The sequence below is a fragment of the Entelurus aequoreus genome, linkage group LG04 (genome assembly GCF_033978785.1).
Source record: "Entelurus aequoreus isolate RoL-2023_Sb linkage group LG04, RoL_Eaeq_v1.1, whole genome shotgun sequence".
Classification (NCBI taxonomy): Eukaryota; Metazoa; Chordata; class Actinopteri; order Syngnathiformes; family Syngnathidae; genus Entelurus; species Entelurus aequoreus.
The window spans coordinates 89,916,339-90,023,838 of NC_084734.1; the positions used below are offsets into that span (position 1 = coordinate 89,916,339).

The 107,500-nt window shown below is 41.4% G+C and overlaps 5 protein-coding genes across 9 annotated transcripts in view; 4 read left to right on the forward strand and 1 right to left on the reverse strand.

Moving 5' to 3' along the window:
• frmpd1b (FERM and PDZ domain containing 1b) overlaps positions 1 to 13,368 on the forward strand; it is a 108,570-nt gene extending 95,202 nt beyond the window's left edge. The window contains exons 14-17 of one of the 2 annotated variants that reach the window (XM_062045992.1): positions 1,981 to 2,163; positions 2,467 to 2,668; positions 8,073 to 9,002; positions 9,125 to 13,368. In XM_062045992.1, coding sequence (XP_061901976.1) covers positions 1,981 to 2,163; positions 2,467 to 2,668; positions 8,073 to 9,002; positions 9,125 to 11,493 — 3,684 coding nt within the window. In that variant the 3' untranslated portion in view covers positions 11,494 to 13,368. The remainder of the gene's footprint in view (positions 1 to 1,980; positions 2,164 to 2,466; positions 2,669 to 8,072; positions 9,003 to 9,124) is intronic. The other variant, XM_062045993.1, reaches the window with a different exon arrangement.
• A 12,034-nt stretch (positions 13,369 to 25,402) lies between these two features.
• On the reverse strand, positions 25,403 to 50,358 carry slc25a51b (solute carrier family 25 member 51b). Of its 2 annotated transcripts, none has more exons than XM_062045997.1 (3): positions 50,231 to 50,358; positions 36,397 to 36,552; positions 25,403 to 27,134 (listed from the first exon to the last, which is right to left on the reverse strand). In XM_062045997.1, exon 3 carries the CDS (start codon positions 27,059 to 27,061, stop codon positions 26,141 to 26,143), a length of 921 nt encoding a protein of 306 aa, XP_061901981.1. In that variant the 5' UTR covers positions 27,062 to 27,134; positions 36,397 to 36,552; positions 50,231 to 50,358; the 3' UTR covers positions 25,403 to 26,140. The 2 variants fall into 2 exon arrangements, with proteins under 2 accessions (XP_061901981.1, XP_061901979.1); XM_062045995.1 differs by having other exon boundaries at positions 25,403 to 27,137; positions 50,231 to 50,357.
• Positions 50,359 to 51,898: 1,540 nt separating this feature from the next.
• Positions 51,899 to 66,906, forward strand: ints10 (integrator complex subunit 10). Of its 3 annotated transcripts, none has more exons than XM_062045988.1 (18): positions 51,899 to 52,542; positions 53,837 to 53,904; positions 54,727 to 54,830; positions 54,907 to 55,046; positions 56,626 to 56,707; positions 56,805 to 56,945; positions 57,035 to 57,209; positions 59,401 to 59,570; positions 59,644 to 59,783; positions 60,055 to 60,208; positions 60,331 to 60,413; positions 60,669 to 60,824; positions 62,611 to 62,719; positions 63,690 to 63,769; positions 65,238 to 65,400; positions 65,498 to 65,591; positions 65,822 to 65,890; positions 66,256 to 66,905. In XM_062045988.1, exons 1-18 carry the CDS (start codon positions 52,414 to 52,416, stop codon positions 66,410 to 66,412), a joined length of 2,214 nt encoding a protein of 737 aa, XP_061901972.1. In that variant the 5' UTR covers positions 51,899 to 52,413; the 3' UTR covers positions 66,413 to 66,905. The 3 variants fall into 3 exon arrangements, with proteins under 3 accessions (XP_061901972.1, XP_061901973.1, XP_061901974.1); XM_062045990.1 differs by lacking the exon at positions 51,899 to 52,542 and adding an exon at positions 52,908 to 53,001 and having other exon boundaries at positions 66,256 to 66,906; XM_062045989.1 differs by lacking the exon at positions 65,822 to 65,890 and having other exon boundaries at positions 51,901 to 52,542; positions 66,256 to 66,903.
• Positions 66,907 to 69,660: 2,754 nt separating this feature from the next.
• klb (klotho beta) lies at positions 69,661 to 88,327 on the forward strand. Its single transcript, XM_062045986.1, has 6 exons — positions 69,661 to 70,460; positions 70,827 to 71,340; positions 76,468 to 76,736; positions 76,802 to 77,058; positions 80,744 to 81,642; positions 85,375 to 88,327. The coding sequence occupies exons 1-6, from the start codon at positions 69,741 to 69,743 to the stop codon at positions 85,794 to 85,796; spliced, it is 3,081 nt and encodes a 1,026-aa protein (XP_061901970.1). The 5' UTR covers positions 69,661 to 69,740; the 3' UTR covers positions 85,797 to 88,327.
• A 13,004-nt stretch (positions 88,328 to 101,331) lies between these two features.
• Positions 101,332 to 107,500, forward strand: part of ube2ka (ubiquitin-conjugating enzyme E2Ka (UBC1 homolog, yeast)) — a 25,005-nt gene continuing 18,836 nt past the window's right edge. The window contains exons 1-4 of the mRNA XM_062045991.1: positions 101,332 to 101,712; positions 102,281 to 102,374; positions 106,573 to 106,631; positions 106,705 to 106,787. Of these exons, the coding sequence (XP_061901975.1) occupies positions 101,650 to 101,712; positions 102,281 to 102,374; positions 106,573 to 106,631; positions 106,705 to 106,787 (299 nt within the window). The 5' untranslated portion in view covers positions 101,332 to 101,649. The remainder of the gene's footprint in view (positions 101,713 to 102,280; positions 102,375 to 106,572; positions 106,632 to 106,704; positions 106,788 to 107,500) is intronic.

A 107,500-nucleotide genomic window follows, 5' to 3' on the forward strand; every position in this document is an offset into this window, starting at 1 on the left:
ATATCAATATATATCAACACAGTCTGCAAGGGATACAGTCCGTAAGCACACATGATTGTGTCCACTAATAGTACTAACCTTTAACACTTCATTTTACTCATTTTCATTAATTACTAGTTTCTATGTAACTGATTTTATATTGTTTTACTTTCTTTTTTATTCAAGAAAATGTTTTTAATTTATTTATCTTATTTTATTATTATTTTTAAAAAGTACCTTATCTTCACCATACATGGTTGTCCAAATTAGGCATAATAATGTGTTAATTCCACGACTGTATATATCGGTTGATATCGGTATCTGTAATTAAAGAGTTGGACAATATCGGAATATCGGATATCGGCAAAAAGCCATTATCAGACATCCCTAGTTTCAATCAATCAATCAAAAAACCTGCAAATCAGATGGAAAATTAGAGGGAACATTGTTTGGGGGTATCCATAATACGCCGATAGGGAGAAGTTTTTATTTACACGATAAGTCGGATGTGTCTTTACCTCCGTGGCGGAGGCTCCGCTGAACCCCTGAGGCCGACTCACCAAACCCCCAGGCTTGGATGGAACCCAGGTTAAGAACCACTGGTCTAAAGCATAAAGCTCTTTCAGTAAATTCAGTCTTATATCTGCATTATATGTGTTCACATCATTCACTAGATTGTTGTTACTACAGCTTTACTCTCCTTTTAATATTGGGTAAATACTCAGTAACACTTTATAACAGGGGTCTCAAACTCAATTTACCTGGATGCAGAGACTGGGTGAGGCTGGGCCGCAAGAAAAGATTTCTTTAAAAAATCTAACATGCACTTTTTAATGAATTCACCTTCTTTGAATGGCTATCCCGCCATTGCAACATCCTTGCCAACTCTCCCGATTTTTCCGGGGGACTCCCGAATTTCAGTGCCCCTCCCAACAATCTCCCGGGGCAACCATTCTCCCAAATTTGTCCCGATTTTCACCCGGACAACAATATTAAGGGCGTGCTGTGATAGCACATCCTCTACAACGCGTCTGCTTTTTCACCATACAAACAGCGTGCCGGTCCAGTCACATGTTGTATGCGGCTTCTGCAGACACACGTAAGTGACTGCAAGACATACTTGGTCAACAGCCATACAGGTCACACTGTGGGTAGCCGTATAAACAACTTTAACACTGTTACAAATATGCACCACACTGTGAACCCACGCCAAACAAGAATGACAAACACATTTCAGGAGAACATCTGCACCGTAACACAACATAAACACAACAGAACAAATACCCAGAACCCCTTGCAGCCCTAACTCTTCCGGGCTACAATATACACCCCCGCTACCATCAAACCCCGCCCACCTCAACCGACGCACGGAAGGGGGGGGCGGGGTTTGGTTATTGGGTAACACCCCAATAAGTTTTTCAACTTGTTTAAGTCGGGGTCCACGTTAATCAATTCATGGTAAATGAGCTAAATGATGTTACCAAACAAAATTGAGCATTTGAATATTTTAAAGCACCAAGTTTTATGCTTGCTATTGTTTTGTATCTTATGGGATTGTGTAAATCAGTGGTCCCCAACCACCGGGCCGCGGCCCGGTATCGGTCCGCAGACCGATTGGTACCGGGCCGCACAAGAAATTTAAAAAAAAATAAATACATTTAAAAAAAAAAAATTAAATCAACATAAAAAACACAATATATACATTATATATCAATATAGATCACTACAGTCTGCAGGTATACAGTCCGTAAGCACACATGATTGTATTTCTTTATGGGGAAAAAAAACAAAACAATTTTTTTTTTTTAAAATACACCCCCCCTCCACTCCCCCCACCGGTCCGTGGGACACATTTTCAAGCGTTTACCGGTCCGCAGCTACAAAAAGGTCGGGGACCACTGGTGTAAATGGTGAGAATGAGGTAAGCTCTGTTTTGAAACCTATTGAACACTTGCTAATGGATTTTATCTGTGCATGTTTTCATCTCTCGTCGCCACTCAGCTTCAGGAGAGGGAGGTGTTGGTCAGCCTGTTAGTGGGAGCCAAGTATGGGATGAGTCAGGTCATCAACCACAAGCTCAACGTGATCTCCACACTGGTGGAGTTCAGCAGCATCAGCCGGGTGGAGTTGCTCTCCGAGTCGGACAAAGTCAGTCTCCTGCGCATCTCACTGCACGACATGAAGGTAGGCGTGCTACACGGACGCTGACATACCAGCCTCTATTATTCATAAAAATGGAGGCGCTCTTACGCTGACACACATTTAGAGAATTGATGCTGGAGTAAATATAGGTCAAGCACGGCTCCTGTGACAGCCAAGTAGCCCGAGGGAGTGTAGTGTGTGTGAGCGGCATAAGGCCAATTCACTGGACTCAAATGTGACTCTCTCTCCCTCCTTTGTCCCACTCCATCGCCTCTTTCTCCCTTACCCTCTGGCTGGAATCACTTCCGCTTTACACGGTCTTCTGCAATGCCCTCCATCTCCCAGCCGTTTGCCTTACTGATGGACTCTCTGGCAGCCAAAGACCTAGCATGTCTGCTGGGAGGCTACTGCAAACTCCTGGTGGACCCCAGTCTCAGTGTCTTCCGCATGGGGCGCCCCAAAGTGAGGGTGCACCGTATTCCAGCTGAAGAAGGTGTGTGGGGGAAGTTCGCCGTAGTAGAGGGCGTGTGCTATGAATCCCTATCAAGTGAGCAACAACACTTTGAATAGTCACTTTATGACCATGGCCATTTAATGCATATCTCACATGGCCATTTAATGCATATCTCACATGGCCATTTAATGCATATCTCACATGGCCATTTAATGCATATCTCACATGGCCATTTAATGTATATCTCACATGGCCATTTAATGCATATCTCACATGGCCATTTAATGCATATCTCACATGGCCATTTAATGTATATCTCACATGGCCATTTAATGCATATCTCACATGGCCATTTAATGCATATCTCACATGGCCATTTAATGCATATCTCACATGGCCATTTAATGTATATCTCACATGGCCATTTAATGCATATCTCACATGGCCATTTAATGTATATCTCACATGGCCATTTAATGCATATCTCACATGGCCATTTAATGCATATCTCACATGGCCATTTAATGCATATCTCACATGGCCATTTAATGTATATCTCACATGGCCATTTAATGCATATCTCACATGGCCATTTAATGCATATCTCACATGGCCATTTAATGCATATCTCACATGGCATTTAATGCATATCTCACATGGCCATTTAATGTATATCTCACATGGCCATTTAATGCATATCTCACATGGCCATTTAATGCATATCTCACATGGCCATTTAATGCATATCTCACATGGCCATTTAATGCATATCTCACATGGCCATTTAATGTATATCTCACATGGCCATTTAATGCATATCTCACATGGCCATTTAATGTATATCTCACATGGCCATTTAATGCATATCTCACATGGCCATTTAATGCATATCTCACATGGCCATTTAATGCATATCTCACATGGCCCATTTAATGTATATCTCACATGGCCATTTAATGCATATCTCACATGGCCATTTAATGCATCACTCTTACACAAGACTGAAGACGCCACTCACCTTTCAGCAACCATTTGATTATATGTGACTATTACATCCAGACCATGACACTATCCATGCTTGACTGTAGACAATCATGGCTGTGTGTTGACTAGGGGTGTAACGCTACACAACAATGTTGGTTCGGTACATACCTCGGTTTAGAGGTCACGGTTCGGTTCATTTTCGGTACAGTAAGAAAACAACAAAATATAAAATTTTGGGTTATTTATTTACCAAATTTGCAAAATCTTCCACCAAAAATATTTTTCTTAGTGTAATATTTGATGTGAAGTAATGGGAACCTTGGATAGGTCAATAATTCATGATAACATTGATTTTGATTCAATATTATGTTTTGAGCAATGACAGTTTGAAAGAAAAAAAACAGCTTTGTTTTATTAGTCAACATTGCAACTTTTTCTAAATTACATTTAACCTTTAAGCTTTTTTATTTCACTTTTGTTATGTTTTTGTTTACTTTAATAATATTTTTAGAATGTGCCGTGGGCCTTTAAAACATTAGCTGTGGGTCGCAAATGACACACTTTTGACACCCCTGCTATAGATAACAGTGTTTCCCATAAACTGCCAAGATACCTGTGGCGGTGGGGGCGTGGTTATGGGCGTGGTCACCATGACATCATCGCATAATTTGCATAATTTACTACAATGATATGATTTTCTCTAAAAAGGCTCAAAAAATTTATACTTACTAATTAATAATAACAGTTTTGTTTTGAACGTCCATCCATCCATCCATTTTACAATATAATTACAACACTTTATGTACATATTTATATACAGATTTGAACAATAAGTTATTCACTGAAATATATTTATTAATTGTGGTTCTTACAAAAAATATATCTTATAAAAGCTAAAATGTCTCTTAAAGCTCTGCCCCTTTAATTAGTGCATACTAAATAATTGAACTTTAGCCTACTACTACAAGCATATTATTTACCAGCAACATAAAGTGAAACAGAGGCAGAGGTGTCCTGCCACAGTCAGTAACAAATAAACAGAAAACAGTAGTGGTCAAATACAAATAAGGCAACAAGAGAAGTATCCTACACTTCTCTTTTGTAAAGTAAATGTGAACAGCCTATATGGGCATCTACATCAACTATATGATTTGCCTGAGAAGCTGGACAGGACAAAAAAAAAAAAAGGAAAAAATTTTTTTTTTTAATTTGTGGCGGGCCGCCACAAATAAATAAATGTGTGGGAAACACTGGATAATAAAAAATAAAATGTGATAAATCTATGGATAAAAAGCAGAGCCTGGCGACGCATGCGCGTTTATCATAACTCCCTCTCTCTTTGTCTCTGCCCCTCCCTCACCAATGCTGCTGCGCACACAATTTGTTTTGTTGTCAACCCCTTCTTAACCCTGAACGTACATTGAAAATACACGCAACCCTAACTCAAAATGCCGGACATTGGAGGCATTTAAGAAACTCCGCCCTGACAGCCCCGCAAAAGAGGACATGTCCGGTGAAAAGAGGACGTATGGTCAGTCTATCCTAGCCCGTTAGCGGCATGCTAGCAGCTAACAGGCTACGACCCTCTAAGGTTTAATACATGATAAATGATAAATGGGTTATACTTGTATAGCGCTTTTCTACCTCCAAGGTACTCAAAGCGCTTTGACACTATTTCCACATTCACACACACATTCACACACACATTCACACACTGATGGCGGGAGCTGCCATGCAAGGCGCTAACCAGCAGCCATCAGGAGCAAGGGTGAAGTGTCTTGCCCAAGGACACAACGGACGTGACTAGGATGGTAGAAGGTGGGAATTGAACCCCAGTAACCAGAAACACTCCGATTGCTGGCACAGCCACTCTACCAACTTCGCCACGGCGCTCTGTACTTCTCCCTACGTCCGTGTACACAGCAGCGTTTTAAAAAGTCATAAATTTCACTTTTTGAAACCGATACCGATAATCTTGAAACCGATACCGATAATTTCCGATGTTACATTTTAAAGCATTTATGGGCCGATAATATCGGCAGTCCGATATTATCGGACATCCCTAGTGGCGTGCCATCTCCGGGTTGGGGAGGAGATCCCGCCCCAAGTGGAGGCGTTCAAGTACCTCAGAGTCTTGTTCACGAGTGAGGGAAGAGTGGGTCGTAAAATCGACAAGCGGAATCGGTGTGGCGCCTGCGGTGATGCGGACCCAGCATCAGTCCGTCGTGATGAAAAAGGAGCTAAGTCGGAAGGCAAAGCTCTCAATTTACTGCTCGATCTACGTCTCTATCCTCACCTATGGTCATGAGCTTTGAGGACAAGATCACGGGTACACGCGGCTGAAATGAGTTTCCTCCGTCGGGTGGCGGCACTCTCCCTTAGACATAGGGTGAGAAACTCTTTCATTCGATGGGAGCTCGGAGTAAAGCCACCAGAGAGGAGCCAGATGAGTTGGTTCGGGTATCTGGTCAGAATGCCCCCCGAACGCCTCCCTGGGGAGGTGTTTAGGGTATGTCCGACCGGTAGGAGACTACGGGGAAAACCCAGGACATGGTGGCGAGACTATGTCTCCCAGCTGGTCTGGTAACACCTTTGGATCCCCCGGGATGCGCTGGATGAAGTTGCTGGGGAGAGGGAAGTCTGGGATTCTCTGCTTAGGCTGCTGCCCCCGAGACCCGACTACGGATAAGCGGAAGAAGGTGGATGGTTGGATGGTTGGATGGAGCTGTCTCTCGGCTTTTTCGAGTTATGAGCATTTCCGTCGCCGGTTGAAGTAATATTTGTAATCGGGTTGTACCGTTTGAGCATTAAAGAGTTAATATATTGTTACATCTTGCTGTTCCTGCTTTGTTTACACACAAACAAAAACATACCTTTTGATTAGACCGTTTATGTGCTGGTTTGAGCGCCGCTCAGAGATCGACACAATCCTGCCCTCCAACCACCGCAGCTGAGAAAGTTATTAGTGCCAAATAGGAGAAGTGGACAAATAAATCAGAGAAACAAACAATTAAAAATATGTCAGCGTTCGCGGCATGCAGCAACAAACGTCCAAACGAAGAACATTCATCCATAAAAATATTGACAAGCTGCAGATGCTGTGTTTCCTGACTCAACAGTCTTTGGTACACAGACATACAACTTTGCTTTGTGTCAACTCCGACCTATCCGGTACGTCACTCAAATACGTCCGTGTAAGACAGGGGTCCCCAAACTACGGATCCGGCCCGCTAGCGTCCAAAATCAGGCCCGCGGGAAGTCCCAAGTATAAAAAAAAAAAAAAAAAATTTTAAATTAAGCTTTTTATTTTTTTTTTCTGTCTTTTCTTATCCACTTTGTACCGCTTGCTACTCGCGGTGTCTCTTAGCAGCTCAGGCAAATCATATTGTCTAAAAATGCATTTTGTCATCGATAACGTGACATCATCGCGCGCGCGGAAAGTGCGCTATATGTATCTAATATATATATATATTATATATATATATATATATATATATATATATATATATATATATATATATATATATATATATATTAGATACAAAAATGCATTTTTAGACTATATATATATATATATATATATATGGCAACACTAAATTGGCCCTAGTGTGTGAATGTGAGTGTGAATGTTGTCTGTCTATCTATGTTGGCCCTGCGATGAGGTGGCGACTTGTCCAGGGTGTACACCGCCTTCCGCCCGATTGTAGCTGAGATAGGCTCCAGTGCCCCCCGCGACCCCGAAGGGAATAAGCGGTAGAAAATGGATGGATAGATGGATATATATATATATATATATATATATACTGTATATATATACATATATATATATATATATATATATATATATATATATATATATATATATATATATATATATATATATATATATATATATATATATACACACAGCCCGGCCCCCGGCCAAATTGTTTTAACTCAATGCAGCCCCCGAGTCAAAAAGTTTGGGGACCCCTGGTGTAAGATATAAACAGGGATTTTCTAGTTCCTATTGTTACACGACTGAGAAGCAGCCCGTTAGAAACACATATCAAAGTCCCCAAGGTAAATGCTGAATAATATTATTACCTTATTTCATGAAACTATTGTAGTTGATTGTAATAGATGCTATTGTAAGGTTTTGCAAACAATATTTCCCATTTAAAAAAGTAGTTCTTTTTTTAAAGGCATGTTTCATGTTAAAATTGTGGTGTTTTGGGAGGGAGAATGAATTCATTTCAATAAATGGTGCTGATTTGAGTGTTTTGAGTTACAAGGCCGGTCGTGGAATGCAATGTGCTTGAAAGTTGAGGTACCACACTGTATTTTCAAGTTTCACGTGATAAATCCAAATGATTGCTGAAATATTGGGGGTGTACTTTCGTTTGGGAGATTCTGTATTTCCATCACTTGTTTGTTACCAAGGATGGGCATACGGTTAGAGAAGCCACTCATGGTAGTAGTAGATAGTACAAATGAAGTGAAATATGTGCTAACATATTGTTTGTGGCGTTAGGATACGTGTCCCGCTGCTGTAGTGACTTGGATGACTCGACCGACGAGGACGACCCGATGGACTCGCAGAATTACAAACACACAGACCCAGCAAGTCAAGACTGGGAGGAGAGACGGCGAGAGGAGCAGGAGAAGAGGAGAGAAGAGGATAGGAAAGAGAGAGAGGAGCACAAAGGCAAGCAGGAAGTGAAGATAATTGTGACCACGGACGGTAAGGACTACGAGGGAGAAGAGGACGGAGGTGCAACTGGAAGTGGCCTGCGTAAATTGAGTGTGATGGACGAGGAGATGAATTTAAAGACCACCTGGTACCACACTGATCCACGGGTCACCAGCAGCTTTTCCAGCTTGTCCAGCAGCTCGTTGAGTGCTGCTCTCGATGAGAAACCCCCTCATTGTCTCGAAGCATCACAACCTTCAGATGCTCACCAACCCTATCTGCTGGAACCAAAACGCTACCAAGGCCCGTCACGACCGACCAATCTCAACTACAGGACCAATGACAACGCGTGTCTCTGCTTTGCTGATCTCTCTAAAGCCAGTTTCCTCTCAAGCCCGTCTGGGGCTACGAGTGATGATGATGAGGACGAGGAGGATGAGGAGGAAGAGCAGGGAAGGGAGGTACTGAGACGCATTTCTAAGATCCCCAGTTCGAGAGATCTCCGAATGATTGACAGCACGCCTTTTGACACAACGCCTATTAAACGAAAGAAGAAAACCCCTCCCAAAGTCCCGGTGAGAACCAGTTCCATTCCTGGCCACAAAGCACGACAGGCAGAGCAGCGCCTCTCCAAGGATGAAGAGTGTCTCTTCCAAACTCCTTCACCCAACCTCAAAACAGATCTCTCGGTCAAAGAGAATGCATCCGAGTCGGAGGAAGAGTTTTTTGATGCACAGGAGAGATTCACTCCTCCAGTTCCTGATCTTTCAGGTTTGTTATATTATATACTGTATATTATTATGAGTTCATGATTATTTGTTGAGGTGACTTGCACATTTCTACTCGTAGGGATGTGCACAAGAAGGAAAGTAAAATGTGTCTTTCTCTTGCAGACGTAGAGCTGGCCGACCGGCGGAACGCTAACCGGTTGAGCGGAACGTGGAATTCTCTTCCAGCTGCCGCGGGAAAAGAGCCATCCTCACCCCTTTCCAAAAAGATGCAACCTTGTAAAATCAAGAAAGAGGATCTAAAAGGTCCCACAAATATAGTTAACCACCTTGTCGGCAAAACAAAAGCTGCTGAGAAACATGACGTTAAATCCAAACCACCATTAGCACCTAAACCCCAGCTGCCTCCCAAGCCTCAGATTATACCACCCAAGTCTCCAAAGCGTGGGAAATCATACGCCCACTGCAATGGGGACACCTCTGGACATATGTCTTCCAACCTCTTGGAGATGGAGCCGGACACTATGGAGTTCAAGTCGGTCACATACGGTACGGGTGGGTTACCTCTGATCACAGCAGTGCGATGTAGCAAGCAGCCATTACCCATCACTGCGCTACAAACTGAGGAAAAGGGGAGACCGCCAAATGAGAATGGAGGACATGGGATCCCTGCAAAAACGCCACCAAATGTACCCACTATCCCTCGCTCTAATTCTGGTACAAAGTTGTCTACCCCTCCTCCAGTACCACCTAAACCTACTTCTCCAAAGATTTTCCACCCTTTATCATTACCCGCTAGCTCTCCAGTCTCCCCAACGGAACCGAACAAAGGCGTCTTTACAGACAGCACAAGTCCACCAAATGGTACTCACCCTTGGAGCAGCCGCAATGGCAGCGTCCAGTCGGGTCACAGGAGGGTCTCGGTGAGCCACGAAAGCCTGTCACCCAAAAACACAGAAACATCAATTGCCACTTCGCTCACCTCAAGCAACTCCAAAGGCCAGGCGAGTAGAGAAGAGAACAGATCTGGGTCTGGCTCAGATCTGAGGTTCAGCTCTTCCAGCCTCGGTGGCCGGCTGCCGGCCTCTGCCCTGAGAGGGAAGATCCAGGCTCTTCCTTGGTACATGACTCGCTCCCAGGAGATTTTAGGGACCCTGGACTATCCGTCCACCAGCTCTATAAACGGAGACACATCTGGGTTTGGCTCTGGTTTGTCAGTAGCAAGCGGTATGTCCGACATAAACAAGACCCCTGTGAAAGACAAAGAAACAGTGGCCTCAAAATCAGGCGGTAGAGGGAATATATTAGAGGATGGAGCTGAGGTTGTCATAGCAACCATTAAGGAGGCTGAGGAATTGAGCTCATACTTGAGAAAGGTCAACGGGACCAACGGATCACATCCTAATCTGAATTTCACAGGGAACAGTTCGCACGGTGTTTCATCTGAACAGCCTCAGTCGCGGTGCCACTCGGCAGTGGGGATGGGGGGCATTTCGAACATGCAGCTCGGGGGGGACTCACCGACACCTTCCCTCGAGGACGGCACCCCTCCGCAGCAGCCCTGTGGCTGCCGTACCGTCTACGCCAACTGCTTCAGCGGCGACACTGAGGATGGCATCAGCTTCGACGAGGAGTTGACCGTCTACGAGTTCTCCCGTCGCACGCGTCCAAAGACGGCGAGACCCCCTCCCGTCCCTTCACCCACCATACCCCCTCAAAATCCCAACATCTTGTCTCTGCTAAAGGACAACCCTCGCCCACTGTCTACCTTCTCCACTGCCTCTTCTGAGCTCAGTCCCTTGGTCTCGTGTCCTGTGTCTCCCACAACCTCGCTTGGGGGTCCTCTTCGCTCCCTCACCAACAAGAACTACGGCGGCCTGAAAGGAGGTTTTTCCTCCCTGCGACATGATATAGATCAGCTTTTGTTGGTCTTAGAGAGGGCGCTACCCGAGCACACAAACAAGATGGAAGCCGACCAGAATCACAACGGATCTGATGGCAACGGTACGGAAACATGTTGCATGGGATCGAGCCCCACCAGCATGACGGAGGCTGAGAGGACTCTTCTCCAAGCGGAGGCTCGACGCCTGGCGTCCGGGTGTCAGCGGGCTACTCGTGTAGGCTGGGCTCCCGACGAAGCCCTGCGGTCTTTATCTAACAGCTTCGGCGCGTTGGTTCAGCTCTCAGCAGCTTGCATGCGGACCAGTCCGTGCCCTGGTTGCGACGGCTGCCGTAACGCAAGCTTGGTTCTCACGAGGGACCAGGGCGACGACAACCAGGAGCCCATGGACAAGTTGAAAGAAATCGTGGCTCTGTACCGTGAGTTCGTCGGGGCTGTGGAGACAGCCGGAACCGGGGGTAGGAGCTTGGGCCTAAACGGGTCTGGACAGAGCCAAGGAGAAGGTGACGGCGTGAGGCTGCTCGCCAAACGCTGCACTGTACTTATTTCGTCCGTCTTTGCGCTCACACAACTCTTCCGGACGCCCACATTAGTCGCCCCTGATACTCCCAGTGGTGTACCTCTCAACTTTTAAGCCAACTTTTAAAAACTTCAGAGGTGCGAGAGGAGTTATGCGGATGGTTTGTACAGTAAGTGCCATGCACAGCACTTGACACATATCTACATAACCCCGCCCACAAAACCCGAAATGACAGAGAGGAAACTTTGCCCGGCCTCTTTGTAGATGCATACGTACTATGCATTTGTACATAGGAGTTTTATAACTCTTATATTTCCCTTATTTTATTACAATATGTATGTAAGGATGGATTGCCCGTGTATGTATTTATGTATTTATTTTTTACAACATTTGCACCGTGGTCTATGATGTTCAGGTCTCTGGTGGTTAAAAAAAAAAAAGAAGAAAAAAATCTTTCGATGTCACTGGAATTTTAATTTTTCCTTGTCTTGAAGACAGTATTATGTTAGCATCTGCTGCTTTGAAGATTCCTCCACTACTCTACAAGGTGTAATCTGTACATCAGGGGTGCCCAATACGTTGATCGTGAGCTACCGGTCGATGGTGGAGGGTGTGTCAGTCCATCGCCGGCCAGGCATTAAATAAACAGACCTAAAAATTAGCGATCAAGAATCGTCACTAAGACATCACTTGATTGACATTCACTGCACCCGAGGGTCTTGTGAGATGACGCTGGGTGCTGCCAGATCATTTTTAGGAAAAAATGACCGACAGGAAGGCGAAAAACACTTTTTATTTCAACAGACTCTGGCGCCGTACCTGCCGTCGAAACTCTAAAGACCGACCGCACAGTTCCTGTCTTCACAATAAAAGCGCTGCTTCATCCTGCCTGTGCTAACAAAATAAGAGTCTCAGAAAGCTGGCGCGCACTAGCGAGCGAGCTACGGAGTTTGCCGCCAATGTATTTCTTGTAAAGTTTATAAAAAGGAGTATGGAAGCTGGACAAATAAGACGCCAAAACCAACCACTTTCATGTGCTATTGGACAGAAAGGAGGACTTTCTTTCTCCTCCGTTTGAAAATGTGGACGTTATCATCACTAACTGTCTGATTCCTGTCAATGCAAGTCATCACAATCAGGTCATACACCAACAAGTCATCACAATCAGGTCATACACCAACAAGTCATCACAATCAGGTAATACACCAACAAGTCATCACAATCAGGTCATACACCAACAAGTCATCACAATCAGGTCATACACCAACAAGTCATCACAATCAGGTCATACACCAACAAGTCATCACAATCAGGTCATACACCAACTTATATTCTTGTCTTCAGGAAAGAAAGGAATCTATATGTGTTAAACATGCTTGTATTATCAGCAAAAAGTTAAAGTTAAAGTACCCATGATTGTCACACACACACTAGGTGTGGCGAAATTATTCCCTGCATTTGACCCATCACCCTTGATCACCCCCTGGGAGGTGAGGGGAGCAGTGAGCAGCAGCGGTGGCCACGCCCGGGAATCATTTTTGGTGATTTAACCCCCAATTCCAACCCTTGATGCTGAGTGCCAAGCAGGGAGGTAATGGCTCCCATTTTTATAGTCTTTGGTATGACTCGGCCGGGGTTTGAACTCACAACCTACCCATCACAGGGCGGACACTCTAACCACTAGGCTAAACACCTTTAACTTGTTAACAAAAACGTCTCTTTCATAAATAAAATAAATGATACATATGAATGAGGTAGATCAATCAATCAATCAATGTTTATATATATATAGCCCTAAATCACAAGTGTCTCAAAGGGCTGCACAAGCCACAAGGACTTCCACGGCGGTACAGAGCCCACATAAGGGCAAGGAAAAACTCACAACCCCAATGGGACGTCGATGTGAATGACTATGAGAAACCTTGGAGAGGACCGCATATGTGGGTGAGAGTCCAGTCCATAGTGGATCTAACATAATAGTGAGAGTCCAGTCCATAGTGGATCTAACATAATAGTGAGAGTCCAGTCCATAGTGGATCTAACATAATAGTGTGAGAGTCCAGTCCATAGTGGATCTAACATAATAGTGAGAGTCCAGTCCATAGTGGATCTAACATAATAGTGTGAGAGTCCAGTCCATAGTGGATCTAACATAATATTGTGAGAGTCCAGTCCATAGTGGATCTAACATAATAGTGAGAGTCCAGTCCATAGTGGATCTAACATAATAGTGAGAGTCCAGTCCATAGTGGATCTAACATAATAGTGAGAGTCCAGTCCATAGTGGATCTAACATAATAGTGAGAGTCCAGTCCATAGTGGATCTAACATAATAGTGTGAGAGTCCAGTCCATAGTGGATCTAACATAATAGTGAGAGTCCAGTCCATAGTGGATCTAACATAATAGTGAGAGTCCAGTCCATAGTGGATCTAACATAATAGTGAGAGTCCAGTCCATAGTGGGGCCAGCAGGAGACCATCCTGAGCGGAGACGGGTCAGCAGCGCAGAGATGTCCCCAACCGATGCACAGGCGAGCGGTCCACCCCGGGTCCTGACTCTGGACAGCCAGCACTTCATCCATGGCCACCGGACCTGTGTCCCCCCCCCCTCCACAAGGGAGAGGGGGGCAGAGGAGAAAAGAAAAGAAACGGCAGATCAACTGGTCTAAAGAGGGGTCTATTCATCCTATACTATAGATCCCCTCCACTTGGTCAATTGAAAAGTAGCTCGCCTGCAGAAAAAGTGTGGGCACCCCTGATGTAAAATGGTCACCTTTTCTTCCATATTTTGCTTATCACAAATGCACAAAAAGGAACCGGTTGCTTTTTCCATGTGCAGGTCGGCATCTATTTAAGGGTTTTGTTTGTCGACACGACAGTCGCTTCTGACGGTACCGTTACAAATCAGGGAGCGTACTTCCGATACAGTGGCACCTTTTTGATAAGCCCTTGTGTTATAAGTGTTGTTTTTCTACAATTTCCCTGTCGCATCTCTGAAACACATCCACAAACATTATGCAGTATTACGATCTAGTTTGCATCCAAAGGACAGCATATATATATATATATATATATATACAGTATATATTTTCTGGAAATGTGAGACTAAGGACCACGGAGCCAAACGACATATTTTTGTTGAAACGCTTTGGAAAAGTGACTGTTTTGATGTAGCAACAATCCAAAGTCTTGAAAACACTGAGCCACCGCAATTATGACGTTTTCCCGTCGAGGTATGCACGCACTAGTGCTGTACTTTCTTCATTCTGTCACCATACCTTAGTTTACGGCTATGCAAATTCCTCACCTGCACACAGTTACTCATCCTGACTTGTTGCGCCAACTTGAACAACAAACAACAACTGCATTATGTTTGTGGTGCTCTTTCTTCGTCCGGATGATGAAACCGCCTCGTGCATCGCGACGTTTGGCAGAAGTTGCATGGCATGGTCAATGTGAAGACTCCATACTGATGTTTGGGAGGTTGTCAGCCGTCACTGGTCTCGCTATGTGAGATACGACGGTTAATAGTCGCTTTATACAAACGCCATTGGAAAAAAAAGAGGAGGTTTTGGCCAACATCCGGACGCACACTAGGACTCGTAGCAGAAAAGCAGTGCCTGTGCCACCTCCTCGTCTCTTCTCCTTTTGGGTTGTCGTTGTACATTTCATCCGTTTGTGTACCTGCAATTATTCAGATGTACCAAGATGTGTGTTGGTTTGGGAATAAATGACACATTGACCTTTGACAAGTTACCAAAACTGCTTGTTCAAACTTTCAGGTTCTACATTAGGTACTGCGATGAGGTGGCGACTTGTCCAGGGTATTCCCCGCCTCCCGCCCAAATGCAGCTGAGATAGGCTCCAGCTCTAGCCCCCCCCCCCCCCCCCCCCCCCCCCCCCCCCCCCCGAGAGAGGGAGAAGCGGTAGAAAATGGATGGATGGACATTAGGTTAGTCCTGTGTTGTTTTTAAAAACTACTCCAGCTGTACTTGCCAACCCTCCCAATTTTCCCGGGAGACTCCCGAATTTCAGTGCCCCTCCCGAAAATCTCCCGGGGCAACCATTCCCCCGAATTTCTCCCGATTTCCACCCGGACAACAATAATGGGGGCATGCCTTATCGAGATGCTTCGAGGACAGGAATTATATCCATCACTTTATTGAGCAAAACTGTTAATATTCGGCCATAACCACACCAAAAACTTCTATCTCGAAAAACTAGTCATTTTCAACACGCATACCACTAAACCACTGGTGCGTTTATGGCCACACAAAAAGTCGCACAACTCAAACACCACACAAAGTTCCACTATGACTCCTCAGTCATACGTGTGCTTATTTTACTGTCATTTATTATTAATGTTAATTTATTGATATTAATCATGGAATGCTGTTACTAGAGAAAGTTACACTTCATCCTATGCTTACATTTCATTGTGCAACATGAGGATGTTTAAGGGGAACTAAATGTGATCTCTGAAAGGGGTACAAATTATTTCCAAAGCAGTGCTTTTGGTATAAAGTTAAGTTAGGTTAAATAAAAGTATTATTATTATTATTTATTATTATTATTATTATTATTATTATTATTTATCTTACGGTATACATCAAAAATAATATTGAGCAAAATTTAATTGAAATATTGTCGATGTGGCCCTCCAGCAGTGCTCGGGTTGCTCATGCGGCCCCCGGTAAAAATTAATTGCCCACCCCTGCCTTAAAGGCACTGCCTTTAGCGTCCTCTACAACATGTCATCACGTCAGCTTTTCCTCCAGCCCAGTCACTTAATATATGTGGCTTTAACACACACATAAGTGAATGCAAGGCATACTTACCTGGTCAACAGCCATACAGGTCACACTTTAAAGGCCTACTGAAATGAATTTTTTTTAGTTAAACGGGGACAGCAGATCCATTCTATGTGTCATACTTGATCATTTCGCAATATTGCCATATTTTTGCTGAAAGGATTTAGTAGAGAACATCGACGATAAAGTTTTGGTCGCTGATAAAAAAAAGCCTTGCCTGTACCGGAAGTAGCGTGACGTCACAGGCTGAAGGGCTCCTCACATTTCCCCATTGTTTACAATGCAGCGAGAGCAATTCGGACCGAGAAAGCGGCGATTACCCCATTAATTTGAGCGAGGATGAAAGATTTGTGGATGAGGAACGTGAGAGTGAAGGACTAGAGTGAATCCACACTTTCTCCTTTTTCTATTGTGGATCACGGATTTGTATTTGAAACCACCTGGGATACTATATCCTCTTGAAAATGAGAGTCGAGAACGCGAAATGGACATTCACAGTGACTTTTATCTCCACGACAATACATCGACGAAACACTTTAGCTACGGAGCTAACGTGATAGCATCGTGCTTAACTGCATATAGAAACAAAATAAATAAATCCCTGACTGAAAGGATAGACAGAAGATCAACAATACTATTAAACCATGGACATGTAACTACACGGTTAATACTTTCCAGCCTGGCGAAGGTTAACAATGCTGTTGCTAATGACACCATTGAAGCTAACTTAGCTACGAGACCTCACAGAGCTATGCTAAAAACATTAGCTATCCACCTACGCCAGCCAGCCCTCATCTGCTCATCAACACCCGTGCTCACCTGCGTTCCAGCGATCGATGGAAGGACTAAGGACTTCACCACGATCATCCATGCGGTCGGTGGCTAGCGTCGGCTAGCGCGTCTGCTATCCGAGTCAAAGTCTTCCTGGTTGTGTTGCTGCAGCCAGCCGCTAATACACCGATCCCACCTACAACTTTCTTCTTTGCAGTCTCCATTGTTCATTAAACAAATTGCAAAAGATTCACCAACACAGATGTCCAGAATACTGTGGAATTATGAGATGAAAACAGAGCTATTTTGTATCGTATTCAATGGGGTACCGATACTTCTGTTTGACTGGTTACGTCACGCGCATACGTCATCATACAAAGACGTTTTCAAGCGCAAGTTTAGCGGGAAATGTAAAATGTCACTTTATAAGTTAACCCGGCCGTATTGGCATGTGTTGCAATGTTAAGATTTCATCATTGATATATAAACTATCAGACTGCGTGGTCGCTAGTAGTGGCTTTCAGTAGGCCTTTAACACACACATAAGTGAATGCAAGGCATACTTACTTGGTCAACAGCCATACAGGTCACACTGAGGGTGGCCGTATAAACAACTTTAACACTGTTACAAATATGCGCCACACTGTGAATCCACACCAAACAAGAATGACAAACACATTTCGGGAGAACATCCGCATCGTAACACAATATAAACACAACAGAACAAATACCCAGAACCCCTTGCAGCACTAACTCTTCCGGGACGCTACAGTATACACCCCCGCTACCACCAAACCCCGCCCCCCCCAATCTCTCGAATTCGGAGGTCTCAAGGTTGGCAAGTATGACTTAAGCAGGGTTGTGTTTTGATTGACAGACTGTTTTCAAATGAACAAAATGTTTTTATTAATATGGATGAGACTAGGGATGTGTACCTTTCACATTTGAACTGATACGGTACCAAATTTCCGGTACCTGGAAATCGATACCGGTATTCCAATTTTGTGTGCGTTCATGTGGTACTAAATGTTAATTGTTTAATAATAAAATCTATTTTTATTTGTAACATTTAACAATGACAACTGTGCGGTCCAATTGTCATACCTTGTTTCTTACACAATCTCATTTGCAAATATTATACAGTAGAATTTGCAGTTGCAATTCCAAGAAATTAGATAGCAGGGGTGTCAAACGTACGGCCCGCGGGTTTTATCCGCCCCGCGGAATGAGTTTGCTAAGTATAAAAATCAACCTGAAATTTTTGAATGAAAGAAACTGCTGTTAATGATAATAATAATAATAATAGATTTTATTTGTAAAAAGCACTTTACATTGAGTAAACAACCTCAAAGTGCTACAGTGTATTACAAAAATAAAAAGATAATAAAAAATTAATAAAAATAAAAACTAGAACAGCCAAATAGCTAAAACTAGTATGCATATATCTAAAAAAAAAAAGGGTTTTTTTTTAAAAAAAAGAAGGGTTTTTAAGCCTTTTTTAAAAGCATCCTCAGTCTGTGGTGCCCTCAGGTGGTCAGGGAGAGCGTTCCACAGACTGGGAGCGGCTGTTCTAAATGTGTCCACTGGATGTCGCAATAGCAATTCTTTGTGTCGTTGTAGATGATGCTACATATGTACAAAATAAAGCACATGATGTTGGTACATCAGTCGAGGAAAATGATCAAACTACATAAATAACATACTGTAATTTGATTTTGATAGTTTGTTTGTAATCTAGACAGATTGACAATTAACACCAATGAGTTGACTGATGAACATGATCACATCATTTATTCAGAAAATATAAATAACGACAAGTAAAGTATATATACTATTAACCGCAACAGGTAACAGGTGTGCTTGTTCTATTTTTAAACAAACAAAACAATCTTAAGCTGTCTTTATTTTGAAGTTATCGTGCCGTGATTTCACCAGTCCGGCCCACTTGGGAGTAGATTTTTCTCCCGGTGGCCCCCCATCTAAAATGTGTTTGACACCCCTGAGGTGTGTTGCCATGTTAGTTTCATTTTACGGTACCCGGTAGTACTGACGTACTTCGGTCAGTGCCCACAAAAGTGCAGAATTTGGTATCCATCCCTAGTGGAGACTTGCGAGAGGTGTTTCTAATATTTTACCCCTCTCATATCACTAAATGAGCTAGAAAACAGCTCTCAGTATCTCACATGAAGAGCAACCATTTTTATTGCAGTTTATTGCATAGAAAGGAAACTTGCAGTTGTTTAGAGCAGTCACTGTAAAGCTTGCATAGCGGTACAGTCATCCCTTGCCACGTCACGTTCAAATATTGCAGATTTTAGTTTTTCTTTTGTTTTTTTTAAGCACATTCTACAACATTTTGCCCTAAAAATGGCTAAATGAAAGACAATATTGTCCACTAGATGAGACCAAACCAATCAGATCACACTTGTTCAGTATCGTGGCCACTGATTGGTCCAGCCTCAGCCAGTATTACTATTGGATTAAAAGAGTGTTAATTGTTGACTGAAGTGTGTCATTTCATGTCTAAAAGACCCATAATGTTGAAAATTGTAATAAATGGGTTTTTAAGCTCCAGATATTAAAGTATTTAATTTATAATAAATGATTCCTACTTCGCAGGAATTCAATTATCGCAGTCATGTCAGGAACCAATTAACAATAAACGAGGGATTGCTGTGTATCTTTGAGATCCTCTGAAAACTACTCAATATACAGCCAGTATTGTCTAAATCAGTGTTTTTCAACCACTGTGCCGCGGCGTGGGAGATGATCTAATTTCACCTATTTGGGTTAAAAATATTCTTTGCAAAGCAGTAATTATAATCCGCAAATAATGTGCCGTTGTTGAGTGTCTGCACTGTCTGGAGATCGGCAGAGTAACCGAGTAATACTCTTCCATATCAGTAGGTGGCAGCAGGTAGCTAATTGCTTTGTAGATGTCGGAAACAGCGGGAGGCAGGGTTCAGGTAAAATGGTGTCTAATGCTTAAACCAAAAATAAACAAAAGGTGAGTGCCCCTAAGAAAAGGCATTGAAGCTTAGGGAAGGCTATGCAGAACAAAACTAAAACTGAACTGGCTACAAAGTAAACAAAAACAGAATGCTGGACGACAGCAAAGACTTACTGTGGAGCAGAGACGGCGTCCACAATGCACATCCGAACATGACGTGACAATCAACAATGTCCCCACAAAGAAGGATAAAAACAACTGAAATGTTCTTGATTGCTAAAACAAAGCAGGTGTGGGGAATAGCGGTCAAGGAAGACATGAAACTGTTACAGGAAAATACCAAATAAAGAGAAAAAGCCACCAAAATAGCAGCGCAAGACAAGAAATAAAACACTACACACAGGAAAACAGCAAAAAAACTCCAAATAAGTCACAGCGTGATGTGACAGGTGGTGACAGTACACCTACTTTGAGACAAGAGCTATAGTGGTGCATGCTTGGTTATGCTTTAAAGTCATATCCAACAATTGCGACAACGACTTTTTACTGTCAATATCGGCTGCTGAGTTTCATTTTTTCATGATGTCTGCTGGTGGTGTGCCTCCGCATTTTTTCAATGAAAAAAATGTGCCTTGGCTCAAAAAAGGTTGAAAAACACTGCCCTAAATAGCGGGCAATACTAGATAGTAGCAAGGCACAAGTGGCAATAAATACTGATAAAGTTGAGGAATGCTCATCCAACACTTATTTGGAACATCCCACAGGTGAACAGGCTAATTGGGAACAGGTGGGTGCCATCAGGCCCCCCCACATCGGCAGTGAAGTGTATATACTCACAAGAAACCCAACAGCTTTGTCTTTGACCTTTTTTTTTACTTAAAGAAAGCAAATTAACAATCAGAATTGTTAACAAGATAAAAAAAAACTATAGATAAATAAATGAATACAAAAAATGAATATGTGAAATACAATAATTTTTACATACATAAACACAAAATAAAACGTGTCAACAAGTTGCATAAAATAAATGAAAAATACAATATAAATAAGGCACTGCACAAAACAAGATATCAAACCAGTATGACTTTAACAACTATATTACAAAAAAAGGGGATCCTACAGAGTTCTCTATTTGTGCTTTTTAATATTGCATGAACTAGAATGACTTACAAATGACTGTACACCAGGGAGTACTGTAATTACCTAACGTTACATTATTATTTTACATAACAATTCAGCCCCCTCCACAATATTAACCCGACGTTAAAACAGAACTAGCTATTTATTGATTAGCAATTGCAGAATCATGTAACATTAGCTTAATGCTAAAGGTTACTATCACATTCTGTAACAGACAAATAATTTCATGTAGGCTAACGTTACCTACCTGCTACCACTGTCTTTTTCTCCTTTCTCCTCCTCTTCTTTTCTCTTTTTTCTTCCCTGGGCACCTGACACTTTTGGCCGTTTTGACATCTTGTGTTGATTTTTTGATGTGGTGACGTCCAAAAAGAGTCATGATACGGGAAGGGAGGGGGCGCACCGTGCGGGGGGGGGGGGGCGTAATGTTGTAACAAATAATATTTCTATTAAATAGGCTTTACTTTGCATTTTAATTAACGTGGGATTATTTTACGTATTTAGAAATAATAGTACCAACTTTTTTATTTTTTTCCTCCAACATTTGTGGCACTGGCGTGGCGCTCCCTGGTGGACGGCGCCCTTAGCATTTGCCTAGTCCAGGGGTCGGCAACCCAAAATGTTGAAAGAGCCATATTGGACCAAAAATACAAAAACAAATCTGTCTGGAGCCGCAAAAAAATAAAAGCCATATTACATACAGATAGTGTGTCATGAGATATACATTGAATTAAGATGACTTAAAGGAAACTAAATGACCTCAAATATAGCTACAAATGAGGCATAATGATGCAATATGTACATATAGCTAGCCTAAATAGCATGTTAGCATCGATTAGCTTGCAGTCATGCAGTGACCAAATATGTCAGATTAGCACTCCACACAAGTCAATAACATCAACAAAACTCACCTTTGTGCATTCATGTACGTTTAAAGTTTGGTGGACAAAATGAGACAGAAAAAGAAGTGGCATAAAACACGTCCTAGAAAGTCGGAGAAAGTTATACATGGAAACAAACTAAGGTGAGTTCAAGGACCGCCAAAATTAGTAGGACAAAACGGCGCTCGCCAAATACTCGAATCAGTGAAGCATGTTTAATACAAACAGTGTGCTTTATAACAATTAGGGAGGTTTGTGTCATGTTTATCCTCCTACAGAAACCATATTAAAACAAAAAATATATTTTTTTCCCCTCATCTTTTTCCATTTTTCATACATTTATGAAAAAGCTCCAGAGAGCCACTAGGGCGGCGCTAAAGAGCCGCATGCGGCTCTAGAGCCGCGGGTTGCCGACCCCTGGCCTATACGGCCTATGCCACAGGCCGGCCCTGGGTGCCATGATTGGGTATAAAAGTAGATTCCATGAAATGCTCAGTCTTTCACAAACAAGGATGGGGCGAGGGTCACCACTTTGTCAACAAATGCCTGAGCAAATTGTCGAACAGTTTAAGAAAAACCTTTCTCAAGCAGCTATTGCAAGGAATTTAGGGATTTCACCATCTACGCTCCGTAATATCATCAAAGGGTTCAGAGAATGTGGAGAAATCAGTGCACGTAAGCAGCTAAGCCCGTGACCTTCCATCCCTCAGGCTGTACTGCATCAACAAGCCACATCAGTGTGTAAAGGATATCACCACATGGGCTCAGGAACACTTCAGAAACCCACTGTCAGTAACTACAGTTGGTCGCTACATCTGTAAGTGCATGTTAAAACTCTCCTATGCAAAGCCAAGGCCATTTATCAACAACACCCAGAAACGCTGTCGGCTTCGCTGGGCCCGAGCTCATCTAAGATGGACTGATACAAAGTGGGAAAGGTGTTCTATGGTCTGACTAGTCCACATTTCAAATTGTTTTTGGAAACTGTGAAAGAGCAAAAGAACCATCTGGATTGTTATAGGCGCAAAGTGTAAAAGCCAGCATGTGTGATGGTATGGGGGTGTATTAGTGCCCAAGACATGGGTAACTTACACATCTGTGAAGGCACCATTAATGCTGAAAGGTACATACAGCTTTTGGAGCAACATATGTTGCCATCCAAGCAACGTTACCATGGACGCCCCTGCTTATTTCAGCAAGACAATGCCAAGCCACGTGTTACATCAACGTGGCTTCATAGTAAAAGAGTGCGGGTACTAGACTGGCCTGCCTGTAGTCCAGACATTGAAAATGTGTGGCACCTGCAATGTGAGAAGGGAGACCCCCGGACTGTTGAACAACTTAAGCTGTACATCAAGCAAGAATGGGAAAGAATTCCACTTCAAAAATGTGTCTCCTCACTTCCCAAACCTTTACTGAGTGTTGTTAAAAGGAAAGGCCATGTAACACAGTGGTGAACATGCCCTTTCCCAACTACTTTGGCACGTGTTGCAGCCATGAAATTCTAAGTTAATTATTATTTGGATGAAAAAAAAACCAAGATTTAATATGTTGTCTTTGCAGTCTACTCAATTGAATATAAGTTGAAAAGGATTTGCAAATCATTGTATTCTGTTTTTATTTACGAATTACACAACGTCCCAACTTCACTAGTTTTGTACTAACTAAATCAACATGTCTTGCGCCTGCTGGGGAGAGCTTTCATTTTGTTCCGATGAAAGGAAAAACCAAGCTGAGAGGCTTTGTAACCCTCCCTCACCACCTCTTCCAAATCATCAGATTGCCCTTAATCTGATCTTGATCCGTCTGACTTCTGGATTCAAGTCATCTAGAAAGTCTGCAGTGTGGCGCATGTCAAAAAACACACACATTCCCACAGTGATGGGAGTCAAACAAACACAAAGAAAACATGCGTTCAGTTGCATGAGTCATTGGGCACAATGAAGGCGTGTGCATGTTTGTGCAAGGACAAGTTGTGTGAAATATTATTTTAAAGCATGACTCCTACTTAAAGGCCTACTGAAAGCCACTACTAGCGACCACGCAGTCTGATAGTTTATATATCAATGATGAAATCTTAACATTGCAACACATGCCAATACGGCCGGGTTAACTTATAAAGTCACATTTTACATTTCCCGCTAAACTTCCGGTTGAAAACGTCTTTGGATGATGACGTATGCGCGTGACGTAGCCAGTGAAACAGAAGTATCGGTACCCCATTGAAGCCAATACAAAAAGCTCTGTTTTCATCTCATAATTCCACAGTATTGTGGACATCTGTGTTGGTGAATCTTTTGCAATTTGTTTAATGAACAATGAAGACTGCAAAGAAGAAAGTTGTAGGTGGGATCGATCAGTGTCTTAGCGGCTAAGTACAATACTTACAGCAACACAACAAGGACTACTTACCCTGATAGAAGACGCCTAGCCGATGCTTGCCGCCAAACCCACGGATGAAGTCCTTCGTCGTGCCGTTGATCGCTGGAACGCAGGTGAGCACGGGTGTTGTTGGGAAGATGAGGGCTGGCTGGCGTAGGTGGAGCGCTAATGTTTTTATCATAGTTCTGTGAGGTCCGGTTGCTAAGTTGCTAAATTAGCCTTAGCGTCATTAGCAACAGCATTGTTAAGCCTTACCAGGCTGAGAATTATTAACCGTGTAGTTACATGTCCATGGTTTAATAGTATTGTTGGTCTTCTGTCTATCCTTCCAGTCAGGGATTTATTTCTTTTGTTTCTATCTGCATTTGAGAACGATGCTAGCACGTTAGCTCAGTAGCTAAGTGTGTCACCGATGTATTGTCGTGGAGATAAAAGTCACTTTAAATGTCCATTTCGCGTGCTCTACTCTCATTTTCAAGAGGATATAGTATCCCAGGTGGTTTAAAATACAAATCTGTGATCCACAATAGAAAAAGGAGAGAGTGTGGAATCCAATGAGCCAGCTTGTACCTAAGTTACGGTCAGAGCGAAAAAAGATATGTCTTGCACTGCATTCTAGTCCTTCACTCTAATGTTCCTCATCCACAAATCTTTCATCCTTGCTCAAATTAATGGACTAATCGTCGCTTTCTCGGTCCGAATCACTCTAGCTGCGTTGAAAACAATAGGAAAATATGAGGAGGCTATCAACTGACTACGTCACGCTACTTCCGGTATAGGCAAGGCTTTTTTTGATCAGAGACCAAAAGTTGCGAACTTTATCGTCGTTGTTCTCTACTAAATCCTTTCAGCAAAAATATGGCAATATCGCGAAATGATCAAGTATGACACATAGAATGGATCTGCTATCCCCGTTTAAAGAAATAAAAATCATTTCAGTAGGCCTTTAAATCGGTCCCTGGTGCAAAAAAGGTTGGGGACCCTTGAAAACTAGCCGTTGGGAGTTCTTGTTGTATGTTTTGCTTTGAAAAATGTAACTGAGGAGGTTGCAAGCAGCACCTTGAAGGAAACGTACACAGGCAACCATTCAACGACCTTTTATTTGGTTGTGCTTTAGGGTGGGGAAAGCATTTACTCTCACAGGGTAGGTTTTCGCTCTTGTAAAAATGGCAACACTTTACAAACTGTTGAAATGAAAAGAGCGGTGAAGAAGTAGGCTAAGTGGTGCATTTACATTTACATGGCAGCTTGAGCTTTTTGTGCCACTGAACATTTACCTCCGCCTTCCCTCCCGCGCCGCCTCTGCAGTCTGTCAGGGGGCGGCTGCTCCACCGTGAAATGTGAGCCATTATGTCAACACATTATGGACGGAGGAGGAGAGCAAGCGTGGCATAAGGACGGAGTGGAGGGAGACCAAAATAAATGTCATAGACAATTTTAGAAAAGCAAATAAAAGGGGTCATTTTTTTACCTCATTATAAATACTGTCCCAGTAATAAATACAGTAGCAGTAGTATTTAGTATGGTTGCAATCCTCATGGCTGTGAAGCAGGAAACTAATATTTTATTCCTCTTTTCTTGACAGTTCTTTGGGGAAATTCACTGCGTCATAATGGTTAAATATGCTTTTTTTTGCTTGAAACCGTAAAAAAGGTGCACACACACACACACATGCACGCACGCACAGAGAAAACCTTCCCCCATCTGGACCCTGGCACAAGTTTAGTAGTTTCAATGTCTCTACAGAGTCATGACGACAAGTGGTCAGCTCATGCCGACCGACTGTGCAACGTCAGCGCCGCCCCTCTGGAAACATCCGAGTCTCTCACACGATCTTCAGCAGCAGCTCGTAGGTGGCGTTGATGATGCCCCATGAGAGGAGCGAGCGGTGGTAGTTGAGGTGGGCGCCCCTGAAGAGCATGGCCACGCTCCCGCCGCGCTCTCGCCACACTGTGAGCAGCACATGCCTGCACGGCTGGAAGGCGCCGCCCACCTGAGACTGCGCCCGCGACTTGACCACGTTCAACGGGAAGAACATGATCCCGAGGGCCGCCCCCAGGACTCCGCCGCAGACGAAGTCCACGACGAGGTGACCCGGTCTGCTTGTAGCTTCCGGGAGCTGCTCCTTTATGGGCCCGCGCAGGCCGAAGAAGAGCACGTTGCTGGGCCCGTTGCGGAGCACGATGGGCACCAGGCCGCGGTAGCACTCCCTGACGCCGTACTCTGTCAGAAGTGTCCGGAAGGTGTGGGCCGTGTTGTTGAAGCGCCCGTGGTGCCGGTGGTCCTGAAGGAGTGTCTGCACACGCTCGAAGGGGGTCAGGAACGCTTCTGCTGTTCCCGCCAGTGCGGCGGCGAAGCTCCGTGTGACCAGCTCCGGCACGCCGCTGCCTTCTGCCCGCTTCAGAAGGACTCTGGAGAAGTCCTCGTACAAACCGAACATGATGGCCACCGTGGTGCTTTTTTGGAGCAGCGGGGGGAGCAGACCCCGGTAGAGATTCCGCAGCCCGTCCCTCTGGAGCTGCTGCACCGCCTCCACGGCCAGCACGCCGTGCAACTGCTGGCGGAAGAGAACCTTCTGGATGGGGAAGGTCACCATGATGTTGGTGAACGCCGCCATGGAGCCGCAGATGTAGTGCTTCCCTTGAGGCCCCAGTGTGGCGCTCAGCGGCCCGCTGGAAAGCAAGGGGTGACCCCTTTTGGCTAAAGAGGCCTGCGGTGGCGGGGTCTGTGCTGACGGAGAGTCCATGATTCCGACGGCCAAGAGAGGCTCAGTGCTCTGCGGGGGGCTCCTCAAGCATCACGTCAGCACAAGAAAACACCTGCTTTGAAGGAGAAAGGAAGTCAATATTAGGGTCTGTTGGAGGGTTATACCATGAGTCAGTCCCGGCAGGAAATCGCTATTTCGCCAATACGCCTACTTGCCAACCATCCCGATTTTCCCGGGAGACTCCCGGATTTCAGTGACCCTCCCGAAAATCTCCCAGGGCAACCATTCTTGCGGTTTCCTCTCAGACGACAATATTGGGGACAAGCCTTAAAAGGCACTGCCGTTGCGTGCCGGCTCAGTCACGTAATATCTACGGCTTTTCACACACACAAGTGAATGCAAGACATACTTGATCAACAGCCATACAGGTCACACTGAGGGTAGCCGTATAAACAACTTTAACACTGTTACAAATATGCACCACACTGTGAACCCACACCAAACAAGAATGACAAACACATTTCGGGAGAACATCTGCACCGTAACACAACATAAACACAACAGAACAAATACCCAGAACCCCTTGCAACACTAACTCTTCCGGGACGCTACAATATACACCCCCATCTCCCGAATTCAGAGGTCTCAAGGTTGGCAAGCATGCCAATGGGGTTTCAAAAGGCCGCATGATTTTGCAATGCATTGTGGGTCTGGGTAGCCATAGTTGTTGGACAAAGGCATTATTTACAATGTGAAAGCGAGCAACAAACTGGATTCAAAAGGATCGTACAAAATGAAAAAAACAAGTGACCGCACCGAGACAAACTGTACACTTTTCCAAAGTCAGGCTACTTGGAAAAAGATAATAAAAAAATGGTGGAATTGACTCATAAGAGCTATGAGCACATCCGTAAAAGAGAAGTAACCTATTTTATTGATTCAGATTTTTTTTATTCAAGTAAAAAAAAATTGCTTACAGACAAAGTATATTTCATTTGCATTATTTGTTTGTTTTATTTATTTAAGTTGGTATTTAAAAGTTTACATTTGAAGTGATTTAGTGAAGTGAATTATATTTACATAGCACTTTTCTCTAGTGACTCAAAGCGCTTTACATAGTGAAACCCAATATCTAAGTTACATATAAACCAGTGTGGGTGGCACTGGGAGCAGGTGGGTAAAGTGTCTTGCCCAAGGACACAAAGGCAGTGACTAGGATGGCGGAAGCGGGATTCGAACCTGGAACCCTCAAGTTGCTGGCACGGCCACTCTACCAACCGAGCTATGCCGCCCCATAGTTACAAGTTACAATGTTAAATTAAAGCTGCAAGCAGCGATGGACGGGACCGACTTTGAGGGCTCATAAAATCCAAACCGGAGCAGTAATTAAAAGTCTTTCATCAACTTTTAATAAGAAGGGTTCAATCTCTCTCCTGTGCTAGTTTGAAGCCGACATGACAAACGCGCTCAGAGGAGATAATGTTTGAAAAAAGGTGACTGTTTTTACTCAACTTTTGTTTTGAAGGGGGAATTGCAAACTTCCTGTTGATTTTTGCTGGGGGTTGTCAGTGTATGAAATATAGGTCTAAGTGAGACTACATAGAGGTTTTTGTTTCATGTCTCTATGACATTCCTACTGGGAGTTAGAGGCAGTTTTGTCTGTTTTCTTCCTAGGGGGCGCTAGAGCGCAATTTTGAGTTTTGGGGTTTGGTTTTTTTATTAGATCGCAATTTTTGCCCGTCCTGATGTGTGTGTCCAATATGGTGAGTTTTGAAGCATGTTAAGGGGGTCAAATTACAGCTCAAAGAGGCGGCGGTATAATAATAAAACGCTAGAAATACAATAGGGTCCTCTGTCCCAAAGGGACTCGCTCCCTAAATATACGAGAAATACAAGTCAATTGCATTTGAAAAGGATATACTTCCATTATTATTATGCATTACCATTACATCAGTGGTTAATTAGGTCCCAAAACCTCCATCCATCCATCCATTTTCTACAGCTTGTCCCTTTTGGGGTCACGGGGGGTGCTGGAGCCTATCTCAGCTGCATTCGGGCGGAAGGCGGGGTACACCCTGGACAAGTCGCCACCTCATCACAGGGCCAACACAGATAGACAGACAACATTCACACTCACATTCACACACTAGGACCATTTTTTAGTGGTCCCAAAACAAAATGACATAAATAAATCATTTCCCATAAACTGCCAAGATACCTGTGGTGGTGGGGGCGTGGATATGGGCGTGGTCACCATGACATCGTCGAGTAATTTGCATAATTTACTACAATGATATGATTTTCTCTAAAAAGGCTCAAAAAATGTATACTTACTAATTAATAATAACAGTTTTGTTTTAAACGTCCATCCATCCATCCATTTTACAATACAATTACAACACTTTATGTACTTATTTATATACAGATTTGAACCATAAGTTATTCACTGAAATATATTTATTAATTGTGGTTCTTACAAAAAATATATCTTATAAAATATAAAAGCTAAAATGTCTCCTAAAGCTCTGCCCCTTTAATTAGTGCATACTAAATCATTTAACTTTAGCCCACTACTACAAGCATATTATTTACCAGCAACATAAAGTGAAACAGGTGTCCTGCCACAGTCAGTAACAAATAAACAGAAAACAGTAGTGGTGGTAGATAGACACAGAGCTTCATCAAACATCTGATCCACTGAACAAAGAGCTCCAAAAATGTTGAACTTTAGACTGCCATCAGTTTTACTCCCTACACTTAACCATGTGTTTCCTACTGCCTGCACACTTTGCACCCTTTGTTATATACACATGTTGTGTTTCTAATAGAAATACATTTAATAAAGTCAAATACAAATAAGGCAACAAGAGAAGTATCCTACACTTCTCTTTTGTAAAGTAAATGTGAACAGCCTATATGGGCATCTACATCAACTATATGATTTGCCTGAGAAGCTGGACAGGACAAAAAAAATAAATTAATAATAATTTTTTTTTTTTAAATTTTATTTGTGGCGGACGTAATTCTTTCGTGGCGGGCCGCCACAAATAAATGAATGTGTGGGAAACCCTGTAAATATAGTTTGTCTGCAATAATTTGTAGGTCAATACATCGTCGAGCAAAATTTGTTATCGGCCCAGGCCTAATAAGTACAGTACATTTATGGCGCTCGCGAGTATGATTAACGAAGCAGGCTCAGTTACTGTGCCACAACAAGTTTGAATTGTAAAGACACCTGACATTCCTGGAAAATATGCCAGAGCAGACTTATTGCATATTGAGGAAAAGATACGACAGGTACCGCTCCTGAAACAGAAGGCAGACACGGAAGATGGTTGGGGGTCAGCTGCCCTACAGCTCTGCTCCTTTCATTCAGCGCTTTGTCCATGTGGGTGGATTTTTACTTTTTAAACATTTCATTAAAGTTAAAGTTAAAGTACCAATGATTGTCACACACACACTAGATGTGGTGAAATTTGTCCTCTGCATTTGACCCATCCCCTTGGGGAGCAGTGAGCAGCAGCGGCGCCGCGCCCAGGAATCATTTTGGTGATTTAACCTCCAATTCCAACCCTTGATGCTGAGTGCCAAGCAGGGAGGTAATGGCTCCCATTTTTATAGTCTTTGGTATGACTCGGCTGGGATTTGAACTCCAACCTACCGATATTAGTGTGGAAATATGGTTGTTAAAGCTCAGGATTTCTCATTGTTTGCTTCTGCTTGTTATAAAGTAGAAAGTTGAACCATCCCCATGTATTATGTTTGTTTGACATACAGTAGTCTATAGCAGTGTTTTTCAACCACTGTGCCGTGAGATACAGTTTGGTGTGCCGTGGGAGATTATCTAGTTTAACCTATTTGGGTTAAAAATATTTTTTGCAAACCAGTAATTACAGTCTGCAAATGATGTGTTGTTGTTGAGTGTCGGTGCTGTCTAGAGCTCGGCAGAGTAAACGTGTAATACTCTTCCATATCAGTAGGTGGCAGCCGGTAGCTAATTGCTTTGTAGATGTCAGAAACAGCGGGAGGCAGCGTGCAGGTAAAAAGGTGTCTAATGCTTAAACCAAAAATAAACAAAAGGTGAGTGCCCCTAAGAAAAGGCATTGAAGCTTAGGGAAGACTATGCGGAACTAAATTAAAACTGAACTGGCTACAAAGTAAACAAAAACAGAATGCTGGACGACAGCAAAGACTTACTGTGGAGCAAAGTACATCCGAACATGACATGACAATCAACAATGTCCACACAAAGAAGGATAAAACAACTGAAAAATTCTTGATTGCTAAAACAAAGTAGATGCGGGAAACATCGCTCAAAGGAAGACATGAAACTGCTACAGGAAAATACCAAAAAAGAGAAAAAAACCACCAAAATAGGAGCGCAAGACAAGAACTAAAACACTACACACAGGAAAACAGCAAAAAAGTCCAAATAAGTCAGGGTGTGATGTGACAGTACACCTACTTTGAGACAAGAGCTATAGTGATGCATGCTTAATTAGGCTGTAAAGTCATACCCAACAATTGTGACAACGACTTTTTACTGTCAACTGAGTTTTGTTTTTTAATGATGTCTGCTGGTGGTGTTTTAATGATGTCTGCTGGTGGTGTGCCTCCGCATTTTTTCAACGCAAAAAATGTGCCTTGGCTCAAAAAAGGTTGAAAAACACTGGCCTATAGCACATTTGAGCTCAGGGGCCGCATGGAGGAAAATCTGTGCACACGCGGGCCGGACTATTAAAATCATGGCGTTAAAACTACAAAATAAAGACAGCTTCAGATGGTTTTCTTTATCTTACTTTGGCCAAAAATAGAACAAACACATTCTAAAAATATTACAATAAAAACATAGAAAAAAATACCGGCAGCGGTAAGTTTAGATCCATGAAGGAAAGAAGAAAGTGAATGAATGTTTATAACTGAATACATTTACATATGCATAAAAATGTGTTTTCTTTTGTATTATTTTTTTAATGAATGAAGTAACGTTTATGACAACTTTTTTCCAAAACACAATATAGAATGTGAGATACAACAGGATCATGCATACATTTATCATTTGTTTTCAAAACAGTTACAAAAAAGTGGGACCCCATTTTGAACATTCCTAGCGCCATCACAGCTGTGGCCTGCGGGCTGGTTCTAATACTAATCAAATATCATCCCAGGGGCCATAGATAATTCATTTGTGGGCCAAATCTGGCCCGCGGGCCTTGACTTTGACACCCCGGCTGTAGCACTTTGTGTTCAGAGTGTACAAACATTAACTAAAATATAGACTGATGTTCAGGCTGGAACCCATTCTTCTTTTTGGAAACTCTTGATTCACTCTACAAATTTTCGATTTACAAACCATGAACCAATTACGTTATTTAAATTGATGTTCTACTGTAGTTAGTTTTTATTTATTTATACATTATATCATCTAATTAATAGCAATGTCTATGTGTACACAGTCAACACATGGGCGAGTAGACGCAGTGTTTCCCACACATTCATTTATTTGTGGCGGCCCGCCACGAAAGAATTACGTCCGCCACAAATAGATGTTTTTTTTGTTTTGTTAATTTTTTTTTTTTTTTTGTCCTATCCAGCTTCTCAGGCAAATCATATAGTTGATGTAGATGCCCATATAGGCTGTTCACATTTACTTTACAAAAGAGAAGTGTAGGATACTTCTCTTGTTGCCTTATTTGTATTTGACCACTACTGTTTTCTGTTTATTTGTTACTGACTGTGGCAGGACACCTCTGCCTCTGTTTCACTTTATGTTGCTGGTAAATAATATGCTTGTAGTAGTAGGCTAAAGTTAAATTATTTAGTATGCACTAATTAAAGGGGCAGAGCTTTAAGAGACATTTTAGCTTTTATATTTTATAAGATAATATTTTTTGTAAGAACCACAATTAATAAATATATTTCAGTGAATAACTTATTGTTCAAATCTGTATATAAATATGTACATAAAGTGTTGTAATTATATTGTAAAATGGATGGATGGATGGATGTTTAAAACAAAACTGTTATTATTAATTAGTAAGTATACATTTTTTGAGCCTTTTTAGAGAAAATCATATCATTGTAGTAAATTATGCAAATTACTCGATGGTGTCATGGTGACCACGCCCATAGCCACGCCCCCACCACCACAGGTATCTTGGCAGTTTATGGGAAACACTGAGACGTTCAGGAAGTTCAACTGTTTAACCTTAACAACCTGCTGGCTGCTGATAAGACTTATTACACAACTTGGTAGACAGCTTAGCCATTGGGAAGTAGAGTGACAATGCTCCCTGATTTCAAGTGGTGCATCCACAAGAAAATGCACTTTTAACACATTATTGTTTACACTTACTGCAAACCTGGGCAAATTAAGGCCTGGGGACCACATGCGGCCCGTCAAGCTTTTCAATCTGGCCCGCCGGTGATTCCCAAATATTTTTTTTTTACATCTTTAAAGATGTAAAGTGTAGCTGCCATCATGATGTGCAGTGATGTTTTCTAATGACTGTAAGTCTTCAACTATACTAAGTATTTCAACGTCCGTTGTGTCCTTGGGAAAGACACTTCACCCTTGCTCCTGATGGCTGCTGGTTAGCGCCTTGCATGGCAGCTCCCGCCATCAGTGTGTGAATGTGTGTGTGAATGGGTAAATGTGGAAATACTGTCAAAAGCGCTTTGAGTACCTTGAAGGTAGAAAAGCGCTATACAAGTTTAACCCATTTATTTATTTATTTAATGGTTGGAATCTGCGCTTTTGCATGATATACTAGTTACTATGGTCATCTAATGAGTTACTATGGTAATGTAAGTCACAGCAGCTCAGACGAGGCACCAAGCGGTGTGGGTGGGGAGCGTTTCCACAGAGTGTTTCCAGAGCGGCCAACCTGAAATGCGGGTGTCAGGGACAGATGCGGAAGGAAATATTTACAACAAAGTTCTAAAGCTTAGTGATTTATCAGATTTTAGGTCGTTTTTTGTTTTTTTACCCTTCGTGTTCATATATGGCTATTTGTTGCATTTTTGTTGTGTTTCGCTTGATTGTAAAATATGTCGATCGAGATGGTGTGTGACGTTCATACGTTGTCAATATTCAGTGTTTTATCGGTCATAGTTAATATTGTAAATCCCACATTCTTTATTTTCATGTACAAACCCCGTTTCCATATGAGTTGGGAAGTGGTGTTAGATGTAAATATAAACAGAATACAATGATTTGCAAATCCTTTTCAAGCCATATTCAGTTAAATATGCTACAAAGACAACATATTTCATGTTCAAACTCATAAACATTTTTTTTTTTGCAAATAATAATTAACTTAGAATTTCATGGCTGCAACACGTGACAAAGAAGTTGGGAAAGGGCATGTTCACCACTGTGTTACATGGCCTTTCCTTTTAACAACACTCAGTAAAGGTTTGGGAAGTGAGGAGACACATTTTTTAAGTGGAATTCTTTCCCATTCTTGCTTGATGTACAGCTTAAGTTGTTCAACAGTCCGGGGGTCTCCCTTCTGCTATTTTAGGCTTCATAATGCCAAACACATTTTCAATGGGAGACAGGTCTGGACTACAGGCAGGCCAGTCTAGTACCCGCACTCTTTTACTATGAAGCCATGTTGATGTAACACGTGGCTTGGCATTGTCTTGCTGAAATAAGCAGGGGCGTCCATGGTAACGTTGCTTGGATGGCAACATATGTTGCTCCAAAAGCTGTATGTACCTTTCAGCATTAATGGTGCCTTCACAGATGTGTAAGTTACCCATGTTTTGGCCACTAATACACCCCCATACCATCACACATGCTGCCTTTTACACTTTTCACCTATAATAATCCGGATGGTTCTTTTCCTCTTTGGTCCGGAGGACACGACGTCCACAGTTTCCAAAAACAATTTGAAACGTGGACTCATCAGACCACAGAACACTTTTCCACTTTGCATCAGTCCATCTTAGATGAGCTCAGGCCCAGCGAAGCCGACGGCGTTTCTGGGTGTTGTTGATAAACGGTTTTCGCCTTGCATAGGAGAGTTTTAACTTGCACTTACAGATGTAGCGACCAACTGTAGTTACTGACAGTGGGTTTCTGAAGTGTTCCTGAGCCCATGTGGTGATATCTTTTACACACTGATGTGGCTTGTTGATGCAGTACAGCCTGAGGGATGGAAGGTCACGGGCTTAGCTGCTTACGTGCAGTGATTTCTCCACATTCTCTGAACCCTTTGATGATATTACGGAGCGTAGATGGTGAAATCCCTCAATTCCTTGCAATAGCTGCTTGAGAAAGGTTGTTCTTAAACTGTTCAACAATTTGCTCAGGCATTTGTTGACAAAGTGGTGACCCTCGCCCCATCCTTGTTTGTGAATGACTGAGCATTTCATGGAATCTACTTTTATAGCCAATCATGGCACCCACCTGTTCCCAATTAGCCTGTTCACCTGTGGGATGTTCCAAATAAGTCTTTGATGAGCATTCCTCAACTTTATCACTATTTATTGCCACCTTTCCCAACTTCTTTGTCACGTGTTGCTGCCATCAAATTCCAAAGTTAATGATTATTTGCACAAAAAAAAAAGTTTATCAGTTTGAACATGAAATATGTTGTCTTTGTAGCATATTCAACTGAATATGGCTTGAAAAGGGTTTGCAAATCATTGTATTCCGTTTATATTTACATCTAACACAATTTCCCAACTCATATGGAAACGGGGTTTGTACTTTCTGGGAGTCTCATTCAGTAAAAACATGAAAAAAAAATCAATTTTGTTTTTAAGACAGTCTGTCATAACCTTTTTAACATTCAATCAGACATTATTGTGAGGTTTTGTATTAGTTCTGTAAATTCGGCCCCTCTAGTCAAAATGATTGCCCAGGCCTGACTTACTGCAAATAAAGCAGTGTTGACGTTTAGCAACTCTTCCACCATAATGCCTTTCGATCGCTTTCCAACACGCCCTCTGCTTCGTTGAAGCTCGCCCCGTCGTAGCAGCACTTTAAAAGGCTCGTCCACGCACCCTCGCAGTCATCTAACACGGCTGTGTTTGACACATGGAGCCATTATGCGGCCACGCAGGTTAAAGTTCACCACACTGTTGCACACAAGCTAACATGCTAAACGCCATCGCCCACATGCTACGGCTGAGGCTCGGACGACCGAAGACGTGCGTTTATGTCAGCCACGAATAAACAGACGCACTTTATGGAACATATTTTAGAAACTAGACTACGATGCGAGCTACAGTGCAGCGTTCAAATGGACAAGGCTGCTGCTGCACTGCAGGATGACAGCTTGGGGGACGCTTGACGCACTGAATGACAAGAGGCACACATTACAACATTTGGCTCACCGACAGTCTTAAGAAGGTGTATTTACCTGTAAGGCGCACTAGTTGCCGCCGTGACAGGCGGAGTGCAGCCGGGCCTGCAGAGACTAAAAGGCCAGTGGTTCTCTAGGTCGTGTCTGCAGCCCCAGCAACATCTTCTTCTTCTTCTTCTTCTTGCCGTTGACAAAGAAAGCATGTCCGCCACCCTATGGACAGGAGTGGAACTCAGCAAGTATTTCAAAATGAAACATTCTTCACTTCACTCGTTTTGAAGTAGTTCTTACATCGTGATAAAATAGTGTCTAATAATACTTAAGTATACAATGTTGATTATCTATCTGGTCTTTATACCGAAGTGCATTTCCCAAAGAGGAAGGGCAACCTGCAATGATGTATTTCTCCACTAGATGTCATCTGCGCAACGTGATTATCTTCGTTCGCTCTTATTTGGTTGTCCGTATAGGAATAGATGAGTTTATTCTTAAACTGAATGAATTCACTAGTATAAAAGCTAACACTACAATGATCAGTTTTTTGCAATTGTACCCTTTTAGGCAAGTCCTTCTACGTGGCGTGACATTGCCAGACCTTATTTACGGCTATTTTGACCAATCATTGGACGCCCTGCATATGACGTCACGAAGACGGCACCAAACCCTTTCCGGGTTTGTGATGTTTCGTTCCATGGACGTAAACAAGGCACATTTAAATGTACTGTGGACAATGCATATATTTTTAAGAGTTATTTCTTTATTCATAGTCATGTTTAAAGCAGCTAATATTTTCCCATGTGTACTCTTTATGCTTGTATCTTATGTCCGCAAGTAAACTCTGTGCTTTACCTTGAAGGCGTTGGAATGTGGGAGTATGACATACTCCCTTTTTACCTTATCAGTATTAGAACAGAGAGGCTGTATTCCTTTCTGGGTAGGGTGGGGGCTGTTTTCATATTCAATAAGTTGTCTCTTTCCGTTTGGCTTTCAGACCGCTTCTGGATGCTGTCTCCGGCTTCCCCCCATTTCCAAAGACATGCACCTGGGGATAGGTTGATTGGCAACACTAAATTGGCCCTAGTGTGTGAATGTGAGTGTGAATGTTGTCTGTCTATCTGTGTTGGCCCTGCGATGAGGTGGCGACTTGTCCAGGGTGTACCCCGCCTTCCGCCCGAATGTAGCTGAGATAGGCTCCAGCGACCCCGAAGGGAATAAGCGGTAGAAAATGGATGGATGGATGTAAGGGTGGTCTCCTAAAGCTTTAGTAAAACTTGATGATATTCCTATTCTGTCTTGATGGTCCTTTTTACTCAACATATATGTCATCTGAAAGAATTTGGGATTGACCAGTGACTTTTATTCCCTGAGAGGAAGACTGGTCAGACGCAACAATTTGGGGGCTCGTCCGGGATTCTAATGTACAATCTGTGTTCCCCACAATACCAAAATAAGTCAGCCTGTGCCCATGGGCCAAATTTTAAGCCATCTAACAGTACTTATCCATTGTTCCTAAAGTTAAAGAAAAACAATTTACGATTAAACGCTTGACAGTAGTTGTCGCGTCCTTCCTGATTCCCTGACCCACCACCACCACCAATTTTAGAATGCTAGCATGCTAAAGTTAGCATGTTAACAGTTAACGTGTGTGAAGTACTAGGTTATCTGACTCTTAGGTGAACAGCTGCAAAATTGGCAAATAAAAGTTAGCATATACCACATAACAAGTTATATGATCCTGAGGAGAACCTCTGTAAGAGTGGCTTAACAAGTTGGCATTTAAGTCCCATCTTAAAACTCATTTGTATTCTCTAGCATTTAAATAGACCCCCCTTTTAGACCAGTTGATCTGCCATATATTTTCTTCTCTGCTCCCCCTCTCCTGCGTGGAGAGGTTATTAAGATGACCACAGAATGCGCTAGCTGTTCAAAGTCGGGACCCGGGGTGGACCACTCATCTCTGCATCAGTTGGGGACGTCTCTGCGCTGCTGACTTGTCTCCACTCAAGATGATCCCCTGCTGGCCCCACTATGGACTGGACTCTCACTATTATGTTAGATCCACTATGGACTGGACTCTCACACTATTATGTTAGATCCACTATGGACTGGACTCTCACTATTATGTTAGATCCACTATGGACTGGACTCTCACACTATTATGTTAGATCCACTATGGACTGGACTCTCACTATTATGTTGGATCCACTATGGACTGGACTCTCACACTATTATGTTAGATCCACTATGGACTGGACTCTCACTATTATGTTAGATCCACTATGGACTGGACTCTCACTATTATGTTAGATCCACTATGGACTGGACTCTCACACTATTATGTTAGATCCACTATGGACTGGACTCTCACTATTATGTTGGATCCACTATGGACTGGACTCTCACACTATTATGTTAGATCCACTATGGACTGGACTCTCACTATTATGTTAGATCCACTATGGACTGGACTCTCACTATTATGTTAGATCCACTATGGACTGGACTCTCACTATTATGTTCGATCCACTATGGACTGGACTCACACTATTATGTTAGATCCACTATGGACTGGACTCTCACACTATGATGTTAGATCCACTATGGACTGGACTCTCACTATTATGTTAGATCCACTATGGACTGGACTCTCACTATTATGTTGGATCCACTATGGACTGGACTCTCACTATTATGTTAGATCCACTATGGACTGGACTCTCACTATTATGTTAGATCCACTATGGACTGTACTCTCACACTATTAGGTTAGATCCACTATGGACTGGACTCTCACTATTATGTTAGATCCACTATGGACTGGACTCTCACACTATTATGTTAGATCCACTATGGACTGGACTCTCACTATTATGTTAGATCCACTATGGACTGGACTCTCACTATTATGTTAGATCCACTATGGACTGGACTCTCACTATTATGTTCGATCCACTATGGACTGGACTCACACTATTATGTTAGATCCACTATGGACTGGACTCTCACACTATGATGTTAGATCCACTATGGACTGGACTCTCACTATTATGTTAGATCCACTATGGACTGGACTCTCACTATTATGTTAGATCCACTATGGACTGGACTCTCACTATTATGTTCGATCCACTATGGACTGGACTCTCACTATTATGTTAGATCCACTATGGACTGTACTCTCACACTATTAGGTTAGATCCACTATGGACTGGACTCTCACTATTATGTTAGATCCACTATGGACTGGACTCTCACACTATTATGTTAGATCCACTATGGACTGGACTCTCACTATTATGTTAGATCCACTATGGACTGGACTCTCACTATTATGTTAGATCCACTATGGACTGGACTCTCACTATTATGTTCGATCCACTATGGACTGGACTCACACTATTATGTTAGATCCACTATGGACTGGACTCTCACACTATTATGTTAGATCCACTATGGACTGGACTCTCACTATTATGTTAGATCCACTATGGACTGGACTCTCACTATTATGTTAGATCCACTATGGACTGGACTCTCACTATTATGTTCGATCCACTATGGACTGGACTCACACTATTATGTTAGATCCACTATGGACTGGACTCTCACACTATTATGTTAGATCCACTATGGACTGGACTCTCACTATTATGTTAGATCCACTATGGACTGGACTCTCACTATTATGTTAGATCCACTATGGACTGGACTCTCACTATTATGTTAGATCCACTATGGACTGGACTCTCACTATTATGTTCGATCCACTATGGACTGGACTCTCACTATTATGTTAGATCCACTATGGACTGTACTCTCACACTATTAGGTTAGATCCACTATGGACTGGACTCTCACTATTATGTTAGATCCACTATGGACTGGACTCTCACACTATTATGTTAGATCCACTATGGACTGGACTCTCACTATTATGTTAGATCCACTATGGACTGGACTCTCACTATTATGTTAGATCCACTATGGACTGGACTCTCACTATTATGTTCGATCCACTATGGACTGGACTCACACTATTATGTTAGATCCACTATGGACTGGACTCTCACACTATTATGTTAGATCCACTATGGACTGGACTCTCACTATTATGTTAGATCCACTATGGACTGGACTCTCACTATTATGTTAGATCCACTATGGACTGGACTCTCACTATTATGTTCGATCCACTATGGACTGGACTCACACTATTATGTTAGATCCACTATGGACTGGACTCTCACACTATTATGTTAGATCCACTATGGACTGGACTCTCACTATTATGTTAGATCCACTATGGACTGGACTCTCACTATTATGTTAGATCCACTATGGACTGGACTCTCACTATTATGTTAGATCCACTATGGACTGGACTCTCACTATTATGTTAGATCCACTATGGACTGGACTCTCACACTATTAGGTTAGATCCACTATGGACTGGACTCTCACTATTATGTTAGATCCACTATGGACTGGACTCTCACACTATTATGTTAGATCCACTATGGACTGGACTCTCACAATATTATGTCAGATCCACTATGGACTGGACTCTCACTATTATGTCAGATCCACTATGGACTGGACTCCCACTATTATGTTAGATCCACTATGGACTGGACTCTCTCTATTATGTTAGATCCACTATGGACTGGACTCTCACTATTATGTTAGATCCACTATGGACTGGACTCTCACTATTATGTCAGATCCACTATGGACTGGACTCCCACTATTATGTTAGATCCACTATGGACTGGACTCTCACTATTATGTTAGATCCACTATGGACTGGACTCTCACTATTATGTTAGATCCACTATGGACTGGACTCTCACTATTATGTTAGATCCACTATGGACTGGACTCTCACACTATTAGGTTAGATCCACTATGGACTGGACTCTCACTATTATGTTAGATCCACTATGGACTGGACTCTCACACTATTATGTTAGATCCACTATGGACTGGACTCTCACAATATTATGTCAGATCCACTATGGACTGGACTCTCACTATTATGTCAGATCCACTATGGACTGGACTCCCACTATTATGTTAGATCCACTATGGACTGGACTCTCACTATTATGTTAGATCCACTATGGACTGGACTCTCACATTATTATGTTAGATCCACTATGGACTGGACTCTCACACTATTAACTAGATCCGGGCGGTACAGCTCGGTTGGTAGAGTGGCCGTGCCAGCAACTTGAGGGTTCCAGGTTCGATCCCAGCTTTCGCCATCCTAGTCACTGCCGTTGTGTCCTTGGGCAAGATACTTTACCCACCTGCTCCCAGTGCCACCTACATTGGTTTAAATGTAACTTAGATATTGGGTTTCACTATGTAAAGCACTTTGAGTCACTCGAGAAAAGCGCTATATAAATATAATTCACTTCACTTCATTCGACGTCCATTGCACCGGTCGCCCAGTGGGGGGTCCCCACATCTGCGGTCCCCTCCAAGGTTTCTCATTGTATCCCATTGGGTTGAGTTTTTTCTTGCCCTGATGTGGGATCTGAGGATGTCGTTGGGGCTTGTGCAGCCCTTTGAGACACTTGTGATTTAGGGCTATATAAATGAACTTTGATTGATTGATTGAGCATGCTAATGTTAGCATGTTAGCATGTTAAAGTTAGCATTCTAACAGTTAGCACAGTGGTTCTTCACCTTGTTGGAGGTACCGAACCTCACCAGTTTCATATGCGCATTCACCGAACCCTTCTTTAGAGAAAAACTTTTTTTTTTTCTTAATTGAATCTTAATTTACAAATATGAATCATGAAATTATGTTATTATATTAAAGAAATACAAATCAATATATATTTTTTACAGGAATGTACACATAATCCCATGTTTACATCTCATTGTGCAACATGTGAAGGTTTTAGTGGGAACTAAATGCAATATCTGAAAGGGGTACACATTATTTCCAAAGCAGGACCCCCACCCAGACATACAATAGGCAAGGCAAGGCAAGGCAACTTTATTTGTATAGCGCTTTTCATACACAAGGCAGACTCAAAGTGCTTCACAGACAACAAAGTGAAATGAAAGAAAATAAAAGCAAAATTAAAATGCAGACAATAAAAATAAAAACAGTGCAGACGTTAAAAGTTAAAAGATTAAAAGATTTAGCTGAAAGCTAAGGTGAACATAAAAGTTTTCAGTCTAGTTTTAAAAGTAGTGAGAGTTGGGGAGAGTCTGACATCTTCAGGAAGTTTATTCCAGCTATGTGTTGCATAGTGACTGAATGATGATCTCCCTTGATTTGAGTTTACTCTTGGAACCGCTAACAGATTGGTCTCAGAAGATCTTAGTGATCTAGAGGGCGTATATAGTGGGAGCATATCAGTGATATACTTGGGCCCTAGACCATGTAGTGATTTATATGTGAGCAGGAGGATTTTGAAATCTATTCTCTGATGTACAGGGAGCCAATGTAAGGATTTAAGAATTGGTGTAATGTGCTCACATTTTTTGGTCTTTGTTAGAACTCTAGCAGCAGCGTTCTGAACAAGCTGTAGCTGCCTGACAGTTTTTTTGGGAAGACCTGCAAGGAGACCATTACAATAGTCTAGCCTACTGGTAATAAAGGCATGTACAAGTTTTTCTAAGTCTTGAGCTGACATGAGCCCTCTAAGTCTTTTTACATTTTTGAGGTGATAGTAGGCCGATTTTGTTACTGATTTGATGTGACTGTCGAAATGTAAATCAGAATCTAAAATAACCCCAAGATTTCTGGCTTTATTTGAGGTTTTCAGGGACAGTGATTGAAGGTGTTGGATGACTTTAAACCTTTGTTTTTTAGCACCAAAAACAATTATCTCAGTTTTATCTTCATTTAGTTGTAGGAAATTTTGGCACATCCAGTGTTTGACTTGCTCAAAGCACTGGCACAGAAGATCTATGGGGCGATAGTCATTTGGTGATAGCGCTACATAGATTTGGGTGTCATCGGCATAGCAATGATGGTCAATGTTATTATTTTGCATGATTTGTCCTAGTGGGAGCATATAGATGTTAAATAAAGTCGGCCCCAAGATTGAACCTTGGGGGACTCCACACGTTACGTTGGTTGGTTCTGATACAAAGTCACCAATGGAAACAAAATAGTTCCTATCTTGTAGATATGACTTGAACCAGCTTAAAACTGTGCCTGAGATCCCCACCCAGTTTTCCAACCTGTCCAAAAGTATTGAGTGGTCGACAGTGTCAAATGCAGCACTGAGGTCCAAAAGCATTAATACTGAAGTTTTGCCAGAGTCTGTGTTTAGATGGATGTCATTTATAACTTTAAGAAGGGCCGTCTCTGTGCTATGAAGAGGTCGAAATCCTGACTGGAAGTTGTTGTGGCAGCCAGTAGAAGCCAAGAAGTGATTTAGTTGTTGGAGGACAACTTTCTCAATTATTTTACTTATGAATGGTAGATTTGAAATTGGTCTGTAGTTGTTGATAACAGAGGCATCTAGGCTCTGCTTTTTTAGAAGAGGTTTAATGACTGCAGTTTTGAAAGCCTTCGGGAAATTGCCCGATTTAATAGAATTATTAACTATTTGCAAGATGTCTGTTGATAGGCAGTCAAAAACATTCTTAAAGAAGTTGGTAGGTAAAACATCAAGGCAGCAGGTGGATGACTTTAGAGCTGTCACCGTTTCCACTAGAGTTTTAGAGTCTATGGCATTAAAGCTTGCCATCATTGCTGTGTTACTTTTGCCTAAATGGGGTGGTGATCCAACTTTTTTACTTGAGATATTGATGGTGCGTCTGATGCCTTCAATTTTATCAGTATAAAAGAATGCAAAGTCATTGCATTTCTGCGTGGAATGGAGTTCGGCTGGTATTTGTGTTGGGGGTTTAGTCAGTCTGTCAACGATTGTGAATAGGGTTTTGGCCTTATTTGTGTTGCTGTTTATGATATTGGAGAAGAATGTTTCTCTAGCACTTTTTAAGACTAAATTGTAGGCCTGGAGGCTCTCTTTATAGATGTCATGGTGAATATGAAGTTTTGTATTCCGCCAGATTCGTTCAGCCTTCCTGCACTCTCTTCTCTGGGCTGTTACAGCAGCAGATTTTCTCCAGGGTGCCTTTTGCTTGCCAGAAATCGTTTTAACTGTAACAGGTGCAATGATATCTATGATATTCACAATTTTGGAATTAAAGTTGCTTACAAGATCATCAGCATGACATGGGTTTAGAGGTGGTAGTGAGGAGATGGCGTTTTTAAAGAGGACATTAGCATGTTCATTTATGTACCGCTTTTTGACATTCTTTGATTCTGTTTGTGTGTCCGGAATTACAGAAATATTAAAGAAAACACAGAAATGATCAGACAATGAGGGATCAATCACAAGAACATCAGAAACATTGAGACCTTTTGTGATAATCAGGTCCAGGGTGTGTCCCTTATAATGTGTAGCCTCTTTCACATGTTGAGACAGTTCAAATGTGTCTAAAATAGTAAAAAGTTCTTTTGCGCCCTTGTCATTTAAATCGTCAATATGAAAATTAAAATCACCAGTTATAACCAGGCAGTCAAAGTCAGTGGAGATGCTAGACAATAGTTCAGTAAAATCATCAAAAAAATTTGCAGAATATTTAGGTGGCCTGTAGATAATTAACAAGAGAATTTTGGGAGAGCATTTCAACACAGCACACAGGTATTCAAATGATGTAAACTCACCGAGTGACATCTGTTTCCCCTGAAACATGTTTTTAAATATAGCAGCAACCCCTCCACCTCTTTTCCCCGATCTACATATATCAATGAAGTTATAGTTGGGGGGTGCTGTCTCGATCAGAATGCTTGCACTGTTATTTTGTTCCAGCCATGTTTCAGTTAAAAACATAAAGTCAAGTTTAGAAGTGCTAATAAAATCATTGACTAAAAATGATTTGCTATTCAGAGACCTGACATTGAGCAGACCCATCCTGATGGTGTTATTGACAGGCTTCGATGTTGGCTTTGATTTGGAGATAATAGGAATGAGATTGTTTAGGTTAGCAGGGTGGCTAAGTTTCCCAATGTTTACTCTCTTGGTAGTCACAACAGGGATGTAGAAGGTGCCATGATTTGATGTAGGCAACCTTGGGCCCAGCTGATAATGTGGTCTACTGCTGAACCCTTTTCTGTATCAGAAATATTCAGGACTGCTGTCAGGGCGAGGCGGGGTTTGCCGTAAGGGGGAGGGGGAGTGAGCAGCGTCAGAGCTGGGACGAACTACTGAAGGTGGACGTTGAGGGCGTGTAAGGGGTTGGCGTGAGAAAGGTGAAGTATGGCTGGGGGGTTGTGGAGCACGCCTTCGTGGAGGGGGTGGTGGAGGTGAGCGATGATCTAGGGGGGTAAAAATCTGAGTAGGGTGGGGCGTGAGTGGGGGTAGCTCCCGGAACTCCAAGGGGGAGAAGGGGGGAGAAAGGTCTACTTGAGGGAGGGAGAAAGATGGAGACGTGGATGGCTTGGGGGATGTGGGGGAGGGATCTTCACATGCATTCAGAATGGAGGGAGGGGCGGTAGAGGAGGATAGACACCTCTCCTCTTTGCTCTGGTGTATCTCATGGTCGACGTTCTCCTTTTGCAGTGGCGGTCCTCCTTCGACGTTCCTGATAGGCTGTGTTGTGTCTTCCTTCCTCGGTGGCTCCTCTTGTCTCTTGTCCTTGGCAGTGATGATAGATGCAAGATGCAGGAAGTGAAACATGTTGTTCATGAATAGCTTTACTCCCATCTTATTCAGGCAAAGTCCGTCTGCCTTAAAAAGATGCCTGCGGTCCCAGAAAAAGCTAAAATTGTCAATAAAATGCATTGAACGAGCAAGAAGTGCACTTGATAGCCACTCATTCAGCGAGTAAAGTCTACTGAATCTCTCAGCTCCTCTCCTGATTGGGGGTAGAGGACCACTGATAAAAACGTCAGCATTCACAGCGCTGACTGTTTCAAAGAGTTTATTGAAGTGCTCTTTCAGCTCTCTTGATTGTTGTTTTACAATGTCATTAAAACCAATGTGCAGGATGATATTTTTCACATTTGGGTGTGCAGCGACAATTTCCAGGATTCTTTTTTCCATGTCAGATACCATATGGGATCCAAGATGGCGCCAGTATGTGCTAAGGCTTGCCGTCTCTCGCTGTCAGCTTTGCTTGTTTTTGTGCTGTTCGCGTCTTTTGCTGTACCTGTCAACTCACTGTTTGTGTATGACCTCCAAACGCTGTTGGATCTTTGTCCCTCTCACACGGATATGATCAACTTCGACGTTAGTTTTCCGACGTCCCAGTCAGCTTTCTCACCTGGCCGGATTCCTGCCTTCCTTTTTCGCCCTCTGGCTCCTCTCCCCCGGCGAAAGCGTCATCGGCGCCGCGGTAAACGTGGCGGCCAGCTGGTGAAAGTTAGGGCACTCCTGGCCCGGCTTTCCGTGACTTCCCGAAGGAGGTATGGACCGGTACCTGGTTTCTTCCTGCACCCACGTTTGCTGGATCCCGCCGGGTCCTGGATTGTTCCTGTCGTTGGTCTGCAGGGGGAAGCTCGCCCGCCGCGCTCCTGCTGTCCCCGCCCCCGGAGGTGCGGAGTGAATTCCCGCCACCTGCGGGCTCTGTGTCGGGCCCCACCCAGATCAGCACCAGCCTTGGACGCGCCGGCCCCCGTTAAGTTCGGTCTTGTTAACGCAAGATCCTTGACAAACAAAACATTTATCCTGAAGGATTTATTCGTCTCCCGCGGGCTGGACTTCCTCTGTGTGACGGAGACTTGGCTGAGAACTGGTGAGTTCGCTCCTCTAAATGAACTTTTATCACCGGAGTGCTCGTATTTTAATTCTCCGCGGTCGTCTGGCCGAAAAGGAGGAGGATTAGCAGTCGTTTTTAAAAATGACTTTAAATGCCGTCAGATCCGCCTGCAATCCTCCTTTTCAAGCTTCGAACTATGCATGTTTGAGCTGGGTCTTTCTGATGTCGTCCTGTGTGCTGTAGTTTATCGACCACCTAAGTACCACAAAGACTTCATAAATGACTTTTCTGAATTTCTGGCCGAAATTCTGCCCAAATATGATCGTGTTCTTATTGTTGGTGACTTTAATATTCACACCTGCTGCCCAGACGAACCTCTATCCAGGAGCTTCCTGAATGTCATTGACTCTTTTAATTTTATACAGTCTGTGTTTGGTTCCACACATGAACGTGGGCATACGCTAGACCTCGTATTGTCTCATGGTTTTAATGTTGACAATGTCGTTGTTGGTGATGCTGTGTTTTCTGATCACAGTCCTGTTATGTTTAATTTAAGTTTGGACCCTGATGTGAAACCACTTGCCGTGCGTCATGGGCGTGTTATTAGGTCTGACACCGCAGCCACCTTCTCCCCTTTATTCACTGTCTCCATGCAGAGTATATCACACTCTGCAGACACTGAACAATTGATGTGCTCTTTTCTTTCTACATGTTCTGAGGTTCTGGATAGTATAGCGCCCCTCAAAGCTATACGTCCAAAGCCAAAACAGGAGCCTTGGCTCAATGAAACCACACGCACAGCTCGGCGTGAGTGGCGAAGGGCGGAGCGCAAGTGGAAAGGGGATCACTTGGAGGTTTCTTATCAAATTTTAAAAGAAAACTGTCAGAACTATCAAAGTGTGGTTAAAGCTGAAAAAACAAAATATCTGTCAGACTTAATTTTAAATAGTATCAGCAAGCCACGTGTTCTTTTTAATACTATTAGTTATGTTCTTAATCCGAATCCAGCCACTTTACTGGAGATGACAAGTGAAACTTGTGAAAAATTTCTCTCCTTTTTTAACGATAAGGTTGCTTTTATTCGGGCAAATCTTTCTCGCTCTCCATTGAGTTTTAATGTGGCCACTCAGTGCTTGGCTGTGTTTAGTCACTTTGAGCCTGTGTCCATGCCTGAGCTTACAGGAATAGTCCACAAACTGAAACCCTCGTCCTGTCCCACAGACCCAGTCCCCCCTCGCTTTTTTAAAGAAATCTGGGGCACTATTGACTTGTCTGTTAGGGACATCATCAACAGCAGCTTGATTTCTGGCTGGGTCCCCTCTTTTTGTAAAAGAGCTGTTGTCGAGCCTTTGATTAAAAAAACAGGTCTAGATCCGACATGTTTGTCAAATTATCGGCCCATTTCCAAATTACCTTTTGTGTCAAAAATTCTGGAGAAATGTGTTTTAGCGCAGCTGCAGCCTTTTTTAGATGAAAATAGCACTTTAGATCCATTTCAGTCTGGATACAAGGCTTTGCACAGTACTGAATCTGCACTTTTAAAGGTTTTTAATGACTTGCTTTTAATGTCTGATTCTGGTAGCTCTGCCATTTTAGTGCTTTTAGATCTTACAGCTGCCTTTGACACAGTCGACCACACAATTCTTTTAGACCGCCTGAGAGACTGTGTGGGTGTCAGGGGGACTGCATTAGAGTGGTTCAGATCCTACCTGTCAGAGAGGTCCTTCTCTGTCAGGCTGGGGGACGCCACCTCTTCTTCTGCTCCGCTTTACTGTGGTGTCCCCCAGGGATCCATTCTAGGCCCCATCCTGTTTTCCTTGTACATTCTCCCTCTTGGAGAGATTTTTAAGAAACATGGAGTGTCTTATCACTTTTATGCAGATGACTGCCAAATGTATATGCCAATTTCAAAAGGCCACGGCCCCCTGACACCCCTTCTCAACTGTCTATGTGATGTCAAGGCTTGGTTAGCCCAGAATTTTTTAATAATGAATGAGGGAAAAACGGAAATTTCAGTTTTTGGTCCGGCCCTCACTGACTTGGGACCATTGCAAAATCATGTGCGTCCCAAAGTCACCAGCCTTGGCGTCACTATAGACAGCGATTTTAAATTTGACAAACAAGTCAATGGCGTTTTAAAATCGTGTTTTTATCATCTTCGTCTTTTAGCAAAGGTAAAACCATTTTTATCTTTTAACCTTTTTGAACAAGTCGTGCATGCTTTTATTTCAAGTCGCCTAGACTACTGCAATGCACTTTATGCTGGCATTAGCCAAAAAGCTCTCTCCCGGTTGCAGTTAGTCCAGAACGCGGCAGCACGACTTTTAACAGGGGCCAGGAAACGTGAGCATATAACCCCAATTCTTCGGAGTTTGCACTGGCTCCCTGTTCATTTTAGAATTGATTTTAAATCCTTGCTGTTTGTTTTTAAAGCTTTACATGGACTGGCACCTCAGTATATCTCGGACCTCATCCAAATTTACACTCCTGCGCGCGCTCTGAGGTCCGAGAGCCAGCTCCAGCTCGTGGTGCCCAGGACGAGACTTAAAACCAGGGGAGACAGGGCCTTCTCTGTGGTCGGCCCTAAACTCTGGAACACTCTGCCCCTCCATGTTCAAACTGCTCCCACAGTGGAGTGTTTTAAGTCTCGTCTAAAGACCCACTTTTATTCTTTGGCTTTTAACACTACGTGAGTTGTGTGGTCTTCTGTCCTCTGTTGTCCTGTGTGGTTAGGGTCAGGGTTATAAATTTTGATGTCTATTTTACTGTTTTAATTGGTTTCACCCTTTAAAATCGTTTTTAATCATATTTATTTTTTATATTGTCTCTGTATTGGTTTTCTATTCATTTATTCTTTGTTTTTATTCAGTCATTGGTGTAGCATAATATTGTTTTTAATATTGTTTTTAATATAGTTTTTAATATTGTTTTTAATATTGTTTTTAACATGGCTGTGCAGCACTTTGGAAACATTCTTGTTGTGTAAATGTGCTATATAAATAAAGTGGATTGGATTGGATTGGATATCCTTCGGAAAGCAGAGTACTTTGGTGTTATTATTGCTTTTCATATCTTTTACAGAAAAGTCCCCCACAATCAGATTTTCAGGAGCTCTCGTTAGCTTTCTCTGTGGTGTAAAGTTAGCAGGTCTTACCCTTCTGCGTGGTGATGGTGGGTTATTCAGGCAATCAGAGGGGGATCCATTGTCCATCAACAGTGGGGCAAACCTGTTCTTTAGTTGGACACTTGCTTGCTAGGGAGGTTTATTGGTAGTTCTCCTCTTCTCAGCTGTCCGCTGCTGTGTCCTACGTGGCAGTGGAGTTGATGACGCAGTATGCCTGGCTGAAGATGGTAGCGCAGGCCAGCCGGTCAGATCAGAGATATCGGGGCGCTGGGTCCTGCCAGATATCCATTCTCCCTTGTCGCAGGGAGGTGGTCTTCTCTTTGGCTTTGCACCAAGTGTGTTCCAGGGAGGATTTTCACTGGTAGATTTATTACCCTCTACAGGGACCTCCCGTTTCTTCGTAGCTTCATTGTTGCTAGTTAGCTGGGTTGTAGCATGGTGCTGTCCAGTGTTTTCAGTCGACAGGAGTGCTAGAGTGGTGTTGTAGCCACATTGTCCATTCACTTCTAAATTCACAATACTAGTACATAGCTCATGAAAAACAATATGTTTTGTTATTGTCATTGTAAGTGGGCCAAAACACTTATATTAGAAAATATGGAAATGACTGCTGTCATTTGATTATAATAATAAAACATTTAACTGGTTATTTAGTCAGGTTTGGGACAGGTGTGGCCACAGTGTGCACGTCTGGCGTCGCTCACATGTGCTCCACTGAATCCTCAAGGAGTTTTTGCGTTTGCTCACGCATATGGAAAATTAGAGGGAACATTGTTTGGGGGTATCTATAAGACGCCGATAGGGAGAAGTTTTTATTTACACGATGCGGTGGAGGCTCCACCGAACCCCTGAGGCCGACTCACCGAACCCCTAGGGTTCGATCAAACCCAGGTTAAGAACCAGTGAGTTAGCATGTGTCAGGTACCATGTTATATGAATTTGAGGTGCCAAAGTTTAGCAACAATGTTCAAGAAAAAGTATTTTGATATCAATGAAGTTACATTTTGCTTCTGAAAAAGGGAGTGTATTTCAATTACACCTTATTTTTTATAAATGTATTTGTTATTTTTCTATCTATTTGTATTGTCTCATATTCTATTTAACATGTTTTGTTTGTATAAAAATGTTGATTGGTCAACCATGCGTTACCATTGGTTACCATGAATTGATTGACGTGGACCCCCGATTTAAACAAGTTGAAAAACTTATTTGGGTGTTACCATTTAGTGGTCAATTGTACGGAATATGTACTGTACTGTGCAATCTACTAATAAAAGTTTCAATCAATCAATCCTAATAATGTTTGAAATATTGTAAATGTATAGGAAGTGCCTTAATTTTTCTATATATTTATGTGTGTTCAATAAAAAAAAATAAAAAAAAGGCACGTTTAAATGCAATCAATACATTACAAAACCTGCGTAGAGATAATTAATCCACAACAATAGTCGTACATCTTGTTTGTAACGTTGAAAGTGTATAGTAATTGACAAATTGATGAGATGAATGAATACAAATAAAAAGAGATGATAACTAGCTGTATTTCTTTCAATACCACGTGACCTGAGCCACGGCTATACTTTCAGTTGCCAAAGCAACAGGTCACCCTTTACCCATTGCGCATGCTTGATGTGAACGCATGCGCACTAATGCAAACGTATAAAAACACACAATTCGGTGTTTACCATCAATCTATTTTGTGACTCTTCGAGTTGCAGCACATACATTTTTTAAAAGGTGTATGTTGTGAACCAAATCTGACCGTTTGGGCATTGTTTTGTTGTTATTTTGTCAGTCATTTTCTTTATCGTTACTATTGGTCGTAAAGTAGAGCAAATTTGCGACAGTTCATGACGTCATCATCAAGGTCCTGTCTCAATGGACGCAAACGCGATATCAGGATATCTTTTATTTTTATAATAATTTCTTCCACTGTTTTTGTAATGCTTTTTTCGTAACTAATGTATCGTCGACACATTAGTTTGATAAAATGCTTGTTTTAAAACTGGAACACTAATGAAACATCCGAAGCTAACCCCAACTAGCTCGGCCATGCTAGCGTTATTAATCCATCTGTTTTGCTCATAACATCATTTTGATGATTTGCTGATGTCATTTGCATCCGTCGCAAATTGGACGTTTTTTATTGTTCTGCGTGCCGTTTGGAATATTTCGTTTGTCGCCCTCGACATAGATAACTCGATTGATTACAAATGTCCGCACAAAAGGACTGCGAGTTTTTGGTGAAAAGAGCTCGGGAGCTGGTTCCTGATGACCCTTGTGCCGCTAAAGCCTGGCTCATTACCGCCAGAACCCTTTACCCTGCTGACTTCAACATCCAGGTAATGTCTTGCACACATTGTTTACCTATATCTCACTTTTTTTGAAAGGGGCGCCGGTGTTGTACCGAAATCTGTTACCCATCGGAATTTGTAACTCCAGGGGGCGATGTTCCCATGGCGTTTGTTTGATGCTTAAACGGCAAGCCCAAAGAGGAGGAGAAGAAGAACGCCTGCGTAAATGGCGTAAACTATCCTTAATGCTGAAACGTCAGTTCAGCATTAATAAATTACACATATTCTGGAAATCAATGACTTACTTTCATTATAGTATGAGTCCATTGTATCAGCTGTTATGTGTAATTTATTAATGCTGAAATTCTGACAACTGACGTTTCAGCATTAAGGATAGTTTACGCCATTTACGCAAGCGTTCTTCTTCTCCTCCTCTTTGGGCTTGCCGTTTAACCATCAAACAAACGCCATGGGAACATCGCCCCCTGGAGTTACAAATTCCGATAGGTAACAGATTTCGGTACAACACCTGTTGTTGGCAGACCCGTCAGCGATCCTGTTCTGTCTCCCTGTAATGTTTGATCATGTTCTGTCTCGCTGTAATGTTTGATTCTGTTCTGTCTCCCTGTAATGTTTGATCCTGTTCTGTCTCGCTGTAATGTTTGATCCTGTTCTGTCTCCCTGTAATGTTTGATCCTGTTCTGTCGCCCTGTAATGTTTGATCCTGTTCTGTCTCCCTGTAATGTTTGATCCTGTTCTGTCTCGCTGTAATGTTTGATCCTGTTCTGTATCCCTGTAATGTTTGATCCTGTTCTGTATTGCTGTAATGTTTGATCCTGTTCTGTCTCCCTGTAATGTTTGATCCTGTTCTGTCTCCCTGTAATGTTTGATCCTGTTCTGTCTCGCTGTAATGTTTGATCCTGTTCTGTCTCCCTGTAATGTTTGATCCTGTTCTGTCTCCCTGTAATGTTTGATCCTGTTCTGTCTCGCTGTAATGTTTGTCTGATCTTGAATGGGATTGTGCTGAAAATTTAAATTTCCCCTCGGGGATTAATAAAGTATTTCTGATTTTGATCAGCTACTACTGATACACATAACACATATAAAATGTCTTTTTTACAAACTGTGGTGGCTCTACCATGAATTGATTAACGTGGACCCCGACTTAAACAAGTTGAAAAACCTATTAGAGTGTTACCATTTAGTGGTCAATAGTACGTAATATGTACTTCACTGTGCAATCTACTAATAAAAGTTTCAATCAATCAATCAATCTGTGGTGCAAAACTTTTAAGTGACGTGTTTAATATATACCAATTCTTGGGTTTTTTTCTCTTTACAGTATGAAATGTACATCATTGAACGCAATGCAGAAAAGACATCTTGTGCAGGGAGACTGCTTTACGACATGTAAGTTTTAGTGCACCTAGTTATTAGTCATTCTTGTGCAGGTAACGCAACCACATGTTGATTTCTCAGATGATAAACTTGTATGATGACTGAAATATGCTGATAGCAACCTAACCTAACCCCCTCCACATTCCACCCCCCGGATTGTAAATAATTTAATGTATATACTCTAATGTTTAACTTGTATTACGACTGTATTATGCTGCTAATAGTATATATTTGTACCATGAATTGATTAACGTGGACCCCCAACTTAAACAAGTTGAAAAACTTATTCGGGTGTTACCATTTAGTTACACTTTAAGACCAATGTCTTGGAAAAATATATCACTCTTGAGTCAACACAGTAGTTAATACTATGATCAATGTTAATTACAAACTAAATGTGGGATATAAATAATAATGGAAGTACGATTGTTTGTATATCGTATATAATTGGTACAAAGGTTCAACTAACACGTGTACAAGGATATTTCACATGTCTTTACTGTGTATATAATTGAACAGTGTTTATGTTGTGCAAAGGAAATTTCATTTTTCTAGGAAGCTCATCTTGTATTTGACATTGTTTATAGGGTTAGGCGCAATAAGTGTTCAACTTCAGCCTAAACCCTTTCGGTCTGCAACATTTTCAATTTATGAATGTACAACTGTTTGTTTATGTAAAACTGTTTGTTTATTTTGTTGACCACTGACCGAAGAAATAATAAACTCAACTAAACTAAACCAGTGGTCAATTGTACGGAATATGTACTGTACTGTGCAATCTACTAATAAAAGTTCCAATCAATCAATCAATCAATATACTGTCCGTCCTTTTAGGTTCTTAAATTTTCCAGATCAGCCCATTGTGTGGCGTGAGATCAGTGTCATCACAGCTGCACTGCGGAGTGACTCCCAAGACAAACATTCACAGTTTCTTCGAGGTAAGAGAACCATTTGATATAATACTCCCCCTTTGGGTTCAAAGAGCATTTCAGAAGACGGGTTTGTTTCTACCAGGGCTTTTTGAAACACTGCCTGGTCGTATACAATGTGAGATGTTGCTGAAAGCCACCGAGCAGTGCTTCAACACTTTGGAGAAGGCGGAGATGCTGTTGCTTTTATTAAAGCGCTTTCCAGAGTCTGTTGTCCAACATGGGGTAAGTCACGATAACAGTAACAGGATGTACACACTACAGTGTTTCCCACACATTCATTTATTTGTGGCGGCCCGCCACGAAAGAATTACGTCCGCCACAAATAAAAAAATAAAAAATTATATATATATATATATATATTTTTTGTCCTGTGCAGCTTCTCAGGCAAATCATATAGTTGATGTAGATGCCAATATAGGCTGTTCACATTTAATTTACAAAAGAGAAGTGTAGGATACTTCTCTTGTTGCCTTATTTGTATTTGACCACTACTGTTTTCTGTTTATTTGTTACTGACTGTGGCAGGACACCTCTGCCTCTGTTTCACTTTATGTTGCTGGTAAATAATATGCTTGTAGTAGTAGGCTAAAGTGAAATTATTTAGTATGCACTAATTAAAGGGGCAGAGCTTTAAGAGACATTTGAGCTTTTATATTTTTATAAGATATATTTTTTGTAAGAACCACAATTAATAAATATATTTCAGTGAATAACTTATTGTTCAAATCTGTATATAAATATGTACATAAAGTGTTGTAATTATATTGTAAAATGGATGGATGGATGGACGTTTAAAACAAAACTGTTATTATTAATTAGTAAGTATACAGTTTTTGAGCCTTTTTAGAGAAAATCATATCATTGTAGTAAATTATGCAAATTGATCAATGATGTCATGGTGACTACGCCCATAGCCACGCCCCCACCGCCACAGGTATCTTGGCAGTTTATGGGAAACACTGCACTAGGGCAGTGCGATATGGCTGAAAACTGTATCATGATATAGATTTTATACTGGTTGATTTCAATAATAATTGATATGTTTTATGACATATGAAAATAACAGACCAAGAGAAAAATATATGAAATGAGGCCTTTAATCCCAGGAACACCATGCCCACCATCAAGCATGGTGGTGGTAGTATTATGCTCTAGGCCTGTTTTGCTGCCAATGGAACTGGTGCTTTAAATGGGACAAAGAAAAAGGAGGATTGCCTCCCAATTTTTAAGGACAAGCTAAAATCATCAGCCCGGAGGTTGGGTCTTGGGCGCAGTTGGGTGTTCCAACAGGACAATGACCCCAAACACACGACAAAAGTGGTAAAGGAATGGCTAAATCAGGCTAGAATGAAGGTTTTAGAATGGCCTTCCCCAAGTCCTGACTTAAACGTGTGGACAATGCTGAAGAAACAAGTCCATGTCAGAAAACCAACACATTTAGCTGAATTGCACCAATTTTGTCAAGAGGAGTGGTCAAAAATTCAACCAGAGGCTTGCCAGAAGCTTGTGGATGGCTACCAAAAGCGCCTTATTGCAATGAAACTTGCCAAGGGACAAGTAAGCAAATATTAACATTGCTGTATGTATACTTTTGACCCAGCAGATTTGCTCACATTTTCAGTAGACTCATAATAAATTCATAAAAGAACCAAATTTCATGAATTTTGTTTGTGACCAACAAGTATGTGCTCCAATCACTCTATCACAAGAAAATAAGAGTTGTAGAAATGACTGGAAACTCAAGACAGCCATGACATGATGTTCTTTACAAGAGTATGTGCACTTTTGATCGTGACTGTAGGTGAGTCTAGGCGAGACACTGTTGGAGGCAGAAGCATCTGAGAAAGTGGAGTCGCCTGTCAACTGCTTCAGAAAACTTTTCGGTGAGTGAAACACGTGCGCGGACGATGGTTGACTTCCAATTTGTTCGACCTCATTGGTGCCCCGATGTTTCACGTAGTTTCTCTCTTCGTGTTACAGTGTGTGACGTCCTCCCTCTGCTGATAAACAACATGGATATGCGCCTGCCCGCCAGCCTGATGCAGAAATACATTCTCAAAGCTGCTGAATTCTACATCGGCTATGTCGCCCGAGGACCTTCACCGGATGGACCGATGAATGGTAACGCAGAGCTCCCTCGTTATGTTTACATTTATTCTGCTCGAATTAATCCTGGATGTCATGTTATTTTTCTTCCCACTTTCTCTCAGTCTCTCAAGAAGGTGGTCCACTTAAGTCTCCCTCTGTCTCGCGGGGCTCTCAACGCTATGTGATTGACGGCTTGTCGGAGAAGTCATCGGTGGTAGCTGAACCTTGGGAGAGGCTGTTGGACCTTCTTGCTGTTGTCGGAGCTCGATGTGAATGGCAGGGAGACAAAGGACAGAGGTAGGCAAGCAACTGATGTTTACGTTTCTTTAAAACAAACAACACACAATATGCATTACCTTAAAGCTGGGGTACCTAAGTTATATTCTTTAACTAAAAAAAACTAAAAAAATCATATTAGCATTATTAAGTATATCGTAACAAAAAGCATTCCTGAAAAAAAATGTATGTCTGCACGCTGTCTGTGCCTTATAATTACCGTATTTTCCTGGACCATAAAGCGCACCGGATTATAAGGCGCACTGCCGATGAATGGTCTATTTTCAACCTTTTTAATATATAAGGCACATCAGATTATAAGGCGCATTAAAGGAGTCATATTATATCTAAATGTAAAACACTTCCTTGTGGTGTACATAACATGTAATGGTGGTTCTTTGGTCAAAATGTTGCATAGATGATGTTTTACACATCATCTTCAAGCCGCTTTCTGACAGTCACTTCAGGATGCGCCGTTTTGTGGGCGGTCTTATTTACGTGGCTCACCTTGGACAGCGTCTTCTCCCCGTCATCTTTGTTGTAGCGGTGTAGCGTGCAAGGACGGGAGTGGAAGAAGTGTCAAAAGATGGAGCTAACTGTTTTAATGACATTCACACTTTACTTCAATCAATACCGGAGCAGCATCTCCTCATCTGGAAACAACAACACCGGAAATGTGTCACATGAAAAACCGTCCGACCGGAACTGTCTAATAACTAAAGTTCCTTGGGTAAATTATGTAAACTCACTACACCGGCATGTTTTAGCGCTTTGATGGCGAGTTTACTGACAGATATAAGTAAGAACTTTACACTACTTTATATTAGAAATGGCAACAGCGGAGGATGAATGTCCCATAACAAGAAGATAGAGGAGGAAAAAAAAGATTATTGTGTCGCCACGGACTACAAAGGCGGACATGTGCAAATTCTCAGGACTTATGCCTAATGCTTAAAATGGGCAGAATATGAAAATATTAAATGTTATTATGAATTACGAACGTTTCATCCATCTATCGTGTGCCTGCAGCGCAGTCATTTTGGGTTCATTCGGCTGTCCCTAGCTACTTCGCCATTTGATATATTATTAGATTTTTTCCTTTTTACAGCATGTTTCTAGTTTTGCGGGCTCAATATGAGTCCAAAAAAACCAATGGGCAAGCGATGTGTGTTTTGAAACATTAAGGAAGTATCCACAGTGTTGTAGACATTGCCTCCCCCTCCCACTTTCTTCAGCTGAACAGCAAAAAGATGAACCGAAAAGGCAAAGGCTGTGAAATTTAAGGAGTTTTGTGATTTGTAACTGTGTGTGCACCACATGGCTAGTGACAGTGTCAGCAGGTCACCTGCATTGGAGGGACAGTTCAGCTACAGTAGTTTTGTCTTGACTTTGTTATTAAATAATTCATCCATCACCCCCTTGTTATGTTTGTTTGATATAGAGTACTGTATAGCGATTCATATTGTCTTCAAAGTCTACAAACTTTTACTAAAATATGGACTTTTGTCAAGGCTGGAACTCATTATTCATGTCTACATTGTTTCTGTCAGGTTCAAACACTGATGACATCTATTAAACAGACGAGAAGCAAGGAATCATGCAGAGACAGAGTTCAATTTGGCTCAATGAGGAGACACATGTTTTAGGCTGTACTCTAGTCACAGATCCAAACTACGCTCTAAAAGTCCAGCCCGCGTGCTTCCTCTATTTATTTGGGAGGTCCCTGGTTACATCACTGAAGCTGTCGCTGAGGGAAGGGGGTAATCTCGACAACTCCAGTTAGACACAATATATGATTATACAAGAAATGCAAATGTGTTGACACTGGTGATATCGCCTTGTCTCTGGTCTGTCTGCGTCACGGCGGTGTTCAGCCTTGGCAGTCAGCAGGCCGTTCCTGGACACATACTCTGATACGAGACTGGCTTGCAATCTTTTGGATTGCCAGCTTTGCACAGACAAAGAAAAATACCACTTCAGCACAATTAATAATAACTATAGCAACGGCCCTTAAGCATAAGAGTTGTGTGTTAATATATACATAATTATTCTAACAGTTTCTTGTGGAGAAATGTTCTTTAATATACAACATTTTTTATTCAAGTTTGCAAATCGAGGTTCCACTGTTAGAATTTGCGGCTGAAATGAATGATCTTGTGTGAGTGAGTGCTAATGTGAGGTTTATGAAAGTGTATCTGCATTTATTTTGCAGGAGCTACACAGACTTGCTTCAGAGAGTAAAGGAGCTGTGTCGCTACTTACCTGGCCTCGAGGGTGACACCAGAGCCCGCTGCTGCAGTCAGGTGGTCATCTGCGCCGCCCTCGTCCTCTTCCGCAACGCCTTCCTCTATGTCTCGGCCGTACAGCCAGCGCTGTTCCAGGGTCAGCCTCTATCTTTGCTTCCACGTCTTGTGTTCCGAACTGTGTTCAAACTGAATGAATCTTTTTTTGGCAGGTGTGAATACTCTAAACACGGGGCCGTGGATTTTAGTGGAGGATTTGAGCTCGGTGTACCATGATGTGGATTTGGAGAGAGGAACGGTCAAACACGCGCATAAGAAACGCAAAATGGCAGATGGCAGAGAGAAGACAATGGTGAGGATAAGGCAAGGGTGTCCAAATATTGTATTGACGAGCAGCACTTTTTAAAAATACAATTGGAAAAAAAGGGACTCCTGAGTATAAGCAAACTATGGAAAAAAACTGCGACTTGTAGTCCGAAAAATACGGTAAATTTGGTCCCCATGAACCATATTAACTCTTTTTCCCCAGGGTCCCCAGTAAGAATGATCAGCACATTACTTCATCAATCCAGAGATTTAAAGACGTGTATGAGCTAACTGGGTGTTGTGTGTGTGTTTTCTAGAGCTCCGATGATGAGGAAGGCCTAGGGAAGATGCGTGGTCGACACATCCTGGTCAACAAAACCGAGATGCCCAGCTGGTCAGAGACTCTGGAGAGCTTTTACACAGCGAGAGAAAGCTGGGACCTCCTTCATTCCCACGACAGCCTTGAAACTGGTACACACCTCCTCTCTTCCTCTCATGTGTACCCTGACACTATTCGGTACCTCTTTAAAATGGCAGTTTTAAATGATTGCCTGATTAATTGGACTGAATTTGCAAATGTGTGCTTTCTCAAGAGTTCAAAAAGATCTGTGCCACGTGGAAGACAGACAGCTGGCTTTGGTTACGAATTTTCCTCACGGACATAATCATATACCAGGCAAGAGAAAACACTCCCATAAACTAACAAATTAGGTGAAGGGTAACCATACCAATTGGAAAGAACACCAAAGTCATTTAGATGCAATGCAATTGTAGCAATTTTAGCTTTTAAACACATAAGATGCCAATTCACAGCTGTCATATGTTTCTCTATGACATATAAACAACCATTTTACTTACTTATAAAGCAAAAAAAAATTGAAATTGGACATGACGTGATTTATAACAAGAGCGTTGGCCCTGTGTCCTCAAGGGACAGTACCGTAAGGCCCTGTCGAGCCTGCAGCAGATGGCCGCTGTGCAGCAACTTCACCCAGGCCAGCAGAGCCCCTCAGGCCAGACCAGTCTGGAGCACCACAGGGCCCTCATACAGCAAGCTTCCTGCCACTACGCACTGGGAGAATACAGGGTATGCACATGTACGGCTTGCATATAAAGTGTGAGAGGGAGCAATGAGATTTTACATGTGGTGTGGGCTGAGTTAGAAACAAAAAAAATACTTGGCAATTTAACTACTGAGGCCCAAGCAACTGCAAACTTTAGGCCTTTATAGTTGTAATGCAATCATACACTCCATGTTACAAACCCCGTTTCCATATGAGTTGGGAAATAGTGTTAGATGTAAATATAAACGGAATACAATGATTTGCAAATCCTTTTCAAGCCATATTCAGTTGAATATGCTACAAAGACAACATATTTGATGTTCAAACTCATAAACTTTATTTTTTTTGTGCAAATAATCATTAACTTAGAATTTCATGGCTGCAACACGTGCCAATGTAGTTGGGAAAGGTCATGTTCACCACTGTGTTACATGGCCTTTCCTTTTAACAACACTCAGTAAAGGTTTGGGAACTGAGGAGACACATTTTTGAAGTGGAATTCTTTCCCATTCTTGCTTGATGTACAGCTTAAGTTGTTCAACAGTCCGGGGGTCTCCCTTCTGCTATTTTAGGTGCCACACATTTTCAATGTCTGGACTACAGGCAGGCCAGTCTAGTACCCGCACTCTTTTACTATGAAGCCACGTTGATGTAACACGTGGCTTGGCATTGTCTTGCTGAAATAAGCAGGGGCGTCCATGGTAACGTTGCTTGGATGGCAACATATGTTGCTCCAAAAGCTGTATGTACCTTTCAGCATTAATGGCGCCTTCACAGATGTGTAAGTTACCCATGTCTTGGCCACTAATACACCCCCATACCATCACACATGCTGGCTTTTACACTTTGCGCCTACAACAATCCGGATGGTTCTTTTCCTCTTTGGTCCGGAGGACACGACGTCCACAGTTTCCAAAAACAATTTGAAATGTGGACTCGTCAGACCACAGAACACTTTTCCACTTTGCATCAGTCCATCTTAGATGAGCTCAGGCCCAGCGAAGCCGACGGCGTTTCTGGGTGTTGTTGATAAACGGTTTTGGCCTTGCATAGGAGAGTTTTAACTTGCACTTACAGATGTAGCGACCAACTGTAGTTACTGACAGTGGGTTTCTGAAGTGTTCCTGAGCCCATGTGGTGATATCTTTTACACACTGATGTGGCTTGTTGATGCAGTACAGCCTGAGGGATGGAAGGTCACGGGCTTAGCTGCTTACGTGCAGTGATTTCTCCACATTCTCTGAACCCTTTGATGATATTACGGAGCGTAGATGGTGAAATCCCTCAATTCCTTGCAATAGCTGCTTGAGAAAGGTTGTTCTTAAACTGTTCAACAATTTGCTCAGGCATTTGTTGACAAAGTGGTGACCCTCGCCCCATCCTTGTTTGTGAATGACTGAGCATTTCATGGAATCTACTTTTATAGCCAATCATGGCACCCACCTGTTCCCAATTAGCCTGTTCACCTGTGGGATGTTCCAAATAAGTGTTTGATGAGCATTCCTCAACTTTATCACTATTTATTGCCACCTTTCCCAACTTCTTTGTCACGTGTTGCTGCCATCAAATTCTAAAGTTAATGATTATTTGCAAAAAAAAAATGTTTTATGAGTTTGAACATGAAATATGTTGTCTTTGTAGCATATTCAACTGAATATGGCTTGAAAAGGATTTGCAAATCATTGTATTCTGTTTATATTTACATCTAACACCATTTCCCAACTCATATGGAAACAGGGTTTGTACTTGGGATCGCCATATGTTTTGTCATGGACTAATTAGTTTTTTTCCTTCTTACTTACTACTCAGATGGCCTGTGAGAAGCTTCTCGATGTCGTCAGTGGACTTGTAGCCCCAAACCATGAATCAACAAAGCCCTCTGAAGATCAGACAAGGGTCAAGACCAAATCCAAGAAAAGTATGTTCTCATTTTTCATTCTAAAATTTAATTTAACAGAAGAGAGACAAGCTCTGCCATCCGAGGGGAGCTCAAAGTAAAGCCGCTGCTCCTCCACATGGAGAGGAGCCAGATGAGGTGGTTCGGGCATCTGCTCAGGATGCCACCCGAACACCTCCATAGGGAGGTGTTTAGGGCACGTCCGACCGGTGGGAGGCCACGGGGAAGTCCCAGGACACGTTGGGAAGACTATGTCTCCCGGCTGGCCTGGGAACGCCTCGGGATCCCCCGGGAAGAGCCGGACGATGTGGCTGGGGAGAGGGAAGTCTGGGCTTGCCTGCTTAGGCTGCTGCCCCCGCGACCCAACCTCGGATAAGCGGGAGAAGATGGATGGATGGATGGACGAGAGACAAAATATTTAGTTGACTTTTTTTGACTTGTATTTATTTTTTTTTAGATTTTTAGGACAGACCAAACATTAAACATAAATAAATGAAAATGCATCTAGACATAGATACATCCATCCATCCATCCATTTTCTACCGCTTGTCCCTTATCGAGCTAAAATAAGTAAATAAAATAACATTCAGAGAGTCATAGATTCGTTAAAATCCAAATGATGTAAAACAATCCCATTTTTCCCCAGTATTATTTTCCCCTTTATGCTCTTGTAGGCAGAGTCTGAAAGCCAATATCCATTCTTCTTGCATGTTTAACATCTTGTATCAGCAGAGCTATTGATGGAATGTTTTTATTGAGCCAAAATTGGATAATAGCTTCTTTTTTTTTTTACAACCACACAAATGATCCTATATACAGGTAGATATTCACATCCTGGAAGTATACCAAGAAACAAAGTGAAGAAGGGCAATTTCAATTCAATGCCTAAAACTGAAAACATGATTTCTATTACCTTCTTACGATTTATTGTTAGTTGAGATCAATATCATAATATCATAACAAATGATCTTTTGTTACATGTCCAAACTAGGTCATGACCTGAGATTGCTTCCATGCACCAGTAAGGCTGTGTTACCTTTCTGCCTCCAGCTGATGCTGTCCTGTTTTAAGGTATTGAGATGATGTCAATCATAGAGGTGTGACAAGAGCGTTCGCCCTGTGTCCTCAATGTTGGAAATTAGTCTGATATCAGCAAAAAAAACAAGTATGGTATGATATTGACTTGCATCTAAAAACTCTGCTGGTTTACTTCTTCAAAGCCAGTGAACATCTAAAAGCACACACGGTTGGGCTTTTCTTGTATTTTAGTCAAGTCATTTGCAGAAGGTAAATGTGGTAGGCTGTAGGCTACTATGAGCTAGCAACTACACAACAGCTAAGCACACAATAGCACACAAGCTAGACATGTAATAAGTGTCCCTAATTGAACAATATTGCAGTTTAAAACACCACATTTGTCAAAATAAACAAGTAGATATTTAATGCACTTTGTGAAGTAGCATGGAGTGATAATGAGGATGATGACGAACTGTGGAGCTATTTTACTGTTTTTGAATGATGTATAATTGTTTCTCACTGCGAGCCAAATTTACGTAATCTCATTTAATCTGCAAGTATCAAATAATTATAGTTGCATATTACTTACACATATTAAGTTATTAGAAAGTACCCACTAACAAACTTATCTGGATCAGTCAATTTACTGCGTCATGCTTTTAGTTTAATGAATTATTGTGACCACTAGGTGTCGCCAAACACAAATTAACACTCCACTTCAAAAGCATAAATCTGTCACAAGGTTAGTGTTTTTATAATAATAATAATAATACATTTTATTTGGTATAGCGCTTTTCAGGGTACTAAAAGACGCTTTACAGGATACAAATTAAAATATAAAACAGTTAAGTTAAAGTACCCCTGATTGTCAAACACACACTAGGTGTGGCGAAATTATTCTCTGCATTTGACTCATCACCCTTGATCACCCCCTGGGAGGTGAGGGGAGCAGGGAGCAGCAGCGGTGGCCGCGCCCGGGAATCCTTTTTGGTGATTTAACCCCCAATTCCAACCCTTGATGCTGAGTGCCAAGCAGGGAGGTAATGGCTCCCATTTTTATAGTCTTTGGTATGACTCGGCCGGGGTTTGAACTCACAACCTACCCATCTCAGGGCGGACACTCTAATTCAAAGTAATAATACATAATGCAGGAAATATAAAAGCAGTACATAGTAATATACATAATAACACTGGACATTACAAGACACAGAACACTAATCACAGGATAGTTTATACCTATCATTGTTCTCTGAGTAATTTCATTTGATCAAACATTTTCTAACAATCCGCACTACAAAATGATAAAAGTGTGTACTACGATTCCTGATGATACTGAATTGATATCGGTGTCGGCCAACATTCAAGGCTCCATTATCGGTCTTGCGTCAGAAGTGAGAAAGTTGTATCGGGACACCCCTGGTCATTTCTATGTTTTATCAATCAGATCTAGAGAAGACAACAAATACTTTCTGCTGTTTTTGTTCACACTTCAACATAAATTCTCCTCATTTGTTTCACTCAGCTGCGCGCCTTCACAGACAACAGGGACGACTTGTCGCTGGGTCACGTGGTGGTGCTCCTGCAGTACGACTGGCCTCAGGGCGAGATGCTTTTTCTCAAGGCTGTGGACAAGATCTGCCAGCAAGGCGGTTTCCAGTATGAGAATTTCTTCAATTACGTCACCAGTATCCTGCCATGGTTCTCTCCAAATGCTCCTACCACTAGAACTTGTCTTTTCTTGTCTCCAATGCTATATATTCTTGAGCTCACTTCCATTGTCAGACATCGACATGCTGGAGGAATTTGCATACTTGCGTACGCCAGATGGAGGGAGGATCCAGCTGGAGCTGCTGCCCAACCAGGGGATACTGATTAAGTAAGCTCCTCACATCCGATCTGTCAGCATGGTGCGGTTCACTTGATGGTTGAATACTTGGCCCGCGTGGCAACTTAGCTAATAAAGTACAAAACCTAAATAGGAGCGGGCTTTAGAGAAGAGGCTTTTGTGTTCTGTCAATGTAAAAACCCCTTTAGGCCTTGTTGCAGACTTTAAAACAGTTGAATGCACCCGCACTGACCGAGTCTTTGAATGTTGCTGTTCCTCAGGAACCCTAGCCCCGCCCTGGGGGTGGAGTTAAACACCCTTCTGCTACAAGGGGTTCACACGATGGACAGGTACCCCAGGCCCCTCCTGCTACAGTGCCCATCCCTCCCGCCTCCCCCACACACAAGTCACATTTCATTGCCAATTTCAAGGCCTGTCATCCCCCCCCCAATTCTTTATTTGGGCCGATCATTTAAGAATAAGTCGTCGTCGCTGTTTGGTTTATTTGAGCCATTGCTCGTCTTTCTGTGGTCATCGCCGAGATGATATTGTTCCTTGTATAGTTAGTTTCTTTTTGCCTTTTCATAACACTTGGTCTCATTTCATTTGTGCTTTTGTTTCGTGTTTATCGTTGATTGTTTTGCCCTAAGAGGGTTGGTTCATGTGGGATTAAAACCTTTAAAATTGTATCTATTTTGTCCCGCCCCTGTGTCAGACACCACACCGTGACGAGGGGGATCACTAAAGGAGTGAAGGAGGACTTCCGCCTGGCCATGGAGAGGCAAGTGTCTCGTTGCGGAGAGAACCTGCTGAGCGTGCTGCACCGTTTTTGTATCAACGAGAAAATCATCATCGTCCAGTCTCTCCCTTGACGCCATAAAGCCTTCTCAAAACGAGGTTGGACTGACTCTTTGACCTCTCGTACTACAAGAGACACTGAAAACTTTTTTGTACAATGGTGTCATTTTCTTGTGTTTGCTAACTTACAGCATTTTAATGGTATCATCATGATGGGATATTTTGTAGATATCGATAAAAGAACCTGCATTTTGCTTACCTTTTGTGGGAATGTTTATTCGGAACAATTTGACTTGACCTTTTAAATGAGATATATGATAACTGCCGCTATTGGACACAAGGTGGCAGCATTTAGTAAACCCAACCTAACCCTCCCAATAAGTGTGATGCGGTGCAGTTCTTCACCACTGCAAACTAATATCGCCTGGAGAATGACATTCATTTCCATTTTATTGCATTAATAAATAGAATCATGAAAATATATCAAATTAAAAGGATCAGAAAGAAATATACATTTACAAAACCCAAATCCAGTGAAGTTGGCATGTTGTGTAAATGGTAAATAAAAACAGAATACAATGATTTGCAAATCCTTTTCAACTTATATTCAATTGAACACACTGCAAAGACAAGATATTTAATGTCAGAACTGAGAAACTAATGTTTTTTTTTTGTGCAAATAATCATTAAATTAGAATTTAATGGCAGCAAAAAAGTTGGCACAGGGGCATTTTTACCACTGTGTCACATGGCCTTTCCTTTTAACAACACCCAGTAAACATTTGGGAACTGAGGAGACCAATTTCTGAAGCTTCTCAGGTGGAATTATTTCCCATTCTTGCTTGATGTACAGCTTAAGTTGTTCAACAGTCCGGGGGTCTCCCTTCTGCTATTTTTGGCTTCATAATGCGCCACACATTTTCAATGGGAGACAGGTCTGGACTACAGGCAGGCCAGTCTAGTACCCGCACTCTTTTACTATGAAGCCACACTGTTGTAACACGTACAGAATGTGGCTCGGCATTGTCTTGCTGAAATAAGCAGGGGCGTCCATGGTAACGTTGCTTGGATGGCAACATATGTTGCTCCAAAAGCTGTATGTACCTTTCAACATTAATGGTGCCTTCACAGATGTGTAAGTTACCCATGTCTTGGGCACTAATACACCCCCATACCATCACACATGCTGCCTTTTACACTTTGCGCCTATAACAATCCGGATGGTTCTTTTCCTCTTTGGTCCGGAGGACACGACGTCCACAGTTTCCAAAAACAATTTGAAATGTGGACTCGTCAGACCACAGAACACTTTTCCACTTTGCATCAGTCCATCTTAGATGAGCTCGAGCCCAGCTAAGCCGGCGGCGTTTCTGGGTGTTGTTGATAAATGGCTTTCCCTTTGCATAGTAGAGTTTTAACTTGCACTTACAGATGTAGCGACCAACTGTAGTTACTGACAGTGGTTTTCTGAAGTGTTCCTGAGCCCATGTGGTGATATCCTTTACACACTGATGTCACTAATTGATGCAGTACCGCCTGAGGGATCAAAGTTCACGGGCATGGCCGCTTACGTGCAGTGATTTCTCCAGATTCTCTGAACCTTTTGATGATATTACGGAGCGTAGATGGTGAAATCCCTAAATTCCTTGCAATAGCTGCTTGAGAAATGTTGTTCTTAAACTATTCGACAATTTGCTCACAAATTTGTTGACAAAGTGGTGACCCTCGCCCCATCCTTGTTTGTGAATGACTGAGCATTTCATGGAAGCTGCTTTTATACCCAATCATGGCACCCACCTGTTCCCAATTAGCCTGTTCACCTGTGGGATGTTCCAAATAAGTGTTTGATGAGCATTCCTCAACTTTATCAGTCTTTGTTGCCACTTGTGTCAGCTTTTTTGAAACATGTTGCAGGCATCAAATTCCAAATGAGCTAATATTTGCAAAAAATACCAAAGTTTAGCAGTTCGAATGGTAAGTATCTTGTCTTTGCAGTCTATTCAATTAAATATAGGTTGAAAAGGATTTGCAAATCTTTGTATTCTGTTTTTATTTTGCGATTTACACAACGTGCCAACTTCACTGATTTTGGGTTTTGTATATCTGCTCTACTATACAAGTAGAGAATTGGCTATTTAACTTGGAAGACTATTAAAGCCATATTTCAATTTTATAACATACAATAAAAATATCAGCTTACTAAAAGTCGGATCTTTGCATCATCATGATTTTCTACACACAGAAAGAGCTTTACATTGTTTGGTTCCACTGTCAAGGTTGCTTCGTAAACTAACACCTTTAAATGAAATGCTTCTATGGCACAATAGGCGCTAATATAATAGAGAATAGAGCCAAATAAAGGAAATGTTGCGACGCAGCCTCGGCACTGGATGGATTGTGCACATTAACGCCTAAAAGAAGGCGCTTGTGCACAATAAAAACACCATTATACGCACTATTTATAATAGCTATGCAATAATAGTGGCAGCTGTCCAATTCAATGTACCTGTCCACCTCTCGCCTTGAGGCACAGTGTTTCCTGAGCAACTCCACTGTTTACCCTTCACACACACACCGCCTTAATGAGAAAGCTGCTGACCTAAAGGCTTAATTAAAGACAATGACACACACACACACACACACACACACACTCACACACACACACACACACACACACACACACACACACACACACACACACACACACACACACACACACACACACACACACACACACACACACACACACATAAACACAGACACCTCCCGGCAGTGTTTTCTTTAAACCTGACGTTTCCCTTAGTCAGTGATTGAAAAACGACAGTAAAAATTGAATAAAGTTATATGAGCTGGTTCACCTTGTTCTCTCCTGTCACGGGGAGAACACAGCAGACATATTTAGAGCCTGCCGGCAATAAGATGTCAGACGACGTTCCATTTTTCATCGTCTCGTGTGGGAAAAAAAAGTATTTTCCCCCCGCCCTTTAATAAAAGCGCTGAAGGCATTACCGCTTAACGTGAATGGATGTCGCTCATATCAGAGATATTTTAGGCTACATTTAAACTCTAGTTAGGAGAGGTCAGTGTGCAAATTGACACAAAAAAAAATGCATGTGTGATTTATCTGTGTGTGTTTTATGTGCTGATAGTGATACCTAAAACAACAATCTCATAGTAGCACCAGCAAGGTACTTGCTTATGAGTCAACCTTTGTATGTGCAACCATGAGGTGGGAGGGCGGGGCTGAGTGCAGTGCACAGAATGGAAAGGTCTTAGCAGGTGACAGTGATCCAGCAGCACCACACGGCTTCACATTGTGCTCCTGTATCGTTCCTCTGCCAGCATGGATCAGACATTTTTTAAAAGAACCGATACCTAGCTCTGCGACGAGACTCCATCACCATGCTGGAGCTGGACCACCCACCCCATCACAGGGTTCAGTGGCTCTTACTCCTATGGTTGGCCTGTTGTTGGCACCGAGGCTCGGCTGGCGATGGCAGACAGATGTGGCAGAACCCCAAGCCGGTCCCTGTCACTCTAGAGGAGTCTTTCCTTCATGATACTTTTCCTTCAGGATTCCTTTGGGGGTCTGGGACGTCTGCCTTCCAGACGGAAGGATCGCGGGACGGAAAGGCACCATCCATTTGGGATAACTTCACCCAATCAGAGACCGCCGATGTAGCGAGCGACAGCTATGCTCGGTGGGAAGAAGATGTGCAGGAGCTGGAGTATCTTGGGGTGAAGTCATACACCTTTTCACTCTCCTGGCCTAGACTGTTCCTGGATGGGATCCATCCCAATGAGCGTGCCGTGGAGCACTACAACCGCCTCATAAACAAGCTGGTGGAAAAGCGGATTGAGCCCGTTGTTACCGTCCATCACTGGGATCTGCCACTGCTCCTGCAGAAGGAACACGGAGGCTGGAAAAATGGCACACTCGTTCCATTGTTTGAGGACTACGCCACGTTTTGTTTCCGCACATTTGGGGACCGTGTCAAGTACTGGCTGACCATGCATAACCCATACCTGGTGGCCGTCCAAGGGTACGGTACGGGGGTGCACGCCCCTGGAGAAATAGGGGGGCTCGCTGGCTCTCTGACGGCGGCCCACAATCTGATCAGGGTAAGTCTTAAAGCGACGTTTTCTTGTATTTCAATTGGTCGTTTTTGCGTCAGTAAACAGGACACATAAGTTATTGGGGTCCAAAGTCCATCTTGTCAGCACAGTTTGTGACAGGAAGTCTTGGGAGATATGCCTCAATAATAATCACTCAGTGTTTATTTTTTGCAGTGCAGAGCGCTGCACAGATGGCGTGTGTTGACGCTTAGATGAGAAAAAGGTCATAATCAGGCACCGCCTGTGATTATCTGCTACTCAAGTTACGGCAGTTGTATATTTGTTGTTTACGCAGTCGATCATTTTTAAACAGCAATAATTGCCAACTTTTGAATGGAGTGATATGATACTGTTTTTGTCTCTGACTGCCAGGCACATGCCAAGGCCTGGCACGCCTATAACACCCACTTCCGTCCAGCGCAGAGGGGTAAAGTGTCCATTGCCTTGGGCTCCCATTGGGTGGAGCCTCAAAAAGGCCAGTCCACAGCCGCCAATGTCGAGCTCTGTCAACAATCAATGGAGGCTGTGCTGGGTTGGTTCGCCAATCCCATCTTCGGCGACGGAGACTACCCAGCCTCCCTAAAAACCCGGCATGGTTCCCTACTGCCCACGTTCTCTGCACGGGAGAAGCTGTGGGTGCAGAAGACGGCCGACTTCTTTGCGCTGTCCTTTGGCCCGAACAACCTCCGACTGGGGAGAGACCTGCCCCACTATGGCCAGGCCGTGACACCAGATATTAGGAGCGTCCTGGGCTGGATAAAGCTCGAGTACGATGACCCACAAGTGCTGGTGGCCGAGGGCGGATGGTTCTCTGAAGCCAGTGTGGGAAGAGAGGACACGGTCGCCATTTACTTAATGAAGAGATTCATCAATCAGGTGTTACAAGGTAATAGTTATTTCATTGTTCCAATTCAGTTCTATTTATTTTAACTTTTATTTGCCTGGATTAGTGTAGATCACAGGTGTCCAACTCAAGGCCGAAAGCGTGGAAATATGTGTAAACAAAGTGACTTACCTTTTCTTAATAAATCCATCCATCCATTTTCTACCGCTTATTCCCTCCGGGGTCCCGGGGGGTACTGGAGCCTATCTCAGCTACAATCAAGCGGAAGGCGGGGTACACCCTGGACAAGTCGCCACAATAAATGTATTACAAAAATAAATGTACTGCGTACAATTACATATATTTACACTTTAATCATCTCTAATAATAAAACTAAATATTATATCATCATACACTACCGTTCAAAAGTTTGGGGTCACCCAAACAATTTAGTGGAATAGCCTTCATTTCTAAGAACAAGAATAGACTGTCAAGTTTCAGATGAAAGTTCTCTTTTTCTGGCCATTTTGAGCGTTTAATTGAGCCCACAAATGTGATGCTCCAGAAAGTCAATCTGCTCAAAGGAAGGTCAGTTTTGTAGCTTCTGTAAGGAGCTAAAGTGTTTTCAGATGTGTGAACATGATTGCACAAGGGTTTTCTAATCATCAATTAGCCTTCTGAGCCAATGAGCAAACACATTGTACCATTAGAACACTGGAGTGATAGTTGCTGGAAATGGGCCTCTATACACCTATGTAGATATTGCACCAAAAAGCAGACATTTGCAGCTAGAATAGTCATTTACCACATTAGCAATGTATAGAGTGTATTTCTTTCAAGTTAAGACTAGTTTAAAGTTATCTTCATTGAAAAGTACAGTGCTTTTCCTTCAAAAATAAGGACATTTACATGTGACCCCAAACTTTTGAATGCTAGTGTACATTTCACAACAATGTTATTGTTCAAATAAAGATAAATACTTAAATATTTGCTTGACTTATGATTTCAAAGCAAGTAATCCAACAAACTGTTCATGTAAAGATTTTACAATAACATTTTTTTAACAGTAAAATCCACTTTCAATATAGAGTTTTTGATTGATTGATTGATTGAAACTTGTATTAGTAGATTGCACAGTACAGTACATATTCCATACAATTGACCACTAAATGGTAACACCTGAATACGTTTTTCAACTTTTTTAAGACGGCATCCACGTTAATCAATTCATGGTAATTGAGTAATAAAACACTATAAAACACAACTGTAGATTTTACAGTATAAAAAAATTGCATAAATTTTTACGTAAAAAAAAACAGTGGTACCATTTTTCCATTCCATTTCATTTCATTCCATGTGTTTTTTTATTTTATATGCTGTAAAAAATAAAAAATAAACTGCAAATATTACGGTAAAATTGTGGCGACTGAGCTGCCAGTTTTATACAGTACAATAAAAAGATTTGGTTTTGTACAGCGTACGTAAAAAAAGACAGACAATTATACACGTGTTTTATATCTGCACATTTATATTCATACTATATATTATTCACTTGTTAAAAGCATCCCTCTGAAGGCAACCATAACTGCGATGTGGCCCTCAATGCAAACGAGTTTGACATCCCTGGTGTAGATGAAATACAGTAGAAATCAGTGTCTAAATTCATCTATCAATCAATCAAACTTTATTATTAGAGCACTTTTAATGCGCAGGCAAGTTGCAACGCAAAGTGTTTTACACCAGGGAAAATCAAAGGAAACACACGTATACACTGCACTATTGACAATACCAAAACATGGCACTGAGAATAATTATTAATTCATTATTATTTATCTAATAATTAGCTCAGTTCAATAAAATCAGTAGGGCTCAGTTTAATGCAGTTAACCTACTGAACTCAATTCAACTCAATTAATTTGAATGAATATACTGTATTTCATACTAATACAGGTGTACCAAGTCAGTTCAACCCACAAACTTACTCAGTTCAGTTTAAAATAAAATGATACCAAAAAAATCAGACCCTCTTTTGAATTTGGATTAATCGTGATTATTCACATGTTTTTACTTGCCTGCAACATTTCAATCTACTACAAAAATACGCCAATATTACGCACAAATGTAATGTTATTGTCAGAATTCCACCCAGAAAACATTGTTTAAGTGATTTACTTGAATGCACTTCATTTATTTGCTTAAAGCAGTGGTGTCAAAATCAAGGCCAGCGGGCCAGAATGAAAGATCTATGGTCCCCGGGATGATATTTGATTAGTATTAGAAACGGCCCGCAGGCCACAGCCGCCTGCTGCTGTTTTGCACGCACCAATGCTCCATCAATGTTGGCGCTAGGAATTTTCAAAATGGGGTCATCAAGTCATAAAATTGGGGTCCCACAGTAAATTTTTGGGGTCCCATTTTTTTGTAAGCGTTTTGAAAACAACTGATAAATGTATGCATTATCCTGTTATATCTCACATTGTGTTTTGGAAAAAGGTTGTCATAAAAGTTACTTAATTCAGTGGTCCCCAACCACCGGGCCGCGGCCCGGTACCAGTCTGTGGATCGATTGGTACCGGGCCGCACAAGAAATAAATAAAAACAAAAAATATATATATATACAATAATTTTATTTTATTTTGTTAAATTAACATAAAAAACACAAGATACACTTACAATTAGTGCACCAACCCAAAAAACCTCCCTCCCCCATTTACACTCATTCACACTCATTTGCACAAAAGGGTTGTTTCTTTCTGTTGTTAATATTTCTGGTTTCTACATTATATATCAATATATATCAATACAGTCTGCAGGGACACAGTCCGTAAGCACACATGATTGTATTTTTTTATGTTAAAAACCCCCCCAATCTTCTGGTTTCTACAATATAGAACAATACAGTCTGCAAGGGATACAGTCCTTGAAGCACACATGATTGTGTGCTGCTGGTCCACTAACATTTTCATTAATTACTATTTTTTATGTAATTGTTTTTATATTGTTTTACTTTGTTATTCAAGAAAAAGTGTATTTATTTATCTTATTTTATTTTTAATTTTTAAAAAAAAGGACCTTATCTTCACCAGACCAGGTTGTCAATGAGATCAGATTGTTCAAAAGGGTTCTTAAAACCAGGTCAAGTCCAGATGATGTCCAGGTCGGGCTCAGCAACACACACCTTCACCCATGTACACTGAAAACCAGGGAACACAACAAATTGCATACAATCCACAAACAAAATGACATTTTCAAAATAAGCACCCATGTACAGTCCAGATCACGTCAAAGTCGGACTCCGCAACACACACCTTCAATTAGGAAACACAACAACAGATTGCATATCATATTATAATAGTCCGAAAAATACGATAGTTTATTTGTACACATTATCTGTATGTAATATTGGCTGCATTTCTGATAGTTGTTTGTGCGCCATGTTGTTCCAGACCACAGCAAATGTTACCCAGCTTGCAACAATTGTAGTAAATCCATTAGAAGAAGACAGCCTCACGTTTTCTTTAACTTAGACACACACATCTATATCTTTGGCCATTCTAAGACAGTCATTTCCAGGAGTTATCTCACTCTCTCAGAAGTTTTACTAATGTTTTCCAATGTTGTAAAAATGTGTAGAATAAATATTACGAAGATTTGCGTCAGCCTGCGACACATGGTCATTTTGATAGTAGGCTAATACCGTATTTTTCGGATTATAAGTCGCAGTTTTATTCATAGTTTAGCCGGGGGTGCGACTTATACTCAGGAGCGACTTATGTGTGAAATGATGAACACATTAGCGTCAAATATCCAATAATATTATTGATGTCATTGACGTAAGAGACTAGACGTATAAGATTTCATGGGATTTAGCGATTAGGAGTGACAGTAAACGTATAGCATGTTCTATATGTTATAGTTATTTGAATGACTCTTACCATAATATGTGAGGTTAACATAGCAGTTGGTTATTTATGCCTCATATAACGTACACTTATTCAGCCTGTTGTTCACTATTCTTTAGACATTTTAAATTGCCTTTCAAATGTCTATTCTTGCTGTTGGCTTTTAGCAAATACATTTCCCCAAAATATGCGACTTATACTCCAGTGCGACTTATATATGTTTTTTTCCTTTTTTAATATGCTTTTTCGGCCGGAGCGACTTATACTCCGAAAAATACGGTACTTTGTTTGAAAAACAAAACCATCCCTATTCTAAAATATTATATCTTCAAACTTCAACAGCTTTTTCCTCTTTTGGTGTCATTTCCAGATAAAGATTGACTAAGTAAGACAATAACAAGGCATTTGGCAGGATAGGATACACTTTGGGAGCTAACTCATGTCAGTATTATGAAAATAAATGTGTTGAGAAGTCAACAGAAAATACATTTATCACAAAAAAGACAGAAATAGAGACCTTGTGATGTTGCTAAATAAATGGTAAATGGGTTATACTTGTACAGTGCTTTTCTACCTTTAAGGTACCGTATTTTTCGGACTATAAGTCGCAGTTTTATTCATAGTTTGGCCGGGGGTGTGACTTATACTCAGGAGCGACTTGTGTGTGAAATTATTAACACATTAGCGTCAAATATCCAATAATATTATTGATGTCATTCACGTAAGAGACTAGACGTATAAGATTTCATGGGATTTAGCGATTAGGAGTGACAGATTGTTTGGTAAACGTATAGCATGTTCTATATGTTATAGTTATTTGAATGACTCTTACCATAATATGTGAGGTTAACATAGCAGTTGGTTATTTATGCCTCATATAACGTACACTTATTCAGCCTGTTGTTCACTATTCTTTAGACATTTTAAATTGCCTTTCAAATGTCTATTCTTGCTGTTGGCTTTTATCAAATACATTTCCCCAAAAAATGCGACTTATACTCCAGTGCGACTTATATATGTTTTTTTCCTTCTTTATTATGCATTTTCGGCCGGTGTGACTTATACTCCGGAGCGACTTATACTCCGAAAAATACGGTACAGCTAATTGGCCACTTACATCATGAGTTGCCATCATTATAACACTTAAATAAGTCTTTTAATTTTTTGCGGCTCCAGACGGATTACTCTTTTGTACTTGTGGTCCAATATGGCTCTTTCAACATTGTGGGTTGCCGACCTCTGATCTAAATGTTACATGGTACTTCAACTTGTGATGGCTGTGTTTCAGCTGCCAGGCTGGACGGTGTGCGGTTGCTAGGCTACACCGCATGGTCGCTGGTAGACGGCTTTGAATGGAATTACGGCTACTCTGTCCGCCGGGGCCTTTTCTTCGTCGACTTCAGTCACTCTGACAGAAAGAGGACGCCCAAAACCACAGCTCAGTACTACAAACATGTTATTGCTGACAACGGTTTCCCCACATTGGAGACACCTGGAGAGGTCAAGGGTCGTTTCCCCTGCGACTTTCACTGGGGCGTCGCTGACTCCACCTTGCAGGTACTAAGACGAGATGATGAATCGCAACAAATCCTCCCCTAATGATCTTTGTTTTTTGTTCCTAGGCCCGCTTCTACCCTTTCTCCCCCCAGTTCATAGATCCTCATGTGTACAGTTGGAACTGGACAGGAGACGGATCGTTGCATCCGATCCCAGGAGAGAAGCTTCCTACTAATCGTTCCCAGTGCACTGATTATCTGACCATTCGTAGCCACCTTCACCTGTTTGCATCTACTGGAGCATCGCATTATCGCTTTGCTCTAAACTGGTCTCTGATACTACCACATGGAGACCTCTCTCAAGTAAATACGGAGGCGCTGAGGTAAAAATAGGATTATTGCCACCCTTGCATCTAGAGATGTCCGATAGTGGCTTTTTTGCCGATATTCCGATATTGTCAATTACCGATTACGATATCAACCGATACCGATATATACAGTTGTGGAATGAACACTTTATTATGCCTAATTTTGTTGTGATGCCCCGCTGGATGCATTAAACAATGTAACAAGGTTTTACAAAATAAATCAACTCAAGTTATGGAAAAAAGTGCCAACATGGCACTGCCATATTTATTATTGAAGTCACAAAGTGCATTATTTGTTTTAACATGCCTCAAAACAGCAGCTTGGAATTTGGGACATGCTCTCCCTGATAGAGCATGAGGAGGTTGAGGTGGGCGGGGTTGAGGTGGGGGTAGGGGGTAGCGGGGGGTGGATAGGATAGGATAGGATAGGTCTTTATTGTCATTGCACAAGTACAACGTAATTATGTTTTCAGCACAAACCCGTTCAAGATTAGACAAACAAACAGTGTACAGGGTTACAGAACAGGAACGCTGATGGGTAAAAGGTGGGGAAAAAGGTAAAACGCTGGGGAAGAAGATGAGTAAAAAAATACAATCTAGACTGGGCTCCTAAGGGGGCCTAGTCTGGAGTGGGAAAAAACCTCCATGCCATGCACACATAAACATGTTACATTTAATCACGACAACTCGCAACAGAGGGGAGAGGGGGAGTTGGGGCCCTGGAGGTCGACTGCTGCTATGAAGCGCTGCCAGCCGTCCATCACCCCGAAGGGGAATCAAGGGGTGGTGAAGGCGTGGGGTGGGGGAGGGGTTGTGTGTGTGTGTATATGCCCATTGTCTTGGGTGTGTTGATGTAGTGTTCATGTTCATAGGCCTGGGGCCGTTCTGCATGCAAGCAAAAGTTCGACTCCAGGTGTCGTTGAGGAGGGAGGGAGGGAGGTCAAAAGCGTCCATCATTAAGGTGTCCTCAGGGGTGTTTTCAGAACAGCCTGCTCCTGTTGTTGGAGTGTCAAGGTCATTCGTATATTGTAGCGTCCCGGAAGAGTTAGTGCTGCAAGGGGTTCTGGGTATTTGTTCTGTTGTGTTTATGTTGTGTTACGGTGTGGATGTTCTCCCGAAATGTGTTTGTCATTCTTGTTTGGTGTGGGTTCACAGTGTGGCGCATATTTGTAACTGTGTTAATGTTGTTTATACGACCACCCTCAGTGTGACCTGTATGGCTGTTGACCAAGTATGGATTGCATTCACTTCTTTGTGTGTGATAAGCTGTAGATATTATGTGACTGGGCCGGCACGCAAAGGCAGTGCCTTTAAGGTTTATTGGCGCTCTGTACTTCTCCCTACGGCCGTGTACACAGCGGCCTTTTAAAAAGTCATACATTTTACTTTTTGAAACTGATACAGATAATTTCCGATATTACATTTTTAAAGCATTTATCGGCCGATAATATCGGCAGTCTGATATTATCGGACATCTCTACTTGCATCTTTTACTGACTTTTTATTGACCTAGTTTTATCGAGGTTGGTTTCTGTGACTTTATACTGTTTTTTTCTGTGTTTTTATGAAGGATACATTTCACTGCTTTAACTATGACAAATTCTCCAAGGTGGAAACTTTCCATGGGAATTAATAGGATTTAAAAGCAATAGGTGGGGATTTATGGGGATTATTGGTAATGAACTGGAAATGTGCAGCATTGCAAGTTAGGCTATTGAGAGAACTTGCAGAATAATTATAGTTAAAAACACCACTTATTAGGCTAATTCAGTTGACACAGACCAGAAGAGGTGGGAATTTTTGGGCACTTACGTTTTTGATTGATTGATTGCAGTGTTTCCCATAAACAGCCAAGATATCTGTGGCGGTGGGGGCGTGGCTATGGGCGTGGTCATCAGCGAGTAATTTGCATAATTTACTACAATGATAGGATTTTCTCTAAAAAGGCTCAAAAAATGTATACTTACTAATTAATAATAACAGTTTTGTTTTAAACGTCCATCCATCCATCCATCCATTTTACAATATAATTACAACACTTTATGTACATATTTATATACAGATTTGAACAATAAGTTATTCACTGAAATATATTTATTAATTGTGGTTCTTACAAAAAATATATCTTATAAAATATAAAAGCTAAAATGTCTCTTAAAGCTCTGCCCCTTTAATTAGTGCATACTAAATAATTGAACGTTAGCCTACTACTACAAGCATATTATTTACCAGCAACATAAAGTGAAACAGAGGCAGAGGTGTCCTGCCACAGTCAGTAACAAATAAACAGAAAACAGTAGTGGTGGTAGATAGACACAAAGCTTCATCAAACATCTGATCCACTGAACAAAGAGCTCCAAAAATCTTGATCCTACACTTCTCTTTTGTAAAGTAAATGTGAACAGCCGATATGGGCATCTACATCAACTATATGATTTGCCTGAGAAGCTGGACAGGACCAAAAAAATAAAAAATAAAAATAACAATTACAAAAATAAATAAAAAAATAATATGAAATTTTTTTGTGGCGGCCTTAATTCTTTCGTGGCGGGCCGCCACAAATAAATGAATGTGTGGGAAACACTGAATTGATTGAAACTTTTATTAGTAGATTGCACAGTACAGTACATATTCCGTACAATTGACCACTAAATGGTAACACCCCAATAAGTTTTTCAACTTGTTTAAGTCGGGGTCCACGTTAATCAATTCATGGTACAAATATATACTATCAGCATAATACAGTCATCACACAAGTTAATCATCAGAGTATATACATTGAATTATTTACATTATTTACAATCTGGGGGGTTGGATGTGGAGGGGGTAGGGGCAGGGGGGTTAGGTTGGGTTGATATCAACACTTCAGTCATCAACAATTATATAATCTGAGAAATGGACATTGAAACAGTGTAGGTCTGACTTGGTAGGATATGTACAGTGAGCGGTGAACATAGTGAGCTCAGAAAGCATAAGAACAAGTATATACATTTGATTATTTACATTTGATTATTTACAATCCGGGGAGGTGGGATGTGGTGGGGTGAGGGTGTTAGTCTAGGGTTGTAGTTGCCTGGAGGTGTTCTTTTAGTGCGGTTTTGAAGGAGGATAGAGATGCCCTTTCTTTTACACCTGTTGGGAGTGCATTCCACATTGATGTGGCATAGAAAGAGAATGAGTTAAGACCTTTGTTAGATCAGAATCTGGGTTTAACGTGGTTAGTGGAGCTCCCCCTGGTGTTGTGGTTATGGCGGTCATTTACGTTAAGGAAGTAGTTTGACATGTACTTTGGTATCAGGGAGGTGTAGCGGATTTTAAGTGTTTTGCCAAGAGTATTATTTGTAGTATGTACATTTTCGGAATGTACTTGTTCTATTTTTGGCCAAAGTGAGACCAAGAAAAGAATCTGAAGTTGTCTCAATTTTTAAGTTATTATGCCATGATTTTACCAGTCCGGCCCGCGTAGGAATAGATTTGACTTCATGTGGCCCTTGAGCTAAAATTAATGCTAAAATGGCCCTTGACGTCCCGCAATCCCATTCGGAGTTCCCATGTTCCAGGCAGATTAGACTTACTGTACCATGTTTGAGAGTTAAATTGAGCAGCGCAGCTCTTAAGGCGTCGGGTAGTGAGATTTACACAACGTACTATTGTGCAGCTAGCAAATTGTTAAACCTCCTCTGTGTTCTTGTTCTGAAAGATACTACCGCTGTGTCCTTACCGAGCTGAAGAAACTGGACCTGGAGGCTCTGGTCATCCTTTACTACCCCACGTACAAAGCTCCACTGGGCCTGCCTGGTCCGCTGCATGCCTCCGGAGGTTGGCTCAACCACAGCACAGTGGATGCCTTCCTGGAATATGCAGCACTGTGCTACCGGGAGCTGGGCACCTTGGTGCGATACTGGATCACCATCAATGAGCCCAACAGACTGACAGATATTTACTCCGATAGGAACGAGCAGCACCAGGCTGCCCGTAACCTCCTTTTGGCTCACGCGAGAGCCTGGAGGCTCCACGAGAGGAAGTTGTCTCATCACGACGGGGCTTCGGTGTCGCTGGCGCTTCATGCCGACTGGGCCGAACCCGCAAACCCCTTTTTGTCGTCACACACGGCAGCGGTGGAGAGATTCCTCCTTTTTGAACTGGGTCGCTTCCTGGACCCGCTGCTGAGGACTCCGTATGAAGAAAAGCACGGCCCGCTTGAAATGAAGACATACCCGAAGGAGAGGGCCCGAGTAACGAACCATCAAAGATCACCTCTGCCTACTTTCACTAAGACCGAGAGAGAGGAACTGAAAGGCGCTTTGAGTTTCATCGCACTGAATCACTTTACCACTCGTCTGGTCTCTCCTGGTCCTCCTAGTTCGCACCAAAAACATCATGACTGTCTTACTCTTTCTGACCCCACCTGGCCCTCCTCTGGTCTGGGCCAAGCTCTCGTCCCTTGGGGCCTGCGAAAAGTCCTGAAGTGGGTGACTGAGCGATACGGGCGCACTCAGCCGATCATTATCACCGCCAGCGGGGTCGATGACCAGGCTCCAGTGGAGGACAACGTGAGGCAACACTATCTCCAAAGTTACCTACAAGAGGCTCTCAAAGGTCATTTGCTTCTTTTCTTTTAACTGTGAGGCAGACCTCCCATGGAGGAGAGGTGGAGCAGCTTTAGAAAAATAAATTATATATTTATTGAACCTGCTAGCTAGGCTAACTTTGATTACTGTTTAATAACCTGCCAGGATTTCATAGCGTTTAGTATAATTTCACAGCACAATACTGTAATCAAAATATGCAAATTACTTAATACCCTTATATTTCACAGCATTTGACTTTACAGTAAATTACTGTAAATGTTATTGTAAAGGTTATGCAATTATTAGCCAGTAGTTTACTGTGAATTTACATGGAACATTTTTACAGTGTAAGTTTAACTGCCTTTTTTGTCTTTTCAGTGATTGTTTGCTGTATTTTGGCCATATTTTGTATTGTCTCACTCTATTATACAGATTTTTACCTGTAGGTGTTTTTAATGTTAAATTTCAAAAAGGCAATGCCCAATTCTTATACAGTGTTACGATACTTTCAGTTATTCGACAATACCCCAAAGACAAACAGGACATAAAAGTCAGGCATAAAATTATTATTTTTTAAACTTTTTTTGCTCAGTTCTCTCAGTCAACTTTAGCCCTAAACAGAAATACCAACAACTTAATGTTTTATTTTATTTTCACTTGTGCTGTCAAATGATATTTTTTGGAAGCAGATTAATCACACTTTTGAATTTGGATATATCATGATTAATTACAAGTTATTACTCACTAGTATAATTTAAATTCACTTTAAAAAAAGCAAAATATTTTGACACCAATGCATTTTTATTGTCAGACTGTCATCCAGGAAATTTTTTTTAAATGTTAGTTTTATATAAAGTGTATTTTGGAGCAAAATTTACAGTCAAAACAAATTAATCTGTGTATGAACATGATATTTTTTTTGATTAATCACATGAGTTAACTCGTTATTTTTGACAGCCCTAATTTTACCCCTTTAAAGCAGTGTTTCTTAGCGCCCCCTAGAGGGCCGGCAAAAAATGTCTGTTTCTCAGCTGTGGCCGGTATGGGCCGCAACGGTCCTCGGTTGTAATACACTTTTCTACCACTTGTGGCAGCAATTAAAATCTCAAACAAACAGAAGAAGTCTGGAGCTAAAAAGTCATAAAGAAGTTTCTTGAGTGCAAAAATGATGACTAAAATGGTGAAGCTGTATTTTCATTTGCACTGAAATGTTTATTTAGGAATCATATTGTATGTATGTATGTGTATGTATATACATATATATGTATGTATATTTGTACATATATATGTATGTATATATCTACATACATATGTATGTATATATGTACATATGTATGTATATATCTACATACATATGTATGTATATATGTACATATATTGTATATATGTACATTTATTTTCCATTCATTATTTATCAGTCCTTTCTTATGCAGTATATTTGGTTAGTGCTTATTTTTCTATTCAGCTTGACCTAAGCCTAAGGTTTATGTGTTAAATAACAATATTTGTGATTAACATGCTTTTCTATCATTTGACTGGGTTGTAAACTGTTAGTAGGTTAGTTATAGTTATTGAATATGATTAAAATCAAGTGTAAGATTACTAATTCAGTGTTATTAATTGCGAGGGAGCCTCTGTAGTTGAAAAATTGGGCCCCGAGGTGAAGAAGGCTAAGAACCCCTGCTTTAAAGGTCTTTTGATCAAATGATGTCACAGTTTTCAGATGGTATACATTTGCATAACGTGAGTTATTTTGATAATTTAAACATGTGACAATGTATGATCAACAGGGTCAAAATTAAACATTACATGTTTGATATTTTCTGAAGTTTATTGAGAAATTTGAGCATTAAACAAAATGAATCAGTAATGTTTTGACCCCATTCAAAATCTCATAGACTTTTATGTCTTGTTTGGCTTCAGAGGTAATTAAAGGCCTACTGAAAGCCACTACTAGCGACCACGCAGTCTGATAGTTTATATATCAATGATGAAATCTTAACATTGCAACACATGCCAATACGGCCGGGTTAACTTATAAAGTGACATTTTACATTTCCCGGGAAACTTCCGCTTGAAAACGTCTATGTATGATGACGTATGCGCGTGACGTCAAGGGTTGAAGCGGAAGTATTGGGACACATTGTATCCAAAACAAAAATCTCTGTTTTCATCGCAAAATTCCACAGTATTCTGGACATCTGTGTTGGTGAATCTGTTGCAATTTGTTTAATGAACAATGGAGACTGCAAAGAAGAAAGTTGTAGGTGGGATCGGTGTATTAGCGGCTGGCTGTAGCAACACAACCAGGAGGACTTTGAGTTGGATAGCAGACGCGCTACCGTGAGTACAGTTTTGGCTTCCAAACATTTGATCGCTTGCCCGTACGTGCGTGTCGCTATGTGCATGTCACGTACGTAACTTTGGGGAAATATATGTTTCTTGCCGACTCTGATGGCGGCCGGGGTGTCGTCGAAAGCTACAACGCCCGCCGCCGCACCGCTGTCCTCACTTTGACTTCCTCCGTCCTTGGGCCGCTGATCGCATCGATGATCGGGTGAAGTCCTTCGTCGCGTCGTCAATCGCTGGAATGCAGGTGAGCACGGGTGTTGATGAGCAGATGAGAGCTGGCGTAGGTGGAGAGCTAATGTTTTTAGCATAGCTCTGTCGAGATCCCGTAGCTAAGTTAGCTTCAATGGCGTCGTTAACAACAGCATTGCTAGGCTTCGCCAGGCGGTACAGCATTAACCGTGTGGTTACAGGTCCAGAATTTGGTAGTATTGTTGATCTTCTGTCTATCCTTCAAGTCGGGCTTATTTGTTTTGTTTCTATCTGCATTTAAGCCCGATGCTATCACGTTAGCTCCGTAGCTAAAGTGCTTCACCGATGTATTGTCGTGGAGATAAAAGTCACTGTGAATGTCCATTTGGCGTTCTGGACTCTCATTTTCAAGAGGATATAGTATCCCAGGTGGTTTAAAATACAAATCTGTGATCCACAATAGAAAAAGGAGAGAGTGTGGAATCCAATGAGCCAGCTTGTACCTAAGTTACAGTCAGAGTGAAAAAAGATGAGTCCTGCACTGCACTCTAGTCCTTCACTCTCACGTTCCTCATCCACGAATCTTTCATCCTGGCTCAAATTAATGGGGTAATCGTCGCTTTCTCGGTCCGAATCGCTCTCGCTGCTGGTGTAAACAATGGGGAAATGTGAGGAGCCTTTCAACCTGTGACGTCACGCTACTTCCGGTACACGCAAGGCTTTTTTATCAGGGAGCAAAAGTTGCGAACTTTATCGTCGATGTTCTCTGCTAAATCCTTTCAGCAAAAATATGTCAATATCGCGAAATGATCAAGTATGACACATAGAATGGATCTGATATCCCCGTTTAAAAAAAACAAGTTCATTTCAGTAGGCCTTTAAAGACAAAGTAGATTCCTTTCAGCTTCTCCTATAGAGTAAAATAGGCCAAAAAAACATGTTTTTTTAGATGGTAGGCCCAATTCCTGGACTTATCAATGCATAGTATGTGTGTAATCAGCAATGCACGGCCACAAGCAACACATTTTATGACTATATTGCCGCCTCCTATAAAACCGCAAGGAACCATAAAGATGATAAAGGAGGGCGGCTATAAACAATGGAGGTATGAAGCAGATCAGTGTTGTGTTCATACTTTGCCCTTTATGGCCGGTTGCTCTTCTTTAGCTGCAAACATTGTTTTCATCAAATGAAAAAAAAAATCTCTTCTTTTCTGCAGCCCGTGACTTGGACCGTGTCAACCTGCAGGGCTTCTATGTGTGGAAGCTGCAGGACGGTCATGTTCCCCAATATGGTCTTTTCACCTCAACTCACCGCCAATCCAAAGCAAAGGCCTCCATCCATGTCTACAGACAAATCATCACTCACGGCGGTTTCCCTGAAGACGGCACCTTGCGCACCTGTGGGACCAAGGGGGCGTGGCCAGTGTGCTCCCCGTGTGTGTGGATGACGAAGAACAAGGCCCTGACGGTTTTTGGCTGCTGCCTCCTGCTTTTAGCTGTCCTCTTTACTGCACTGTTCTTCTCCGTCATGGTCACTAGGAGACGATACACAAAGGGTCGGATGAGAGAGGTGAGCGTGGTGAGGAGGAGAAGAAGAGGAAGGCGTCCACCGGTGTTCTCACGAAGGCCTCTTATCTAAATGCTAAACACAGGTCAGGACTCATTGTATCACATTGTGTTGGTGCACAAGGGACTTTAAAGACTTGTGTCTGTATCAGAGTATAGAGAGAGCATGGTAGCAAACATGGCGCCCTGTAGTCACGTGAGGGTTGGTTTGTTTTGCCCAATCATTTAGAACAGGGGTGTCAAAGTCATTTTAGCTCAGGGGACACTTGGAGGAAAATCTATTCCTACGTGGGCCCGGACTGGTAAATTAATGGCATTAAAACTAAAATAAAGTAAAAATAAAGACAACTTTAGATTGTTCTAGAACAAGCACATTCTGAAAATGTACACGGCAAAAACTGAAATCTAAGTAAGATGAAATATCTCAAATAAGGGTGATATTTGCTTATTTTTTGTCTGATAAGATACTTCTTCTCACTAAGCAGATTTTATGTTAGAGTGTTTTACTTGTTTTAAGGGTTTTGGTCCTAAATGATCTCAGTAAGATATTACAGCTTGTAGCTAAGATTTGATGAGCTATATTAGGGCTGGGCGATATGGCCTTTTATTAATATCTTGATATTTTAAGGCCATGTCACGATACACGATATATATCTCGATATTTTGCCTTAGCCTTGAATGAACACAGTGACGTGCAGTCAGGTGAGGCGGGAGGAGGCGGGGCCTCACGTGCCATCATGGAAAGAAAAACAATTTAAAAAGAAAAAAAATTGTTATATGTATCCAGTGATTATACTATAAAGTTATTTTCCATTTAACTTCACCAGTTTTAGATGATTTTTATTCAAAATGCTGAATTTTCACATTTGCCGTTCAAATACTGAGAAGAGACTTGCAGTGAGTCACCAGCCAGTTGAGCCTCACCATGGATTGCGCAATGACTGGGCTAACTGCTGGCCTGCTGTGCAGTGAGACCGTATCGCTATATGAATTATATTATACATTACATAGCTGAGGTACATAATGTACAGTGTATTTTGTCAACAACTGTATGTGTGTAACGTATTTCTTGTGCTGAGCGATCATAAAACGGCTGCAAAGACGCACTGTGTGAGGCTCGCAGTAATCCCGCCTCATGGTGGTAGAGGGCACTAGTGATCTCAGGGATCATTCTTTGCGACTACTCGGCTGCAGAATAACTGACAACAAGCAGCAACAGTTAGCAGCGATCGTTTATTTTTCCTCTCGCCTGGACTTTTAACATGGAGGATTACATATCTAAAATAAAACAGTTTTCTAAACTGGACTTTCAATCGAAGCAGGAGTTAATAATTCAAAGAAGATCCCCATCGAGACAGAGAGACTTTTAAAACTGAAGAAAGATAAGGAAGACTTCTATAAACAAGTTATCGATGCTTTTGTTCAAAAGGAGCTGCGCATGGACTTCATTTATAAGTAAAGGTAAGACCATAATAACGTTTTTTTATTAAATGTGCTTTTTTGTGTGCTACAGTTTGTATGTTTAAAGTTAAAGTACCAATGATTGTCACACACACACTAGGTGTGGTGAAATGTGTCCTCTGCATTTGACCCATCCCCTTGCTCACCCCCTGGGAGGTGAGGGGAGCAGTGGGCAGCAGCGGCGCCGCGCCCGGGAATCATTTTTGGTGATTTAACCCCCAATTTCAACCCTTGATGCTGAGTGCCAAGCAGGGAAGAATGCTGGTATGAGCTTTTAAACATAACCCGTTAACTGCTGCCAATCAAATGGTGAATAAGATAGTCTTTAGGGTTCATATGTTTGTAAATCTGACTGTGATGAAGTCAGTGCCTCACCAGCCATGAACCTCACCGCACGTCACTGAATGAACACTTGATGCATATAATCACAGCAGTATGATGATTCTATGTGTCTTCATACTGCATTCATATATGCTCATTTGAAACTTTCATGCAGAGAGGGAAATCACAACTAAAAGTGTATTTATGAAACAGTTATTAAGCAGTGGCACAAACATTCATGTCATTTCCAAAACAGAAAGTGCAAGATTGTCAAAGAGACATTTTAAAACAAGCTATGAGGGCACTTTTGTGCATGATGTCACTAAGATGACTTATCAAAACAACACTAAATTAAAGAGCACTTTTTGTACAGAACGCCACTCAGAGGGCGCTTAAAGTCAGCTGACACGTCATCTTTTATACAACTGTCATGTGTGACGTGGGTTGGACTTCAGTTGCTATGGCGACATCCAGTGGACACATTTAGAACAACAGCAGTTTATTTGATTAAAAAAGTGCAGCTCATTTTTAAATTGAGCAAACTGATCTTGCGGGCCGAATTAAACCTTTTTGCGGGCCTTACGTTTGACACCCCTGACTTAGGAGATCCTCTGGCCATATTCTCTCTGATTGGTCAAAAGCCCCTCACGTGACTACCGAGCACCATGTTTACTGCCAACTTTGAGACTGTATGTGACAATGTCGCCCCCTGGCGCCAATGATACACACAGCTCTAGTTTTTTTTTAATAGCAGTTGCAACGTTCTGTGTTTTTAATTTTATTTTAGAATATATCAACTTTGCATGGGGAATTTTTGGATGTATGTTGAAAAATTAAATATAAATACAAAAAAAAATACATATCTTAATTATTCTACTGAGCACTCATCCATTGTTTACTGGGTGAAGTTGAATTAAATGGAATTTATAATATTTGTAATTACACACATTTTAAAATAATCATTGCACATTTATTAGCATTTATGAATGAGTAATTTATTAATGAAATACATTTAAAGAAGTAAAAAAAAAAAACCCCTGAAAAGAAATAATTTTGTCCAACTATTAAAGTTAAAAAAAGTTATGACCGTCGCAAAGCTAGACATGTAATAAGTGTCCTTAATTGAATGATATTGCAGTTTAAAACACCACATTTGTCAAAATAAACAAGTACACATTTAATGCACTTTGTGAAGTAGCATGGAATGATAATGAGGATGATGACGAATTGTGGAGCTATTTTACTCTTTTTGAAAGATTATATCATGCATAATTGTTTCTCACTGCGAGCCAAATTTACGTGATCTCATTTAATCTGCAAGTGTCAAATAATTATAGTTGCATATTACTTACACATATTAAGTTATTAGAAAGTACCCACTAACAAACTTATCTGGATCAGTCAACTTACTGCGTCATGCTTTTAGTTTAATGAATTATTGTGACCACTAGGTGTCGCCAAACACAAATTGTGGCCGACTAAACGAGAGTGCGGCCGACTGAAAGAGAGTGTGGCCGACCAAAAGAGAGTATGGCCGACTAAACGAGAGTGTGGCCGACTAAAAGAGAGTGTGGCCGACTAAACGAGAGTGTGGCCGACTAAACGAGAGTGTGGCCGACTAAACGAGAGTGTGGCCGACTAAACGAGAGTGTGGCCGACTAAACGAGAGTGTGGCCGACTAAACGAGAGTGTGGCCGACTAAACGAGAGTGTGGCCGACTAAACGAGAGTGTGGCCGACTAAACGAGAGTGTGGCCGACTAAACGAGAGTGTGGCCGACTAAACGAGAGTGTGGCCGACTAAACGAGAGTGTGGCCGACTAAACGAGAGTGTGGCCGACTAAACGAGAGTGTGGCCGACTAAACGAGAGTGTGGCCGACTAAACGAGAGTATGGCCGACTAAACGAGAGTGTGGCCGACTAAACGAGAGTGTGGCCGACTAAAAGAGAGTGTGGCCGACTAAACGAGAGTGTGGCCGACTAAACGAGAGTGTGGCCGACTAAACGAGAGTGTGGCCGACTAAAAGAGAGTGTGGCCGACTAAACGAGAGTGTGGCCGACTAAACGAGAGTGTGGCCGACTAAACGAGAGTGGCCGACTAAACGAGAGTGTGGCCGACTAAACGAGAGTATGGCCGACCAAAAGAGAGTATGGCCGACCAAAAGAGAGTGTGGCCGACCAAACGAGAGTGTGGCCGACTAAACGAGAGTGTGGCCGACTAAACGAGAGTGGCCGACTAAACGAGAGTGTGGCCGACTAAACGAGAGTGTGGCCGACTAAAAGAGAGTATGGCCGACCAAACGAGAGTATGGCCGTCTAAACGAGAGTATGGCCGACTGAAAGAGAGTCATGTTGTCATGTTGTCGATGGAAAAATGCATTTTTAGACCATATGATTTGCCTGAGTGGCTAAGAGACCCCGAGAGTAACAAGCGCTTGCCTTGTTGCCTTTCCATTAAGAACAATAAATTAGTTTTTAGTATAAGTTTGCTGCTTTCAAGAAATGTAATGCCGAGTGCATATCATTATGTCAAGATAATGGCACTAGCATTTACTTCATTTAAGAATATTTTTCAACATATTGAGCAAAAAGGTCTCTTTTTTTTCTACCCAGAAAAGTGCACTTGTTATTAGTGAGAATATACTTATTTTAAGGTATTTTTGGGTTCATTGAGGTTAGCTAATTTGACTTGTTTTGGAAAGTCTTGACAAGCCAAATTTTCTTGTTTTATTGGCAGATAATTTTGCTTAGTTCAAATAAAATACCCTCATTTTTGTATTTTTTGTTTTGTTTTTGAACACTGGCTTTTTGCAGTGTACCATAGACATCTTATAAGTAGACGCAGCATTGGCTGCTGTGATGCGAGAAATTCGGCCGCCATCTTGAAGTGGTGATGAGGCGCAGCCTAAACTGACAGTTGCTTACTTACTTAGGCCTTTAAATTCCCTGAGGAACATAGATCATTGATGAAACTCCTTCATCCCCTCTTGGTCTTGTGCCCTCCGCTCCAGTTGTTGCCATGACAGCCCTTTGCGCCTTCATCTCCTGCTCTGTGGTTCTTCTCCAGGTGGCTCTAGGCCTTCCTCTCTTCCTCTTGCCTTGCGGGTTCCATGTTAGAGCTTGTTTCGTGATTGAGCTATTGTGTCTACACAGTGTGTGACCAATCCATTTCCATTTCCTCCTCCTGATTTGTGTTTCTATTGTGCCTGACAGAACTGACAGTTGACAGGTAGAAACCAAAGATGCTAAACTGACAGTTGACAGGTAGAAACCAAAGATGGTGTTCAGCGTTTTCCTGCTCAAATGAGCGGACTGTTGAAAATAGGAATCGGGGGATTACTTTTCACAAGTAAGATTTAACATGAACGTGCTATTGGTTGTATTTTGTGAAAAGAATATTACCACAGAGTTGAGAAGGAGCAAATATCTTCAATAGTACTGAAAACAATCACTGCAAACATTACCATTTAAGGGAAGAATGTAACACAAAATATCAATACAAAGTGTCAAGACAGAATAAACTCTCTGCTGCTGCAGCAACAGCGATACAGTCTATAAGATATATAGATATCTAATGTATTCATACATTGTTTATGTAGGATATACGCATGTATATATAACCTCATCATATTGATTCTTCAATTTAAAAATAGCTGACCGTTTTTTTCCCCCTTCTCTGGGATTATATTCCCAGTTTTGATCTCGCACGTCTGGTCATTTATAGCATTTAAGAATATTCTATTACTGTTAAGCAAACTATGAATAATAAAACATGTGTCCTTTATTGTAGCTACACGTATGACAAAAAAGCGCGTGAAGATCAGTGGTATTCAGTGAGGTAAGATGAATTAAATGCGCTGACAGTTCATTGCTCCTGCCAAATGAATTGCACTGAGTGGAGCGGATCACCACTCCAAGATGGCGGCCCCACGTCTCGTCAGCGCCAGTAGGCAGTAGCGCTCCACGCTGCGTCTAATTATAAGATGTCTATGGTGGTATGGATGTGAAAATGTCGCCCCCTGGCGTCAATAATACAAACAGCTCTAGTTTTTTTTTGTAGTTTTTAGAGGTTCCTAAATTCTGTGTTTTTTAATTTTATTTTCGAACACAGCAACTTCTCATCGGATTTTTATTTTTTTTAGATATATTGAAAAATCATATAAAAATACAAAACAATACATTTATAATATCTTAGTTATTCTATTAAATACTCATCCGTTGTTGTGAAACTTAATTACATTGAATTATTAATATTTCCCCAAATTACTCTTTTTTAAAAAAATAATTATTGCAGTTATTAGTATTTATATATGGCTAATTTATTATTGAAGTAAATTCAAAGAAATTTTAAAAAAGCCCTAAAAAGTAATAATTGTCACTAAAATGACAAGTGTCCAAATATTCATACACATACTGTACATACATATTATATATATATTTGTTGATGTATCCCAAAGGTAATAAATGGTAAATGGGTTATATTTATATAGCGATTTTCTACCTTCAAGGTACTCGAAGCGCTTTGACACTATTTCCACATTCACACACACATTCACACACACATTCACACACACATTCACACACTGATGGCGGCAGCTGCCATGCAAGGCCCTAACCACCACCCATCAGGAGCAAGGGTGACGTGTCTTGCCCAAGGACACAACGGACGTGACGAGGTTGGTAGAAGGTGAGGATCGAACCACGAACCCTTAGGTTGCTGGCATAATGATGCAATATGTACACACAGCTAGCCTAAATAGCATGTTAGCATGGATTATTAGCACTCCACGCAAGTCAATAACATCAACAAAGCTCACCTTTGTGCATTCACGCATAGCATGAAAGGTTTGGTGGACAAAATGACACAGAGAATGAATGGCATAAAACATGTCTTACTGTGGCAGCGTCGGAGAAAGTTGTACATGTAAACCGCCTATGGTGAGTTCAAGGACCGGCAAAATTACTTGGAAAAAAACGCTCTGGCCAAATACTGTAGTAAAACTTACATAGATACATTTTTGCCGGCATTTTTAGACATTGCATGTTTGGTTTTGGAGTTATGTTTATATAAGTTTCATATTTTAGTATGACAGTTATACAGTCATATTGAGTAAAAAATACTAATTTGTGTCTTTGCAAACATTACACAAGATCATTTTTCTAGTAACACTCACAAAGATACATTATTCCAGGCATTATTAAAAATGTTGCATGTTTGAATACATTTTTATTGCTTTTTTCGCATTATCTCAGGATTCTAAGAACATTACTGTCGTAGTGAGTAAAAAACTAAGTTTTGTGTTTGCAAGCCCAGAAAAAGCAAAAGTTTCGAGTAAAACTCACAAAGATACCGTATTTTTCTAACTATAAGTGGCAGTTTTTTTCATAGTTTGGCTGGGGGTGCGACTTATACTTAGGAGCGACTTATGTGTGAAATGATGAACACATTAGCGTCAAATATCCAATAATATTATTGATGTCATTGACGTAAGAGACTAGACGTATAAGATTTCATGGGATTTAGCGATTAGGAGTGACAGTAAACGTATAGCATGTTCTATATGTTATAGTTATTTGAATGACTCTTACCATAATATGTGAGGTTAACATAGCAGTTGGTTATTTATGCCTCATATAACGTACACTTATTCAGCCTGTTGTTCACTATTCTTTAGACATTTTAAATTGCCTTTCAAATGTCTATTCTTGCTGTTGGCTTTTAGCAAATACATTTCCCCAAAAAACGCGACTTATACTCCAGTGCGACTTATATGTTTTTTTCTTCTTTATTATGCATTTTCGGCCGGTGCGACTTATACTCCGGAACGATTTATAATCCGAAAAATACGGTACATTATTTCAGGCATTGATAGATATTTTGCATGTTTGGTTTGAATAGTTATGTTTAAATAACAGTCATATGGAGTGTGACAGTTGTACAGTCATATTTAGTAAAACATCATTTTTGTATTTGCAAACCTTATAAAAACACCTGATTCTACTAAAACGTACATAGATACATTATCACAGGCATTTTTAGACATATTGCATGTTTGGTTTTGGAGTTATGTTCATCAGTGAAGCATAAACACAAACATATTACACAGTGGGCTTTCTAACAAGTAGGAAGGTTTGTGTCATGTTTGTCCTCCTACAGAAACATTATTAAAACAACAAATATATTTTCCCCCATCTTTTTCCATTTAAAAAAAAAAAAAAGCTCCATGGAGCCACCAGGGCTGCGCTGAAGAGCCGTGGGTAGCTGACCCCTGAATTAGGGCAACACATGCTGTAAAAAAGCTTAAAAAACAAAAAGAAGTTGAAAGAAGAAGCATTCGACACAATTAATCATAACATCTTAATAAACAAATTAGACAGGTGTGACATCAGAGGGGTTGATGTTGTTCAGGAGAGAACACACAGAAGATAATACAAATAATAACAGAAGAAATAAACAAATTAAAAAGGTGGTTTGACAAAAGACTATCTTTGAATCTCAGTAAAAGTAAAATAATGCTATTTGGTAACAGTAGAGGAGAAAGTCAAACACAAATACAAATAGACGGAGTAAATATTGAAAGGGTAAAATAAAACACATTTTTGGGTGTAATAATAGATAATAAAATAATTTGGAAATCTCATGTAAATAATATACAACATAAAGTAACAAGAAACACATCAATAATGAATAAAGCAAAACATGTTCTAGACCAGGGCTCGGGATCTTTTTGTGTGGAGTTTGCATGTTCTCTCCGTGACTGTGGGGGTTCTACTCCGGCTTCCTCCCACCTGGGGATAGGCCCCTCCCACCTCCAAAGACATGCACCTGGGGATAGGCCCTTCCCACCTCCAAAGACATGCACCTGGGGATAGGCCCCTCCCACCTCCAAAGACATGCACCTGGGGATAGGCCCCTCCTACCTCCAAAGACATGCACCTGGGGATAGGCCCCTCCCACCTCCAAAGACATGCACCTGGGGATAGGCCCCTCCCACCTCCAAAGACATGCACCTGGGGATAGGCCCCTCCCACCTCCAAAGACATGCACCTGGGGATAGGCCCCTCCCACCTCCAAAGACATGCACCTGGTTGATTGGCAACATTAAATGGTCCCTAGTGTGTGAATGTTGTCTATCTGTGTTGGCCCTGCGATGAGGTGGCGACTTGTCCAGGGTGTACACCGCCTTCCGCCCGATTGTAGCTAAGATAGGCTCCAGCAACCCCCCGCGACCCAAAAGGGACAAGCGGTAGAAAATGGATGGATGGATGGATTTGGTGCATTTGCAAACATGTAAAATGCTGCACAAAGCCAACTCTAACCTGCTGGCCAAGAACGTCCAACAATTCTTCTCAACTAAAGAGGAGAAATATAACCTTAGAGGGAAATCAAATTGAAAACAAACGTACAACACTTCAAACCTTTAGTACATCAGTTTGTGGAATTAAATGATGGAATGGATGAAGCAAATCAATCCAACAAAGCAGCAACATGGTTCAGTTTAAGAGACTGTTCAAAGTACACAGAACAAGAATTATGATGAACATCTTCAACCCTTTAGATTATTTATGTATTTAATATTTGTTTACTTACTATGGTATATTATTCATTTATTATTTATTTGTTCACTGTTCTGTTACAGAGAACCAGGAAATGGGAAAAAATGGCTATGGTATGAAAAGGGGTAGGATTCGGCTTCTTCCTATTTCATCCATCCATTCATTTTCACAATAATCTCACCATATGAAATGTAATTTACCTCACTGAGTTTATTTATTTATATTGTGATTACTTATGGAGTATATTGTGAATACATTGAGAACAGGAAGTGAACAAAAGTTTTAGCAACTGTTATGTAAAAGAAAAGGGCCACTTAAAAATAAATAAATAAAAATGTATTAAAAAAACATGATACAAATTGTCTAGCGTTGACCGGTCCGCAGCTACAAAAAGGTTGGGGACCACCGTGGTAGAGGACATGCAGGCTATTTCTACAGTGGAGTCACCCGCTTTCAGGCAGCTAATTAGCATGATAGCGGCGTCAAACAGCAAATGGCATGGAAAACATGTTCCAAGTACCTGGACAGTGAGTACATAAACATGGAAAGCAAGCTAAAGAAAACACTCCAAACTCTGCCTCTGCTCATCATTCAGCACTGAAGGTACACACACTCTATGTCAATTCTCTTATATACTCTTTCATTCTACACTTCTAGAGTGTTTGATTGTCACATCACTCTAAATGTATAGACTATAAAGTTCACAAACATAAAGAGGGATCCTAGTGGGCCAGGCCAATCTTTCCTTATTTCTAAACTAAAACTGGGGAAATGCGTAGAGTGTTCTGGGCTTCAGTACAGTGTTGATCTCATGAAGACATGATTTTATTTCACAATTCCTTGAGAGAAAAAGAATGCCTGGTTAGGCTTTGTGTGTTTGTCATGTGTGTGTATGTCATGTGTGTGTGTATGTCATGTGTGTGTATGTCATGTGTGTGTATGTCATGTGTGTGTATGTCATGTGTGTGTATGTCATGTGTGTGTATGTCATGTGTGTGTATGTCATGTGTGTGTATGTCATGTGTGTGTATGTCATGTGTGTGTATGTCATGTGTGCCTTCCTTGGGTGAAGCCAGCTTTACAGCGGTGTTGTTATTATGCTGTTTGTTAATTATGTATGTTATGTTGCAGCTAGTTCAAATAGTCAAGTCAATTTGTTCTGGCCTGAAATAAATTGGCCCTTTGAAACATATCTTTGTCTTTGTGTGTTGTATGTAGACCACATTGTTTGTGTGTTGTATGTAGACCACATTGTTTGTGTGTTGTATGTAGACCACATTGTTTGTGTGTTGTATGTAGTGTTGTATGTAGAGCACATTGTTTGTGTGTTGTATGTAGAGCACATTGTTTGTGTGTTGTATGTAGACCACATTGTTTGTGTGTTGTATGTAGAGCACATTGTTTGTGTGTTGTATGTAGACCACATTGTTTGTGTGTTGTATGTAGACCACATTGTTTGTGTGTTGTATGTAGACCACATTGTTTGTGTGTTGTATGTAGACCACATTGTTTGTGTGTTGTATGTAGACCACATTGTTTGTGTGTTGTATGTAGACCACATTGTTTGTGTGTTGTATGTAGACCACATTGTTTGTGTGTTGTATGTAGACCACATTGTTTGTGTGTTGTATGTAGACCACATTGTTTGTGTGTTGTATGTAGACCACATTGTTTGTGTGTTGTATGTAGACCACATTGTTTGTGTGTTGTATGTAGAGCACATTGTTTGTGTGTTGTATGTAGACCACATTGTTTGTGTGTTGTATGTAGACCACATTGTTTGTGTGTTGTATGTAGACCACATTGTTTGTGTGTTGTATGTAGACCACATTGTTTGTGTGTTGTATGTAGACCACATTGTTTGTGTTGTATGTAGAGCACATTGTTTGTGTGTTGTATGTAGAGCACATTGTTTGTGTGTTGTATGTAGAGCACATTGTTTGTGTGTTGTATGTAGACCACATTGTTTGTGTGTTGTATGTAGAGCACATTGTTTGTGTGTTGTATGTAGACCACATTGTTTGTGTGTTGTATGTAGACCACATTGTTTGTGTGTTGTATGTAGAGCACATTGTTTGTGTGTTGTATGTAGACCACATTGTTTGTGTGTTGTATGTAGAGCACATTGTTTGTGTGTTGTATGTAGAGCACATTGTTTGTGTGTTGTATGTAGAGCACATTGTTTGTGTGTTGTATGTAGAGCACATTGTTTGTGTGTTGTATGTAGACCACATTGTTTGTGTGTTGTATGTAGAGCACATTGTTTGTGTGTTGTATGTAGAGCACATTGTTTGTGTGTTGTATGTAGAGCACATTGTTTGTGTGTTGTATGTAGAGCACATTGTTTGTGTGTTGTATGTAGACCACATTGTTTGTGTGTTGTATGTAGAGCACATTGTTTGTGTGTTGTATGTAGAGCACATTGTTTGTGTGTTGTATGTAGAGCACATTGTTTGTGTGTTGTATGTAGAGCACATTGTTTGTGTGTTGTATGTAGAGCACATTGTTTGTGTGTTGTATGTAGACCACATTGTTTGTGTGTTGTATGTAGAGCACATTGTTTGTGTGTTGTATGTAGAGCACATTGTTTGTGTGTTGTATGTAGACCACATTGTTTGTGTGTTGTATGTAGAGCACATTGTTTGTGTGTTGTATGTAGACCACATTGTTTGTGTGTTGTATGTAGACCACATTGTTTGTGTGTTGTATGTAGAGCACATTGTTTGTGTGTTGTATGTAGACCACATTGTTTGTGTGTTGTATGTAGACCACATTGTTTGTGTGTTGTATGTAGACCACATTGTTTGTGTGTTGTATGTAGAGCACATTGTTTGTGTGTTGTATGTAGAGCACATTGTTTGTGTGTTGTATGTAGAGCACATTGTTTGTGTGTTGTATGTAGAGCACATTGTTTGTGTGTTGTATGTAGACCACATTGTTTGTGTGTTGTATGTAGAGCACATTGTTTGTGTGTTGTATGTAGAGCACATTGTTTGTGTGTTGTATGTAGAGCACATTGTTTGTGTGTTGTATGTAGAGCACATTGTTTGTGTGTTGTATGTAGACCACATTGTTTGTGTGTTGTATGTAGAGCACATTGTTTGTGTGTTGTATGTAGAGCACATTGTTTGTGTGTTGTATGTAGAGCACATTGTTTGTGTGTTGTATGTAGAGCACATTGTTTGTGTGTTGTATGTAGAGCACATTGTTTGTGTGTTGTATGTAGACCACATTGTTTGTGTGTTGTATGTAGAGCACATTGTTTGTGTGTTGTATGTAGAGCACATTGTTTGTGTGTTGTATGTAGACCACATTGTTTGTGTGTTGTATGTAGAGCACATTGTTTGTGTGTTGTATGTAGACCACATTGTTTGTGTGTTGTATGTAGACCACATTGTTTGTGTGTTGTATGTAGAGCACATTGTTTGTGTGTTGTATGTAGACCACATTGTTTGTGTGTTGTATGTAGACCACATTGTTTGTGTGTTGTATGTAGACCACATTGTTTGTGTGTTGTATGTAGAGCACATTGTTTGTGTGTTGTATGTAGAGCACATTGTTTGTGTGTTGTATGTAGAGCACATTGCTTATCAGAGTTGAGTGATGTAAATGCATGTCAAGTTGATCAACACATTGTATTATTCTGCAGTGCAATAACATAACAGGACTGACATGAAGGCTAAAAGGGCATTAATGGGAGCTTTAAAAAAAAAAAAGTAGAAGAAGTAACAAAATAGTTACTTTTCACAGTAACGCATTACTTTTTGGTGTAAGTAACTGAGTTAGTAACTGAGTTACTTTTGAAATAAAGTAACTGTAACTAGTTACTGGTTTTCAGTAACTAACCCAACACTGTCTATAACGACTCACCGAATTCTTGATCGTGTGCTTTTGAAACATTAAATGATGAAATATATAAATGGTTAATCTTGTCAAATGCACCACCTTTTTGAATTTAATAAACCTTTATTTATAAATTGCAACATTTACAAACAATTGAGAAATAATAATCAAAATAAGTACCAAAACAGTACAAAACAGCACCAGGGGGTTTTAAACGCAATAAAGTAACTAAAATAGAATGCAAATAAATAAATAAATAAATAAATAAATAAATATATATATATATATTAGGGCTGTGAATCTTTGGGTGTCCCACAATTCGATTCAATATCAATTTCTTGGGGTCACGATTCTATTCAAAATCCTTTTTTTTTCAATTCAACACGATTCTCGATTCAAAAACGATTTTTTCCCGATTCAAAACAATTGTCTATTGATGGAATATATAGATTTGAGCAGGATCTACCCCAGTCTGCTGACATGCAAGCAGAGTAGTAGATTTTATAATTGTAAAGGACAATGTTTTATCAACTGATTGCAATAATGTACATTTGTTTCAACTATTAAATGAACCAAAAATATGACCTATTTTATCTTTGTGAAAATATTGGACACAGTGTGTTGTCAAGCTTATGAGATGCGATGCAAGTGTAAGCCACTGTGACACTATTGTTCTTTTTTTTCCATCCATCCATCTTCTTCCGCTTATCCTAGGTCGGGTCGCGGGGGCAGCAGCCTAAGCAGGAAAGCCCAGACTTCCCCCTCCCCAGCCACTTCGTCCAGCTCTTCCCGGGGGATCCCGAGGCGTTCCCAGGCCAGCCGGGAGACATAGTCTTCCCAACGTGTCCTGGGTCTTCCCCGTGGCCTCCTACCGGTCGGACGTGCCCACTGCTATGTTGAAATTGTAACTAATATTGATACTGTTGTTGATAATATTCATTTTTGTTTCACTACTTTTGCTTTGTTCTGTGTGGTGTTTGTGTCTCCTCTCAATTGTTGTGTGTGGTGTTTGTGTCTCCTCTCAATTGTTGTGTGTGGTGTTTGTGTCTCCTCTCAATTGTTGTGTGTGGTGTTTGTGTCTCCTCTCAATTGTTGTGTGTGGTGTTTGTGTCTCCTCTCAATTGTTGTGTGTGGTGTTTGTGTCTCCTCTCAATTGTTGTGTGTGGTGTTTGTGTCTCCTCTCAATTGTTGTGTGTGGTGTTTGTGTCTCCTCTCAATTGCTGTGTGTGGTGTTTGTGTCTCCTCTCTATTGTTGTGTGTGGTGTTTGTGTCTCCTCTCAATTGTTGTGTGTGGTGTTTGTGTCTCCTCTCAATTGTTGTGTGTGGTGTTTGTGTCTCCTCTCAATTGTTGTGTGTGGTGTTTGTGTCTCCTCTCAATTGTTGTGTGTGTGGTGTTTGTGTCTCCTCTCAATTGTTGTGTGTGGTGTTTGTGTCTCCTCTCAATTGTTGTGTGTGGTGTTTGTGTCTCCTCTCAATTGTTGTGTGTGGTGTTTGTGTCTCCTCTCAATTGTTGTGTGTGGTGTTTGTGTCTCCTCTCAATTGTTGTGTGTGGTGTTTGTGTCTCCTCTCAATTGTTGTGTGTGGTGTTTGTGTCTCCTCTCAATTGTTGTGTGTGGTGTTTGTGTCTCCTCTCAATTGTTGTGTGTGGTGTTTGTGTCTCCTCTCAATTGTTGTGTGTGGTGTTTGTGTCTCCTCTCAATTGTTGTGTGTGGTGTTTGTGTCTCCTCTCAATTGTTGTGTGTGGTGTTTGTGTCTCCTCTCAATTGTTGTGTGTGGTGTTTGTGTCTCCTCTCAATTGTTGTGTGTGGTGTTTGTGTCTCCTCTCAATTGTTGTGTGTGGTGTTTGTGTCTCCTCTCAATTGTTGTGTGTGGTGTTTGTGTCTCCTCTCAATTGTTGTGTGTGGTGTTTGTGTCTCCTCTCAATTGTTGTGTGTGGTGTTTGTGTCTCCTCTCAATTGTTGTGTGTGGTGTTTGTGTCTCCTCTCAATTGTTGTGTGTGGTGTTTGTGTCTCCTCTCAATTGTTGTGTGTGGTGTTTGTGTCTCCTCTCAATCGCTCTGTTTATTGCAGTTCTAAGTGTTGCTGGGTTTTGGAATTGGATTGCATTGTTATGGTATTGCTGTGTATTGTTTTGTTGGATTGATTAATAAAAAATAAAAAAAAATTACAAATAAAAAAAAATAAATCTATTTTTTTAAAATGAGAATCGGTTTTGAATCGCACAACGTGAGAATCGCGATTCGAATTTGAATCAATTTTTTCCCACACCCCTAATTAATTGTATCATTTTTCTTTTAATAAAAAATGAAAACGGGTCCCATAGACCCGAACACCACACAAGGGTTAATAATAATAATAATGATAATAATAATAATAAATAATAATAACAATATGACGTCATGCAGTAATGAACCAATAGGAGGAGACGTGGAGGATGCCAGTGCGGGTCACATGGCTCCTTCTCAGCCACACTTCATGCAGTTTGCCATTAAAAAAATGTTGTCGTTGCCTCCAGCCTTCCTTACTCTCCCACGTCCGATGAGAGCACGCGTGTAGACGCCTTGTGAGGCCACACGTATACGCGGAACCACCGGCGGTCTCCAGGCGAAACAACGAAGCGGCGCTTTTTTTGTTTTTGTTCCCCTAGAAGCGGCTCCTGTGTGGGGGCACGACAAGCCAGCTAACGTCCGCCAGGCCGGGACAGAGGAGGCCCCAAACCGCGCAGGAACACGGGGGGGGGAAACATCATGGCGAACATCGCGGTTCAAAGGATAAAACGGGAATTCAAGGAGGTGCTGAAAAGCGAAGAGGTTAGTGTTTATATTTGCTGGTGGATAAAGTCCATTTTCTTTGTCCTCCGTTGCTAAAACGCCGGTGACGTCAGCTGTCAGCTTGCTAACCCAAATAGCATTAGCATTAGCATTAGCCGAGTCAGCGCCTGGCATCCAGCTTCACTAATTCTCCCACATAGCTTCTCGCTGGTTGTATTAATCATCATTATTCAGACGTCTAATCTCCCAGATGAGCACATTTTCACATGTAAAAGTGTTTCCCACTGCGTGCTAGCGCACGGTGACGATGCTAGCCGAGTTAGCTCGGGAAAGCTAGTTCGAGAACGTCCAGTGGAGGTGATTCACTCGCACTTTATTGTTGTTTTTCTTCCGACCTGGGCAAGAATTCATCCCACTTTGATGTCTTGCAACAAGTTGGGGGGTAACTTGGTGTAAATATGTAGCTAGAGGGGGTGTCAGTTTATGCTGCATAGGCAGGTTTGTTGACAGCAAGCCTAATTAACACTTCTGCAGTCTGTCCGCCTGCTCAAGTTAACACGCTTCTTTTGCTTTTTTCTTTTATTTCTTCTCCCCCCCATCGTTCCAGACGAGCAAAAACCAGATTAAGGTGGATCTGGTAGACGAGAACTTCACAGAACTTAAAGGGGAGATAGCAGGGCCACCTGATACACCATATGAAGGTGAGACTCTGTAGAACGTGCACCTGGCTCGCTGACAATAAGCTATCCATACACTTAGGTAAAACGGAATCCATCCTATTTGGTTCCCAAATCAACCTTAAGAAAGTCAGTGACTTCACTAAAGAAGGGCATCTCTATCCTCCTTCAAAACCGCACTAAAAGAACACCTCCAGGCAACTTCAACCCTAAACTAACACCCTCCCTTCCACATCATACCTCTTCTGATTGTAAATAATCAAATGTAAATAATCAAATGTAGACACTTTTTCTTATACTTTCTGATCTCTCTCTCTGTGTCCACTACCTGCTGTACATATCCTACCAAGTCAGTTCTACACTGTTTCAATGTCCATTTCTCTGATGATGCAATTGTTGATGGCTGAAGTGTTATACCAACCAAACCTAAACCCCCCCTCCATATCCCACACCCCGGATTTTAAATAATGTAAATAATTCAATGTATATACTCTGATGATTATCTTGTGTGATGACTGTATTATGATGATAGTGGACCCCGACTTAAACAAGTTGAAAAACTTATTCGGGTGTTACCATTTAGTGGTCAATTGTATGGAATATGTACTTCACTGTGCAACCTACTAACAAAAGTTTCAATCAATCAAAAAAAAAAACAACTATAAAAGTGGGTGACATTGTTATCACCAGGAAAGATGAGGTCACCTACCTAGTTTCCATTCTAGAGGCTAATCTTTCCTTTGATAAAATGGCAACCAAGGTAATCAAAAAGGTCAACCAACGAACAAGATTTTGGTCAACAAAAGCACCATGAAGATTCTAGCGAAGATTCTAGCGGGAACTCTCATTCAACACTTTTTCGACTACGCATGCACCTCCTGGTACCCTAGCACCTCCAAAACCCTCAAATCAAGACTCCAAACATCCCAGAACAAGCTAGTCAGGTTACTTCTAGACCTCCACCCCAGATCACACCTCACTCCTACCCACTTCTCCAAAGTGGGCTGGCTCAGGGTGGAGGACAGAGTAAAACAACTTGCACTGAGCATAGTCTATAAAATTCACTACACCTCCCTGATACCGAAGTACATGTCAAACTACTTCCAGAACGTAAATGACCGCCATAACCACAACACCAGGGGGAGCTCCACAAACCACGTTAAACCCAGATTCTGATCTAACAAAGGTCTTAACTCATTCTCCTTCTATGCCACATCAATGTGGAATGCACTCCCAACAGGTGTAAAAGAAAGTGCATCTCTATCCTCCTTCAAAACCGCACTAAAAGAACACCTCCAGGCAACTACAACCCTAGCCTAACCCCCTCCCCCCACCACATCCCACCTCCCCGGATTGAAAATAATCAAATGTAAATAATCAAATGTATATACTTGTTCTTATGCTTTCTGAGCTCACTATGTCCACCGCTCGCTGTACATATCCTACCAAGTCAGACCTACACTGTTTCAATGTCCATTTCTCAGATTATATAATTGTTGATGACTGAAGTATGCGAATAGCAACCCGACCTAACCCCCCCGCCCCAACCCTTCCACATCCCACCCCCCGGATTGTAAATAATGTACAAACCCCGTTTCCATATGAGTTGGGAAATTGTGTTAGATGTAAATATAAACGGAATACAATGATTTGCAAATCATTTTCAACCCATATTCAGTTGAATATGCTACAAAGACAACATATTTGATGTTCAAACTGATAAACTTTTTTTTTTTTTTTTCAAATAATCATTAACTTTAGAATTTGATGGCAGCAACACGTGACAAAGAAGTTGGGAAAGGTGGCAATAAATACTGATAAAGTTGAGGAATGCTCATCAAACACTTATTTGGAACATCCCACAGGTGTGCAGGCAAATTGGGAACAGGTGGGTGCCATGATTGGCTATAAAAGTAGATTCCATGAAATGCTCAGTCATTCACAAACAAGGATGGGGCGAGGGTCACCACTTTGTCAACAAATGCCTGAGCAAATTGTTGAACAGTTTAAGAAAAACCTTTCTCAAGCAGCTATTGCAAGGAATTTAGGGATTTCACCATCTACGCTCCGTAATATCATCAAAGGGTTCAGAGAATGTGGAGAAATCACTGCACGTAAGCAGCTAAGCCCGTGACCTTCCATCCCTCAGGCCAACAAGCCACATCAGTGTGTAAAGGATATCACCACATAGGCTCAGGAACACTCCAGAAACCCACTGTCAGTAACTACAGTTGGTCGCTACATCTGTAAGTGCAAGTTAAAACTCTCCTATGCAAGGCGAAAACCGTTTATCAACAACACCCAGAAACGCCATCGGCTTCGCTGGGCCTGAGCTTATCTAAGATGGACTGATACAAAGTGGAAAAGTGTTCTGTGGTCTGACGAGTCCACATTTCAAATCGTTTTTGGAAACTGTGGACGTCGTGTCCTCCGGACCAAAGAGGAAAAGAATCATCCGGATTGTTCTAGGCACAAAGTGTAAAAGCCAGCATGTGTGATGGTATGGGGGTGTATTAGTGCCCAAGACATGGGTAACTTACACATTTGTGAAGGCACCATTAATGCTGAAAGGTACATACAGCTTTTGGAGCAACATATGTTGCCATCCAAGCAACGTTACCATGGACGCCCCTGCTTATTTCAGCAAGACAATGCCAAGCCACGTGTTACATCAACGTGGCTTCATAGTATAAGAGTGCGGGTACTAGACTGGCCTGCCTGTAGTCCAGACCTGTCTCCCATTGAAAATGTGTTTGGCATTATGAAGCCTAAAATAGCAGAAGGGAGACCCCCGGACTGTTGAACAACTTAAGCTGTACATCAAGCAAGAATGGGAAAGAATTCCAGCTGAGAAGCTTAAAAAATGTGTCTCCTCACTTCCCAAACATTTACTGAGTGTTGTTAAAAGGAAAGGCCATGTAACACAGTGGTGAACATGCCCTTTCCCAACTACTTTGGCACGTGTTGCAGCCAGGAAATTCTAAGTTTATTATTAGCAAAAAAAAAAGTTTATGAGTTTGAACATCAAATATGTTGTCTTTGTAGTGGATTCAACTGAATATGGCTTGAAAAGGATTTGCAAATCATTGTATTCCGTTTATATTTACATCTGACACCATTTCCCAACTCATATGGAAACAGGGTTTGTAAATAATTCAATGTATATACTCTGATGATTAACTTGTGTGATGACTGTATTATGCTGATAGTATATATTTATACCATGAATTGATTAATGTGGAACCCGACTTAAACAAGTTGAAAAACTTATTCAGGTTTTACCATTTAGTGGTTAATGGTACGGAATATGTACTGTACTGTGCAATCTACTAATAAAAGTTTCAATCAATCAAAAAAAACTCAGTGCTAACACCACTGCCTTAATATCCTGCAGCATTCTTCACAACTTCAGCTATTAACATTATTTTTCCAGGGACCTCACAAAATAACTTCAAAGTGTTTATTAACCCTAATCTCTTTTATATTGAAATCCAGAATGCCTCTTAGCTGCTCTAGCACAGTGTTTTTCCAACCTTTTTTAAGCCAAGGCACATTTTTTTCATTGGAAAAATGCGGAGGCACGCCACCAGCAGAAATCATTAAAAAAATGAAACTCAGCAGCCGATATTGACAGTAAAAAGTCGTTGTCGCAATTGTTCGATATGACTTTAAACTAGGGCTGGGCGATATGGCCTTTTTTTAATATCTCGAAATTTTTAGGCCATATCGCGATATACGATATATATCTCGATATTTTGCCTTAGCCTTGAATGAACACTTGATGCATATAATCACAGCAGTATGAGTATTCTATGTGTCTACATTAAAACATTCTTCTTCATACTGCATTAATATATGCTCATTTTAAACTTTCATGCAGAGATGGAAATCACAACTAAGTCAATTTAGCAAAATAGGGGGTGTCAGTTTAGCCGATCTCACTCATGGAAGATTGGAATCGACAGCATAAAACCCAAATAGGAGCATCCCTATTGACTGTCAGTGCATACACGCACCTTCCATTTTGAGGACCCAACATTGTTATGCAAATCAATGATTATGCAAAACTTCCTGTATTTAAAACAATGAAATGTGTGACAGAGATAAAAGCACATATTTACTGCCTAGCAGTAGTAACAAGCTCCTATACTCTTTTATTTTATGTTTATTTTTTATCATTTACGTAATTAAAAGATAATTTGTTAATGTTTGTTTCTTGCAGGCGGTAGATATCAACTAGAAATAAAAATTCCAGAGACATATCCTTTCAATCCACCCAAGGTAAATGTCCATTGGTGTCATTCATGTCCCACTAGAAGCTGGCGTTGTAACACTGTTTTGTTCTGTCACTCAGGTGCGGTTTATCACAAAGATCTGGCATCCCAACATAAGTTCGGTCACTGGTGCAATATGTTTGGACATTCTCAAAGACCAATGGTGAGTCACTTTTCTCAATAGTAGGGGTGTGGGACGAGATCTTGCGAGATTAAAACAACAATATTTCTTGTTGAAGGGAAAAGCTGTCTCGGCGTGGGGGCGGGCACACGGGGCAGAAGCCTCGCCCACTTTTTGAGTCTCACACACACAAAGCTGAGGTTTTACACGCAGTTGTTACTGAACTAAAGCTTAAGACCATACCACGGGATTGCTGCCGTGACTGACAAAGCATGCAACATGTAGGTGTCCGTGCGCGAGGTAGGACAGGAGCCGCACACCAAGTGCTCCACATGCACTACAAACTGGTCTTGATGCTTCCCTCCTTCATTGGAGTCCAACATCCACCGACCGCGGTAATTGTCCAAGCAAAAGCATCCACAACTGCTGTCACACAAGACGATCATGGACGTGATAAGACGATCATGGACGTGCACTTTGTACATGCTGACACGTTGCTTATTTACTTTCATTTTAATTCAACTTTTATCAATGTTTGTTTTAGTTTCAATTTGTGGAAAGAAGCGCAACAGTCAAAAACTCACAAACGTTTCAAAATGCAGTGTTCCCTCATTTAACGCTGGGATTACATTAAAGTTTATTTTAAGTGAAATCTGTGTAGTAGAAGCAGATTTTTTTTTTTCTTTGTTTTTTGTGTGTTTTCGTTCATTATGTATTTTTTTAGTTTACACTATTTTTTTCTTTATAATTTTATT

What these genes read in the sequence shown, in the direction of transcription:
- slc25a51b (XM_062045997.1), bottom strand. Translation starts at nt 27,061, where the DNA reads ATGGACTCTCCGTCAGCACAGACCCCGCCACCGCAGGCCTCTTTAGCC.
- ints10 (XM_062045988.1), top strand. Translation starts at nt 52,414, where the DNA reads ATGTCCGCACAAAAGGACTGCGAGTTTTTGGTGAAAAGAGCTCGGGAG. An exon ending in CCACGACAGCCTTGAAACTG is followed by an intron (nt 60,209 to 60,330) that starts GTACACACCTCC and finishes TGCTTTCTCAAG; the next exon opens with AGTTCAAAAAGATCTGTGCC. An exon ending in AACCAGGGGATACTGATTAA is followed by an intron (nt 65,592 to 65,821) that starts GTAAGCTCCTCA and finishes GCTGTTCCTCAG; the next exon opens with GAACCCTAGCCCCGCCCTGG.
- klb (XM_062045986.1), top strand. Translation starts at nt 69,741, where the DNA reads ATGCTGGAGCTGGACCACCCACCCCATCACAGGGTTCAGTGGCTCTTA. An exon ending in CGGCCCACAATCTGATCAGG is followed by an intron (nt 70,461 to 70,826) that starts GTAAGTCTTAAA and finishes TCTGACTGCCAG; the next exon opens with GCACATGCCAAGGCCTGGCA. An exon ending in GTAAATACGGAGGCGCTGAG is followed by an intron (nt 77,059 to 80,743) that starts GTAAAAATAGGA and finishes TTGTTCTGAAAG; the next exon opens with ATACTACCGCTGTGTCCTTA.